The 144,179-nt window shown below is 43.3% G+C and overlaps 3 protein-coding genes across 4 annotated transcripts; 1 reads left to right on the plus strand and 2 right to left on the minus strand.

Moving 5' to 3' along the window:
• Positions 1-8,714: 8,714 nt before the first annotated feature.
• Positions 8,715-40,450, plus strand: LOC142209477 (transmembrane protease serine 4-like). Its single transcript, XM_075278470.1, has 13 exons — positions 8,715-8,844; positions 24,536-24,584; positions 26,055-26,474; positions 26,814-26,966; positions 29,711-29,834; positions 30,699-30,797; positions 31,643-31,683; positions 33,942-34,104; positions 34,233-34,399; positions 36,204-36,302; positions 37,592-37,728; positions 37,829-37,981; positions 40,141-40,450. The coding sequence occupies exons 1-13, from the start codon at positions 8,842-8,844 to the stop codon at positions 40,150-40,152; spliced, it is 1,620 nt and encodes a 539-aa protein (XP_075134571.1). The 5' UTR covers positions 8,715-8,841; the 3' UTR covers positions 40,153-40,450.
• Positions 40,451-42,714: 2,264 nt separating this feature from the next.
• SCN4B (sodium voltage-gated channel beta subunit 4) lies at positions 42,715-89,719 on the minus strand. Its single transcript, XM_075279741.1, has 6 exons — positions 89,600-89,719; positions 89,223-89,357; positions 52,693-52,871; positions 50,601-50,844; positions 44,723-44,852; positions 42,715-43,575 (listed from the first exon to the last, which is right to left on the minus strand). The coding sequence occupies exons 2-6, from the start codon at positions 89,293-89,295 to the stop codon at positions 43,491-43,493; spliced, it is 711 nt and encodes a 236-aa protein (XP_075135842.1). The 5' UTR covers positions 89,296-89,357; positions 89,600-89,719; the 3' UTR covers positions 42,715-43,490.
• A 12,873-nt stretch (positions 89,720-102,592) lies between these two features.
• Positions 102,593-126,805, minus strand: SCN2B (sodium voltage-gated channel beta subunit 2). 2 transcript variants are annotated; one of them, XM_075279742.1, is made up of 5 exons: positions 126,691-126,805; positions 122,119-122,282; positions 111,535-111,745; positions 109,998-110,194; positions 102,593-104,296 (listed from the first exon to the last, which is right to left on the minus strand). In XM_075279742.1, exons 1-5 carry the CDS (start codon positions 126,755-126,757, stop codon positions 104,273-104,275), a joined length of 663 nt encoding a protein of 220 aa, XP_075135843.1. In that variant the 5' UTR covers positions 126,758-126,805; the 3' UTR covers positions 102,593-104,272. The 2 variants fall into 2 exon arrangements, with proteins under 2 accessions (XP_075135843.1, XP_075135844.1); XM_075279743.1 differs by having other exon boundaries at positions 109,958-110,194.
• Positions 126,806-144,179: the final 17,374 nt, after the last annotated feature.

Raw genomic sequence — 144,179 nt, forward strand, 5'->3', positions numbered from 1 at the left:
GAGAACAAATCCCACCCCATGTATGGGACCTTGATGGGACTTGGCAGCACTGTAAGTGACCGTCTGCTTCACCCCAAGTGTGAGAAGGAGTGCTATCGCAGGTCCTTCCTTCCAACTGCGACCAGGCTGTATAATCTGCATCAAACCAAGCAAAGACACTCCGCACAGAGAACTAATGATTATGACGATGACCATGAAGTCTTCCTTCTTTCTCTTCCGTTTTTCCTTAGCTGCTATGGACTCCTAGTATTTCTTCTCTTCTCAGCATATGTGTGCCTACGTCTGTATTATATTACTGTGTATTATCCTGTATCTGTATTACTATGCTGCTGTAACATGCTGAAATTTCCCCAATGTGGGACTATTAAAGGATTATCTTATCTTATCTTATATCCTGGTCAACATAGTATTACATCTGTAGCTCCCGCACTATTCAGCCAATACTGCCTGGGATTATTTTAGCAGAGTGTCCTTATCTTTACAACTCCCACAATCAATACATCTTGTGGGGAGCTGTGTCATTCTGTTTAACTCCCTAATGCCCAGATCAATTTAGGAACTGCCAGTTGTTTAAAACTGGGTATATAAGATATTATTAGGGAGTTATTTCCTCACCTGCGTGTGATATCACTAATTTTTGTATATATGTGTTTTTTAAATATTCCAAATAAAATTTGAAGTTTTATCCACACATTTGAGCCACAACAGTGTAATATGAGAAATTAGACCCAATTGTGTATTATTAGACTGTAAGTTATACTGAATCTTTTCCCACAAAACTATATGAATCAGCTCCCCCTGTTCTATAACATGCTGCCTGCACATTACACTGCATTTTCATGGTACACTACCCCCCAAATGCCCAGGGATGTCTCCATAATTCCCATCCTTGGGCAGAGTTTCTATATATCTCTTTTATAGTTCAATTTCTGGGATTGTACTGAAAAAAGTAAGACTGTTGACAGATCTTCTTTTTTTCCCCTAAGGAAGCCTTCACATGGAGTTTACGCTCCGCTCATTCCGAACGTAAACTCGTTCAGAATGAGAGGCGTTAAAGGGGTATTCCCACGTCGCATACTCAACAGTCTTCACTGCTGTAAAATCTTCTTTCTTCCTGGTTTCTTGCATCATTTGGTGGGAGAGGTTTCACATGCAACCTGCCGTTTAGCTCCGCCCCCAAATTAGTGTGTAGCTCCACCCACCCATATTGGACTATGAAGTACAGGCAGGAGCAACTCCATTCTGTGTTACATACAGAGACTGCCTCTCTGCCATAATGAACACAATTGAATTAGCTAGCCTGATAACTGGGAGAACAGAAGAAATGAAAGCAGCTCCTCTCCCCTATCTGCTAACAGGAACCTAGGTCATGTGGTGTAGACACAGGAATAGCTAGATACACAGGCTCGCTCCCTGCACTTAGCCCCTCCTCCCTCCCCCCTGAGAGCAGCAGATACATCACTTGACTTTTGAGCAGATAAGTCAAGGGCTGTGTCAACAATGAATTGAATAAAGTAAGATAGTGGACAAACAAAGCAGTTTTGCTGAAGCAGTGTATTTAGGAAAAGTCTTACATCCACATTAACAAGCAGTATAGATAGGATCCTTGTGATGGGACAACCCCTTTAAAACAGATCCCAATGATTTCTATAGGTGCCGGCATACGTGCGTATCACATTGAAAGCAAAGGGTAAAAAAGCCTCCCATTGATTTCAATGGGGAGTGCGTGTATGCCGGCACCCATAGAAATCAATGAGATCTGTTTTAACGCCGCTCATTCTGAACGAGTTTACATTCAGAATGAGCGGAGCGTAAACTCCGTGTGAAGACTCCCTAAGGGTATGTTCACACAGAGATTTTTGCAGGCGGATTTTGATGAGGAATCCGTCTCAAAATCCGCCTGCAAAACCAGCTCCCATTCATTTCAATGGGAGTCTCTAGCAGTTTTTTTCAGCTAGCAGGAAAAAGAATCAACATGCCCTATCTTTACGCGTCGGCTGCGGCGTCCGTGGTTCAAGACACCCTCCTACTTAGGCCTATACATTCGGGCCCAATCAGAAGCTGGATGACGTGACGGGATGCCGATGCAGTGCATCGGCATCCTGTTGCGGCTAGCCACGCAGAAAAAACACATGGCAGAAAAGGTTTCCGCTGTGTGAACTTACCCTACGGGCACGGGACCGTGTATTTTAGTCCTGATTTTGACGCGGGAAGCCGCGTCAGAATAGGACCAAAATGTGCCTGCTGCGACTGTTGCGGTTTGACAGTCGCGGCTTCCCACTCCGGAGTAGGCCCAAATGAATGAGCCCAGTCAAGAGGGTGCTGCCGCGAGGTGGACGCCAGGGCTGAATCAACCACGGAATCCGCCTGAAGAAAGGGCAGCTTCTTTTTTCCGTGAGCAGGAGCATACCGCTCACAGAAAAAAAGGAAGCTAGCGGTCTACATACTGTAGACCTCTATTGTGAGAGGGCGGATTCAGAGGTGGATTCGGCATCAAAATCCGCCCCTTCTTGCCCTGTGTGAACAAGCCCTTAGGCTCTTCAGTTACTTAGAAAGCTTGTTGTCTTGTCACATATTTAACCTGTGTGTACTTTTGTCTTCCTTGTTTCGGTCTTACCAGAAAACTGACTCACCTGCAGATCTTCCAGACACAGGTGTAATTATACGATACTGACCATCTAGTTAAGGTACTTGGACACATAAGATCTAAGACTTCTATGTAAGGAGGTCATCCAGGTCTCCCTTAACACATGATAATGCAACATGTCTTTATTTTGAGAGGAGATGCTCCACCAACAGTGTTGTCAGGCCGGGGTGTATTTCCGTCTTCCCACTGAGAGTATATGCACGTTCAGTGAAACCAAGCACGTATGCCTGGAGGAATAGCTGTTAGCTGGAGAAATGTTCAGATGACAGATATGGAAGGTGTATGATGACCACCATGGGGTACAGCAGTAGCATTCACTACAAGTCCTGAACCCTGAGGAGGCCTAAAGGTCCCCCTGCCACATCAAATATACCACTATCCTAAAGTAGAGATGAGCGAGTAGTATTCGGTTGAATACCTCGCTCCCATAGGAATTCGTGTAAGCGGCCGAACACCAGGGGTTAAGTGCAGTGAATATTTGATGCGCTTAACCCCTTGGTGTTCGGCCGCTTACACGCATTCCTATGGGAGCGAGGTATTCGAACGAATACTACTCGCTCATCTTATATTGGGGTGCAAAAAGCTTCACGCCACGCCTTTGATGACCACCTTTAGATATGCCCTAAAAGGGAGGTGCCTGGTTATGTATTGGTTTCTTTCCTGAGGTAATTTTGGGGGGAATGTTTTGAAGGTGGTCACTGGGCAAACTTTATTTGGTCAATGGCTGTTTAACAAGTCTGATATCATAGAGGTCAAAGGGAAGATTTGATAATTATGATTGGTTGTTGGGTCTATACAGAAATTGACCCTGTGCCTGGTTCAAAGCAAGTCTACTGTGGCATTAAATATGGGTGCAGTTCTGGTGTCTGGGTCGGGCGCTGGGGTCTTGGTCAGACTCCAGGGTTGTTATCAATGAAGCTGCCTGCCCAACCCCCCTGGTGTATGTGTCGTGGCTTTATTAGAGGGGGATAAGACATCTGATACTTCAGCTATGGCAAAATTCACACTTGCGCAGGGCTCTCTGTTGGCGACCCGATCAATGGAGAGCCTAGTCACTAAACCAGCGGACCCCCGCAGATCCCATAGACTATTATGTGGTCCGCCGGGTGGACTTCAGGTTTCCGCCATTTTTATACTGAAACCGGTCTTTTCTCTCTGACGATTTTCAGTGGAATCTCTCTTAAGGAGACTCTGACGCAAATGTGAACCTAGCCTAAGCTATATGGGTACTATTCCGTTATCGGGCCAGCAGCAGCGCAGTTCAGCAGCAGCTTTCGGGACAGCAGTTCAGCAGCGGGAATTACAATGACATCCGAGGACTGCTGGCCCGATGCTTGTGCCCAGTAACCAGTACATCGATGACCCCCCTCCCCCATCCTTCTCCTCCTGCCAGTGCTGCCCCCCAGCTCTCCTTACATCTTCCCCGTACCCTCTCCCCGCCACACGACTAGGCCTCACCTCAGCGCTAGTACCGAGACCGAAAGGAAAGACACCGGGGCTCAATCCAGGCCCTGACAAGAAACACGCCGACTATAGGAACGGTGAGCTACAGCGAGCCGGAGGGACAAACTTTCTGCAGCGTCCGGCGGCTATCTAGTAGCATTCATTGCTCAAGATTTACGGTGAGGCCTATTACAGGGAGAGGGTACGGGGCAGATGTAAGAAGAGCTGGGGGGCAGCACTGGAAGGAAGAGGAGGATGAGGGCATCGATCGATGTACTGCCTACTACACACAAGCACGGCCTCTATCATCGGGCCAGCATCGGCTTAGTCATGTGGCGGGGAGAGGGTACGGGGTAGATGTAAGGAGAGCTGGGGGGCAGCACTGGAAGGAGGAGGAGATGGAGGGGGGGTCATTGATGTACTGGCTACTGGGCACAAGCATCGGGCCAGCAGTCCTCGGATGTCATTGTAATTCCCGCTGCTGAACTGAACTGCTGTCCCGAAAGCTGGTGCTGAAATGCGCTGCTGCTGGCCCGATAACGGAATAGTACCGCTATATGTTTAGGGAACAAGGGTGAAGGGAAAATAACAGCCCACTTGCAAAATAAACACTGAATGTTTTTCACTCATTCACTGAAAAGGAAGACGAGGATGCACGGATAACAAGTTTCTTCGGCCAAGAAACACAAATGGTATGAGGATGAAGTTGTAAAAATCCAGCATTCAGCGTCTTAAGAAAACTTAATATTTTTAGTTTAGTTAACTTTTATTAAGACGCTGAATGCTGGATTTTTACAACTTCCTCATACCAAAGCTATATGTTACCTTTATTCCAATGGTTATTTTTACCTTTAATAAAAACTGTGGCCAAATTTTATTTACCACCAAATAAGTGTCACGTCGGTTATTTCATACTGTATGTATATTCATTGTTATGTAGTTATCACATATCATGTAATCCTATTTGTTTTAACCTTGACATAAAATAGATAGATAGATAGATAGATAGATAGATAGATAGATAGATAGATAGATAGGAGATAGATGATAGATAGATAGATAGATAGATAGATAGATAGATAGATAGATAGATAGGAGATAGATGATAGATAGATAGATAGATAGATAGATAGATAGATAGATAGATAGATAGATAGTGTTAAAGGGTTTTGGGGGGATTTATTATCAGAGGGGTTTTGTGCAATCACTGTTCGAAGCATATGCAGTCATATGGTGTCGTGTTCATTGGTCAAAAACCCGGTTTGAAGTTCAGTCCCATTCAAGAAATGGGGCTGAGTGGCAATACCAAGCACAACCACTATACACTGTACAGCGCTGTACTGAGTAGTGAGTAAGTATTGAACAGCCTAAAGCAGTGGTCTCCAACCTTTTTTGCACCAGGGACTGGCTTCAAGCAAGACCATTTTTCCCTGGCCCGAAAGGGCGGGGTGGTGTGGTGTGGGGCAGGGGCAGGGCTTTGGTCATATGAGGGTGGGGGTTATAGGTAGGCTCCACCATGTGGACAGGAAGGCTCTCTTCTGGGATGTTCTGTGGGGCAGGTGGGCGTGACATGAGCATCTGAGCGGGCATGATGAATTGCTGGATACTTCACGCTAGGCCACGTTGCTATGCTAACGTGTAAACTATCATGTAGCGCGACATCCTTAGCAACTACAGGACCCTGCGCTACCCGATAGTTTACATCTTACCATAGCAACGTGGCCTAGCACAAAGTATCCAGCTAAGACTGAACCCAGCGTGCAGGCCCCTGGACTAGCCAAAAAAAAAAACTGTTCCACGGACTGGTGGATGGGGACCACTGGCCTAAAGCACTCGTCTGAATACTTATCTAAACACTGCTGATTGGTAGGGGTGATGGGTGCCAGACCCCTCTGATGTGTTATTGGTGACCTATCCTAAGTATAACAGTAGCATTCCGTTCTAATATACTCTCTGTTACAGTGCACTACAGTGCATGTAGTACCATGGTACGGTAATACCTGCTACACCTGTAGGTAGATACATACATACAGCTATGTTACACGCATTTATGTATTTCCTCCATTAAGGCCAAATTATTCCTCATATTTACCGTACTTTATAGCTCCTTACCAAGAACTAAGACACCTGGCATTTTAACTACAGTCATTACCCACAGCAGACTGATACTAGTGGTGATGCCAGGCTAATATATGTTACTATATACTGGGCAGAAGTAATATCCAGCAGAACAAGAGCAGCCACAGGGGTAGCCTGACAGTCTGTGATTTCTATTAAATACATTTTATTATAATATTATAACGGAATCAAGTCAAGAAAAACAGGCAAAGATATTAAAAGCTCCACACAGGTGGACATGTATGGCACTGTTTTTGTAAGGAAATAGTTGACATTTTCTTATTCTGGATGACCCCATTTAGGGCGCTGAGAAAGGTCCTCAATGTTCCAGATTGTTCATCTGCATAATGTGAAATAGATTAATATCTCAGCAACGGAGACACGAATTATCATGCAGAAAAAGATGCTACAATCAGGTGAGCCTGGCCTGTGTAACTTTATTGTTGGTTTAATATGGTTCGCCCCATTGACAGACTCCCCTTAAAGCATAAGTACATTTTTATTTATTTTTCATACATGAATATTTCAGGTGAAAGGAACAAACTTCAATAAAGAAAAGTGCCTGTGTCTGTAAGTATTTCTCCTTCCTATACTTCTTATTTGATATATCTGATATATTCATTTCTGTCCATACTCCTACACTAACAGTCTCAGGTTGCAATGGGCTTTACAGAGAGGGGAAGAGGGAGGAAGAGAAGGAGAAAGACAGAGATATGTCTACAGCAATAAATTGGTTCTATCTGTCAGGAGAAGGCTAGATAGTAGAGATGAGCGAACACTATTCGGAACAGCCGTTCCAAATAGCACGCTCCCATTGAAATGAATGGAAGCGGCCAGTCACCGCTTCCATGACTGCCGGCGGCCGGTTGCTTAACCACCCGTCCATTCATTTCTATGGGAGCGTGCTATTCGGAACGACTGTTTCGAATAGTGTTCGCTCATCTCTACTAGATAGTAATTCCTGATAACTCAGCTGTGTTATGAAAAAGAATGTTCCCTATTAGAGATGAGCGAACACTGTTCGGATCAGCCGATCCGAACAGCACGCTCCCATAGAAATGAATGGAAGCACCTGTGACGCCGGCCGGTCGCCGGCAAAGTCAGCGTCACAGGTGCTTCCATTCATTTCTATGGGAGCGTGCTGTTCGGATCGGCTGATCCGAACAGTGTTCGCTCATCTCTAGTCCCTATATATTGCCGATGTCTCTCTGTTTGGGGAACTCTCCTTGTCCCCCCCCCCCCCCCCATAGAGTTCTTACATAAAACATAATACAAAGTTTATCTTCACCAGTTCTATGGATTTATGGGAAAATAAATTAGTTAAGCTTTTTAAAATAGTGCATAGGTCCATCAGCAAAGTAATCTTAGTTCAGCAGGGGTCAGGCCAATAAATGTGGCTGTATATGGACCACATTTCCAAGCCTATACATGGTCATATGAGCGCAGCTTGGTACTGAGTCCCCAGTAGGTTTGGTTTGAAAACTACATAAAAATACCTGAACAAAACCTGCACCTGTAAAACCACCCTTAGGCTGAGTTCACACATAGTTTTTGGTCACAATTTTGAGGCCAGATTCACCTCAAAATCCTGATCAAAACGACGGCTCCCATTGAAATCAGTCAGTTCTTTTTCCGGGAGCCGTTTGTTCCGGCTCCTGGAAAAAAGAAGCGGCATGTTCATTCATTCGTGAGGCAAATCCGCCTGAAGACACTCCCAACTAGGCCCCTTCATTGGTGGAGTGGAGAGCACGACTGGATGCCGCTGCACTGTAGAAAACAGATCAACTTTTCCTATTGTTCAACTTTTTGCTCCGAGTTTGTAAAAAATGGATTACACCCATAGACTTTCATGGGTGTGATGACAAACGACCATGCTCCAATTTTTTCACTAACCGTAGGTCTGAATAAGTACATTGAAATGGATACGTATGTCATCAACGAAAAAGCACGGACGTCATCCAAACGTGAAATGTGGTCTAGTGAAAAAGGCCTTATGAAGGGTATGGTCCAAACGCTCAGGACCTTCCGACCCAGATATAGGAGCTGTTGTTCAGAGCAGAGAATGGCCAGGTTCTTACTAAACCTAAGAAGAGGTAAGTCTTTTGGTCTCCAGCTGACTAATGTCACCGTAATAACGCAGCGTATAGTGTTATAGTTATTGTTTTGTATTGTATTGATCTTTTTGGCTATGAGCAAGCTACTTGTCAGTACAAGCAATATTTTGCAAGAACACGAGTACACATGAAAGTGCATTTATTCCAGATTTATATACTTCCTTGTTCCTTACAATGGAGGAGGAAGACTGACAGCCATTGTTGGCGCTTCCAGTAAGGAGCACGGCCAGGTCTAGTCACTGCAGCCTCTCACATGTCCAGGTGAGTCAGGGCGGAAGCAGCTGTGTAGTCAAGGTGTGCAGGGCAGGGCTAAAGCTGGGATTCCAGTTTGACAACTTTCAATGCTCTTCTGCTTCTTTTTCATAAAATAGATATGCAGATAAGGAAGGGAAACAAGGAAACTGGCATGCTGAGCTAGATAAGCGTGAGACGGGACTTTGAAGCCATCACAAGGTACATTGTCCTGAAAGTTTTGGAATCAGTGGAGAGGTTGACGTCCTAAGATCTTCTTGTATCACCATGGTAAGTGTGCGGCAGCTTCACTCATCAGATTGTGTTTAAAGCCCGTGTAATTCATTCCAGGTAGAGACAGACTTGAGTTTCTTATGTTCTGGATTTTAAGGCTCATTCACACTGGCAAGATACGGATCACAATGGATTGTTCTGCTTTTGTATTGTATCAGTTTCTGTTCTGAGTTTATGTTTCTTTTTTGTCTTGTTACAAATGTAGCTAATTTTGTAGCTCTTATTATAATGTTGGTATATGGAGGAGAAAAACTAGACAAATACACGTGAACCATGTTACATGGAAAATGCTTTTTGAAATTCAACCCTAGAAAGGTACCTATACGTATCCATTGAAATTTTTGTTTTGCGTGTATAAGGTACTTATACGTATCCAGTGTATGGATGTAAAAAAACAAACAAACTAAAACTGAATTGTGAATAGACTCATTAAAACTTATTGTTTTCTCAAGAAAAGAAATGAATACGTATCTATATTACACAAGTGTGAATGAGCTCTTAGGTGGATATTTCGAGGGATTATCAATACAGCTACGAAAATGAATTGGTTCATTACTCTGGTCGCAATAGTTTGGATATTGTTCTCATTTGATTTGGTTGAGTCTGGGACTGTGATTTCATTTGTGGCAATAAATTTATCATGTGCGTGCTCTATGTTCAGCATCGAGAAACTGTGGACTAAACTATACTATGTAAGGCTGCTTTCACACGGAGTTAACACTCCGCTCATTCTGACACGTAAACACGCTCAGAGTGAGCGGAGTCGAACAGAATCCCATTGACTTCAATGGGTTCTGTCTTACGTGCTACCAATTGAAGTCAATGGGAGGCTTTTTTACCTATTGCTTTCACGTACGCGTGTATCAATAGGTAAAAAGCCTCCCATTGATTTCAATGGGTAGCGCTTGTATTCCGGCACCTATTCAAGTCAATGGGATCTGTTTTTTACACCGCTCACTCTGAATGAGTTTTACGTTCAGAATGAGCAAGCGTGAACTCCTTGTGCATGCTTCCTTACACCAGGATACAACAAGATACTGTACAAATATGGTACAACTGCCATTGTCTGCCCTCATAAAGGAGACAATCTAGGTGGATTCAGACATACTACACAATAGACATCAATGACATTAGCATACAATACTAGGACAGACATCCTGTTTTACAGGTGCCGCCCGATGAACCCTGTGGTGTGAATGAGCCTTTAGGCTGAGACCTCATGTTGCGGAAAAACTGATTTTTTTGGTTCAGTTTTTTGAGTCAAAGTCAACAGTGACTTAGGCTAAGGCCCCACGTAGCGGGCCACAGCAAAAAAGCATTGCAGGAAAAACCATGGCAACACTTCGCAATTTTTCCCCAGGGGTTTCCACTGAAAGTTTGCAGAGGTTTCCTCTGTGGACTTTCTGCTTCAATTATAACAATAGAGAAATCACCGGCTTTTCCGTAGATATAATCGACATGCTGCTATTTCCAAAACTGCAATGGTTTTGGAAATTGCTGCGTGTATTTTCCCGTAGTGTGCGGATGGGATTCGCTACAATCCCATCCACCATACAGTGACTGTAAAATGTCACGTAAACCTAGATGGAGGGGGCTCTGTCTGTGTTCGTTACTCTGCCAATGTTAATGTCCTATGCCGAATGACAGCAATGACAATTAACAATGGTAATGTGAGCCCATCCTAAGGCCATACACTGCGAGTTTGCAACTGACCTGGCCGCAGCCATGGCAGCTTAAAGTGCAACATGCCGCAGTATCCTGGATAACCGCAGTGACATAGCAGCAGATGAATACAGTGAATGCTAAAAGCAGTATCTTTTAGATCACATGAGATACATTTCCTATGAGTCCACATACTGTGTATAGTGTTGTGATTATGTTTTGCTGTTATGATGGTTCTGTGAACCTGATGGTAACTGCTTTCTTATCTGTCATCTGCGTCACTGAGAGCTATTTTGATACTGATGTACTGAAAATTATTAGCAAACAATGGTGATCTCATTGTGAGCTGCTGCTCTGATATACCAGATGTCCTGTACAAGCTGTATACTATGCTGCTCCGATATACCAGATGTCCTGTACAAGCTGTATACTATGCTGCTCCGATACACAAGATGTCCTGTACAAGCTGTATACCATGCTGCTCCGATATAACAGATGTACCTGTACAAGCTGTATACTATGCTGCTCCGATATACAAGATGTCCTGTACAAGCTGTATACTATGCTGCTCCGATATACCAGATGTCCTGTACAAGCTGTATACTATGCTGCTCCGATATACAAGATGTCCTGTACAAGCTGTATACTATGCTGCTCTGTGTGCTCTTTGCACGCTTACTTCACGGTATTTGGAACTACCATAGAAGTGAATGGTGAGAGCCATGCATGTGCGGCAACTTCTCAATTTATAATGGGTGTGTCACCAGGCAGGACGGGGGTTTAGGGTAAGTTCACACAGGGTTTTTTGGTGCAGTGTACCGGCATCCAGTCGTGCACTCCGCTCCAGATTAGGCCCAAATCAATGGGCCTAGTTGGGAGGGAGTGTCTTCAGGCGGATGTCGCGAGGCGAATGCGCCTGAAAGAATGAGCATGTGGCTTCTTTTTTTCGGGAGCCGGAACAAACGGCTCCCGGAAAAAATACCTGACTGACTCCCATTGATTTCAATGGCAGCTGTCTATTTGGTCAGGATTTTGAGGCGGATACGGCCTCAAAATCCTGACCAAAAACCCCTGTGTGAACTTACCCTTAGGGATATTTCCAATTCTGGAAATAGATACCATATATCCACCATTTAAGGCATATCTTATGGATATTGGAGAAATGTGTGAGCCTAACGCCTCATGCACGCAACTGCAATTGCGGATGTAAGTACTGACCCCTACATTTCAATAGGACTATACACAGAGCCGTAGTTTTGTAGATGCCGTAGTTTTGTAGGAAACCACTGCCAACTTTCTGTCTAAAACGGGAAGAACCGCGATGTGTTGCCGCTGCGTTTTTTTCCCACAGCGTTTTTTTTTTGCTGCGGGACACCATGTGGGGCCTTAGCCTTAAGCTACATGTAGCAGAAACACAGCTGAAAAAAAACGTGAAAAAAACACCAAAAAAAACACTTGTTTTTCACTGCTTTTCCATTGCAGTATGTGTAAAAGAAAAGCTGTATAGCAACCAATCACAGTGCAGCTTTCATTTCACAAGAGCAAAATACAACATGAAAGCTGTGCTGTGATTGGTTGCTTTGGGCAACAAAGACCATTTTATTTTGCACATACATTTGAAATGTGTTTCCAACAGAATGCCGTGATAGGTTAATGTGGTCATGTGACGTAAATGACAGGTTACCCAACCCAACAATGTAAATACTAGCTGCTTACGTGGGAGCAAATGGCCGTGACAACATTCTCAAATTGCAGAGTAACTGTGGATTAGACTTGTCCTAATGCAGCCGCAGCGGAGGGCTGACCGAGACGCACTAAATGCATATGTAAAGAAAAATGCTACACTTGTCATTATCCTATAAAGAATCCTGATACATAAACCTGCATATATTTGTTAGGAAACACTTTTGATATGGATCTGCAGAAAAGATGGCCAAATGTCCCCAAGACGGTGGTATAATATTTTAGGTGAAGCCTGTTACTGAGGCATCAGGCTACTCCTCTGCTTCTTGGAAACCGTATTATATAGAGGCCAAAAGCACAGCCCACCTATACCTGCAAAGATTGGTTACTGGGAGACCCCCCTTTAGTAGATTGAAGGACCTCCTTTGGCCTTTAGAATGGTAGCAATTCATCATGGCGTCCACAGTTATCAGAGGACACATGGTGTGCCAGTTAAACCTATTGCATCACCTCACCAGTCTGAACTAGTAACGCCAGACAGGAAAGATTCATCATGGTTTGTGCTGCTTGCGCCAAATTCTACCCCTCCCTTCAGCATGTGCAAGAGTGATCTGGATTCATCTGATCAGGTCATGTTTCTCCTCTGCCCAGTGACACAATTTTTGAGCTTTTCTCTTTGTCTTCCTCTAGTAGACCATGGTCCTCAGATTGGTCATTTGTAGAGATGAGCGAGTACTGTTCGGATCAGCCGATCCGAACAGCACGCTCACATAGAAATGAATGGACGTAGCCGCACGCGGGGGGGGGTTAAGTGGCCGGCCGCCGTCAAAGCGGAAGTACCAGGTGCATCCATTCATTTCTATGGAGCGTGCTGTTCGGATCAGCTGATCCGAACAGTACTCGCTCATCTCTATTCATTTGCTGTTATAGTCCACCATGCTACGGAACGAGTTGTGCTTTCAGGCAGTTATCTGTATCACCAGCGTTGTTCTTGGCTGCAATTTGCTAGTCTTTGCTTTGACTTTTCATCAGAATGATTCCTGACATCCTTCTTTGGCTTATTTCATCAATGAAGTGTTTACATCCCCGGCACCGCCACTGACTTTTTTTTTGATCATACCATTCTCTGTGTACCCTCCATACAAGAAAATAGTTGGAGTTTTGGAAATCCTGTTCCCAGCTAGTCTAGTGTTAAGGGACATGCCTAGTTGACACCACTTGAGTGACCCATTATGTAGTAGATTTACACTGAAAATGATCCATGCCACTTGATTTTATGCTGCATTCTGGGGAAATGGATCCAATGTCCAAAGAAGGATAAGGGTCTCTAATAAAAGTGGCGTTCATGGTATTTTTTAGACGTTGGGTTTATTGGGGTGTACCAAGTTAACCTATGGAATGAAGGGTTGTAGGTTGGACTTGATGGACTGATGTCTTCATCCAACCTCATCTACTATGTACAAGTGCACCCCAGAAATTAGCTGTAATTCCCAATTTATTGATGTGGCCGGCCGGGCTGTACTGTGTCGGGCTCCTAACAAAGGGAAAATCTGACCAGTCTAGTATGACTGTACATTGTATTTGGTCCAAAATATACTGAGCAAGTTTGCAATTACAGTGTGTCCATGTTCTAATTATTTCATGTGGATGTTTCAGACCACAATGTTTGGGGCTAGTGTGGGTAAACATTACCTGCTGTACTTCTGGTTCTCAGTCATCTGGCTACTGACTTTGTTTTAGCCAAGAAAAACAGTAAGACGCCCTATCAACATTTCCGTATGAATGGAAGCTAAACTAACCAGTCTAAGCTATAATCACCATGACAATGCTGACTCTCAGACATGTTTGTATACCTGCGGATTGCAGATAAATATCATTGTACGTCTAGTTTCACATAGGACTGACTAAAAGGTCACAGACTGGTCATGAACATGTGATGGTGGTTAGCTGAAAGCCCATTTGGCCAACAGCTACTGCATATCGCCCAGCTCCACCATGTACCTGGATACTAGGTTTAAGAAGACATGCATATGTTCTCTTATGTGCTAAGAAAGGGGAGAAGGCTGATCTATCTGAGTACAAAAGGATTGGGCATGTTGAAATCTACCTACCTGATCCTTCTGTCCCCCAACATCTGCCACTGGGAAAGAGTAGGATGGACCCCATACACACTAGTTGCTCAGCGGGTCCCAGTGCAATTGGCCAACAACCATCTCTTGTGTATGGCTGGCTTTAGACAATATTGTGTGATATATTTTAATTTTTTTTCCTGATTTGTGCCATTCACACCACTTTCATAGATGGCGGTGACCTAGATGTATTATCATTTTGATAGTTTTCAGTGTGCGGGTGCATTGGGTTTATGAAGAGGTGTGGTCTCCTCGTAAATCTACCAGTGCAGTGGATATGAAGTCAGGCATTGAATACAAAATCTCCCCTATCTAGTTTTGCATCCAAATGAAACTTGCACATTACCGTCTTGGGGTTTGAGGACTGAGAATGTTTCTCATGGATCAATATTGTTGGTCATTACTTATGACAGTAGGGTGGGAAAACATTGGGGAGGAATTTATTATGAGGGAAATTTTCAAAGTCAGTTTTGTTGGAGTCCACGTCTGTATTTTGCACCACATTTATCAAATGCTGCATGATGTTTGATACGTTTGCCGCATCTATGTCTAAAACTTCTGTCCTGAAATGTTACTTTCTATGACACTCCCTTAATCGAGCAAAACTGAGACCATTTTTGAGTCTATGTAAAAAGTGGCAGTACATAAATCTGAAGTACAGATCGCTAAACTAGCCAAACACGTCCAACTGTTCAGTGGGGTCAAACTTTTGGGACCCCTCCTGATTAGGAGAAAAAAAACCCATGCCCCCATTTTTAGAATGCAACATTCTTGAGCATGTGCACTGTTACTCCATTCATTTCTATGGAACTCCCTAAGGCTGCGGTCACACTCGGTCCCCCATTCCACTCAAAATACGCGGAGAGAAAGGTCAAGCAGGATTTCTCTCTGCCAATTTGGGTGGAAACTCGGTGGCCCCCATTATAGTCTATGATTTTTTTGAGCAGATGGGGGCCCGAAAAATGGAAACCCTAAGCGAAACCCACAAAACTAGTGTGAAACTAGCAAGAGAGATTCTCAGTACAGACTTAGGGCCCCTTCACATGGCATAAGCGCTCGGCTCATTCCGAGCCGTACACGCGAGCGCTTCTAAACACTTCCCATTTACTTCAATGGGAGCGCTCGTAAAGCCGGAAGGGGCCAGTTATCTCCAGGAGTCTAAAATTCTTATTAATGTTAGAATTCTGTTTTTCTGATTCTCCAAATCTCCTGTTTCCACACAAACATCCAGCTAAATGCTCAAATTCTCCATCACTATATTGGGATTATACAGCCACCATTAAACTCAATAAGACGTTGTAAATCAGTAGCTCCCCTAGTGGCAAGAAATATTTTCTCCGAAAAGATTGAGGGTTATGCCATTGAATACAAGACACGGATTGGAATCTTGTATATTTTTGTTCTTTTTATTTCGTATTTTGTTTTTATGCTTTCAACATCTTATTTTTGTCAGCGATGGAGGGAAAGGCATCCATTACTCATTCTCCCCAGGCATAATTATTATTCCTAAATCATAATGATGTCAACACTTTCCATCTACAAAGATTAACAACCAGTCATGAGCAATTTGCATGAATTAGAAATAATCAGATTTCATTTGCACGTTTACAACTCTTTGATGTCAAAGAAAATTCATTCTAGTCTCATTTCCTATAAGTTTTGCTGTCTGGAAATTATCATCTTTCATAGATTCCCAACATGTGGTATTATCTGCCTTCCATGACTGAAGATTGTGACTATACCATGTCTCCTGTCCCAAGGAAGTCTGTTCTTATGATGCGCACACACCTTTAATTGCTGTCACCAGATGCTCATTCAGCTGATAGCTATGCCGCCCAATTCCCCCGCACACATGCATGCGCCTGTGACTAAATGATGCGTATGTCCAGCCTTCTGAAAAAGATGCAAACTGCAGATGAAGTATGAGGCTAAAGATATGACTGATATGGCTTTTACTCTACTGTAAACTGCCAGTGATATGGTTTAGAATAGATCCTAGTCCCAAATTCTAGTAATCCTCTGTCGACCTTGGTGCCACTAGTCCACAGTTATTTGCCGCTGTCAACAGCTGTGGACCATATGCCGGGGACCTTCCCCTGGATCAACACTGTAGGGGATTGTAGTGTTATAGGTTGGACTTGATGGACTGATGTCTTCATCCAACCTCATCTACTATATAACTATGTAACATGAGGCTCCTGAGCCACCATTTGGGGAGCATTGCTCCATGTCCTGTGCTGCAAGGCTTGTTACATTGTTGGACTTCGATTTATAGGATAGCTACCTCACAATAAGTAACACTAGAGAGACATTCTCCCTCCCATTGGAGAACTTTTTTTTGCATACTTTGTTCCTAGGAAGCTTTCCCTGGCCTGTAAGGAACAATTAAGACAGGCATGTGTGACAACATTTCCAAGACGACCCTGGCTCACCTGAACCAAACCCTCTACATCACAGCGAAGCCTGACCATAGGTCTAGTGTCCTGTGCTCAAATAACGCTCTTAGTAATGGACAGCAGGCCCATATTTCGGCTGGAGCTTACACATGCAAAGCCATCCACAACCTGTCCCCTCCATATACAGTATCTCTGACCTAATCTCCCACTACCTCCGGTCCTCCATAGACCTCCTACTCTGCTCTCCTCTTATCTACTCTTCAAACAACCATCTCCAAGATTTCTCCCATGCATCCCTCATACTCTGGAACTCCTTGCCAAGACACATAAGACTGACCCCCACAATCACAGGCTTCAAGAAGGCCCTGAAGACTCACCTATTCAGGAAGGCCTACAACCTCCAATAACACTATCACTGCACTGCCATCTGTACAGTCTCCACCTCACCTTTTGTCTCTATCCCTCTTCCCCCATAGATTGTAAGCCCTCACGGGCAGGGCCCTCTACCCCACTGTGCCAGTCAGTCATTGTTAGTATTATATTTATTCTGTATATTTTGTGTACTGTATCTAAACCCTCCAATGTAAAGCACCATGGAATTAATATAATAATGTACAGCACCATGGAATTAATATAATAATGTACAACACCATGAAATTAATATAATAATGTACAGCACTATGGAATTAATATAATAATGTACAGCACCATGAAATTCATATAATAATGTACAGCACCATGGAATTAATATAATAATGTACAGCACCATGGGATTAATATAATAATGTACAGCACCATGGGATTAATGGTGCTATATAAATAAATAATAATAATAATCCTCAGCGATCACTATCAGGCAATGGGTTTGTTTCAGATGAGACCCAATAAAGCTGGGAAATGCGTCACATGGACTGTATTATCCAGACCACAAATAGTTGTCTAGGTGACAAACTGTTAACATTGTCACTTTTTGGATAACCATATCCCTTTGTGTACCTTGATTTTGTTAGTACTTTGACAAAATGGTAATATTTTAAGCCAACCATTGATGCAAGCGGAAGCAAACAAGTACAAGCTATCAGAGCACACAGCCGGTAATAGCTGCAGACCGCTTACGGTATCATCTAGATTTAGGAATCACGCATTTTCTGTTCAGTGTACACCTGGCACCTATCCATGCTTACCTTACTCATTGTTCATAGGGTTTACCCATGAAGATAACTTAACACCCGTGGGTGTCACTATAGGGGGTACAGAGTAGCAGTCGTTACCTGGCCCTGGCACCTGAGGGAGCCTCGGAGGTCCGGCTGCCACATAAATTACTACTATTCAAAATGGCACATGTTATATAGGGACCCCATTACAGATTTTTCACACCCGACCCAGGAACTTTAAGTTACGCCTCTGCACAAAGCAAATGCATATGTATTTGCCATGCCTAAAATCTAGCAATTGATCTATTTAGCACACGTACCTGATTTATTCCCAGAATCTTCGTCTTAATATGGAGGTCCTCAGTAACTTTGGACTTGTGTTATACACAGATGCATCCTCATTGCAGACAGTTCCATGTTGCTTTTTCTTCCTGGAACTTTTCTATATCCCCTTAGTATAAAAGATGCAGAATCTGCTGAGAAATATGACTGTGCTATCCCGAGGATTCTGGGATTTGTTTCCATGGACTCTTAGCAACCCGAGCCTTGTCTCCCTGGTCCCCGCGTATGATGCTCTAGGCCTCGGGGACTTGCAGCATGTACGCTCCGTGCTCCCTGCCACAATGGATTAACTATTCAGCTTTTGTGGCTTTCCTGTATAAGGCTGACTATATAACCTCTAATATAAGATGGATGTATATACTTTATATGCAAAAGTATTGGCACCTCTTGTGACGTGATTTATTTTTGGAAATATTTCACATCAATCTGCATTGTGTGCATATGACTTGTGCGATCTTTGTATTTTTACACATTTTTTATTTATTTATTTTACGCAGAGAAATTTTAGACACCGAATATAAACTATAACCTATTGCTACATGTGTTGAAAGCAGACTAATGTGGTTTTACACAATAAATTTGTAGCAAAGAAATTTAGGAATCTCCATTACATGTATTAGGTCATCCACAGGGTCGACCAAAAATTGTAATCTTCTAGCAGGAAATTCTCACGTAAATAAGCACCTTGAGATAACTTATGATAGTGCATCTTCTGTGACCATTTAAAGGGGTGTTCCTGCTCCTATGTTTAACACTGTAAGGCTTAAAATAGCGCACATGGTATACTTACCTGTCCGATTGGTCAGGGATCCAGTGGAGAGTCTCCATTCAGGTGAACAGTCTTTGCCAGACATGTGAGTATATGTATTGTAAGCATTTGGAAGGGTTAAAAAATAGGAGCTGGAGTACCCCTTTACAGCTTCAAAAACATTGTTTGTGAAAATCTCACAGTTGCTGTTAAGATCAAATATTTAAAGGGGCTGTCTTATGAAAATAACCCCTGTGCATATGCCATATGAGGACATCTTACAGGTGAAACGTTATTGGGCTAGAACACAGGGTCACTACTTTCAGCCACATGTATCTTCCCCTGGTGATCACAAGAAAATGCTACGGGTTAGAGAAGCTGTAATGAGGCTAAACCTTTAACAAGGCGGTAGATAAAGACAATCATGGGTCCTGTGCTGTATGAAACTTGTGTGATCTCTACCATTCTAAAGTGTATAAAATGATCTGCAACAACCAAGCTTACTTTGTATTTGTGGTACAAGAACCCAGGTTACTGCCTAAATACGGTACAAGAACCAAGCTAATTGTGTATATATGGTACAAGAACCTAGCTAACCACCTGAATACAGTACAGGAACCAAGCTTACTGTGTATATATGGTACAAGAACCCAGCTTACTGCCTAAATACAGTACAAGAACCAAGCTCACTGTGAATATATGGTACAAGAACCTAGCTAACTGTCAACTGGGTCAATAGGTGTAATAGAGTCACAGCTAAGATTTCCTTTACATAGGGTAAAAGTTTCCAATCACTGCCCTGCAAAGTGTTTTCTTGGTGCCCCCTCTGGCACATCCCAGACTGGAGACTTTTACCAAAATTATTGCAAAATAAAATGAACCATCTGGTTGGTCTGGGTGACTCATAACTTTTTGCTTGCGTTAGTTTTTTATAAATCTTTCCTATTGTCTTTTCTTGGCGGCTGTTTCTTAGCTGATCTACATCTGATCAATCTCAATCACTTTCGACTATTTCTTTATCTGCCGTTTATAGTATTTGTCATCTATTCAGCATTTTCTGGCACACGATAGGCATGAAGTCTATTAAAATAAAGCACATTCCATTTGTACAATGGAATCAAACATATTACAACAAGTAACACAGACAAAACCTGGCAGCAGCCCAGGCGTCGATCCAGGTATGATTACTGAACAACGTGATCTCCACCTACCTGTTGGGTGCTAACCTAGTGACTCACTACTGATAACTGCTTCATAAATCACCTTACCATAGGAGAAGTCGGAGAATTTCAAAACAATATTTACGACGGGTTTGCTGGCAATTGTCATTTTATTGTCGTATAGGTCACGCACTCTCCTTGCAGATCACGTTCTTTATTAGTGCTATAAGAAATCAGGACACGAAAATATTGGTGTCGGACTCGGACGAAACCTGCCCTTTTCATATGAAAAATGGTATCGCCCAATTGTCAATTTATTCATACATTTCCAGGAGGAATAACAGAGAGAAATCACAATGCAGAGATATAAAATATATCCAGAATTGTTAATATATAGGGAATGCAAGTATTTCCTAAAATAGACATGTCTGGGGAGTTCACCTGTCCTCTTTAAAGGGGTTTCTCAGGTTAGATATATTATCATTACCAGGACATCTTACACCCCCATTGATCATGTGTTCTCAGCAGCTGATACACAGAGAATGGAGCAGGAAGCAGACAACTCTTTTCTCTGTGTAGTGACCAAACCATGGACGATAAGCTGCAGTAACTGTGATTGGCCACTATACACAGAACAGCGCTGTTTGCTTCCTGCTCCATTCTCTGTGTATCAGTTTGCTGAGAACAGATGACTGAATGGTTGCTGGATGTCAAACCCCCACCAATCTGATGTTGATGTCCTATCCTAAGGCTAGATCATTAATATGTATAGCCTTTGAGTCTCACTTAGTTGTTATTTGTCACTTGGGAGGAGACTTGGAGGTGATATGAATGCAGATGTTTTGATCTTTTTGCAGGAAATTGTGCTTTAGATGAAATGATAGTTCAACTTAAAATTGGTGAGTCCATTGACTAAATGTGTCCATATGTAATATCTCATCCAGCCATTGTGCAGAGCTCCCCCACAGACAGACCTGGCGGTGTAGTGTCAAAATGGAAAAAACACCAGACGCCTTTCAATACTGAACCGAAACTTTACTAAACTTGAGTGTACGTAAACAAGACAAGTCACCTGCAGAAGGTTAAATATTCTATGGCACGTAACTTCAGTGTCACCTGGAGGCCAGATACACAAGCCAGAGGCAATATTTCTGTTAGCACGGGCAACGCTCCCTACCAAACTCACTTTGTGATACAATAGCTACTTTCTGGGATGACACGGATAGCAAAAAGTTGCAAAGGCTGTTTTTATATAGCACCTTCACCCTGGAGACACCTAGACGTTATACTACAGCTAGCAAGGGGTCATATCATGGGACATGCTAAAGTAATTCCTCGATGGTCAGTGAAATAAGTATAATAGTCAAATAAATGCCGTTTTAACGTGTCTTGGGTAGGGGCCCTGTCTATGGCCGTCCACTCTCTACCCCATAAGGGTGCATGCACACTGAGTAACGCCGGGCGTGTATGAGAGCCGTACACGCCGGCATTACAGCAGACTGCCGAACACTTCCCATTCACTTCAATGGGAGCGCTCGTAACAGCGGCGTTTACGAGAGCTCCCATTGAAGTGAATGGGAAGTGTTCGGCAGCCCTGCTGTAACGCCGGCGTGTACGGCTCTCATACACGCCCGGCGTTACGTAGTGTGCATGCACCCTAAGGCTGCATAACTAAGAAGGCTAATCTTTACCTTCTTCCATCTCCTGGATACTCTGTTATCATCCCTGACAATGGGAAGCTCTACTCCCATGACAGAGAAGCAAATAACTCTGTATGCCTTGCTCCTCAGGTATTCTGTCATCCGAGTGTCTCATATAACTCTCTTTGGGTAGGGTTGAGCCAATCTTGAAATTTCAGGATCGTTTTTAAAATCCGATTTTCGATCATTTTCCAGCCGATCTCGATCATGAAATTTGCTCGATCGCTGATCGGGATCCGATCTTTCCCAATCCCGATCGCTCAACCTTAGTTACTTTGTTTATGGAGTAGGGTTGAGCCGATCTTGAGATTTCAGGATCGTATTTAAAATCTTATTTTCCAGCCGATCGTGAAATTTGCTCGATATCCAATCGGGATCTGATCTTTCCCAATCACTCAACCCTACTCTTTGGTCTTTACTTGATATGAGACAAATACCTTACAAATGTCCCTACGTTTGACCCAAGTCCTTCTGTCCTTTGCTCTCTAAACGTCCCACTTTTTGATATTGGTAATAGATCTGCATCATTAAGTTAACTACATTGTTCCAGAAACTAACTCAAACTGTATATTAGAATCCAACTTATATAACTTATATAGCTTGTTCTAATATATATTCAATCATACAGATATACAAACTCATTTTAAATTGGGGACGTAGATTATAATACTGAAAATCAGACTCTCTGAATGTTGGTTCCTCCCAACTCACAGCAACTAAGTAAATGTCGTCCCACCAAGGTTGCGATCCACTAACACAGTCCTTAACCTGCTGTGGGGAAGGGGTCCCTGCAGTCCAGATGAGGAATCCCTCTACTCCACCAGGCTATAGAACATGTGATTTTTGGCAACTATCATATCCGTTACATTTTTGTCTGTCTCCAGTGTCCTTCCATCCTTAGCCAAGTTGTTGCATGGTGTAGTGTCATAAATAAAACCACAAGAGGCTCTTGAATATCAGAACTGAAACATTACAAGTCTTAATTGTAGGTAAACAAGATAAGTGATGAATACACAGGAGATAAAGGACACTTAGTCTGGACTTCAGTCACCTGGAGCTTACACGCAGACATCACTCTTGTTCCCACAGGCAATGCTCCGTGCTACATTAGGCATTGGGTTTCCTATAACTTCTCTCATGGAGGACTTTTTTCTCTGCTGGTTCAGTTTTGAAACTACAGACACCCAGTGGACCCCATTACAGTCAATGGGCTCTGCCGGTGTCTGTAACAGTGATCCGACTCTGCAATGTTGTGGGTCCCTGGTGTAAAGTAACAGTGGTTCTGCACACTCGTAGTGAGTTGTGGTGCTAGCAAAAAAGGCGTCCTCCGACCCACGTAGTCAATTTGGGGTCCCTGGTGGACCTGAACAATGGAGTGCCCGATGCAGATGTGAACCTAACCTGAGCCAAGTACGAATGTGTTCTTAGAGGAGTAGACTACCACTAGAGATGTCTTATTTCTCGTCGGAGCAAAAATATCAGACATGCCTACTCCCTCGTCCCCAAACATCATTGGTCAGAGGGGAGTTGGGATGTCCCCATACACATAAGTTAGTCGGCCATTGTAACATATATTATTCATTATATTACATATATTAATATTTCCACTTCCTTCTCCTCTTATGCTTAGGAGTCCAGTGGGCAGTCATATCTGGAATTGATAGCCTTTACTGTATGAATGTGCAGAGTTGGCTGTCAGTTGCTGAGTAGGACCACCCAGAAGACTCTTTCCATACTTAGGAGTCCAGTAGGATGAACTATTTAGTGATATGGAAAAATATTAAAATTGAATATATGGTTAAAGGGTCTCTTGCTAGACATTTTACCCATGGACTCCTACATGTGCATTACTTAGGAGTCCAGTAAGCGATATCCTCTGTTATTGACAGCCTTCCCTATATAAATGCACATTCAGAGATGGTGGTCACTGAGTAGGACCACCCACAGGACTACAATGCAGACGTGAACCTAGCCTTATCCTGCCCCATAACATGCACCATCAATGTGGATTCAAATTGGAAGTCGTAATATAATCTGATAATCTAAAACAAGAAAGTAGATTGAATAACAATGATCAAATGGAAAGAATGCCGATTTCCACTCCCCAAGGTATGACCTAGTCAAAACTGGAAAAACATGTCTATTGGTAGGAACTATAGCTCAGGTTTTTAAAGGCATATGTGCAGCAAAAATGCTGACAAAACAACAGCATGAAACTAGGTGTAACTTTACAAGAGTAATATACCTGGAACTAATATAGCACTTATTTTGTTTGGTTCTGACTTTTGTGGATTTTATTCATCATTCTTTGGTATTGTTGTCATCTGGTAACATATTGTATTCCTAAAGGGTTTTCCTTGTTAAATGGTATGTTGCCCATGACCCCTTATTTAGGAGTCTGGTGGGCGGAGTCTTAAGCGATGAGCCTTTCCTGTATGGCTGTGCATACACAAGTGGCTGCCAATCTCTGTCTAGAGTCGCCCGCTGGACTGTGACGTCTGAAATATGCAGAAATGTGAAATTTTCCTCTCCGATCCTCCTGCTTTATGCAGGTTACATAACATTGTCAACTTCACAGGTTCCCTTTAAGAGGCAGGAGCCGTTCACAATCAGCTGGTGTAAGGTGGACCCACAGTAATAGATGATGTCTGTGACTATAAGGTTACCAAGGTGCAGTATGACCCATCTTAAACTTCTCCTTTTTGTTTTTGCAGAGTAGAGGAGACGAGGAAGTAGATATTGCATCTCCTCTGAACAGAACAGGTAAGACGAAGACGTTGTTAGGATCGACATTAGAAGCCGCAGAGCCCTTTAAGGGTGTGTGCTCATCTGATAGCTTTAATTATACTATGGTCAAACACAATAGGACTATTGAGTATAGACACATACATGACCGGGACCCAGTGATGTATAACATTACGTATGAAGGAGTCTCAAGTTGTTTGCTTAAAACAAATATAGTCATGCAAGAACCATTTGAAGTAACCTCATGAGGACACATTTGTACATGAGAATAAGTTTTAGGCTGGGTTGTTATGATATGGGAAATAGACACAGCCAAAACCGCCCAACTGCAGTGGTCAATGGCTGCGCACATTTACAGGTGACACCTCAAGTTCCCCGCAGATTTGTGCATTTGCTGGTGGGCAGGGTTAGGTGCACTATGGAATCCTAGCCTTATACTAGCCTTAGCCTTCTTTGGTGTATGTTGTGTTTGTATGTCAGATCTGCACCATGACGATGATGATGTGTCAAAGCAACGTTTTCCAGCCATTGCAACAACTTGGACTTTCAACCCTCGTCTGCCCTGTTTATCGCATTCATATAAAATTGCTCCTGAATAGAACATCATTCACATGTAATATATAACCATCTGTTAGCAAAAACAATTGAGCTTCCTCACGACAATTAAAGGAGACTTTACACCACTTCCACCAACTCTATTGCAGTTATCTAACATCTAAACAGGCAATCATTTCTGTTCATTCCCCATAATGCTAACTAGACTTTCTACTGTCAGGTGGGCGGTCTTAGACCTTCTGCCCCAGCTCAGGACCATCCACCTGACAGTAGAGAGCCTCATTAGGGCTGAAATTAACTGCTCAAATTGCTCAGGAATGGTGGGGCTAGAGAACAAAACCTCCCACCTGTGTCAGAATTGGTGAACCGTGATAGTGGCCGCTATTGATATATGCAAAGAGTTGGAGTTGGTCAGGGTGGTGAAAGATCCTCTTTAATGGGAACCTGTCAGTAGATTTTTGATGCCCTCAGTAGGGGTAGCATGAAATACTTATATTATACTCATAATAGAGCTAAGCACAAGGAGAAGTGTCCATTGTCACCCTGACAGGTCTTTCGCTTCTTGTGTAGCATTGAGTTCGAACTGGTTACTTAAGGGCTCCTTCACATGGGTCAATGCTCAGGTGGGGGTGGGGCAAGCACTCATCGAGGATAGAATACGCTAATCGGTGCTTGTTTACACTGGCCTTTATACAACTGCATGGAACAGGACAGATAAAGATTGCTACTGTGTTAGGGCGATAGTAATAAGCTGCCATAAAACAATGCTCTACAGTGTCACACACAAAGTGTGGTCACTGCATTACTTTATATCTAATCTGTATAGAAATTGATAGTATATACATATAAAGTAGGTGAATTCAGTTGTCTACCATTTTAGATATTTTTAGATTTCTCATTGATAACATTGGTTTGGATATTGTCTCGTTACAGGTGAAAATGAAGGAGCGAGTACTACAGTGGTACCATCTGCACCACCAGAGCCAGTTATCTCTACCACTAGGACTGCAAATGCCCAACCCACAGGACCTAGCTGTGCCCCCACAGTGCCACCTCGTGGCCCTTCTCTTCCTCCAGGACCCCCTCGAGTTGCTCCAGCACCCACCCGCGTAGCAGCTCCTGCCAACAGACCACCAGGACCTGCCCGACCTCCTGCCTCTAGGCCTGTAGGACCCACTAGAACACCAGGGCCAGTTCAAGGTACCCCAAGACCTAATACAAGGCCTAATGCAAGACCTGGGGCTAATCCTTTAGTCTACAAGATCAGAAGAGTTTCGACACTTAGAAGATACTGCGTCCCAGTCACAACTGTGATACTCATATTAGCTTCCCTTGCAGTTATAGGTGTTCTGAGTAAGTACAGAAGGAGTATTTTTCTCATTGCATATATGAGGCAAGAATAAAAATGTACATAGTTGCCAAATGTCTTAAATTTACTTGGACAGTCTATCCTGGTATTTCTTAGAAATAATTCATTGAGGGCTCTAAATCTCACACAGCCATTACAATAGTTACCTGTTTGAATTCTGGCTGACTACAGTCTCCACAAGGGGGAGCTCTCTGGAGACAGATTTACCATACAAGCTCCAATGAAACTAAGAGCCTTTACAGTACAAGCATCCAGTTATTAAGTAAGGTTATTTTATCTTCAGAATTAATACTCCTTACTAAGTTCTTCCCTTTTTCTTGCAGTTAAGGTGGTCCTCGATAATTACTACTTTTTCTGTAGCAAATCCTTCAAATTCATTTCCCTGGATAAATGGTGTGATGGAACATCGGACTGTAGTGGAAATGAAGATGAACTGCGATGTGTGCAGCGAGTAGATTTCAGCAACCGCACAATTGGTGAGTATAACCCAGTGTACAAGGCGCATTACACAGACTGCAATGACTTTAATAGGATCTGTTTAATGCTTCGTGCCCCTTGTGGGAACACTGTAGGGAAACTCAACACACGGGTGCCTTGCTGTCTGAAGTTCAAAAGTTTACAGATGATAAGAGGCACAGCGTGATACTCTGTCATACAGCTTATTAAATTGTCACTCATGTTTTAGAAAACTTAGTCTCATTTACAGTAAGCAGCACAGCTTGTGAGTCTGAACCTAAATGTAATGTATTTCAATTTAAATGTGGCTGCTTTCTGCCTGAAAAACCTCTCTTACTTTGCTGCCACTAGGTGTCTCCCTTCTAGCTAATTTGCAGTTCACTTCCTGTTCCTAACCAAGGTTCGTCCATAGATAAGCTAGACCAGATCACAGTGAGTGGAAGGAGGAGGGTCTGGTCTCTTCACACAGTGAATGGAGAGGGAGAAAGGTTGATACTCCTCACACCCTTCATACACACACACACACACACACACACCTCTGCAAAGTGCTCTGTGCAAACAACTGAACGTTCTGCAAATCTCACAGATAGCAATTTTTTTTAAAAAGGATTTTTTGTACTTGTACAGGTAGTCCTCGGGTTACGACGTTTCGTGGTTACGACAAGAGATGAGCTAAAAAGTAGAGCTCCCTCGTAACAGAAAGCTGCCAGCACTCCCGACTAGCAAGGACAAGCCTGCAGCAAATCAACGCTGGTTCTGCAGCAGGCTCATCCTTGCTAGTCAGGAGAGCTGGCAGCTTGCTGTTACGAGGGAGTGCACTTTTTCTCATAGGAATGAATTGACCAGCGTTGATTGGCCAGTGTACAGCATTCAGCCAATCAACACTGGTTCTGCTGGAGGCTCGTCTGTGAGGAGGCAGAGTCTAAGATCGGACCACAGCAGTCTCCATTGTGGTCCGATATTAGACTTCGCCTCCTGGCCAGCGTTAATTGGCCGAATGCTGTACACTGGTCAATCAACGCTGGCCAATGCATTCCTATGAGAAAAAGTCATCTCCTGCATAAACGCAAGCTGCCAGCTCTCCTTGTACAGTACGTGATTTAGTGTGCAGCAGCTCGGAACCGAGGAAGACTGTACTCTACTGTACTGTATATGGTACAGTCTTCCTCGGTTTCCAGCCGCTGCACACTAAATCACGTTGATCCTTTCCATGCGGCGTTGTATGGTATGTTTCCGACTTACGCCGAAATTCAGTTTACGATGCCACGTAAGAACGGATCAACATCGTAAGTCGAGGACTACCTGTATCTACTTTTGGCTTTTTATGTGATTACAGATGGGATATTATTCACAGACAGAAAGCAGTTTTACTGACTGTGCATATAGATTGCCCTTCTCCTGTGTCATGCCTGCATGGCAGATGGTGGTGTAACTGGGAATGGTGGGGCCCCGTGGTTAACTTTTCGAAGCTGAAGACCCCGACCGAAACCTCCCCCCCCCCCCCCACACACACACACACTATTATGCCCCATAACGGCCCCTGCACACAGTATTATACCTCATAGTGGCCCCTGTACACACAGTATTATGCCCCATAGTGGCCCCTGTACACACAGTATTATGCCCCATAGTGGCCCCTGTACACACAGTATGATGACCCATAGTGGCCCCTGCACACAGTATGATGACCCATAGTGGCCCCTGCACACAGTATTATGCCCCATAGTGGCCCCTGTACACACAGTATTATGCCCCATAGTGGCCCCTGTACACACAGTATTATGCCCCATAGTGGCCCCTGTACACACAGTATGATGACCCATAGTGGCCCCTGCACACAGTATTATGCCCCATAGTGGCCCCTGTACACACAGTATGATGCCCCATGGTGGCCCCTGCACACAATACTATGCCCAATTGTGGACCACCGATGTACAATTATTATACTCTGGGTTCTTTTCAGACCCCAGAGTATAATAATCGGAGACCCAAGGGGGATACAAACATAAAAAACACTGTTACTTACCTATCCCTAGCTATGCTGCACTCACCGCTGATGTCGGCTATCTTCAATGACGTACGGGACGTCACATGACCTGGGCCTGCGTCCTTATGCATCTCTACGCAGACCCGGGTCATGTGACGTCCCGTATGTCATTAGTAGGCCCCAAGCCTGCCTGGAGCCAGGACAGGTAAGTAAATGGGTCTCGTTACCATTTGGAGTTACTCCAGCCAGTAACAGCCTATTAAAAAAATGTCCTGGGCCCTGTGGCAGCCGCTACCTCTGCTACCCTGGGACTTACGCTACTGATGGTAGATGCAAGTATGGAGTGGGTTCCTGCATGTATCTGCCCTATATTTGCAGTTCAGTTTTTCTGGATCTTCTGTATTATGTTTACTTGTGCTTTTCTCAGCTATTCATTTGCTATTGTACAGTTACTGCTGGCACAGACTCCTCCTTATCGTACATTCCCACAGCTATAGACAAATGCAAAATGTGTTGCAGCCATAAGGTGTTTATTAGCAGTAGAAAAACTGATAGGACAATAGATATGAAGGGTTATCAGTCATAGAACGGAGTGCCCAGCAAGACCTTGTACATATTTCAACTTTACATGACAACTCAGGAACTCTTTAAGAGACATTGCACTTTACAGTAAAATGAGCGGAGCTTTCAGAAAGTCAGCGTTACATGGTAATATAATAGAGCTCTCGCCAAACCAGGAATGAAACTATTGATGTGCTCTTTGTTCTTGTGTTACAGTAAGGTTTACAGAATCGGGCTCCATTCTACAGATCTACTCCAATGGAAGGTGGAACTACATCTGTTTTGATGGTTTTGATGCAGCAAAAGCTAAAGCCGTATGTGCTCAACTGGGATATTCCACGTATGTAATATATAATATAAGCCATAAAGATTATATACCACTTAGATCAAACAAGCACCAGTAATTCTAAGTCATGGAGTCACTGAGGGCTATGTATTATCTTATTCACGCCAGAAAGCTGATATAGAAATGGAACATCTTTGGTATATGGCCACTAGAGCTGAGCGAGTACTATTCAAAACGGCCCTTTCGAATAGCACCACACCTATAGGAATGAATGGACGCAGTCGGCACGCAGGAGTTTAAGCGGCCAGCCGCCGGCAAAATCTGCGTGCCGGCCGCTTCCATTCATTCCTATGGGTGCGTGCTATTCTAAATGGCCGTTTCGAATAGTACTCGCTCATCTCTAATGGCCACCATTTGCTGTTTAAGAATGTTGTCCATTTGTCCACACATTACTAGAAGGAATAACAAAGGAAAAGCATAAGACGGGGCGAAAAACATGATCTAAAATTGTTATTTAATAGATATAATTTCATTAAAAAAAATGTCAGGAAAGAGATTCTTTTTTGGCTCTTTGTAAACCTCACAGCCCCACAAAATTGAGAGCAATGCTGCGCCTAGAGGAGGAGAGAAAGTAATTTCTTGTCTTTTCCAAAAAAGTTCTTCATGAAGTCATCTGCTGCCCTCTAGTGGTGAAATATTGAATAGCGGCTTCTCCTTTCTAATAGTGAATGCAACTTTTTTGTAGAATATTGTAGTCACTCTAGTTACATAGATAGATAGATAGATAGATAGATAGATCCATCTGTCCAATCGTAGTGTACTGTCCACCATCACACTCATGTCTTGTCATGCTGTGCATTTCATATATACTGTTTGGACCACATTCTGAAAATAAACCTCATTGTGTCTGAATTTCAGTAACCCTACAATCAGCTTTGTAAGTGGAACTAGTCTATTTGGGCCATTTGGTTCTGTTCAGCTCGTGGACAGCGGGATTCAGGTGAATCCTATTAATGGGTGAGTAAGAGTCATAAACACTTTTGGCATGGGACTCTGCTAATACTGTATTTTCAGGAGTTGCGCTAGAAACCAGTCAGTGTGCATTATCTTGCTTGTATTGACGATAAAGATTTAGGCTGTATTCACACAGATCTGTTTTTAAGTAGTTTTGGTTAAAACTATGCCTGTTAGCAGAGCTGCACATGGTAAAATGATCGCCGGGTGTCCCAATTGATCGTTGTGGCCACCAATGATCAGTTGTGATTTATAGGGGAACCTGATGGAGTCCCCAACAATGTAGAGACTAGTCCAGGACTAGGGTTCTCTTATTTTATTAAAACACATATCCGCTATTAATGTGTGATTTCTGGATCCCCCATCTATCAATAGAACATGGGCCATAGGACCCCCTTTTCTACTTACTTCTGGCCCATTGGTGGTCGTGTATGTGCACTATTGGCTCATTCAATGTCTATGGGGCTGTCTGAAAACAGCCCAGTATAGCACATGGCTTTTTGGGGGGCCCATAGACTTTGAATGGAGTGGGCCACTGAAGAAAAACTCTCGGCTAACTCCAGTAGTCATGTTGAAATAAATCCAAAGGGGAGCCCATATCTGTCCATTATCTTTGTTTTGCAACCCTCTGGTCTCATGATCAGTGTGGGCCCAGCAGTTGGACCCCCTCAATCAGGTAGAAAGGCTACAATTGGTTGTGGCCAGAATACCCCTTTAATTCTTACACACCTAGGAGTACTAGGCTGCATCATGGTATGTACAGTAGATGGTTGTACTTTACTTGCCATCACTGAGAAGACAATACATCTTATAATGACATAGGTGTGTTTTTGGTTTTTTTTTTCCAGGGTTTGTTCATCGAGCAATGTTGTGTCACTGAGATGTATAGGTGAGTGTGTCCAGTCGCCTTTTTCTATAGTGTTGTATGTACAGTATATCTATTGTACAGTATATTACATATATTAAAGAGAGTGCATGGTTTTTTCAACCCACAATCACAGTGCTGTATTTTGGCAATCTCATAGAATTGAATGGGGTGCTAGCGTACCTGTCTGTGCCCCCTTACTTATAATCAGTGGGAGTTCCAGTGTTCAGGATCCGACATGGCTGTAACTTATATGTAATGCCTTGTACAAGGCAATGGTTTATAACATGCGGTACAGGTACCCTGGAGGTGCACCCTGCTACCTATGGGGGTATGCGCTGTGGTTAGAGCCACTTTCCTTCCCCTCCCAAGGATGAACCCTCATGCATGGCTGTGGGCACCATCCTTACTTTACAAGCACAATGAGCAGTTACAGTCGTACTGATACCAGCGCCCGCCCAGGGGAGCGAGGGGTAAGCTGTGCTCAGTAGTCAGTCTGTGCTTTAAAAATCAGTGAGTGAGGGGGCGCATTGGATGCCTTTATGTTGGGGTACTATTGGATCATTATATGTGGAGGCAGTGGGGGCCATTATACTATACATGGGGGCACAGTGGGGGCCATTATTTATTGAGGCAGTGTGTGGACCATTATATTACATATGGAAGAATGATTAGGTTACACAAGGGCAGTGTGAGGGTCATTATTAGAAATGTTAGACTTTGTGGGTGTCATTATATTTGGGGAGGACTGAGGGGTACAGTACAAAATTCCAAAAGAAGCCTTACATTATTATATGTGATGGCTATTTTGGGGGTACTTGGTTGGGACGTTTTCTCAGTAGGGGATAGTTCACTTGAAAAAATTGAGAAAAGTCAGTATAGAGGATAAGTCGCACGCAGAAATTTTTAAAGGAGTTTCTCATACCAAAAAATAAAAGCACATTTCAGGAATATCCCATCACTTTCTGACTGAGAACAAAAGTGATAACTTCGTTCTGTGGCCATTTTATACCGCATGTGGACACTCCCGACTATCACCTGTGCGTCACTATATAGGACGACTTGGGTAGGGCAGAAAAAGGGAGTCTGTCACCAGAACCCAAATCATCTACCCAGCCCTGTAGATACATAGGTTAGGGTCACCTGCGTCGCGTCTTCCCCCTTGAGAATTGTGCTTGTGTTGCAGAGAGCGTTTTGTCCCAAATCTCTTATGACGCTGTCTTAGTGGTGAAACATGTTGGGGGACAGACTTAATAGCTTTTAATTGAGTTGTGGGTTCTGCATGTTGAATATCTAATGATAGTTAGAATGAAAATTGCTAGGTAGCCAGAAAGGGCAATGTAACAAGCTGCCTGCAGAGCTGACCCCATCAGATATAACCACTAAACTAAACTCACTAAACTCTCCCCTCTACAATCTATTCTGAATGCAGCGGCCAGGCTCATCTATCAGTCCAGCGATGCCTCCTGTCTGTGCCAGTCGCTACATTGGCTGCCTATTCATTATAGAATAAAATATAAAGTTATCACCCTCATCCACAAGGCTCTCCATAATGCCGCACCTCCCTACATTTCCTCCCTCATCTCTGCCTACCACCAACTGTGTTCTCCGTTCACTCAATGACCTAACACTTACATCCTCTATTAACAGAACCTCCCACGCTCGTATACAAGACTTCTCCCGAGCTGCACCACTTCTCTGGAATGCTCTACCCCAGACAATCAGATTAACTCCCAATTAGTTTGCCATTTCAAGCGCAAACTAAAGACGCATCTTTTCAGACAGGCCTATCACAATTTCTAACGTCAACCCTTCAGTACTATAATTAGAATACCCAAAATGTAACCTTCCTCTGTCACCGCTCCCATATTACCCCACATTACCCCACATGATATGATGTCTTTTCAGGCTAACTTTATTTGTCCAAGCTCCATCCACATGTTACAGGACACCACTAGTGACAGTTCATAAAGTTTTGTGTGTATAATGACAGTCACCTCTATTACAAAATTGTCTGACCACTGTATAAGCAATGCCGCCCCTGCTACCTCTTGTGTCACCCCCTTTACCTCATAGATTGTAAGCTCTTGCGAGCAGGGCCCTCAGTCTCATTGTGTGAAATGACATTATTTGTTATGTATCTGTCTGTATTTGAACCCTACAAATTGTACAGCGCTGCGGAATATGTTGGTGCTATATAAATAACATTTATTATTATTATTATATAACCATATTATAAGCTGTATTTCGTAACTCTCATCTCTTCCCCTTTATTGCTTTAGCTTGTGGGGCTAATCACAATAAAGAGCGAATTATCGGCGGACAAGACTCTGAAATCCAGAACACGCCCTGGCAGGTCAGCTTGCAGTACATGGGGAGCCATGCGTGTGGAGGAAGTATTCTTAACCCCCGTTACGTCTTGTCGGCCGCCCATTGTTTCCAGAAGTAAGTCCATATTTTGGATGTTTTTGATAGGACACAGCGGGGTGCTGAATGTAGAGATTTTGTTGGTTTCGCTAATAATACAGTCAATCAGGATCCTCAGTTAATGTGTATAACTATGTCCCATCCAGGAATGAGCAACAGGTGGAGAGATGGCGCATTCAGGCCGGTAGTGTCAAACTTACCTACCTATTTGCATCACTCGTGGAGGCGATCTTCATTCCCATCTCGTACAGCTTGGATCAGAAGCCAAACGACATTGCTATACTTAAACTGAAGAGTGATCTGAGCTTTTCTGGTAATTGACTTTATTATCCCTGTAAATGACTGAAGTGATAGGATTTATACACAAGCCCCAATCTTGTTGTCACCACCTACTGGCAAATCCGACTGATTTTTAGCTTTAAGAATAACGTGCGCCCTTCGACTCTCATGGGATGGAATGGGGGTCTTATTCTTATTCTCATACAAAGTAGGTTTGGCCATGATGGAGGGTTAGCTGTTGGTCAATCTGATGTGTATGGGCAGCAGCTAGCCATATTGATCCCTATGTATCCCACGATTCCGCCATGTATATCCTCCAGAATAATGACCTTCACTCATGAAGGTTGTGACGGGGTGTGGTTATCTTTTATTCCATAGACAGCATTTTTTTTCCTTTACCTACCTACCAGATTATAATGCCACTGTTGACCCATACATTATGTGACCTTCCAGGTTACCCCTTACTAAAACAGCCCATTAGATTTGCATTGGCAGACCACATAATGAGTATGGGGCCTACTGACATCTGCTGTCGGGGTAGACATGATCATGATCAGGCAGTAGGGCTTCAAATTACCAATTTTTTTGTTCAAAGGTAAACAACCTCACTCCAAATTGAGCGTGCATGTGTATGGGGAATAATATGTTTGTGGTAATTCCACAAAACAATCCTCCTCCCAGAGTCACGAATTCCAGTTGGTTACAACGAAAACCAGCAACTAGTGAAGCCAGCCCTCTTCCTAATAAAGGCCCCAGAATCGTCCTATAGGATAATGGTAACAACCAACACCTGAGGTTCGATCCAAATAACCTCAAGTAAATTCTGAAGGCCGATACTCAATGCCCAAACAGATGGCCCAATGGCAAGGAAACCGCCAGAAGACCCCAGACCACCGGATCCAAACCCCAACTAAACCCCACCAGAAAAACACACAATTTTTATACAAGTCTTCAGCTCGTGACACTTTCTGAATGGAGATGCTTTAAGTAGAAATTTTTGCCAGATACTTGCTGGGTCACGCCAATGTCATACATGCTATTCTTCAGAGAACACTGATAAACTGTAGGCACATGACAGTAGGTTGGAGTGAGGGGATCAGTGTAAGTATCATAGGAACGAGTCATGTGGACTCTGGCATGGATGGCATTCTTTACATAGGCCTCATAACTCGGCAGTATTGTCTTTAGATAAGGATTGTTTTCTGCTGCCAATAATAGACTACCTTACATGTAACAGTACAGCTAGTAGGATATTTTAAGACTAGAGATGAGCGAACACTGTTCGGATCAGCCGTTCCGAACAGCACTCTCCCATAGAAATGAATGGAAGCACCTGGCACGGCGACCGACCGCCGGCAAAGTGTACGTGCCAGGTGCTTCCATTCATTTCTATGGGAGCGTGGTGTTCGGAACGGCTGATCCGAACAGTGTTCGCTCATCTCTATTTAAGACCATTCTTGTGTGCGTCTATATAGAAGGCTACATGTACTGTTTTATGCACCTTTTACAGGCATCCTATATGCTTTTGCATCATAAACGTAAAGCCTGGAGGTCTCAATAAATGTTTGGAGGTCCGCAGATTACAGAAAATACTTTTTACCATAGTCAAACCCAGAGGCGTAACTTGACGCTTCTAGGTCCCAATATAAACTCTGTAATGGGGCCCCTACTTACCTTGCACCATTATATATAGTTTATTTTGTGTATCAGAGGGATCTTTGGGGGTCCAGGGCCTGGTAGTGACCATATAGCTACACTCCTGGTCAGACTTGTTTCTAATGGATTTGTTACTTCTAGTTAATATCACTTACCAAACTTATTTTCCTTCGACATCCCAGATTCAATACAACCAATCTGTCTTCCGGGTTTTGATATCAACTTACCAGCTGATACACCATTGTTGGTGACCGGCTGGGGTCACACTGTGGAAGGAGGCGGTAAGTTTACATTGGATATTTATGTATGTCTCTAAAATGTATTTGTATTTTTTCACATCTCTTTTCTGCTTCTGTCTTGATTCATTCACCATCAACGCGTAAGGCCATGTTGATATATTAAGCGTTCTATCAAGTTTTGGGCCCAGATTACAGGCCTGAAGCTATACATACTCTGCAAGCATTCCTACAGTACTATACGTGAATGAGATTGTAAAATTTAATGTATGGATTTACTCTCTAGCAATCTACAGTATGTTCGTTAGGTTGAATTCACATGTTGCTGGTTTTGTCACAAAAATTTCGGACTACACCATGGAATTGAAATGCATAAGCAGGTTGTCAATACCGACCCATTCAGAAGAATGGAACTCATTTTTCAGTCTCATAAATTTCTTCAACAATTGTCTTTATTGACTTGCCAGTTTGGCTCCAATAGACTTCATTTGGGCTAATCCACACACCTATTCCAACAAAAGATCATCTTAAAGGAAAGTTTAGGCTTTGCTTAGTCTTTATCCACACCACGTGAGCATTGACTTAGACTAAATCTCCACATAGCCAGCCGCAGCCAAAAACAACTGTGGAAAAAACTACGGCGGAATCACATCGCTTTTTTTTTTTTTTTTTTTTTTTTTTTTGGTGGCAGTTTTCACAGAAAGTCTGCAGAGTTTTCCTCTGTGGCCTTTCTGCGGCATTTTTGCTTACCTAAACCAGTCCAGGACAAGCTTAGCACCGAGCGGTGGATTGGGGAGGCCGCTGGAGCAGCGCTGCTCCAGCGGCCTCCCCTCACGCTCAGGCAGAGAGCAGGTCCTCTCCCTGCCTGCTCTCTGCCTGTGAACGCCGCTAAGCCCCGCCCCCTTGCTCCACCACGACCCCTCCGCTTTCTATCGTCCGCCTCGGGCGACGGAAAGGGCAGGTTCACCCCTGTTCGTAGGTACTGTAAAACACCCCAGTTTTTGCTGTGGCTTTACGTTACATGGGACGCTGGCCTTAAGGCTCCACGTTGCGGAAATGCAGCTTTATTTGTTGCAGTTTTTTGAGCCAAAGCCAGAAGTGGATTGAGCAGAAGCTAGAAGTGTAAGAACTTCATATATATTACCCATTCATTTTGTAGCCATTCTTGCCTTTGCTCAAAAAGCTGCAGCAAAATCTACAACGAAAAATGCTGTGTTTCCGCAACGTGGGGCCTCAACCTTAATCCAATTGTCTTACTGTTTATAGATTTATTTTCCATTTCTTGGTTTTCCCTCTCCTTTGTGCCTCATTTCTCTCAATTTTACTGTTCTCAGCATCCTTGGCCTCCAGTCTTCAGAAAGTTTCCGTCAACTTAATATCAAGGGAAGTATGCAACCAACAGTATTATGGTCAAGTCATAGATTCTATGATGTGTGCTGGTCGTCTCGCCGGTGGAGCCGACACTTGCCAGGTATTTTTTATTAGCCTCTCAAAAATCATTTTATATTATACTATTGTTTGCATTTTATAAAAAAAAATTTTAATTATTCTCTTTTCTGTGACTTTTTTAGGGTGACAGTGGAGGTCCCTTGGTATATCTAGGTTCTTCGTATTGGGAACAAGTTGGAATTGTAAGCTGGGGTGATGGCTGTGGACGGGCTGGCAAAGTTGGAGTTTACACAAGCTGCTCGTCGATGTTATCATGGATATATGGAGTCATGGGGGTAATGCCTGCTGCTAATGTTTTTCATATTATTGTATCGGTGACTAGCTTGGCTAACATCCTTTGCTATGTTGCAAGGCTTGTAAAAGGGAAAGATGGTGACTTACAGGATAGCTATGTCCAATAGGAGGCTATGGCATGACAGCTATGTACCTTCTACAAGAGAACAATTTGTACAATTGGAACAATTTTTCCCACATTGCCATTAAAGTGAACCTGTCACATAAAAAAAGCAGTCTGGTCTGTAGACATCATGTTCTAAAGCAGGAGGAGCTGAGCAGATTGATATATAGGTTTGTAGTAGAAGACTCAGCATATCCATTGAAATCTTTGTTCTGTCAGTGACTGACAGCTATCTCTGTATACACAGTCGTAGAGAGGAGGTTGTCAGTCACTGATAGCCCCGCCTCCTTGACTTCTCAGCAGATATTTCAACGGATAAAGAACAAGTTATACTGAATCTTCTCCCACAAAACTATACATCAATCTGCTCAGTTCTTTCTGCTCTGTCACATGCTGCCAATAGATTGTACAGCATTTTTTTATGTGAAAGGTTCCCTTTAAGACTCAATACACAGCAATGTCTACAGTAATATAGTTAACGCTCGTTATCCTAATTGTATGGTGCCGTCATGTTGCAGGCACATATGGCTTGACCCCATAGATGCTGTGATGAATAGCTATCATGGCATCTGACAGGCCTGAGTGGCTGCCATGACAGTCAGGAGGCCGATCAACAACTTCCTGGCTGTTTGTCCCTACTGCATAAGGGGAGTTTATGTGAAATGCACAGGGGATCAAGACATCCCAGGTTCAAGTCCCGGGTGGGCCAATAAAAAAACTATAATTAAAAGTTTAATGTAAAAAATAATGTAAACAAATAAAACAGACCTACTTCCGGCATACATCTGCACTATCCAAAAATAATCTCAGTTTAACGTGTGTGCATATATATATATATATATATATATATATATATATATATATATGTATATATATGCTTATATGAATATTTTTGGTCACCTCGCCTATTAAAAAAAGTAGTACCAATAAAAACTACAATTTCCCCAGCAAAAATAATTATCAAAGCCAAAGTCATTCAACAAAGCCATAAAAAAGTTATGGTTGTGTTGTTAGAATTCAATGCCAAATTGTTAATTTTCACAAAATTGCATTTTATTTAGTAAACCTGGTAATGACGGGTGGACAAAGTTGCTATGTTATGATAGGTTCACACCTGCGTTCGGGTTTCCATTTGGGGGTCTGCTTGGGGACCTCCCAAACAGAAACCTAGTCTGCTTAAAAAGCAGAAGTTACCTGCAGAAACCCGCTGAACCCATGGACTAAAATGGGGTTTGCCGGGTTTCTTCCCGAAAAGGGCGAAAAATGTGCATTTTTCAAGTGGAATGGGGAGTGGAATCCCCTAGCGGAGAGCAGGCGCAGGTGTGAACCTAGCCTTATGTCTAAAGCACATTGAACAGCATAAAGCCAAAATACAAAAATTATTGATAGAATTGTAGGTTTTTTCACACTGCCCCCCCCCCCCCCCAAAAAAAAAAAAAAACGTTAATGAAAGGTAATCAAAACATTGCACAATAAAGTCTGCAATCCAGCTCACCCTTATGCTTTCACTCCTTGCCTGGGTTGCACGGACGAGGGCGGACTCCAACCCACAAGACCAAATGGAAAACGAAGAGCAGAAATCCAGCCATGAGGAAGAGACGTTACAACAAGTCTCGAAACGCGTAGCTGTTTTTGAAATGCTGTACCATCTGCAACAACCCTCGGGTGACCTGTAATGTTTTTATCCAAGAAGAATAAAGGTTAAATTTTATCCTTTTGTCTGGTGGATGCTGGATTTCTGCTCTTCGTTTTCCATTTAATCAAAACATTATATGGTCCCAAATCGTGGCATGGTGCAAAGAACAAACCCTCATATGGCTATATCGATGGAAAATATAGAAAACCTTGTCCAAATATTATGCCTGAACTACCCTGCATCCTTAAAGGGTTAATGCAAAATGACTGTTGAATTATGACATGCTATACTATAGATACTGTAGATATTGGATAGGATACGATGGCTATGATGGTTAGATCTCGGATTGGACATGTTTCGGATAGGTGACACACATTTATATGTTTTTCTTTTACTTTCAGTCGCAACTATAGTCTCTGTATCAGATCTACAAAACCTGTCCTGTTTACTACTTCTACCTCCTTCGGACTTTGTGAAGATCATGGGTCGAGCATTCAATACGACTACTGTGTTAGTCTCTTCGAGACAGTCATTCGCAGCTCTACGCTCTGCAGGTCCAGAGAACGCTGACTCTTCAAAACTCTCCAATCAAAAGGAACAAAAAGACTATAAGACACCGAACTGCATTATGATCATTCCCTGCGCTGTTATGGAGGCAGTCTTGTCCTGTACTAGACCTCCATTAGATTTACAGCTTTCACTCATAGTAGACTGGGCTCAGCCAAGATGGCGGAACTCCAGCTAAACTCTGTAGGATCACTTCTTATGTGGCTGCTAAGTTATATGCTGAGAAAGCCGTGCTGTCATGTGCTGTAGAGATAGGTATGGCTACCAGGTCAATGACTTCACTCTTGGCTCATGTGTGATACCCCAGTGCACCGGCATCCATTGCCTTCTCCATGCTAGTTTGAACCCATATGAAGACCTGTTTTAGAATTTTTACTGATTCTCCCTTATCCAAACTCCATATTTTAACCCATATTACCCCACAATGGGGTCACTCAAAGTTTTACAAAGCAATCTCATTTATTATATTGGAAATGGACTGTATGCTGCAGGTATTTTTGTTTTTTACCATGAATACAGGGTAAATCACACTTGGAGTATTTCACATTGAATGATTGTAACTGCACCTTGTTTATGTCTTTTGTTCCGTTGATGGATGTACATAATGTATTTAGGAACTAAGTGAACTGTATATATATAATATTTTTAGTGCCAATTAAATGTCATTTTGTGTTTTGTCTAATAAACTATATGACCCCTAAACCGAACCCATGGTGTAAATGTAAGCTAATGTTACAGATCACAATAGAAGTCTATGGAGAAGGGAGGAAGAGACTGCTGCAGATATCAGTAAGTTTTGTATCTTACCTGTAGTGTTTAATTCACATCAGAAGAGGTCAGTACTTCTCTATAATATCATACATGATAGTGAGAGAGTTATGGAGTAGATTGTCTTCTAATTTCTGTGTCATGTCTATCAAAGACATCATAGCAGCCAGTCTTTACCCAACAGCTGAGGAAGAATTGAAAAGGGGCGTCTCCATTGCTCTACACTACTACAAGAGTGACAATGTTTCCCGAAAAAAAACATACATTTAAAAGCGGACTTTTCACCATCACCACCAACTCCAGATCTCATGTGCTATGTGTTGTAATACAGGTGCCTTTTGGAATCCATGTTTTTGTGGTTTTATTGAATCAAGTTACAGGTCCAGTGCAAACTTTCTCCTTTTTTTAAGCCTGTTCATGTCAGACACTTCTAGCTATAGCTCTGTTTTGTTTTGGTCCTTTTACATCTTTGCCACCATGCCCAAAACACATAGTATAGTAATTTTTTTTTATTTTTTGTTGATTGTGAGCCCCATATAGGGATCACAATGTACATTTTTTTTCTTATCAGTATGTCTTTGCAGAATGGGAGGAAATCCACACAAACACAGGAGGAACAAACAAACTCCTTGCAGATGTTGTTCCTGGTGGGATTTGAGCCCAGACTCCAGTGCTGCAAGGCTGCAGTGCTAACCACTGAGCCACCGTGTTGCCCCCAGCAACATAGCTATTTGACGTGGTAGATACCACAAGTATTTTAATACCCCACTCTTTAAGAGTAGAGATGAGCGAACACTGTTCGGATCAGCCAATCCGAACAGCACGCTCCCATAGAAATGAATGGAAGCACCTGTGACGCCGTCCGCCAGCAAAGTCAGCATCACAGGTGCTTCCATTCATTTCTATGGGAGTGTGCTGTTCGGATCAGCTGATCCGAACAGTGTTCGCTCATCTCTAATTAAGAGAAGGGAGGATTTATTTCTGTCATTGTGAACGGTTTGTTGGTCACACAGTGCATGCACCCCTTTGCTCATATCATTTGGGAGCACCAGAGTTACTTGAACAGTGAAATGAAAGTACTACCAACCACTGTGTTATTACCGCTCCAGTCAAAGTGGAGGAAAAAAATCTCCCAATCTGCTAGTTATGCCCTATCCTATAGCATCCTATCCTGGGGTACACGTTACAAGCATTGGGTTCATATCTAGTTGGCACGCATCTTTTCAAGCCCTTTTACCCTTCGTTCACATCTGCGTTCGGTATTCTGTTCAGGGAGTCTGCATGGGGACCCCCTGAATGGAATACGGAAGACACGCTATGCAGCAGTGAAGGCACACAGACCCCATAGACTATAATGGGGTCCATGTGCTTGCCGCGCGCTACCCGCACAAATCATGCAGGCAGGAAAGTAGATTGTGAACTACTTTCCTGTCCGCATGATCCCTGCGGAGATCTAGCGGCAAGCACACGGACCCCATTATAGTCTATGGAGTCACTGGCACACCGCTTGCAGTTGCATTCGGTATTCCTTTCGGGGGGTCCCCATGTGGACTCACTACCAATGGAGATGTGAACGAGGTCTTACAGGGAATTCCATTAGTACGTCTTCCAACTTTTGTGAAAATGACAATGTCGACTACTTGTACTAAAGAATACATTTTATTACATTCATCCAGAAAGCAGGAACAATGCCCAGGCAGCAACTGCAGTGGAGACCGGCGGCCATGGTATATGGTGCCAGCATTTATTAATATAGAAGCTGAGGAGGACCAGCAGAGAACTTCCCATTATGTGGAGAAATAATTCGGAGGAGTCTGGACATATTGCAGGTAAGCAGAGGAGAGGTGACAAGGCACACTGTGCTTCAAGCAGAAATCCTCAGCTGTAAATGTGGCTGATAAACATTAAGTATTTCTTCATTTGTGACATTTTGTGCATTTTTATATGTGTGATATATTTCTACATAAATAAAATTAAATATATATATATATATATATGTACAGTCACTGACAACAATGGCAGTGATTTTTTGTTGTCAGCCCCCACCCCATGCATAGAAAAAAAGAGTTAAATATTTGCTCCTCGCCACAAACGCCCGCTGGACTTTTTGCTTATAGAAGACAAAAGTGAACATCCAGGAAAACGGCTCCTCTGACCAGCAACACATTCACCTTGATGAAATACATGGTGCCATACGTGGGCATTTACAGGACCTACACTAAGGCCTAAAAGGAGACGACAAAATGGCTGCGCAGTGCAAGGTAATAACATATGTAGTGGATAAAGCGGTCACCCTCATCCCACAAGGTGCTCCCCGCTGAAGAATGGTTCCTGCAGTACTCGACCTCTGTGCTCTACACTCCGCAGTCCACCGAATGGAGTCACTTCTGTCCCCGTCCATGGCGGGGTGCAAATATCATGCTTTTGGTTTAGCTTTGGCTTCTTGCTTTGAGGCATTATCTGTGTTGTCGTTGACTGATGAACTAACAAGGCAGTCTTTCCTAAGAAAAGAAGGGTTAAATTTGAGATGATATATTGTTGAAATACCCACGAGATATAAGATTGCAATGTCCTGTATAGGGTTGAGCCGATCTTGAAATTTCAGGATCTTTTTTAAAATCTCAATTCATTTTTAAGATTCTAATGCAAGTCAATGGGATTTTTTTCCAAAAACTATGAAAAGTTACCAAAAAATACATACAAGTTCTTAGAATGCATAGAAAGAGCAAGGGAACACTTAAATGGCAATAAAACATTGTTTTTTAATCACTACGTGATGATGACGAGGCACTCGCCATATAATAAGCCATGGCTGAAGTTCGCGAGTAGATAGATACTATCTACTCTTCTGTTTCCTGGACTCTGCTACATCTCCATTACTGTACATTGACTTGTCTAACTAACAGGGTTGAGCGATCGGGATCGGAATTCCATTCTCAATCTTTTTTTTAGGCGGGATCGGAACCCGATCGCAATCGTGAAATTTACTCAATCGCTGATCGGGATCCGATCTTTTCCGATCCCGATCGCTGAACCCTAGTCCTATAGCTAAAATGGCAACTTATGCCAATGAATGAGGCTGGGCAGATTTCTGGTGTCTGTGATGTAGCAGTCAGGTCTAGTTCACAGAGTTTTTTGTAGGCGGATTATATCAGACAAATGTCTGGATACTTCATTTAATGCATTGAGTCCTCTGGTCGTAAATAGTAAAGTAGAGATATTTGCTTTTTAGGTTTCATGCTGCCTGAACAATGGGGCGACAATAAATCCCAGTAGGACGCTCACCAAAAAAAAAAAGTTGTGTCCGGACTTGGAGAAGCGATTTTGGCACAGCTTGAGTTGACTGACAAGTTTATCCATTTTTGTGTATAAGGAGACTCCTGCCAATGAAGCTAAATGGGGTCGAGAGAAGTCACCCAGAGGAGTCATCTCCCCACCCATGACCACCATGGTCCTCACGACAGGTTCCCTTAGAGAAGTCATTATGAGGCTCAGGCATCAGACCACAACACTCCTCCATTTTTTTAGGTATATTGTTTTACTATGTAAACTACAAATATGGTCATGAGTGAATATAGACTATAGCCCCTACGTATATATCAGACGTGAGCCCTAATTCTCAAACATTCACTTGGCACCAGAACTCACTTTTTATCGCACTTTTTCTTGATGATAAAGCTGACTGTCTTCTTTATGATAAGGATTAATATAAGAAGCCCGATGACACCACCAACAACTCCCACAATAATCAGAGTCAACGTGTTATCCACGACCTCAACTGTCAAGAGAAAAGTGTTAGTACATGGTGCAGAGGAGACAAAAGCAAAGATAGAGGCTTAAGCAAGTCTGTTTATAGTGTGAACTATGATCGATATGTAAGTGTCTGCACCTCCCGGTCACCCTTCTGCCATTATAGCTGCTATATTGTCCCTGGGCTGCAATATGTGCAAATCCAATATGATATCCCTCCTCATCCAGGTCTCACAATCTGTAAGATGCAGAGAGCAGAAAAAGACGACTTCTGTTACATATTATATGGTGCATTAAAGAAGAGCTGCCATGTCCTCTGACTTTTATATACCCATAGAGTGACGCCAGTGGGCTGAATCTGCCATTGGTAATATCTTTAGTGTAGCTTTCCCTATTGCAAAAATATTGGTGTTGTTACTTTCTGCTATATGTTGAAGTGGACAGTCAAGTGGGTGGTTCTTCATGGCCCAGTTATATTATTGAGATCGAACAATTGACAATATAAGTCAATAAAATTATGATTTCAAGTGGGCAGTCTTCCATTGACCATAAGGGACCAAGTACAAATGTATTGACTTTTATTGTGAAGTTGGTTATTTCTGCTGCTCAGCATTATCATTGGACAATGGGGAACTGCCCACTTGACGGTAGATTTTGGTGGATTTGTCAACTGGAGCAGACGGACCAGGACCGCCCACCTGACAGTATAGAGTATAATTAGTATACACAGGTGGGGGGTACAGAAATAAAATCCAGCTGTGCCGGAGACAGTGGAGTGGCATCTATTAAAGAATATAAAGAGTTGATGTTGGTGGAGGTGCTGAAAGGTTCTCATTAAGGGCTATTTGCAGTGGAAGAAGACATCAAGCCTATAAACTGAGACTCCTGTGGAATTTTCTTATCCCAGAAATCTTTCCTCTGGGTCATCCATTAGCACCTCCTGATAAAACGGAGTGTCGGAGCAGTGATACACATACTACAGTATTATTGAGTCAATGATATTTCAGCACTGTACGACAGCGGGATATGAGCCCTGCATTTGGATTTTGCGGTGTAGACGGGATGCCAACAAAAATTTCTGGTAATCTCATGACTTTTGGATATGGGATGTCCCTCACTCCTTCCTAAAACCACCCAAACTACAGTAAGTATTGACTTTGGAATAAATGCACAAAACACTTTATTTTGGGTGTCAAAATGGCCACAGCTTTATTAAACTCACAGAAGTAAAATAATGACAGAAGGAGTCAGGTGAAGTGCTAGACCATTGGGATTCACGAATACTGTGAGATCCCCAGCTGTCTGACATACAGCACCCGGCCAGACAGCAATAAATAAATAAAGGGGGCGGCACGCTCCGGCTTGCAATTCTAGCAGAGCCAGTACACTTTAAGGGCACCAACGACCCTGTGCTTAACCACTGTGCCCGCCCCTGGATGACGTTCCTATTCCGACATCCTTCAGGCTGGCCATTTCCAAAGCTCAGCCTGTTCACCACCATGAGGTTTAACCTCCTCTATTAGTTAAAATAAGTCCACAATAACTTGCCTGCAACTTCCACCTGACTCCTCAACCGCCACAGAAGAGGCCATTTGACACCTTAAATGGACTCGACCGCCACCAAACTGATTAGGAATGCTCTAGCCTCTAGAAACCTTATATACCACAAGTCTCCATACCATCTTCCCTACAGTACAATACAAGCTATGAATGTGGCTAAAAAATGCAGTTAGAAACTACTAAAAAGAAATAGGACTACAATACTGAAATTTCCATAAACCAGTAAACACGGGGAATACCGCCATACCACAAAAATGTAATTGCCAACCATTTCTGCACTTAAGTATATACTTCCCCCTTATGAGGTGTGAGGTCCCACTTATGGTGGCAACTATATACATATGATATAGATGTATATACCACGTACGAAATAACACCTCTGCAAGGAACTGCCACTAAAACTAGAACTGTCGATTTAGCTCCATTGGCAACCCTATACACTGCCGGGAAAGACATGGAGAGTTCAAAGAAGGGTAGAGAAAATTACTTGCTGTGCGTCAGCTTCACCAGATACTACAGCAACTCCAGGGGACTTACTGTATTGAAATAACTCACCATCGTTGTTTGATGGGTGCCAAGCACATCAACAATAAAACAAGCCATTAAATGATGCTTAGCATGATGAGAATAAGCCCATGATCAGCTCGAGATACAGAAGTCTGTGAAGGCAGCGTGAGACCCTTTCCCGTCATCTCTCATTCATTGTCAGAGTACTTGATGACCTTTACCCTTAGCCGCATGCACCGACCCAAGGGCACCCAAACCGAAATTCGAGGCTGAAATTCTCTTCTTTGCTGGACATGAGCCAGCACTATCCTGATGCTGCCCGTTCCGCAAGGGGGGGGGGGGGGGGGTGTTGCAGGCCTATATAGCTCCTGCTCGCAGAGCATGTGGTCATCATAGTAAGCAGTGCTGGGTTCCATTCGCTAACTGGCTGCGATAGACACTCTACTGCAACAATGGCGGTATCAAACTGTTGGCAACCTTAAGAGAATATAAGTTGGTCAATATAAGCGGTCAAATACCTTCACTAAGATAAGTACAAATCAACAGAAAGGGTCCTTGAAGCTATAGATTGTTATCAAAAACATGCCCCCTTTTTTTTTTTTTTTTTTTTTAATAAATATTTTTCTCTCACTCTCCAGCTGCAACCAGCACCAGCTCGGAGGGCTCAATTTAGTGCACAGGCATGTGAAAACTGATAGCCATGACCCTAGGGATGTACCCTAACAGGGTCTTCTTAAAATTAATTGGTTTGCCATAACCAGGGGTCCATACCTTTGATGGTTACCCCTCCACACCAGGGGGCCATACTTCCGATGGCTACCCCTCCACACCCAGGGGGCCATACCTCCGATGGTTACCCCTCCACACCCAGGGGGCCATACCTCCGATGGTTACCCCTCCACACCAGGGGGCCATATCTCCGATGGTCACCTCTCCACACCAGGGGGCCATACCTCTAATGGTCATCCCTGCACTGGGCTACACCCGAGGTGGTTGCCCATTATTGGCCAAATTATAAGTAACTTCAAGGACCCAGTAAAAAAAAAATATATATATTTAATGTCAATGGTGCAAATTATATTGCACAACAATAGCTATAGTTTAGGATTATATTTAAGAAAATAAATTAATAAATAACTATATTACATTCTGTTAAACACGCGTGATCAAGCTTGTTAGTGTATCGCAAACAACCTGTTACACAGTGGCTTGTAAGCACTTGTGTGTGTCTCAGTCCTAAGCCACCAGGCCCTTTAGGGTTACATAATAAGGCAAGGCCAGTGATAGTAACAAAGTAAAACACCGGTCTAAAAATTGGAGATCCAGACACACATGGTCATCTCTTCTACCTGTACTAGATCACTCAGCTAGTTAGACATGTATGTACAGTATTGTACTTATGTTGGGACTATGCATGCAAATCCCTTTACATATATATTCATACAACACCATGAAATTAAAGGCTCTAAAAGAAATATAACTTATAAGAACTTAACTTAAAAGAAAGAATAACTTACATGGCTCACCCCACTGTTTAAGCAATAATATTAAGTAATACCAGCTCCAGAATAATTCTGACCCATGTAGGTAATACGGAAAAACTTAGCAGCTGTCAGTGGGTACATTATACTGTTATAGTACACCACTGAGAAATAACCCATCACATAGTATACGACATGGGACCGGCTGCATTATATGATGTAACATATAATAATGGTAATCTATATACTTATTTGGATACAGACTGTAAATGCTCCTAAATGAAGGGCTACACGGGAAGACTAAGAAATACAATAATCCGATGCATTATTTGTCTGATATCCATTGTCTAAATGTGTTGGGCCCTAATACGGAGGTCATAAATAGAGCATTAGATGCCATATAAGGAGGAGGAAATAATAACACAAGCACTTAACTATTCCGGATACAAACCCCTTCCTGTTGAGGGGGAGGTCCTTGGAGCTACAAAAGTCTGGCTGCCAATCTGTTCCACCACACCAAATTACCCCCAGCCGCAAGCACTGGCCCAGGAGCACCATAACACCCAGAATGGCAGATACCACATATAATAACCCACTCCCCTGGACACCACCCAGCAGGAGCCCATAGACCAGCTAGACCAAGGTAAATTAATATTAGGGGAAACTAACCACCATGTTTCCCCACCTCCGAAAATTTCAACCAACTCCAAGGACCCCCTCACCCCCCCAATTAAAATTAACCTTTATACAGTACCTTCTATAGGAAGGGTTAATAGTAACACAAGCACTAAACTTCTCTGAAGACAAACCCCTTCTCATGAGGGGGAGGTTCTTGGAGCTACAAAGTTCTGGCCGCCAATTTGTTCCACCACCAATTTACCCCCAGCCGCAAGCACTAGCTCAGGGGCACCATAACACACAGAATGGCAGTTTTCCATATATAATAACCCACTCCCCGGGACACCACCCAGCAGGAGCCCAAAGACCAGTCAGACCAAGAGAAATAATCCCAGGGGAAACCAACCACCATGTTTCCCCACCGCTTACAATTTCAAACAACTCCAAGAACCCCTCACCAACGGTATAGCCTGTATACACAGTATGACCAGTATACAGCCCTGAGAAATTACATAAAAATGATTAACTTTAACTTATCCCCCAGCATGATAAGTATTAGCACAGAAATGGAGGATATACAGTACAGGGATTACAGTGCAGCCTCCATTACCCTCACCACACTGTACCAGGCTGTCCCTCTCTCACCACAGTGACCTCTCAGCTCCACCATAGAGAGCCCCTCAGTCCCCTGGACTTATGTACAATCTGCATTAATTGACTGTATATATCTTGAGGTAATACTGAAGTATACATTATATATCAGCAGTGTGTGACATGAGGGGACACTGTGACTATATATAACCTGAGGTAATACTGCAGTATATATGATATATCTGCCATGTCTACAGTGTGAGGTAAATACATGAGGGGACACTGTGACTGTACATATCTTGAGGTAATACTGCAGTATATATGATACATCAGCCATGTCTGCAGTGTCTGTGGTAAATACATGAGGAGACTCAGCCATGTCTGCAGTATGTAGGGTAAATCCATGAGAGGACATAACTGCAGACATCTTGTGGTAATACTGCCTCATATACAGTATAGTTGGTGATACTACACTAGTGCTGTGTAATGTGAATGTGGTGACACCAGTCCTGTGTGAGGTGATAAACCCCAGTCTTATACTCCCTGATACAGCAGACATGCTTCATCCAGGTCTTGTGATGAGAAAGAGGATGAAGGTGGATGAGACAGGAAGTTACATCTATTCCTAAACTCCTCCCTCCCTACAGTAACACACTAAGCACTACATACTCCTAAAGCTGAATATACACAGATATACCGTTAAAGCTGAACCATTCTGTATAAATCTACACAACTACTGCACAAAGAAGAAACTGCAGGAGTTATTGGTTCCCCCATCCCAAAGTCATGTCCCCCTTTGCCGATGGCTCCGGGGGTGTCTATCTTAGTTATACTCATTGCTTTTACTCTCTTGGCCAAGGAAAGCAATCTTGCCTCCCTTGGATATGTGCATGGTAATAAGACTGTATCATGTTGTGCAATGGTAAAGAAATACATGTGTATACAGTGTATATTATAAGCCTGACCCCAGAAATGATCATAGATGGATAATACGTCTTTCATATATCAGTGCCACTCACACTTGTCCACCACGGTGAGGAAGACTGTAGCATTGCTTGTAGTGTCTTTTTCCTTCTTATTTGTCACAATACAGGTGTAGCGCCCGGCATCATCAAACTCCACATCCCTGAGGAGCAATGTCAAGTTATAATCCTTGGTATTATTGCTAGGAAGAAGTGTTATTCGATCATGGCGGTAATTTTTATTTGGAATATGCTCAGGTTTAGGCAGGGATTTCTTGTTCTTCAGTTTCCCGTGGTAAAGCTGGTAATGAGAAAGAGATAAGATAAGATAATCCTTTAATAGTCCCACCATGGGGAAACTTCAGTAATAAAACAGTAATATATTACAAAAGGAGACACATATACAAGCTCAGAATAGCAGATAGGAGAAAATACTAGAAGTCTAGAAGGAGACTTCAGGATCATTTAGTTCTCTGTGCGGAGTGATCTTCGCTTAGTCTGATGTAGATTACGTATCGCGGTTGGAAGGAAGGACCTGTGATAGCTCTCCTTCTCACAGTTGGGGTGAAGCAGTCGGTCACTGACAGTGCTGCCAAGTGCCATCAAGGTCTCATACATGGGGTGGGATTTATTCTCCAGCATGGAGCTCACCAGGGATAGTATCCTGTCACCCACCACCTGTACTGGGTCCAGGGGGCTCCCCAGGATAGAGCTGGCCCTTCTAACCCATCTGTCAAGTCTAATTCGCTGGCTGATATACTACTCCCCCTGCAAGCCACTCCAAAGAAGATGGTTGAAGTAACCACAGAGTTCAAAAAGGCCTTGAGAAGTGGCCCCTAGACTCCAAAGGCCCTCAGACTCCTGAGCCGGTAGAGCCTGCTGTGACCCTTTCTGTGTAAAAGGCCATTAAGTGGCGAGAAGGCACATACCGTTTCCCCGAAAATAAGACATCCCCCAAAAGTAAGGCAAGGGGGGAGGTTTTGTTAAATTGCCTAATATAAGGCACCCCCTGAAAATAAGACATCCCCAAAAACACTGCAGTCGGCAGAACACTGTGCACGATGTTCCGTGTGCACAGGTATGCCGGCTGCTGCCTCTGCTGTGATACCACTGTTCCTGCTGCTGATCTTGACTTTTCAGGATCGATTTTAAAATCCGATTTCCGATCATTTTTCATTCGAACCCGATCTCGATCCCAATTCCGATCCCAATGCAAGTCAATGGGATTTTTTATTAATCGGAGATCGAATTTTAAAAGCAATCCTATTCACTATACAGCATGGAATCTAACAATTGTTAAAATCCACCCTGTGTAGTGAATCATTAAGTAGCCAGAGGATTTTTTTTTAATCCTCTGGCTACTTAGTCCCCCCTGGTGTCCACTTATCTCCAGAGATGGCTGGTCCTGTGCCTTCATTCTTCGCCTCGCTGCTGCTCCACGCTGCTTTTCTTCCTTCGCTGCCCCCTCCCTGCCAGGTTAGGAGAGTGTGGGCGGGTTAGGAGAGTGTGGGCGGGTACTGGGAGGGGGAGACGTCACGTCTCCCCGCCCTGTACCCGCCCACACTCTAAGCCACAAGCCCCGCCTACCTAGCGCTTTAAACACTAACCTGGGAGGTGGGGCAGCGAGGCAAGAAGAAGGAGGGCACTGGAGCAGCCATCTCTAGAGGTAAGTAGCTGCTAGAGATTTAGTTTAGCCTTCCATTCGAATGAATGGAGGCAGCCGGTGCGCAGGGGGTTAAGGCTGTGTGCCGGCTGCTTCCATTCATTCCTATGGAGCTGCAGCGGAGCCTTCACACTGAATATACAGCGTATACTCAGTGTGAAGGCTAAGCAATGCATTGTGGGGAAAATCACCGATCTCGATCCCACATAAAAAGATCGTGTTCGTAATTCCGATGGCGATCGTGAAATTTTCTCGATCGCCGATCGGAATCCGATCTTTTCCGAACACGAAACCCTAACTACTACTACTCCCATCCTCTCTACACTCCTCCTGCATTACTGCACAACTAAAGGAGCATTCCTTACTCTTTAAGAATGCTTAAGAATCAGATCTGTGCAGTATTCCGATAGTCCATTGACTGCGAATACTCCTGTTTGAGAGATACATTGCAAGCACACATAGGTTAGGTATATATGAAGTACTCACTACTTCTGGCTTTGACGTCTGATTGAACGTATATTCCCATCTGAAGGTTACATCCTCAAAACCAATACAGGTGGAAAATATGCAAGGTAGGTTGATATCTGTTCCATTCCGAGCTTTGATATGAGGATTTTTCCCTACGGAGACTTCTAATGAGAAGCAGGTATGGACAAGTAACGCGGCTGGAAATAGATAAAAGTGTTAATTATGTTCTGTCTATATAAAGCACTTAGTAAGATTCAATTTACATAGTAAAAAGAAAATAGTAGCACAGTCTATCAGTCTAATACTTACAGAACATTGGAGATTATTACTAGCAGGCCCCTTACTAGGGCAGTCAAAGGAACTGAACAGGTTCGGGTAAATTTAGAGCAATTTAGACCAAATAATCCTAAACTACAGATCAACCACATTCACCAACAACCATAAACTATATCTAGGAGGAACACTTAGGACTTAGGTTTATCATTTGTAACTGGAAATCATAGTATCAGGTATTCTGCATATTATTTAACATTATAGAAAAATATTGAATTACTGGCAGGTTATATACATGCGAAGCTGCAACTTGTGGGTCCAGTCTCCAATATACACCAGAGATTGCGGTCTATTTCTGGATGTAATATAATCACTTTTCTTAAAGCAATATCTTCGAACTCTTTCAATAACTTCTAACATTTGTTAATATGCTGTGTACAGAAATAACTCTCTTATGTCCGATAAGCCATAAACTCCTTGTCTGTGCTGCTGAATCCTAGTATTAGATCTGCTCTGTCTACTGTCTTCCGGTGGTTTTTGTGGTCAAATTACCGCTATTCATTAATAAAAATAGATTGTCCTTTTTTGTAGGGAAGTCTAATGTAAGCTATTTTCATCTCCCATATGGTTAGCCTTTCTCCGAGCATCATTAGTCAATGTCTTCCAATGTTACTAAGGAAAGGAGGAGGCATAAAGGACACAAGAACAAGTATAACAACCCATTCTTACCATAGGGTGATACGTATCTGAGGAGTTAATAATACTTCAAGAAGATGTAGTTACGTCATTTCATATAGGAGAAGTCTATAGGTGGCAAAATATTACAGAATTAGGTGATAGTAACGAATGTCGAGCCCATGGAGATCTTGACACTGAGTTATGGCGACTGCAATTGAAGCTAAGCAGTCCTATTAGGGAGACATATGAAGGACTTGAACTATATCTGTCCCTGTTTGACTCTCTAGGGGTCTACTCTCTAGGGTAGGGTGTAGTGTTTGCAAAGTGCTCATTGCTGATGTTACCAGTGCAACTACATCAAGAAACGCCAACTGGGAGAAGGAGACACTTAGTGCAGAGCAATGGTGGATTGAGGAGATTAGTATCCCTTCCGTGCTTCAATGAAAAAGGACAATCCCTTTAAGAGACTCTCCATAGGTGGTCCAGTTCACCAGAATTAAGACCTATGTCAGCCAGGGACTGGTGTAGATCTCAGGTATGACTTACGCCAGTTTTGTGGCGATGACATCCCCATCATGACATGCCTTGATCCCTGCCCTGTTCCACCCACTCTTTACAAAGTGGTCCAATGCTACTATTTTACATGTTAAGTCCAAGGAACTCTTCATCAGCAGTCAGCTGCCTTGGGATTCCCAGATGTTCAGCAGGTCCCTGACATTAGAGAGTCAAATACCACCTGATCCCTGATTTTTCTGCACAAAGTGCTTTCCTATTTCAAAGATTTCTCTTTTTTTTGTAAATCTTATTTTATAAAGATTTCACATTTTTTTCTTTATATGTTATTTACCACGCAGGCAAGATCTGGTCAGTGAGAGGCATGTCTAGTTTTTGAGGAACCATATATCACATGATCCGCCCTTTATTTAAATAGCCGGTACCAGTACAGTGGCCGCAGGCAGAACATAGGAATTTGCAAAATTAGTTGATGGCTGGGGGTATCTGGAGTAGAATCTGTTGCGATCAACTGATCGCTGGAACGAACTATATTTAAAAAGTGGGTCATGACACCCCCTAAAGTTATACTTAAGGGGGTCAAGCAGTCATAAAGTGTAACATCCTACATTAGTGCGTTAGATAAGCACAACCTAAGTGTGATGGACCTTTTTTGAGGACCACTCAACATTTCCGTGACACCAGGTGTGTTATGTGTGGTCGTATAACCACTATGTGTATTGTGCCACCAAGTGAATTCTGTAACCACCATTTATATTGTTGTTAAGGCATTAAAAATAATCTCTTACGCACAAAAGGTTGTGCAACAAGGGAGGGCCCACTGGAAGGGCCACGTAACCAGTCATCGAAGGGGCTAGAAACAAACCTTGCATTATTAAAGCCCTCTATATGTGTATATGGAGAGAATATCTATTATACCTATGGAAAGAAAATTGATTGAGCCATAATAAGAATTATTATGGATTGCTTTGACACTGAATACATCTTTGAGGCAGATGCGCTACCACTACCACTTATTAATAATTTACCAGGGGCCCTAAGTGCCTGCAGAACTTAATGCTTCTCGGTTTTGCTGACAACATTGAAATATTCACATCAAAAATGTCAACAGCAGATGTATTGTCTGTATTTGTTTTCATTGATATCCGAAAGCATTTACCCCTACACCAAAAAGATGATATAGCTTGCAAATAAATTCCTTTTTCTAATTTTACCTTGATTCTGAGCAACAGCCTGTATCATAGCCCAGAGCTGCATTCATAATTCTGCAGATTGTGCATAGAAACAGTCAACAAGGTTGACACATCCCTAAGAGTTGAGATGAGTTCAGTAAAAGGGAAAGTTACATCATTTGAGTGTTATAGGTCTGACCCCATATCAACCCAGTCCTGCAAATAGCTTAGGGTCACCTGAATTTTGGCAGGTTTCCCCTTGTGAATCGGTGTCTGAGATATCAAATTTTTTTTATTTTTTTTTTTAATGTAGATTGTGAGCCCCACTTAGAGCTCACAATGTACATTTTTCCCTATCAGTATGTCTTTGGAATATGGGATGGAAATCCATGCAAACATGGGGAGAACATACAAACTCTTTGCAGATGGTTTTTATGCCCTTGGCGGGATTTGAACACAAGGACTCCAGCGCTGCAAGGCTGCAGTGCTAACCACTGAACCACTGTGTAGCCCCCTGAGATATCAAAATTTTTGTCAGTATACAATTGACCAACAATCCCTAGAAAACAGACCATAGCGTTCTGTAAATTTGCGTATCTTCTGCTGGAGAATTACTATTTGAGGCTAAGACCCTACAGGACGACCCACGGCCAAAACGCGCTGTGGGAAAAACTGCAGCGGCAATGTATCGTGGTACTTCCCACAGCGCTTGAAACAAAAAGTTTGCGGAGTTTTCCTTTGCGGACTTTCTGTTACAATGGTATCTATGGGGAAACCGCCGACATTTCCGTAGATATAATTGACCTGCTGTGATTTCCAGTTTTGGAAGTCGCGGCGTGTCTGCACCATGGTTTTTACCACATAGTGGGCATGGGATTCGCTTGAATCCCACCCACTTTGCCTGTACTGTAAAACGCTGCGATTTTTCCCACGGCGGGCAAATCATTGCGTTTCCAGCCAGTGCTGCTTCAGTCTTAGAGTCTTGATCGACTGGAGGATCCTCTGGTTATCTGCTGGGCCAGTCAGATTCTGCTGATGACAGACCTTTAACTGGTAGTTAACAGAACATTGGTAAACCGGCAATATGATGGAATACAGACGTGTGCAGTATATTGTATGAGCGATCACATGACTGCATGTCCAAATCTCCCTGGGGGGGGGGGGGTGAAATAAATATTATTAAAGATCTATAAAAATTAAAAATTAAAAAACCCCTTTCCCTATCTATTTCGATATACATTTATATGTATAGGATTTCTTTTGTCTCTTGACAAACCAAACTGGCAGGAATCCGAGTGGACCTTATATAACTGAATATAATCTACTAGCCTCTGCTTGTAGCTTCGTCTGCATATTATTGGCGTCAATGATCCGCCTACAACCCCTGGCAAAAATGATGGAATCACCAGTCCCTGAGGATGTTCCTTAAGTTGTTTAATTTTGGAGAAAAAAAGCAGATCGTAGCCATGAAAAAAAACTAAAGGCATTTCATATGGCAACTTTCTGGCTTTAAGAAACACTAAAAGAAACCCAGAAAAATAATTGTGGTAGCCAGTAACAGTTATATTTTTAGAACAAGCACAGGAAATAAATGATGGAATCATGAAAAACAGGCAAACAAAATAAGACTCCAACACATCACTAGTACTTTGTTGCACCACCTCTGGCTTTTATAACTGCTTGCAGTCTCTGAGGCCATAGAGTTTGCCATAAAACACATGAAGACCTCCCAGACTATGAGAAATAAGATTCTCTGGTCTGATGAGACTAAGATTGAACTTTTTGGCTTTAATTCTAAGCAGTATGTGTGGAGAAAACCAGGCACTGAAGATTTTCCATACCCACTGTAGCTATTGGGGCTGGTCATAGACCTGTCACGACCTGAAGACTTGTATAAAAATTATGTGTTTTTCTGGTGGGGTTTGGATCCGGTGGTCTGGGGTCTTCTGGTGGTTTCCTTGCCATTAGGCCATCTGTTTGGGCATTGAGTATCGGCCTTCAGAATTTACTTGAGGTTCTTTGGATCGAACCTCAGGTGTTGGTTGTTACCATTATCCTATGGGACGATTCTGGGGCCTTTATTCGGAGGAGGGCTGGCTTCACTAGTTGCTGGTTTTCGTTGTAACCAACTGGAATTCGTGGCTCTGGCAGGAGGATTGTTTTGTGGAATTACAACTGACTAGGAAGTGGTGTGAGTGTTGCCTTGTGTGTGAGTCTGGTTTGTCACTCCACACTTCTACTCTGCCCTGTCCTTCAGTTCTGCTTGCCTGGCACTATCTGGTTATTTGTGAGGTTTGGGTTCCAGTTTGTTTTGCCCCAGTCCTGTGTTAACCCTTTCCTCACCTCTCCACTGTCCCTCTCCTCATTCTCTTGTTGCGTATTGTGTTGTGCTGCGTGTCTGTTGTCCAGCACATCCCATCCTGTTTTTGTCTGTAGCTGTACCTTGGTTTCTGCAGGGGTGACCACCGTAGCATCCCCAGTCCCTAGCTCTCTGTAGCTCTTGCCCTATCTGTCGGCTAGGCCTTCATGTTAGAGAGCCAGGAGTTGTCGGGGCCAAGGCTAGCTTGGGAACAGCTGACCACCACCCGCAGGCAGGGCCTAGCTAGCCGCCGTAGCGTCAGGGAAAGTCTCCCTCCCCTGTTCCCTTAGCGGTGCAGTCTGCAGTCCAGATTCTGGGTCTGGGCATAGACACGAACGTAACAGACCTCATACGAGCAGCTGGTGAACAAATTACACCATTAATTAGTTAATCAATTAATGATTTAGTTAACTGATTACAGTATTCCCTAGTGTTATGGTATACAACCAGTGCTTAAATTGGGACGGAACGCGCTGCAACTCAGTTCCGGTATAACTACAAATTGTCTTTCAGCTTTCCGGTATAAAGAAATCAAAGCCTCAATAATGGAATGTGTGTTCCAGAGTTCACCCTAAAATTTTTTTCCCTATTTAAGCACTGTATACAACACAATGTTATATACGTGTTAACTCCTTAACCACTGAACCTATGTTGAGTGAAAGCATTATACCACAACATTTCATAAAAGAATAGTACATATCAATATAAGAAACATTGTACTATAGCTTATTAATGAAGTCTGTTTCCTTCTCCACTTACTCTTGCTCCTTATCTTCGCTCACACTGTGTGTTTACTTAGAATTTGTATCCAGCTCACACACAGAACTCTATGGAGAGGAGGAGGTTGTTAATTTACTATCTCTTTCTGTGTACTGGGTAACCTCTTATCTACAAACATATTAAAGAGCCCCTGACTCACAGAGTAACAGAAGCAGTTATCTGTGTGTGTTTTTACCAGCAGACTCCTTCTCCCCCTCCCCTCTACATAGACCAATATATAAAACGTATTGTTGCTTTCAGAGAGCCATCATTATTTTATATTTTCCATTGACAGAGACATATGAGGACTTGGGTTTTAGCAGGATGGATTTTTTTTTTTTTTTTATTATTTTTTCACTTTTTCCTTTTATTAAAGAATGAAAGCAATTTCGTGTTTTTAATTTCTTTGTTCGACATTCAGCATAAATAATGTTACTCTTACTTAGGTAAAATTATGATGACAATAGAAATTTGTACACAGTTATTTTTAGTGTTACTTTTGGCCGCTTTGTACATAATAGCACATTCAATGGAACACAATAGTGTTCATATTGCCAAATTCCAAGAATTATAAATGTTCTTTTTTGTCGGTTTTATTCTTTATATCGAGGTTGCCGTCTTATGACTTGTTTTAGGGGGAGCTTTTTTTATAGAACCAATCATCAGAAAAAGGTTGGGCCATTGGTGGGCCAATTTCAGGGCCTAGCTCTCGTTTGGTATAATCATTAGAGATGAGCGAGTAGTATTCGATCGAGTAGGTATTCGAAATACTCGTACTCGATCGAGTACCACTCGCTATTCGAATGGAAAAGTTTGATGCAGAACCAGCATTGATTGGCCGAATGCTATACAGTCGGCCAATCAACGCTGGTTCTTCTCCTACCTTTAGAAGTCTTCTCCGTGCAGTTTCCCCGCGGCATGTTCCAGCTCTGAATTCACTCTGCCAGGCATCGGGCCTGGGCAGAGCCGACTGCGCATCCCCGCACTACAAGCGGACATACGCAGTCGGCTCTGCCCAGGCCCGATGCCTGGCAGAGTGAATTCAGAGCCGGAAGACGCCGCGGGGAAGCTGCACGGAGAAGACTTCTAAAGGTAGGAGAAGAACCAGCGTTGATTGGCCGACTGTATAGCATTCGGCCAATCAATGCTGGTTCTGCATCGAACTTTTCCATTCGAATAGCGAGTGGTACTCGATTGAGTACGAGTATTTCGGATACCGTAGTATTCGATCAAATGCCTACTCGATCGAGTACTACTCGCTCATCTCTAGTAACCAGGCAGGCCAAGGACGTGTTACAATCTTACCCTTCGTTCACATCTGCATTCAGTATTCCGTTCAGGGAGTCCGCATGGGGACCTTCCGAATGGAATACTGAACGCAACTGCAAGCGGTGTGCAGTAAAAGCACACTGACACCATAGACTTTAATGAGGTCCGTGTGCTTGCTGCACGCTGCCCACACGAATCATGCTGAGAGGAAAGTAGATTGTGAACTACTTTCCTGTCCGCATGATTCCTGTGGAGATCTGGCGACAAGCACACGGACCCCATTATAGTATAGTAGTTTCACTGGCACACCATTAGGTGTTACCTGTGTCTGGATGGTGGACTAGAAAACTATGGGTGCTGCTCATGCTTGTCAGTGGATCAACCAATCCTCTCTATTGGTGGTTTGTCTGGGTCCTCCAGAGGCTATTTGCTTTACGTGTGTCCTCATGTAGCCACTGCTATTAACAGCTAGGACAGAATGGCTTAAATGTTGGGTAGTTCATCAAAACAACCATCCTGCTCCTCTCAGTCCAATGATGTCTCCTCCCTAGGAAAAATGTTTTTAAGTACTTTGTAGAGTCTATCTAGCGGCTAAAGCTCTTTCTCACCAGAAGGTACACTACCCAAAAGTAGTCTCGGAGAGCCTTTTCATAGAGCAGCCAGGAAGCATTTTTATGACCTCCTGTAGCAAGATACAGCATCTACTTAGATCATGTCTGAAATAATCAACATATCTTCCTGGGGTCTAACTGCAGGGCAAGTTTTGCAACAATATGAATTTCTATCTGGGTGCGTCAGTATATATATAATACCCATATAGGAAATGAATAATTTGAAACTCACAATAATGACTTCATAATAATCAATAATGGCTACAATTTCTTCTTCTGCCAAAGATATAAATCTGAGCACCACTAATATCTGACTCTATTTTGCGCTTCTACTTATCAGATACATTGGGAGGAATTCATTAAAGGGATCCTATCAAACAAACACATTTTTTTCTTAGTAACACATCGGAATAGCCTTAAGAAAGGCTATTCATCTCCTACCTTTCGTTGTCTTCTCCGCACCACCGTTCCGTAGGAACCCCGGTTCTAGTCAGTATGCAAATTAGTTCTCTCGCAGCACAGGGGGCGGGCCCCAGCACTCAAACAGCACTGGGGGCGTCGCCAATGCTGCCACAGAACTCTCTCCAGCGCCATCTGAGTAAGCGGCCATTTTCTCGTGGCCTGTGGGCATGCGCAGTCTGAATGTCAGGATACGGAGTTGCCGCGGTCTCCTTGCTGCGCGGCATCTCCCTGGGAGACGTGTTAGGAGTTCTATTGGGTGTGCTTAGGTCATTAAGGGTTAATCTTTTCCTTGCCTTCAGTCTCCATGTCATTAGCCATCAGGTGTGTTCTCTGCTGCTATTTAATCCCCACCCAGGAATGGATCCTTGCCAGCCATTCACTTTGTGTTTCCTGGTTCCCCTGCTCAGTCTGATTCCCTGTCTGTTTGTATTCCATATGTTTCTTGGTTTTTAGACCCGGCTTGTATTTTTGACTATCCCTTGTCTTTTGATTTGGTACCTTTTATTATATCTCCTGGCTTGACCTCTTGCTCGTCTGACCTCGCCTTCTCTTCTGTGTCTTGCTGGGGCTTGTGGTCCTCCCTGGTTCCATGCTGTTTAGTCTTTTGTTTTGCATTGCATTTACACTGTGCTTTCTGTTTAGGTGTGACCCCATGACTCCAGTCCCTAGGACTTTCAGGGCCTCCTCTCCCCTTATCCTAGCCGCCGGATAGAAGGTTAGGAGCCGTGGTAGGCGCACTTCAATTAGGAAGTGCATTGGTCTGCCTCATCTCAGATATTACAGCATAGTTATAACTGCAGGGCCTGCGACCCCTTTTTGTCATTAGTTGCACAGTGTTGCTTTCCCAGCTGTGTCACTTTGCACTGCCTGACCCTGACTCCAATCCTTACACTGAAGCCACCGCCGGAAGAAGAAGATGAAGAGGGCGTTGCTGACGAAGATAGAGGAGGTGCTGGAGAGAGTTATCTGGCAGCATTGAGGACGCCCCCCGTGCTGTTTGAGCGCTAGGGCCCGCCCCCAGTGCTGCGAGGGAACTAATTTGCATACCGACAAGAACCGGGATTCCTACGAAACTGCAGCGCGGAGAAGACAACGAAAGGTAGGAGATGAATAGCCTTTCTTAAGGGTGTTCTGACGTGTTTGTATGATAGGATCCCTTTAAGCGCAGCACATTATGCACCAGTCCTAATATTGTGAAGGCATTGGCATCTTAATACCAGTGCCCTGTGGAAGGGTATTTGCGATATAACTCATACCATTTTTCAGACATGAGTTATAGTAAATTTGACAGGCCCCAGTGTTCCTGCCCTGGCGCATCTTAAAGGGGTAGTGCAGGACTAGAAAACATGGCTGCTTTCTTCTTCTCAAGAAGTGACCACACATCCATTCATCACAATCCCATTAAAATGTATGAGACTGAACTGAAGCATAGCCCTGTGAGGTCAGTTCTTGAGAAACACAAATCAGCTATCTTCTGCAATCCCGCACAGCCCTAGCCCACTTTTCTTACATATGCCATGGTAGTTGGAAAATTGACAAAGTGTAAAATTTTTTGGTCATCACCAAAAATGTGCCAATTTTAGAGCAGAAAACTGGCATATTTAATTTGCTACATAAATGCATATAGATGCTTCCATTCAATGGATACATTGTTACCCTATAGACCCCACACACCATATTGTTCATGTATCCAGTACCACAAAGTGCCTAAAATAGGTGTATAGATGAGTCGCATTAATTCTCCCCACTCCCATCAATACAATCCATTCTATGGTAACATTTTCGACTCCTTTGTGAAGCGTTCTTGTAAACTATTCTATGTTTAGCAAGTTCAATACTTTCCCTTTCAACAATCACCTTCAACATTTCTTAAGACACTAGTAAACAGACGCTAAGCTTTCAAGGGTAATGAATACCATGTTTCTTCCCTGCATGAAAATGCAATCGCATCCACCAGAAATAGTTACTGCCGAGCTAGGAAAATCAAGCACGCTTTTCATAATGCATCCCTAAGAAGAATTTCAGAACTTGCACTTTGTAGTGGAAGAACACGATCTGCATTTGCCTATTTATTAATATGACAGGTAGCTGTCATGTACCCAATAAATCATGTCTGCACAAGTCATTGCCACAAAAACTGGACTGCTGCAAAGACAACATTGTTGTAAGACTCGATCTGCATTGTGGATAAGGTTACAGTTCTACGCCCTGGTCCTGGGGTATGTGGGCTAGTCCCTGGGGGCTACAACTATTATACTATTATAGAATATTTCTGGGTATTATCGGCCCTGGTCTGATTTCTATACTGGCCCATATGTAATCTGATTGTAGAAAAAAAATCATTTTTAACTATAATAATAATAATAATAATAATAATATATTTTATTTATATAGCGCCAACATATTCCGCAGCACTGTACAATTTGTAGGGTTCAAGTACAGACAAAAAGATACATTACAAAGAAATAGTCACTTCACACAATGGGACTGAGGGCCCTGCTCGCAAGAGCTTACAATCTATGAGGTAGAGGGGGTGACACAAGAGGTAGCAGGGGCAGCATAGGAGGTAGCATTGCTTATACAGGGGTCAGATAACTTTGTTTGGGATTCTAATTACAGTACAGAAGGGTTTACATTCGGAATTGTGATAGGCCTGTCTGAAAAGATGCGTCTTTAGTTTGTGCTTGAAGCTGTAGAAATTGGGAGTTAATCTGATTGTCCGGGGTAGAGCACTCTAGAGAAGTGGTGTTAGGTCATTGATTGAGCGGAGAAAACGGGACAGAGATGAGGGAGGAAATGTAGGGAGGTACGGTATTATGGAGAGCCTTCTAGATGAGGGTGATAAGTTTATATTTTATTTATTATTATTATTTTATATATTATAGTTTTATTCTATAATGAATAGGCAGCCAATGTAGCGACTGGCACAGACCGGAGGCATCGCTGTAGCGTCTAGACTGATAGATGAGCCTGGCCGCTGTATTCAGTATAGATTGTAGAGGGGAGAGTTTAGTGAGGGGAAGACCGATTAGTAAGGAGTTACAGTAGTCAAGGCGAGAATGAATCAGAGAGACAATAAGTGTCTTTAGTGTATCTCCGGTAAGGAAAGAGCGTATTCTGGAGATGTTTTTGAGGTGGAGATGACATGAGTATGAGTGATTGGATAAGAGGATGAAGGAAAGGTCTGAGTCAAACACAACCCCAAGGCAGAGGGCATGCTACCTAGGAGTTATAGCAAGGCCTGAGACTGCAATGGATATAACAGTAGTAGTTCAGTCTTAAAGAGATTTATTCTGACTCATGGAACAGAAATTATTTTATAGGAAAGCACCAGTAAATCTGTATTTGGCACACTTTTGGGCTTTTGCTGAACAGTGAAACCTGCGCGTGCCACAATGGTTTAACAAGGGAACCCAGGAACATATATGTGGGCCAATCTTTGGTATGCAATGGTCAGTTGGCGCACAGATGATCCAAGAGCGGAATCAGCCTGGAAGACAGACTGAGCAGAGACAGAACACCAGAGCCTGCCAAGCACAAGAACCGGGCTCTGAGTATGGAGGAGTGTTGAAGGTGGCATTATTTATTTTGGTCACCTATATAGCACCATCATATTTAGCTACCCTTTTACAGAGATATTTGCAACACTGTCCCAAGTAGGGCTCACTATCTAAATTCCCTATCAATATGTCTTTGGCATGTGGAGGGAAACTAGAGTACCCAGAAGAAACCCATGCAAACATGGGGAGAACATACAAATTCTTTGCAGATGTTGTTCTTGGCCGTATTCGAAGGCACCACTGGGCCACCATTTTGCCCAAGTGTGCATTGGCAAATCATTGTGTAGCAGGCAGACAGCAGCAGCCATGAAGAGAAGGCTGCAATAGTAATGTGATGAACTTTCAGTACAGGAGAGGGAGATTCCCTCTGCACCAGCAAAGTGAAATATGGTAACATTATCCATTTTGTTCATTCTCAAGTTGTTTTTTGTTCTGACTTCAATAAACTACTTGAAACTACCAATCTGCTTGTCGCCTCCGTGTCCTATACATCTTACACCTACACACAACTCAGTGAGCTAAAAATGAACCCATTGTCAAGTACTCTGCAGGTATAAAGAGCATTCAAGCAACTAAAAACCAGCAACATTTCTAATTCTTCACAATGAAACCCAAATGTCTAGCGTTCAATGAACAAAGCAAGAAAACATATGGGCTCCTGGTATATCAATAGTACTGGAAGAGGCCTTGCAGGTTGGACAGGATACTTGTAACATACGCTTTGTCCATCTAGTGTGTGTTGTTGTTAACATTTTTCTCTCAAGGAAAACTAAGTGATACTCACCTCTTGTTCACTGCACTGTCCAGAGGATGCCCCAGTTTTCTCTGTCTGTCTTCAGTTCTAGCCCTCCAGTGATTATCTCAATTAACCCCTATGTGGTCCATGTTGTTTCAGTATGCTATCTCTTCTAAAATTCCAGGGCTGAGTTTTCATCAAAAGTCTTACTGGGCAGTCTGTTCCCTGGCTGTTTAAGTCATTGTACGCAGTGTCCTATTAGTTTTTCTGAAGCACATTTTGCATTTCTGTCTGGCACAGGGGACCATACAGAGCAGTCTGCCTCCCTTATCCATTATTACTACTGCAGGTTTTGTTACATGTGTTATTCTGCCAGAAGTAACTGTAAAATCACTGAGAAAAGTCCAAGTGACCATAATATAGTTAATTCAGGAGAGAGAAATCTGAGCACAATTGTAAAAACGACATCAGCCATAAGTAGATAGACTCTTTTTACTCTCACTGTGAGCTGTTAGGAGTTCAGGCTCCTCTCTGAGCAGTGTGCAAGCAGGCAGCACAAAGCTGTGTATAAAAATACAGAGTCTGTGAAGAGAGACCTGCCCTTCCCCCTCCACTTCCTATTTGTCTACTTGAGATTCTTGATCTCTAAAGACAGACTTTCCCTAGTAACAGGGAGTGAACAGCATTGAGGACCACTGATCTTGTAGTTGGAGACAGAGGACGTGGATAAGAGTCCTGTTGCTCTAATGACATGACAAAATAGGTGAAAAATACTTTTTTTATGTTATATCTTTCCCTGTTTTCAGTAGTTTTGTGGGTGCCAGAAAACTCCTTTAAATCTGACCCACTTACAGCACTAAACTGATCTTCTAAACCTTCAGCCCTGTACTCTGCACTCTGTGATGGTCCTTCATCTATCGTAGCGGCATGATCAACAGAAGTGACAGACTATTAGTTGCAGTAATACACTTTGTACAATTGTACAGGGACTCTGAATCCTGCATGGCGGGTGTCCCCAGCAGAGGTAGAAATTATCCTACATATCAGATCGTATTCTCGACAGATATCAAGTGTCAATGATACAGAATGTTGTCACAAATGACGGGCACGCAAGACTCGTCAATACAGTCATTTTTCATAGGATTGCAAGAGGTAAGTAACTGGACTAGCATTAAAGGTCTATATTTTTACTTGAAAAAATAGCCCCGGTGATGTCCACAAACAAACCAGGTATGCCCCTTTCCTAACCAGCAACACCCACAAACAGCCCATGTTTGGGGTTAATTTGACAATTATGCATCTTGGCTTATCTGCTGTTAACAAGATTTTTGCTTTGCAACAGCAATATGGACCGTAGAAAAATCTTGTCTGGAGATATTGACTGACATCTATGGGAGAGTGTTGTGGGCATGCTCTGTAACCGAGGTAACTCTGTGCTAGTAGAAGAAGTAATTAAGCTATGATCATCACCTATTGTGCATGGTGGATCTTATAGTAAAGGTGTTCCCTATTATAATACAGCTGGGGATGATAATGAGATGACTGCTGAGAAGTGATCTCTACAGAACAGGAACTGTTAGTCTAGTAATGAGCCTCAGTGGTCACTGTCATAGCTACAGGATTTCAAGGTTTTATCTTTTTTATAGTGGAACATTAGAAATAATAAAAATACTTAAACAATAGGTAATTTTCTTATGATACAATGTATATCACATACTATAGTACCGTATATACTCGAGTATAAGCCGACCTGAATATAAGCCGAGGCCCCTAATTTTACCACAAAAAACTGGGAAAACTTATTGACTCGAGTATAAACCGAGAGCAGGAAATTCAGCAGCTACTGGAAAATTTCAAAAATTAAAATGGCCGGAGTTTTTGGGTGCAGTAGTTGCTGGGTGCTGGGGAAGGGGAGGGGGTGATTTGGTTGTCTGTCTGCCCCTTCCCTGAGCTTGAGGACTGGGTTTTTTCCCCCTACTTGGAACTCAGCCTGACTGAATATAGGGTATGTGCAGTGCTCCTATTAACCCCTTCCAGACGGAACAGGAGCACTGCAGATCCCCTATATTCAGTAGACCGGGCACTTTCAGATGCAGGGATACCTAATGTGTATGTGTGTCACAGTCATTTTCTACTTTGAGGGCAGGTTCACACCAGCACACGATCTCTGTTATACAGGTTTCCATTTCCTGCCCGAGAAACTGGGCAGGAGAAGGAAATCGGCAGGCAGTTTTCAAACCCATTCATGGGTTTGAAAAGTGTCCGCCGGTTAGCATCTTCTGCTCTCCGCGGCGAAACGTTTTTTAGTTTTTTTTAACCGGACACAAAGTCAGACATGCAAGACTTTGTGTCTGGTAAAAGAAAAAACGGTTTCACCACGGAGAGCAGAAGACACTCACCGTCAGACAATGAATGTCGGTTTCCGTCTACTGCCGACAGAAAACGGAAACCTGCATAATAGAGATCGGGTGCTGGTATGAACCAGCCCTTATATGTATTCTAGGGAAAGGAGTGATTAAGAACTTTTATTTATTATATTTTTAAAACATGCTTTTTTTCACTATTTTATTAAACCCCCTCCCCCTCAGGACTTGAACCTGCAGTCATTTGATTGCAAGTCCCATAGACGGCAATACAAGTGTATTGCCGTCTATGGGAGATTCTCTACATTACTATTGCAAATGGTCATAGACCAGCCACAATAGTAATATAGCGACCTTCATTAGGCTCCCAGCTGTCATCAGAACAGGTCGGCTCCTGCGAGCTCATCGTGCAGGAGCAGGCCTGCAACTTTAAAGGTATGGGGCCGGTGGGGACTGGCCCCGTGGCTAATTTTAATCTTAGAGGGTGGAGAGGGCATTTCCAGAGGGCACCTCCGCTGTATCTCTTACAGCGGAGATGCCGAAGCAGCTCCGGCATTACCCACTGTAAGAGCTTACAGCGGAGGTGCTGGTTTGTATGGCGACCGCTATGCCCAGTTTACACATGCTGATGTGTTCTGTCCATAAGGGTCGGCATGAGGACCCCTACAGACGAAACACAAGCACAACTAAGGAGTCCGCATGAGGACCCTCCCGGACAGAATACAAGCACAACTGCAAGCACTTTGCAGTTCAAGTGTATGGGCCCCATTGACTATAATGGGGTCCGTGGGCTTGCCGCACACTGCCCGCACAAATCGTTCATACGGGCAGTGCGCGGCAAGCCCACGGAACCCATTATAGTCTATGGGGCCCATACACTTGAACTGCAAAGCGCTTGCAGTTGTGCTTGTATTCTGTCCGGGAGGGTCCTCATGCGGACTCCTTACGGACGGAACACATCAGCATTAGAGATGAGCGAACAGTGTTCTATCGAACTCATGTTCGATCGGATATTAGGCTGTTCGGCATGTTCGAATCGAATCGAACACCGCGTGGTAAAGTGCGCCATTACTCGATTCCCCTCCCACCTTCCCTGGCGCCATTTTTGCTCCAATAACAGCGCAGGGTAGGTGGGACAGGAACTACGACACCGGTGACGTTGAAAAAAGTAGGCAAAACCCATTGGCTGCCGAAAACATGTGACCTCTAATTTAAAAGAACAGCGACGCCCAGCTTCGCGTCATTCTGAGCTTGCAATTCACCGGGGACGGAGGTTTCCGTCCAGTTAGCTAGGGCTTAGATTCTGGGTAGGCAGGGACAGGCTAGGATAGGAAGGAGAAGACAACCACAACAGCTCTTGTAAGAGCTAAATTCCAGGGAGAAGCTTGTCAGTGTAACGTGGCACTGACGGGCTCAATCGCCGCAACCCAGCTTTCCCAGGATCCTGAATGGAATACACTGTCAGTGTATTCCCGTATACCCGATATATACCCCCGATACCTGTTCCACCTTCACCCCAGAAATACCCTGCAAGTCCCCTAGCAATAGAATTGGGGCTATATACACCCACTATTTTTGCTACTGCCATATAGTGCCATTGTCTCACTGGGAATTCAAAGAATATATTGGGCTTACATATAACTTCAATTCCAGGGAGAAGCTTGTCAGTGTAACGTGGCACTGACGGGCTCAATCGCCGCAACCCAGCTTTCCCAGGATCCTGAATGGAACACACTGACTGTGTATTCCCGTATACCCCATATATACACCCCAAATCCCCGTTCCAACAGTGTGCCCCCCCACCTTCACCTCAGAAATACCCTGCAAGTCCCCTAGCAATAGAATTGGGGCTATATACACCCACTATTTTTGCTACTGGTATATAGTGCCATTGTCTGACTGGGAATTCAAAGAATATATTGGGGTTACGTGCACCCACAATTTTTGCTACTGGTATATAGTGCAATTGTCTCACTGGGAATTCAAAGAATATATTGGGGTTACGTGCACCCACAATTTTTGCTACTGGTATATAGTGCCATTGTCTGACTGGGAATTCAAAGAATATATTGGGGTTACAAATACCCTCATTTCTTGCTACTGCCATATAGTGCCAGTTTCTGACTGGTAATTCAAAGAATATATTGGGGTTACGTGCACCCACAATTTTTGCTACTGGTATATAGTGCCATTGTCTGACTGGGAATTCAAAGAATATATTGGGGTTACAAATACCCTCATTTCTTGCTACTGGTATATAGTGCCATTGTCTGACTGGGAATTCAAAGAATATATTGGGGTTACAAATACCCTCATTTCTTGCTACTGGTATATAGTGCCATTGTCTGACTGGGAATTCAAAGAATATATTGGGGTTACAAATACCCTCATTTCTTGCTACTGCCATATAGTGCCAGTTTCTGACTGGTAATTCAAAGAATATATTGGGGTTACGTGCACCCACAATTTTTGCTACTGGTATATAGTGCCATTGTCTGACTGGGAATTCAAAGAATATATTGGGGTTACAAATACCCTCATTTCTTGCTACTGCCATATAGTGCCAGTTTCTGACTGGTAATTCAAAGAATATATTGGGGTTACGTGCACCCACAATTTTTGCTACTGGTATATAGTGCCATTGTCTGACTGGGAATTCAAAGAATATATTGGGGTTACAAATACCCTCATTTCTTGCTACTGGTATATAGTGCCATTGTCTGACTGGGAATTCAAAGAATATATTGGGGTTACAAATACCCTCATTTCTTGCTACTGGTATATAGTGCCATTGTCTGACTGGGAATTCAAAGAATATATTGGGGTTACAAATACCCTCATTTCTTGCTACTGCCATATAGTGCCAGTTTCTGACTGGTAATTCAAAGAATATATTGGGGTTACGTGCACCCACAATTTTTGCTACTGGTATATAGTGCCATTGTCTGACTGGGAATTCAAAGAATATATTGGGGTTACAAATACCCTCATTTCTTGCTACTGGTATATAGTGCCATTGTCTGACTGGGAGTTCAAAGAATATATTGGGGTTACAAATACCCTCATTTCTTGCTACTGGTATATAGTGCCATTGTCTGACTGGGAATTCAAAGAATATATTGGGGTTACAAATACCCTTATTTCTTGCTACTGCCATATAGTGCCAGTTTCTGACTGGTAATTCAAAGAATATATTGGGGTTACGTGCACCCACAATTTTTGCTACTGGTATATAGTGCCATTGTCTGACTGGGAATTCAAAGAATATATTGGGGTTACAAATACCCTCATTTCTTGCTACTGGTATATAGTACCATTGTCTGACTGGGAATTCAAAGAATATATTGGGGTTACAAATACCCTCATTTCTTGCTACTGGTATATAGTGCCATTGTCTGACTGGGAATTCAAAGAATATATTGGGGTTACAAATACCCTCATTTCTTGCTACTGCCATATAGTGCCAGTTTCTGACTGGTAATTCAAAGAATATATTGGGGTTACGTGCACAAACAATTTTTGCTACTGGTATATAGTGCCATTGTCTGACTGGGAATTCAAAGAATATATTGGGGTTACAAATACCCTCATTTCTTGCTACTGCCATATAGTGCCAGTTTCTGACTGGTAATTCAAAGAATATATTGGGGTTACGTGCACCCACAATTTTTGCTACTGGTATATAGTGCCATTGTCTGACTGGGAATTCAAAGAATATATTGGGGTTACAAATACCCTCATTTCTTGCTACTGCCATATAGTGCCATTGTCTGACTGGGAATTCAAAGAATATATTGGGGTTACAAATACCCTCATTTCTTGCTACTGGTATGTAGTGCCATTGTCTGACTGGGAATTCAAAGAATATATTGGGGTTACAAATACCCTCATTTCTTGCTACTGGTATATAGTGCCATTGTCTGACTGGGAATTCAAAGAATATATTGGGGTTACAAATACCCTCATTTCTTGCTACTGGTATATAGTGCCATTGTCTGACTGGGAATTCAAAGAATATATTGGGGTTACAAATACCCTCATTTCTTGCTACTGCCATATAGTGCCAGTTTCTGACTGGTAATTCAAAGAATATATTGGGGTTACGTGCACCCACAATTTTTGCTACTGGTATATAGTGCCATTGTCTGACTGGGAATTCAAAGAATATATTGGGGTTACAAATACCCTCATTTCTTGCTACTGCCATATAGTGCCAGTTTCTGACTGGTAATTCAAAGAATATATTGGGGTTACGTGCACCCACAATTTTTGCTACTGGTATATAGTGCCATTGTCTGACTGGGAAATCAAAGAATATATTGGGGTTACAAATACCCTCATTTCTTGCTACTGGTATATAGTGCCATTGTCTGACTGGGAATTCAAAGAATATATTGGGGTTACAAATACCCTCATTTCTTGCTACTGGTATATAGTGCCATTGTCTGACTGGGAATTCAAAGAATATATTGGGGTTACAAATACCCTCATTTCTTGCTACTGGTATATAGTGCCATTGTCTGACTGGGAATTCAAAGAATATATTGGGGTTACAAATACCCTCATTTCTTGCTACTGCCATATAGTGCCAGTTTCTGACTGGTAATTCAAAGAATATATTGGGGTTACGTGCACCCACAATTTTTGCTACTGGTATATAGTGCCATTGTCTGACTGGTAATTCAAAGAATATATTGGGGTTACGTGCACCCACAATTTTTGCTACTGGTATATAGTGCCATTGTCTGACTGGGAATTTAAAGAATATATTGGGGTTACAAATACCCTCATTTCTTGCTACTGGTATATAGTGCCATTGCTTGACTGGGAATTCAAAGAATATATTGGGGTTACAAATACCCTCATTTCTTGCTACTGCCATATAGTGCCAGTTTCTGACTGGTAATTCAAAGAATATATTGGGGTTACGTGCACCCACAATTTTTGCTACTGGTATATAGTGCCATTGTCTGACTGGGAATTCAAAGAATATATTGGGGTTACAAATACCCTCATTTCTTGCTACTGGTATATAGTGCCATTGTCTGACTGGGAATTCAAAGAATATATTGGGGTTACAAATACCCTCATTTCTTGCTACTGGTATATAGTGCCATTGTCTGACTGGGAATTCAAAGAATATATTGGGGTTACAAATACCCTCATTTCTTGCTACTGGTATATAGTGCCATTGTCTGACTGGGAATTCAAAGAATATATTGGGGTTACAAATACCCTCATTTCTTGCTACTGCCATATAGTGCCAGTTTCTGACTGGTAATTCAAAGAATATATTGGAGTTACGTGCACCCACAATTTTTGCTACTGGTATATAGTGCCATTGTCTGACTGGTAATTCAAAGAATATATTGGGGTTACGTGCACCCACAATTTTTGCTACTGGTATATAGTGCCATTGTCTGACTGGGAATTTAAAGAATATATTGGGGTTACAAATACCCTCATTTCTTGCTACTGGTATATAGTGCCATTGTTTGACTGGGAATTCAAAGAATATATTGGGGTTACAAATACCCTCATTTCTTGCTACTGCCATATAGTGCCAGTTTCTGACTGGTAATTCAAAGAATATATTGGGGTTACGTGCACCCACAATTTTTGCTACTGGTATATAGTGCCATTGTCTGACTGGGAATTCAAAGAATATATTGGGGTTACAAATACCCTCATTTCTTGCTACTGGTATATAGTGCCATTGTCTGACTGGGAATTCAAAGAATATATTGGGGTTACAAATACCCTCATTTCTTGCTACTGGTCTATAGTGCCATTGTCTGACTGGGAATTCAAAGAATATATTGGGGTTACAAATACCCTCATTTCTTGCTACTGGTATATAGTGCCATTGTCTGACTGGGAATTCAAAGAATATATTGGGGTTACAAATACCCTCATTTCTTGCTACTGCCATATAGTGCCAGTTTCTGACTGGTAATTCAAAGAATATATTGGGGTTACGTGCACCCACAATTTTTGCTACTGGTATATAGTGCCATTGTCTGACTGGGAATTCAAGGAATATATTGGGGTTACAAATACCCTCATTTCTTGCTACTGGTATATAGTGCCATTGTCTGACTGGGAATTCAAAGAATATATTGGGGTTACAAATACCCTCATTTCTTGCTACTGGTATATAGTGCCATTGTCTGACTGGGAATTCAAAGAATATATTGGGGTTACAAATATCCTCATTTCTTGCTACTGCCATATAGTGCCAGTTTCTGACTGGTAATTCAAAGAATATATTGGGGTTACGTGCACCCACAATTTTTGCTACTGGTATATAGTGCCAATTTCTAACTGGGAATTCAAAATGCACAAGGCTCCCGGAAAGGGACGTGGACGAGGCCGTGGGCGAGGTCGGGGGAATGGTTCTGGGGAGCAAGGTAGCAGTGAAGCCACAGGACGTCCCGTGCCTACTCCTGTGGGGCAGCAAGCATTGCGTCACTCCACAGTGCCAGGGTTGCTTGCCACATTAACTAAACTGCAGGGTACAAACCTTAGTAGGCCCGAGAACCAGGAACAGGTCTTGCAATGGCTGTCAGAGAACGCTTACATCACATTGTCCAGCAGCCAGTCAGACTCTGCCTCCTCTCCTCCTATTACCCAACAGTCTTGTCCTCCTTCCTCCCAAAATTCCCAAGCTTCACAGAACAATAACCCCAACTGTCCCTGCTCCCCAGAGCTGTTCTCCGCTCCTTTCATTGTCCCTCAACCTGCCTCTCCACGTCACGATTCCACGAACCTAACAGAGGAGCATCTGTGTCCAGATGCTCAAACACTAGAGTCTCCTCCATCTCCGTTCGATTTGGTGGTGGATGACCAGCAACCCACCCTCATCGACGATGATGTGACGCAGTTGCCGTCAGGGCATCCAGTTGACCGGCGCATTGTGCGGGAGGAGGAGATGAGACAGGAGTTGGAAGAGGAAGTGGTGGATGATGAGGACACTGACCCGACCTGGACAGGGGGGATGTCAAGCGGGGAAAGTAGTGTGGATGTTGAGGCAGGTGCAGCACCAAAAAGGGTAGCTAGAGGCAGAGGCAGAGGTCAGCAGCTTAGGCGAAGCCAGGCCACACCCGGAATCTCCCAAGATGTTCCAGTTCGTACCCAGCCCCGAAAAACTCCCACCTCGAGGGCACGTTTCTCGAAGGTGTGGAGTTTTTTCAAGGAATGCGCCGAGGACAGATATAGTGTTGTCTGCACAATTTGCCTCTCGAAATTGATTAGGGGCTCTGAGAAGAGCAACCTGTCCACCACTTCAATGCGCCGTCATTTGGAATCCAAGCACTGGAATCAGTGGCAGGCAGCAACGGCAGGACAAAGGCCGCCTGCCGTTCACGCCACTGCCACTGCCTCTGCCACTGCCTCTGCCTCTGCCACTGCCACTGCTGACTGTGCTGGCGATGCACTCCAGAGGACGAGCCAGGACACCACTTCATCTGCCTCCGCCACTTTGTTGACTTCTCCCTCATCCTCCCCTGTTCCTGTCTTATCTCCTCCTGCACCATCAAAGGCACCATCAGGCGCTTCTTTACAACAACCCACCATCTCTCCGACATTGGAGCGGCGGCAGAAATACACTGCTAACCACCCACACGCGCAAGCCTTGAACGCCAACATCGCTAAACTGCTGGCCCAGGAGATGTTGGCGTTCCGGCTTGTTGAAACTCCCGCCTTCCTGGACCTGATGGCAACTGCGGCACCTCACTATGCCGTCCCTAGCCGTCACTACTTCTCCCGGTGTGCCGTCCCCGCCTTGCACCAGCACGTGTCACTCAACATCAGGCGGGCCCTTAGTTCCGCGCTTTGCACAAAGGTCCACTTGACCACCGACGCGTGGACAAGTGCATGCGGACAGGGACGCTACATTTCACTGACGGCACACTGGGTGAATGTAGTTGAGGCTGGGACTGCTTCCCAAACTGGCCCGGTGTACCTCGTCTCCCCGCCTAACATTCCTGGCAGGGACACGAGAAGAACACCCCCCTCCTCCTCCTCCTCTACCGCCTCCTCCTCCGCCACCGCCTCCTCCTCCGCCACCGCCTCCTCCTCCGCTGTTAGATTGACCCCAGCTACGAGTTGGAAACGTTGCAGCACTGGCGTTGGTAGACGTCAGCAGGCTGTGCTGAAGCTGATCAGCTTGGGGGACAGACAGCACACTGCCTCCGAGGTGAGGGATGCCCTCCTCGATGAGACGGCAATATGGTTTGAGCCGCTGCACCTGGGCCCAGGCATGGTCGTTTGTGATAACGGCCGGAACCTGGTAGCAGCTCTGGAGCTTGCCGGACTCCAACATGTTCCATGCCTGGCCCACGTCTTCAACCTAGTGGTGCAACGTTTCCTAAAGAGCTACCCCAATGTTCCAGAGCTACTGGTGAAAGTGCGGCGCATGTGCGCCCACTTTCGCAAGTCGACAGTAGCCGCTGCTAGCTTAAAATCTCTCCAGCAACGCCTGCATGTGCCTCAACACCGGCTTTTGTGTGACGTCCCCACACGCTGGAACTCAACGTTTCAGATGTTGAATAGAGTGGTTGAGCAGCAGAGACCTTTGATGGAATACCAGCTACAAAACCCTAGGGTGCCACAAAGTCAGCTGCCTCAGTTTCACATCCATGAGTGGCCATGGATGAGAGACCTTTGTGACATCCTACGGGTCTTTGAGGAGTCCACAAGGAGGGTGAGCTCTGAGGATGCGATGGTGAGCCTTACAATCCCGCTCTTGTGTGTTCTGAGAGAATCCCTGATTGACATCAGGGATAACTCAGATCACACAGAGGAGTTAGGGATAGCATCCGATCCGTCACAGCTGGAGAGTAGGTCCACACATCTGTCCGCTTCACTGCGTTTAATGGAGGAGGAGGAGGAGGAGGAGGAGGAAGAAGAGTTGTCGGATGATGTGATGGTGATACAGGAGGCTTCCGGGCAACTTCGAATCGTCCCATTGTTGCAGCGCGGATGGGTAGACATGGAGGATGAGGAGGAAATGGAGATTGAACTTTCCGGTGGGGCCAGAGGAGTCATGCCAACTAACACTGTGGCAGACATGGCTGAGTTCATGTTGGGGTGCTTTACAACCGACAAGCGTATTGTCAAAATCATGGAGGACAACCAGTACTGGATCTTTGCTATCCTTGACCCCCGGTATAAAAACAACATCTCGTCTTTTATTCCGGTAGAGGGGAGGGCCAATCGCATCAATGCTTGCCACAGGCAATTGGTGCAGAATATGATGGAGATGTTTCCAGCATGTGACGTTGGCGGCAGGGAGGGCAGTTCCTCCAGTAGGCAACCAAGTTCTCACCGGTCCACACAAACGAGGGGCACACTGTCTAAGGTCTGGGACACCTTGATGGCACCCCCTCGCCAAAGTGCCGCCACGGAGGGTCCTAGTGTCACCAGGCGTGAGAAGTATAGGCGCATGTTGCGGGAATACCTTTCCGACCACAGCCCTGTCCTCTCCGACCCCTCTGCGCCCTACACGTATTGGGTGTCAAAGTTGGACCTGTGGCTTGAACTTGCCCTATATGCCTTGGAGGTGCTGTCCTGTCCTGCCGCCAGCGTCCTATCTGAGAGGGTGTTCAGTGCAGCCGGTGGCATCATCACTGACAAGCGCACCCGTCTGTCAGCTGAGAGTGCCGACCGGCTCACTTTGATAAAAATGAACCACCACTGGATAGAGCCTTCATTTTTGTGCCCACCTGTGTAAAGCACCCCAACATGAAACTCCATGTCTGTACTCAACCTCTCCAATTCCTCCGCATCCTCATACTCATCCACCATAAGCGTTGCACAATTCTGCTAATACTAGGCTCCCTCCACCCTGATTTCCCCCAACTCTGCTGGTTAGAGGCTCCCTCCACCCTGATTTCCACCAACTCTGCTGGTTAGAGGCTCCCTCCACCCTGCTTTCCCACAACTCTGCTGGTTAGAGGCTCCCTCCACCCTGCTTTCCCACAACTCTGCTGGTTAGAGGCTCCCTCCACCCTGCTTTCCCACAACTCTGCTGGTTAGAGGCTCCCTCCACCCTGATTTCCACCAACTCTGCTGGTTAGAGGCTCCCTCCACCATGAATTGGTCCAAACTGGGCTGTTTAGAGGCTCCCTCCACCATGAATTGGTCCAAACTGGGGTTTTTAGAGGCTCCCTCCACCATGAATTGGTCCAAACTGGGGTTTTTAGAGGCTCCCTCCACCATGAATTTGCCCAAACTGGGCTGTTTAGAGGCTCCCTCCACCATGAATTTGCCCAAACTGGGCTGTTTAGAGGCTCCCTCCACCATGAATTGGTCCAAACTGGGGTTTTTAGAGGCTCCCTCCACCATGAATTGGTCCAAACTGGGGTTTTTAGAGGCTCCCTCCACCATGAATTGGTCCAAACTGGGGTTTTTAGAGGCTCCCTCCACCATGAATTGGTCCAAACTGGGGTTTTTAGAGGCTCCCTCCACCATGAATTGGTCCAAACTGGGGTTTTTAGAGGCTCCCTCCACCATGAATCGGTCCGAACTGGGGTTTTTAGAGGCTCCCTCCACCATGAATTGGTCCAAACTGGGGTTTTTAGAGGCTCCCTCCACCATGAATTGGTCCAAACTGGGCTGTTTAGAGGCTCCCTCCACCATGAATTGGTCCAAACTGGGCTGTTTAGAGGCTCCCTCCACCATGAATTGGTCCAAACTGGGGTTTTTAGAGGCTCCCTCCACCATGAATTGGTCCAAACTGGGGTTTTTAGAGGCTCCCTCCACCATGAATTGGTCCAAACTGGGGGTTTTAGAGGCTCCCTCCACCATGAATTGGTCCAAACTGGGGTTTTTAGAGGCTCCCTCCACCATGAATTGGTCCAAACTGGGGTTTTTAGAGGCTCCCTCCACCATGAATTTGCCCAAACTGGGCTGTTTAGAGGCTCCCTCCACCATGAATTTGCCCAAACTGGGCTGTTTAGAGGCTCCCTCCACCATGAATTGGTCCAAACTGGGGTTTTTAGAGGCTCCCTCCACCATGAATTGGTCCAAACTGGGGGTTTTTAGAGGCTCCCTCCACCATGAATTTGCCCAAACTGGGCTGTTTAGAGGCTCCCTCCACCATGAATTGGTCCAAACTGGGCTGTTTAGAGGCTCCCTCCACCATGAATTGGTCCAAACTGGGGTTTTTAGAGGCTCCCTCCACCATGAATTGGTCCAAACTGGGGGTTTTAGAGGCTCCCTCCACCATGATTTGGTCCAAACTGGGGTTTTTAGAGGCTCCCTCCACCATGAATTGGTCCAAACTGGGGTTTTTAGAGGCTCCCTCCACCATGAATTGGTCCAAACTGGGGTTTTTAGAGGCTCCCTCCACCATGAATTTGCCCAAACTGGGCTGTTTAGAGGCTCCCTCCACCATGAATTTGCCCAAACTGGGCTGTTTAGAGGCTCCCTCCACCATGAATTGGTCCAAACTGGGGTTTTTAGAGGCTCCCTCCACCATGAATTGGTCCAAACTGTGGTTTTTAGAGGCTCCCTCCACCATGAATTGGTCCAAACTGGGGTTTTTAGAGGCTCCTCCACCATGAATTGGTCCAAACTGGGGTTTTTAGAGGCTCCCTCCACCATGAATTGGTCCAAACTGGGGTGTTTAGAGGCTCCCTCCACCATGAATTTGCCCAAACTCTGCTGGTTAGAGGCTCAATCCACCCTGATTTTCAAAACAAATGTTGGTGCCAACCTCAACTTACTACAAGGGCCAAATTCACTGCTGGTGACAAGCTCTCCTCACTGCAAGTGCCAAATACACATGTTTCAAGGTGTTTTCCTACTGTCAGAGAGGTGGTATTGAGTGTGTAAAGTGTGTAGTTGTTAGGCTGTGATGTTGGGGTAATAGAGGGTCTTTGGTGTGTTAGATGCCCCCAGACATGCTTCCCCTGCTGTCCCAGTGCCATTCCAGAGGTGTTGGCATCATTTCCTGGGGTGTCATAGTGGACTTGGTGACCCTCCAGACACGGATTTGGGTTTCCCCCTTAACGAGTATCTGTTCCCCATAGACTATAATGGGGTTCGAAACCCGTTCGAACACACGAACATTGAGCGGCTGTTCGAATCGAATTTCGAACCTCGAACATTTTAGTGTTCGCTCATCTCTAATCAGCATGTGTGAGCCGGCCCTTACAGACCCGGCATCCAGACCCAGCATACAGACACCGGGGCGGGTGCCGGGGCCGCAGCATCGCCACGCTACTACCAGGAGCATGGCGATGCTGTACATTTCAATCTGCAGAAGTACTTATGGTACTTCTGCTAGCACGCCAAGAAGCAGACATGCCGGGTGCGGGCCTGAGCTTACGTGGCCACGTCACCCGCGTGTGATGGAGCAGTGGGGGGGGGGGCAGGGCGTTCCTGGCCTGATAGCAGAAAATTACTGTAATGACTCTAGTATAAGCCGAGGAGCACTTTTTCAGCCCAAAAACTGTGCTGAAAAACTTGGCTTATACTCGAGTATATACGGTATCCCTTTAAGCACTGTATATAATGAGGCCACATTGATCTAGATATAGTCTATATGGAGCCACCACCTGCTTTATTCATATATGATCACATTATATTATATAATCTACTTCCCACTGTTAATGTATTAGGTTATATTGGCATGAGGTTTCCCGCTTAGGTCATCTGTGATATTGATCGACCTATGTAAGTACTAACTCAGCATAACACTGCAGCAAACCCAGTACATTAGACTCATTGCATCACACGGCGGACACACTACCGCAGGCACATGGGAGATTTACAGGAAAAATACTCTAATAATAACTGCTTAACACACAGCGCCAAACATCGAACTTCTATAAAGCAAGTGCATTACCTTTAATGGTCACAATGATTGCATTTGGCACAAATATTCAGATTTCTGAAAATATTTATTGAATCCATCCTATAGGATTTTTCTATGGGACCCATAAAGAAATGGAGAGTATGAGCAGCTCTTGTTCTGGAAGACTCAAGTCACTCTTTTATTTCAAGGATGTCCATTTATCTATCAAAGTCATAGATATATATGAAACAAATCCTGACCCAACCATGAAAAAGAGGACTAAGAATTGGTATGGTTGACATAGACATGGGTATGACTACTAGGGTAGCAGACATGGCAACTGCTATGGGGCTGAACAACTAAGACGGGCAGTTTCTGCTTTGACATAAGGTTAGTCATGACTGTGGAAGCTGAATGCAGCCCCTTGTATTATCTATTCTCTATGGCATTACTGCAGTATTATTCTTGGGCTGTTGCAATACTGCATTTTCTTTATACTAACCTCATGGGTGCATTGTATCAGTAAGGTACATGGTTATATGTTTTTTCCATAAGGTCAATGGTAAATGGTGCCGTTTTTTGTGCACATTATCTCTTTGCTATGATATCATGGTGTCCCTTATTCCAGTGTTGTCACATCACTGTGCACATTATATCACTCTTGTAACATCAGTGTGTACACCATCCTTGTGCTGTGACATCATTTTCCACGTTAACTCAATATTCTGACATCACTGTATACATTATGTCTGTAGTGTAATGTCACTCTAAGTATTATTCCTGTAATATGACATCACTGAGCATTATCCCTGTACGGTGACAACACTGTGTCCATTATCCCTGCACTGTGACATCACTTTGAGTATTATCTTTGTGCTGTGACATAACCATGTACAATATTTCTGTGCTGTGACATCACTTTGAGCACTATCAATATACTGACATAACATCAGAATGTCTATTATTTCTCTATTGTGATATGACTGAGGAAGTTACTCTATTCTATGTGATCATTTTGTGCATTATCTCTGTACTGTGATATCACTGTGTGCATTATTCCTGTACTGTGACATCACTGTGTGCATTATTCTTATACTGTGACATCACTGTGCCTGTAATTCTTGTATTGTAACATCACCATGTACATTTTCTCTTTACTGTGAAATCACTATATTATGATATCACTTTGAGCATTATCCCTGTATTGTGACATCAATATACACTATTCTTGTACTGTGCCATCACTGTGCCTATTATCCCTATACTGTGACATCACTGTGTATATTATCCCTAAACTGTGACATCACTGTGTCTATTATCCCTATACTGCGGCATTACTGTGTCTATTATCCCTGTACTGTGACATCACTGTGTGTATTATCCATATACTGTGACATCAGTGTGTCCATTATCCCTATACTGTGACATCACTGTGTATATTATCCCTAAACTGTGACATCACTGTGTCTATTATCCCTATACTGCGGCATTACTGTGTCTATTATCCCTGTACTGTGACATCACTGTGTGTATTATCCATATACTGTGACATCAGTGTCCATTATCCCTATACTGTGACATCACTGTGTCTATTATCCCTAAACTGTGACATCACTGTGTCCATTATCCCTATACTGTGACATCACTGTGTCTATTATCCCTAAACTGTGACATCACTGTGTCCATTATCACTATACTGTGACATCACTGTGTCTATTATCCCTATACCATGACAGCATTGTGCACATTCTCCCTATTCTATCATTCTGTTCCCCATGACAAACCCCTATATTATAAATGTAGACACAGAGAACAAGCACATTCATTGCACAGCCCATAGCTCTTTATCATAGAATCTCGCAATATACTAAGTTCTCCCATATGGAAGAGACCCACAGACATTCTCAAAAGATGTCACAGTATCTGTATCTCACATGAGATTTGCTGTAAAATAGCAATGGCCTATAGTTTTATTCCTTTGATTTTTGAGAATTCATTTGATAAAAAAGTCTGCAGAAGAATGAATATTACAGGGATCCGTCCTTTCATCTCCACTTCCAGAAATGACACTTCTGTTCTATCCTCATATGCTTCCATTCAGCATTTCAGAAATTAAACACCAATCTGTTCCCTCTCGCCCCCCTTTGTTCTTGTACTGACCCTACGCACACATCTCTGATATGTGGGATATTTCTCTGAGCTATCTAAAATTGCAAAAGAACATCCCATTCTCCGGCAGCCCTTGTGCTAAGAAATGCTAGCTTCACCCATCAATCACGTCTCTCCATGGACACAGGACACAAGGACTGACCCCCAATTAAAATTCTTTCACAATGTTATTCAAGGACTGGCTTCCAATATCCAAATCCCTTTGATATTCCCTTTAGCAAGTCCATGTTTACAGTCTCTAATTCCCTTTCATATTACCGGCATGCATCATGTCACCTTGTGTACAAGATTCAGTCCAGATCAAGGATATCGCTTCTACCAGTGTCCTTTATGTCCTTGAAAATCCCCACCGCATTATTTACTATCTTCTACTCCTTCCACCACTAAACAGCTGTACAAAACATTACATAGATAGATAGATAGATAGATAGATAGATAGATAGATAGATAGATAGAACCTAATAAGAGTACAAAGATGGCGGGCCTGGAACCCCATTGGCACCCCCTTCAACATGTCATAGGGCTGCTGATAAGGTTATGGAAAGGATCCCATTTCCCTATGTCTAAGGGCTAGTTCACACATGGAACAGTATGGCGTATTCTGGTCCTGATTGTGAAGCGGGAAGCCACGTCAAAATAGGGCCAAAATGCGACTCTCAACAGTCGCGGCTTCCCGCTCCGAAGTAGGCACAAATGAATGGGCCCAGTCCAGAATGTGCTGCCGCAAGGGGCTGAATCAGTCGCGGAATCCGCCTGAAGAAAGGGCAACTCGCTTCTTTTTTCCATGAGCAGCAACATGCCACTAGCGGAAAAAAGTAATCTAGCGGTCTACATAGACCTCCATTGTGAGGGGGCGGATTATGACGTGATTAAGTGACAAAATCCGCCCCCTCTTGCCCTGTGTGAACGAGCCATAAACTGCACAGATGCTGCTATTGGGTGCAGCATTTTAGGGGTTAATTGGCTAGGACTGGATTTCTCTTCAATAATGGCCACTGCAGTAGAGTGTCATAGTAGTTACAATATACCGCTACCACCTGCAGTGGATGGTGCCGACTCACCTTCTGAACCTATGTCAGGCCCGATTCACATTTGTGTTTGGGTTCCCATTTGGAACTCCGCTTAGGAACCCCCCAAAACCTATTTGCATAAAAAAGTGGTTATCCAAGGAAACTCGCGGACTCCATAGACTATAATAGAGTCTTTGTGGTTTCCGCTTGGTTTCCATATATATTTCATACGGATAGGTGAACGGAATGGCCTGAACACAGATGTGAAAGGACAACATCCCTATGTCCTACATTTAGGGGGAGTTCACACGGAGTTACGTGCCACGTGATGTGGCACGTAGATGCCGCGGGACCCTTTGCGGGCCGTACACGCTCCCATTGATTTCAATGGGAGCAGGGATCGTATGCGCATACAGATTTATGTTGGGTCTATATTACAACATAACCACTCTATGCTTTGCCAAACTGTCTCTCTTTAAGACACTGTATTTTGGTCTAGATGCAATCCTATGAGCGTAACGCGGGATATCTGCTGGCACATGACTTCTGTTTGACACTAGGCGCAACATAGACCCATGGTTTTCAATGGACACGGTAATGTGGATCTGTATAACACGGATATGAATGTAATACAGTTCATTCCGGCTACTTTTTTAAGACCAAAAATTGTAGAGATAGATTCCCTTTGTGTAATAAATTCACAATGACACCAGAATTTCTTATCAGTGACATGATGTGATAGGAGTAAAGAGGACAACACATTAGCAATGATAACAGATATATCCATTGAAGACAAAGTAGTTGTTTAACAAAATCAGAGCAGATTGTATGTCATGGACAGACCTAAGTAAAGCTAAACATTACATATCTGTAACGTACTGCGCCTTCATATCTTCTCACTGAAGATAACAAAAGCCATTTAAAACCATCAAAAAGTTGATATAACACTCAGTGCCATAGTGTAGATAACACACGAGTATTTAATGGAATGGTCATAAGTAACATGTATTTTTGTTATGTCTTATCTCTACCATTAGAATCCTATCCTTCACATACTATACATGTCTTATCTATACCACACAAAGCCTAGGTCTTACATATATGTCTTATCAATATCACTAGACACCCATGCCTCACATACATGTGTTATCTATACCACTAGAAGCCCATACAGACATGTATCATCAAAGTAAACCCTCTATGAATTCCATGGCTTTATTCATCAGGACACTATTAAAAAAACAAATGGTCCTCGGAAGTTTTTTAAATTAGGTTAATATGACCTCAGATGAACAAGAAAACATGACAAATGACATCATATGATGACCAAACACTAGGCCAAAATGCAGAAGCAGTATATGAAAAATGAAGTACTTTCTACTTTCATAGGACTTTAGGATAAGTAGTGGTAATTAGAGGTAATTAGTGGTAAATTAATGGTTAGACTAGATTAAGTGATCATCAGCAAGTGTGGACACCTCAATGATAAAATGCATTTTGTAGGTTTTCTGGTCTGCAGCATTTAGGAATGTGTTAATAGAATGCCAAGGAGGAAAGACATCAGCAACGATCTTAGAGAAGCAATTGTTGTTTGAACTCCTTTATTCTACAGCGAGAAAATATTATTCAAAAGAGGAAACCATTTAAGAAAGTTGACAATCTTCCCTGTAATAAATATCCCACCAAATTCATGTGAACGTCAGACCATGCACAAGGAACAAAATCCCAAGAGCAACAAGTGACTCTACAGTTAAACTGTCAAATGTACAAGTTTATGGCAGTACAGTTAGAAAAATGCTGAACAAGTATGGCTTGTCTAGAAGGTACAAGTATGTCTTGACTGGTAGGTACAAGTATGGCTTGTCTGGAAGGTACAAGTATGGATTGTATGGAAGGTACAAGTATGGCTTGTCTGAGAAGTACAAGTATGGTTTGTCTGGAAGGAACAAGTATGGCTTGTCTGGATGGTACAAGTATGGCTTGTCTGGAAGGTACATGTATGACTTGTCTGGAAGGAACAAGTATGGCTTGTCTGGAAGGGACAAGTATGGCTTGTCTGGAAGGTACAAGTATGGCTTGTCTGGAAGGTACAAGTATGGCTTGTCTGGAAGGAACAAGTATGGCTTGCCTGGAAGGTACAAGTATGGCTTGTCTGGAAGGTACATGTATGGCTTGTCTGAAATTTACAAGTATGGCTTGTCTGGAAGGTACAAGTATGGCTTGTCTGGAAGGTACAAGTATGGCTTGCCTGGAAGGTACATGTATGGCTTGTCTGAAATGTACAAGTATGGCTTGTCTGGAAGGTACAAATATGGCTTGTCTGGAAGGTACATGTATGGCTTGTCTGAAATTTACAAGTATGGCTTGTCTGGAAGGTACAAGTATGGCTTGTCTGGAAGGTACAAGTATGGCTTGCCTGGAAGGTACATGTATGGCTTGTCTGAAATGTACAAGTACGGCTTGTCTAGAAGGTACAAGTATGTCTTGACTGGAAGGTACAAGTATGGCTTGTCTGGAAGGTACAAGTATGGATTGTATGGAAGGTACAAGTATGGCTTGTCTGAGAAGTACAAGTATGGTTTGTCTGGAAGGAACAAGTATGGCTTGTCTGGATGGTACAAGTATGGCTTGTCTGGAAGGTACATGTATGACTTGTCTGGAAGGAACAAGTATGGCTTGTCTGGAAGGAACAAGTATGGCTTGTCTGGAAGGTACAAGTATGGCTTGTCTAGAAGGTACAAGTATGGCTTGTCTGGAAGGAACAAGAATGGCTTGTCTGGAAGGTACAAGTATGGCTTGTCTGGAAGGTACATGTATGGCTTGTCTGAAATTTACAAGTATGGCTTGTCTGGAAGGTACAAGTATGGCTTGCCTGGAAGGTACATGTATGGCTTGTCTGAAATGTACAATTATGGCTTGTCTGGAAGGTACAAATATGGCTTGTCTGGAAGGTACATGTATGGCTTGTCTGAAATGTACAAGTATGGCTTGTCTGGAAGGTACAAGTATGGCTTGTCTGGAAGGTACAAGTATGGCTTATCTGGAAGGTACAACTATGGCTTGTCTGGAAGGTACAAGTATGGCTTGTCGGGAAGGTACAAGTATGGCTCGTCTGGAACGTACAAGTATGACTTGTCTAGAAGGTTTTCCAGGACATAAACCTGTGCATGCTGATAGACGTGTTTGTCAGCACTGATTAGGACCGCCCACTGGACTCCTAAGCATAGAAACAACAAAGATCTCAATGAATAAGTTACAAACTATATATCAATCTGCTCAGCGCCCCCTGCTCTATAAGATGCCGCATTCAGCCTGTCGTGAATGTACAATGTCGCGGGTTCAGTAAGTCATATTAATGTTTAATAACACCAGATTTTTATTACATAATAGATAAAAGTTTAATGGAAATCAGTTTGTATTTGTAGAATTCCAGATAAAGTGTGAAAGTGAAGGTAATAAAGTAATATTTTAATTATTATATTTTAATATTTTATTAAGAAGAACAGACAGAGTAAGAAGCCACAATGTGCTCGTATAATAGCGGTTAGATGTTTATTGTCCTTAAAACCTAACTCAATTGTATATGTATCATAGAGGAAGCCCCTGAAGAGAAGGGGCCAGGGTGACCTTATCCCTTGGTTCAATGAAAGGTGAGAACCTCTCATGGTACCGACTTTGATCTATGACTTGTCCAACAATGGTGAGAACCTCTCATGGTACCGACTTTGATCTATGACTTGTCCAACAATGGTGAGAACCTCTCATGGTACCGACTTTGATCTATGACTTATCCAACATTGAATGGTGAGAACCTCTCATGGTACCGACTTTGATCTACAACTTATACAACAATGAGTGGTGAGAACCTCTCATGGTACCAGCTTTAACCTACAACTTATCCAACAATGAATGGTGAGAACCTCTCGTGGTACCGACTTTGATCTACAACTTATCCAACAATTAATGGTGAGAACCTCTCGTGGTACCGACTTTGACCTACAAATTATCCAACAATGGTGAGAACCTCTCATGGTACCGAGTTTGATCTACGACTTATCCAACAATGAATGGTGATAACCTCTCATGGTACCGACTTTGATCTACATCTTATCCAACAATTAATGATGAGAACCTCTCGTGGTACCGACTTTAATCTACGACTTATCCAGCAATGAATGGTGAGAACCTCTCATGGTACCGACTTTGACCTACAAATTATCCAACAATGGTGAGAACCTCTCATGGTACCGAGTTTGATCTACGACTTATCCAACAATGAATGGTGATAACCTCTCATGGTACCGACTTTGATCTACATCTTATCCAACATAGAATGGTGAGACCCTCTCGTGGTACCGACTTTAATCTACAACGTATCCAACATTGAATGGTGAGAACCTCTCGTGGTACCGACTTTAATCTACAACTTATCCAACATTGAATGGTGAGAACCTCTCATGGTACCGACTTTAATCTACAACTTATCCAACAATGAATGGTGAGAACCTCTCATGGTACCGACTTTGATCTACAACTTATCCAACATTGAATGGTGAGAACCTCTCGTGGTACCGACTTTAATCTACAACTTATCCAACATTGAATGGTGAGAACCTCTCATGGTACCGACTTTAATCTATGACTTATCCAACAATGAATGGTGAGAACCTCTCATGGTACCGACTTTGATCTACAACTTATCCAACATTGAATGGTGAGAACCTCTCGTGGTACCGACTTTAATCTACAACTTATCCAACATTGAATGGTGAGAACCTCTCATGGTACCAGCTTTAACCTACAACTTATCCAACAATGACTGGTGAGAACCTCTCATGGTACCGACTTTGATCTACGACTTATCCAACAATGAACCAAGATGTCCCAGGTGGTCACCAGAATGACTTTGACTTTCACTATGTAGCTCTTAATCCCTGGCCCTACAATATTTCTATAAGCTCCAGCACAACTCGATATCTCCCTCTCTGCATGTCATTCTCTGGAAGCCGAGATATGATGACATGTTAGTTGGTGCGGGGACTTCACAGTTGCTTATTGGAGTGGGGATGTCCCACGCGGTGACCTTCATTATTGTGGCAGCAGGAGGAGGCTTGTGTCTCTACTTAGTCTTCTCTATGGATGGGTTAAATACATATCCAGGGAACGGCTGAAGATTTACCAATGAAGAATCAATTTTTAAGTGTAAGTCTCCAAAAATATTGCATGAATGTGATAATCCCTGACAGAACAAGCAGAAAGATTTGATTCTCCAGGGGAACAGGAGACAGTCAGCAGGTAGCGGACCCCTATGATAAGTGACTGAATTGGCCTGTTGCTGACTCAGCTTGCCGTTTTTGGAGCGTAGTGCTGAGTCGTTGACAGTCGACACAAATAATCTATGCACTTTGTATTTTTTCTCCCCTAAAATGTCCCAGATTTGTACTGAATTTTGCAAGCTCAGCAAAAATGTCATCCCTGCGTTATATCAACCCAATCCAAGTCACACACACCACACCCTCCTGTAGTTTCTAATTCCTGCAGTCCCTTTGCAGTGCCTGTCTGGTATTAAGTGTGCACTGAGGTGAGGATTACATTTGGATAGACTTTAGATACCCGAGCGTTAACATGGAGGGAGTTTATAGGCACAGGCAGCACCTGGCAGCACACTCTGCACAGGCACATGATCATGGCACTGACCGAAATCTACATACAATGTAACTTTCCTATAGCAAGTCCTAAAGAGACAATGTTGCTAAGCAGTGCAATGAGCTAGCAGGCTATACACCTTATTAAAAGGAATGATTCCACTTACCCAGGGTCACAATGAGCCATGACTGACGTATACAAGGGAATAATTCACGTTCCCACGGGGGTCCCACGGGCATTTTCTATCAGGGGAGTGAAGAAGTTGAGAAACAAAATGCCAAGGAAGAGCCGTGATGGTGAGCTGGAGAGAGATAGAGCGTGGAATACAATGAATACTCTTCATTCTGTCTATAAACCTGAGTGGTAAAGGCTAGAGCCAGAATCTGCCCGGAGCAGGTGACAATTCCATCCCCTAGGACCTTATTAAGCCAAAGTGCAATAAATACATAAATCCCAACCTGGCACAAAGTGGGGTTAATAAATGTATAAAGTCATGCCCTCAGGTGACCCTGCCTCTATAGGAGCAGCACAATGCCCACTTACCTGCCCGGGTTAGTACAGTGTAGGGTGTCTGTGGCGCCCCCCACCTTCTCCCCTCTTCTCTCCTCTCTCTATCCCTGGACTGCTTCCCATGTGCAGATACACTACTGCTGACTTCTCATCTCTGCAGTTTTAATGGGGGAGGAGAGAGTACTAAGCCCTGCCTCTGCCCCTGTCTGCAGATTCTTCTGTATCAGAGTAGGAGATACTCTCCATCACTATACAATGCAGAGACTTCAATGCAGGCAATACATAGGATATGCATAAGTGCTGCACTGGAATATTAACAATGTATCAGCTCTGGAATGTCAATATTTACTAAATGTTTCTTTAAAAATTTACACTTGGTATAAATAAAACCAATCACTTCCTAAAGATGTAGCAGAGCCGGGTTTGTCCAATGCAGTAAAACTGTGTCTGTCCTTTAGCAGAATCCGTTCTGTTTTCCACCATATGCCGGCTGTAGATTTTCCCAGACTTGCAGATAGATCTTATACAGAGAGGTATTGTTAGATGACAAAATTCAGCTCTAGCGGTCCAATGCAGGATGGACAAACTGCAGACAGTTTGCTGCAAGACTATTATAGATTATTACACTGACTCTCTATAGGTTCTGCGGCTTTCCATGTACCCAATAATTGTAGTAGTAAATTGTGGCTAAAGGAAATAAATATACATGTAATGTCATTGTAAAGATTAGGCAATGGCTATAGATATAAAGGACAGGGGGAGGGAGGGTTAGTAGCACATGGGACAGGGAGAGAAGAGGGAGGAGGAGGAGGAGAGACAGACAGAAAAGTCCTGGAGTCAGATTTTGAAAGAAATGATGAAGGGAGAGAAGGAGCAGAAACCGCACTCGAGTGACTTTACATAGTGATATAGGTACAGAGCTGTATGGAGAGTATCACGGGTTTACATATGTCTATGGTGCATTGAAGACAAGAGTCCATACACAGGACAGCACAGACCAGAAGGACGAGCTGCTAGATCCCAGTCCAAGGGTAAGTCCAGTGACTTCATGGTGCATACATAGTAATTGCAATGAAACTTCACCCACAATTGCATAAAAAAGTGGTCTCCTGGGGGGCGGTATTCTCAAAGAAATGGCCAAGATGTATAACATATGGTGGAACTAAAAAATCTGTCACGTAAGATCCAGTTTGGGTGAGGAGACAGTCTGCTCAAGGAGGTGGTCACCTGAAGAGATGTTACTGTATTAATATTCTTTATTAGTAGGTGATGTCGGCTATGGTTCTACTAAACTATGGGGTTATCATGTCCAGAGGAAGGTTATGTAGTGCGCTCTGTAAATGAATACAGTCTATTGTTCTCTGTAAGCAGCCAAGTTGTGCGACTGTAGTGTTCTTCAGTGGGATACAACAAGTCCAAGATATGTGATCCATGATAAAGATGACAAAATCCCCCAATCTTATTCACTTCGTCAACTTTTTACTTGCATTTACCTATTTAGTAACAGTACTCGTGTAATACTCAGAATTTAGCAAATGGTTTGCTTAGCGTCTCTGGTGATGACAGGGTTAATACATCATATCATGGTCTAGGGTGGTTTTAGGTTAATATTGTTATTAAATATGGTTTTAGGTTCATAGTTCAATGGTAAGGTGGATTCTAATGATATTGAGAAAAAGACGACAATCGAGACATAACAAGGATTTAAGTGATTTTAATGCAAGAAAAGCAAGAGAAAGAAAAGACAATCAATAAGAAGCAACACTTATTCTGAATCTTGGGGAAACCCAATGCCATGTGCACTGACACCCCAAGATATACAGGAAATTCAAAGATGATAGGAAACCCAGCAAGCGTCAAAAGTCAGATGGGATACCTAGTATATTATAGGGTGAAGACGTGTTATAACCTTCTCCTTAGAGAATAGAACTTTCCAGAAGTTGAGATATTGGTCATGTACATGTTTTATATTCACTGATATGGAATGAGACCTTATACCCCTGGACCCCATGAAACGCTTAAACAAAGTTAGAATTGAAGTGGAAGAGACATCAAGAAGCATATATGTTATGCTGTTATATGGTATGGTATAGGATAGTGAAGGGGTTAAATGCTGGTGGGCTCCGGCAGTGTAAGTTGTTTTTCTGGTTCTGATTTCCAAATCCTCTTCTTTCCTTTCCTCTGCACTATCCAGTTAAAGAAGCACTCCAGCAATGTGCCATATACTGTATCCTAGCTGTGTGACTTATTCAGTTCTATCCATACACAGTATTTTAAATGGTCACTAACTTCAGATAACTTAGCGCATGCAATTCTGGATCAAAAAGCAATACACTTATTTATAAATGTTGCTGTTTTCTGCCTGTAAAACCTCTCTATAGTTGCTGCCACTAGGTGTCTCCCTTCTGTCTAATTATTATTATATATATTTTATAATTATTATATATTATAATTCCTATTTTTATTGTATTATTTCACTTACTTATATTAAATATTAATTTGCTGTTTGCTGCCTGTTACTAGGGAAGTTCCATTCTTTTGTGTATAGAACTTCCAATGAACTAAAGAATTACATCACCATCTAGCAAACCCTTCCTAGTAGTTCTTAGTCACCTCCCCTTCTAGCTCCTTCTTATGCCTTCCTTTTGTCTTTGTATGTCCTCCATACATAGGATGCTGCTAAAGGTATAATTGTTATCCTCTGTAAGTGACCAAGTAAGTCCGTACAATGATTAGCTGCAGAGCTATAAAACTCTACTGATTCAATGCTTGTGTACACTATTTGTGTGCTGTGTGCAGAATCTCCAGTGTATTCCTGTATGATGAAGCTACATGCAGCTCACCCTTGCCCTCTGTTTGGGAGAAACATATCACAAGCAGGAGGGAGCGAAGACAAGTTTAAGTGGGGTCACATATAATATACTGAAACTTTTCTATGTGAAGACGTTCTACATTGATGATCAATCACTTTCGGTTCTTATATAGGACTCAGAGCAGAGCCAGTGCAGTTTAATGAGACCCAACTTCTCTGCCTCTGGAAAGCCAAAGAACCATAAGGGGAACCAAATATTTTTACGTTGGATTTTTAAAATTTGCTAATTTGGGGCCACTCTGTATGATCATTTACTGGCATATATGATATCCCAGGTATGAGCTGGCGCAAATTTCATTGCGGGCACACGACCCCAGCAGATAATGTTCCAGATTTACAATGAAGGGGTGCAGGATGTATCAAAATCTTGATGCATTCCCCCTTTGTATCCTAAAGAAGTAATATTGAGGAGAGTTAGTGTTACTGTAAGCTTTATGGATGCCATTGTGTTTATATTACATCTTGTAATTGAATAAAACTCCAAAATATCTGATTACTTATCATTCCAAGTCACTCTCTGACAATAACTTACCAACAATGTCTCCTGTATCTCTTTGGCATAGGGAAGACACCCAGAGCTGCAGCATCCGCTGTACATTATTTGTGACACTCTGCTGCAGTGGCAGAAATCGGACATAACTTTTATGAATATCTATCACTGAGAAGATCCGCAGGCAGCCGCAAGTCTCCTATACAGCCGCTGAGATGTGGAATTACATGGTGTCTACTTAAAGGGAACCCATCACATTGCGAATGCAGCCGGTTCAGTAGTAGCATGTTATAGGGCAGGAAGAGGCAAGCAGGTTGATATATAGTTATATGGGAAAAGATTCTGTGTAACGTATTTTATGCATTGAATTCTTTGCTAATTCTATAATTAGGAGTCCAGTGGGCGGTCTTATCAGAAATTGACAGCTATCGCTATGTGAGTGTACATACATGCAGAGATAACTGTCAATCACATTGTAGGACTCCTCATTGGACTCGAGCATAGAGGGATTTCATTTTTTTTCTTCTCTGTAGATTGTGAGCCCCCACATAGGGCTCACAATGTACATTTTTCCCTATCAGTTTTTTTGCTCTTGGCAGGATTCGAACCCAGGACTCCAGCACTGCAAGGAGATTTCATTGAATTAATGACATATAAGGTATAATGAATTGTATCCCCATAACTATATATCAATCTGCTCAGCTCCTCTTGCTCTATTACATATACAAATTTACAATTTCCACTGTAGCTACTTTTCTGCAATGTTTGGATGTGATTGTAGGGCTTCAGCCTAATGGTGTTTCGATGCGATTATGTTCCCATCTAATGTGTATGGGGGTCTCCTAACTCTCCTTTTTGTCCTCACTGTTGATAAGTTGAGGTCAGGGCTGGTGTTGGGGCGCAAACTGGGAAAATACCCTTCCCCATATCTCCAAAGGGGCCCTGGGATCAGCAGTACCAAACATTTCGTCTGGGGACCCAGATCGGGGGAGCCTTAATAATAAGTGTATCGGCGTGCTATATCATGAAGGTAGTCACCGTGTGGAGGTGCTGTGCTACCTGGGCCTAGTATAAAGGGATTAGTGGTCTTATCATGTGTTTTGTTTTGTAATTGTCTGTATAGTGGTAATAATTCTCCCCAGTATAGCGGTATATACACATAATGGTACACACACATGGCAGTTTCACAACTATATATATGCTTACAAATTTTTAACTGATGCTCCATTTAGTCAGTGGTTGAGCAGTGATGCTCCATTCAGTCAGTGGTTGAGCAGTGATGCTCCATTCAGTCAGTGGTTGAGCAGTGATGCGCCATTCAGTCAGTGGTTGAGCAGTGATGCGCCATTCAGTCAGTGGTTGAGCAGTGATGTTCCATTCAGTCAGTGGTTGAGCAGTGATGCTCCATTCAGTCAGTGGTTGAGCAGTGATGCTCCATTCAGTCAGTGGTTGAGCAGTGATGCGCCATTCAGTCAGTAGTTGAGCAGTGATGCTACATTCAGTCAGTGGTTGAGCAGTGATTTTTCATTCAGTCAGTGGTTGAGCAGTGATGCGCCATTCAGTCAGTAGTTGAGCAGTGATGCTCCATTCAGTCAGTGGTTGAGCAGTGATTTTTCATTCAGTCAGTGGTTGAGCAGTGATGCGCCATTCAGTCAGTAGTTTAGCAGTGATGCTCCATTCAGACACTGACTCGTGTGGGGAGAATGTCGATAAAGATGAGGGATCCAAATAGAAACCCCCCCACACACACACACACCTGAATCCCTGGTGTCACGGAGAGATGAGCATGCAGAGTCTGATATCTTAAACCTCTGCGGGGTTAATAAAATAAATAAGAACATCCCTTTAACATACCACATTTCAAGCTGAATCAGCCATTGCAGTCACCTATAAGTTGAATTTTTCACCAATTTTCCAATGGCTTTATCAAACTGCAGCAAGTTATTAGATTCAAGTATAACTTTACTACATCTGTATTATTTTAGTATTGATTCTTTATTAGCACAGGCGCAGCTTGTACCTCCTGTGTCCTAATACAAAATCCATCCAGGGTCCTCACTCACCATGTGCTATCTATAATACTCCTATCTTTAGGTCCAGGGACCGGCAGCCATTGCTTCCCCTTTGACCCCTATAGCTACTTCCCTGGTGATATCTACTTATATATTTAATTTTTAGATTTTTAGTATATTTCTTTCTAATTTATCTCATCTAAGTGTATAAATCAGGTGATATCCACTTGACTGTTCGATGATATGCAAAGTTTACAGCCATCTGTTCAGTTTTCATGTTATGGTGATATCCAGTCTGAGTTATATTAAGGTTTGTAAGCTTCCTGTGTGCTAGGCATATACTGGTGTGAGGGAGACACTATATCCTATGGAGGTGACAATCTGGGAACTGTGCCCAGCCACATGCTAGTCCCTTAGCAAAGCCTTATCCGGGCACCTGGGAAGGTGGGACCAGAGCCAACCTGTCATTGAGATGATCATCCATGTAACACCTTCTAGAGGTCACATAATACAGATAGTAAACAACGCAACCCCCGTCCTCCGAGAGGGAATCACGGCATAAACACGTTCCAAAAACTAACTTTGTTATAAGTATCGGATCAACTTGATACTATTGATATCATGAATGTAACCTTCCATAATGTAATACTGCTGATCAACATGGCCGGGGGGGGGGGGGGGTCCTTAAAAAGTTTTTCAATACTACGATGAGGAAAAACAGAAGTCACATCAATTATTGGTTAAGAAACCAGAGAGACTGGAAAATATTATCAAAACATTATCAAAAACCACAACAAAATCAAGTCAAAAATACATGGCCATTACAAAAACCTCATCCCAAAACCTTATAAATGTTATATATGTATAAAATTCTGGGGTTTTAGAGGAATTATCAACAATATTCAGTGTGAGCATAGCCCAAGAACGATTCTTCAGTAATAAGATGATCACATCCTATCCTATTATCCTATTAATATTATAAATGTGAAAGTTTGTGGGTTTGTGAGTTTGTGTGTGTTTGGATGTTCGGATGTTTGTTCCTCAATCACGCAAAACCCGCTCGACCGATTTGGCTGAAAGTTTCCACAAACATAGTTAATACACTCGATTGCGCAATAGGCTACTTTTCGTCACAATAGCGCACATACGTTTGTGCCAGGACCCCCACAAAACCCAAACTCACACCACCATCTCTGCAATCTCACGCACTTTGGACCATAGCAAGCCACCAAATTCATATTGCCCTCTACAGCCTCGCCCCTAACCCCACACAATCACATATACATATACTTTACCACTTTGCCCCTCCCCTTAATGATACTCCAGGAGGCTCTCTTTAACGCTCTGGAGCAGCCATGTTTGCCGACCCCCACCGCTCTGACAATCCGCGACACCGCCCACCCATGTCAATACCCCTAGGAGGTCTAATAAATGCAAAAAAAATGTTTTTAAAAAAAGTAAAAAAAATATAAAAACAAATAAAAAGGATTAAAAATTCAAATCATCCCCCTTTCCCTAGAACACATATAAAAGTAGTGAAAAACTGTGAAACACATACATGTTAGGTATCCCTGTGTCTGAAATCGCCCGCTCTACAAAGCTAGACAAATATTTTTCCTGTTCGGTAAATGCCGTAGCGGGAAAAATGGTCAAAAATGCCAAACCGCCGTTTTTTCACTGTTTTGATTCTGATAAAAATTTGAATAAAAAGTGATCAAAGCAATAACATTTCCCGAAAATGGTAGAACAACAAAGTACACCCGGTCCCGCAAAAAAAGACGCCCCATACATCCCCGTACACGCACTTATAAAAAAGTTACGGCTGTCGGAATATGATGACTTTTAAAAAAAAAAAAAAAAATTTTAAACACAGTTTTGGACTTTTTTAAAGGGTCAAAAAGTAAATAAAACCATATAAATTTGGTATCCCCGGAATCGTAACGAAACACAGAATATAGGGGACATGTCATTTTGGTTGCACAGTGAACGCCGTAAAACCGAAGCCCGCAAGAAAGCCGCAGACCTGCATTTTTTCGTCCAATCCACCCCATTCTGAATATTTTCCCTGCTTCCCAGTACATTATATAGAATAAATAATGGTGGCATCATGAAGAAAAATTTGTCCCAGGAAAATTAAGACCTCAGATGGCTCTGGGAGAGGAGAAATAAAAAAGTTATGGGGTTTAGAAGGAGGGGAGTCAAAAACGAAAAACAAAAATCAAAAAATGCCATCGGTGGGAAAGGGTTAACTTCAAATACCTCTGTCCCAAAGTCACTATGTAAAGTTTCTCACAACACCGTATATATAGCAGCTCTAATACAAATTAACTTCAACACAAAAGTCTCACGTATTCTCTGAATTACAGAAAAAACAAGATACAAAGTTACATTTCATATCCCATACCTTATACACACTACAAAAACCTTACCCGCGCCTGTATATACCCACTACTATAATCACCGCAGATGAAGTCGCGGGTACCAGCTAGTGTGTAATATGTGGAGAAATTTAGTAGCGAGTGTTTCATTTTCCAACAGTGCCCCCACAGGACAAATGACGTATTACACTACAAAGTTCCCTTTGGAATCAGTGGGTTGTCCATGTAATCCATGTCTGTGTTGGGTTTTGTTTCCCATAGCCACCAATTGCAGTGCAGCTTTCACGTCTTAAAATAGACTTAGAATAGAAAGCTGCCTTGGGATTGGTTTCAGCAGTTTCATAAATCTGTCCAAACTCTCTTGTAACTGATAAGGGGATGTCCAGATTCGTGGACCAGGCTTTATTCACTCAAAATTACATAATAGAATCCACCACTGGAACCTCCTCCAAAACATGGGAATGGGATCCTATTCGGAACGGCCATTTCGAATAGCATGCACCCATAGGAATGAATGGAAGTGGCTATGTCCATTCATTCCTATGGGTTTCGAATAGTACTCGCTCATCTCTATAACACGTATGCAACCCCTCCATATAAAGTCTATGGGACTGCAGAAGATCATCCAGCTGGCCCCATGTCTGTCCCATATACACAGAATAAAGTGAGACCCGGCGACAATGCCCGCGATTAGAGCCTACTCTGATCGGGGTCATTTAACCCTTTGAGGCATGACTAAGGCATCTATTTACCGGAGGAACATTGCCGTTCCCTGAACAAGATCTGGAGGCGGCAATCCATTACTATAACAGCTTGGAGTCTATTGAAGACGTGGAGCCTTAGCCTTAATAATTTGTTTATTTTACTTCTAACTTTTGCACAAACCACTCCTGGCTTTGGCTTATAAAACCGCAAGAAAAAAAGCTGCATTTCCACAACGTGGGGCCTTTTCCTAAGGCCGGGGCCCCACGGGACGTAAACGCCGCAATTTGCCCGCAGCGGAGACTCTGCGGGAAAAATCGCTGCGTTTTACAGTGCAAGTGAAGGAGATGGGATTCATGCGAATCCCATGCCCACTTTGCGGAAAAAAACGCAGTGCAGACAAGCTGTTGCGGCTCTGCAAATCGCAGCATGTCAATTATATCTACGTAAACTCCGGCGGCTTTCCCGTAGATATAATGTTAAGAGAAAGTCTGCAGAGGAAAACTCTGTGAACTTTCTCTTAAAAGCACTGCAGAAAGAACCGCAATGCGTTCACGCAGCGGAGCGCTGCAATTAAGGCCCGTGGGGCCTTAGCCTAAAGCTGTTTTCTGGCCTCCCCCCCATCCTTGTAATTTTTAATACTGACGGCCTATCCACAGTTTACTGTGCTGAATGGGGTCAGAAGCAGCTTTTCTCCTATTCAAATAACAAATGCAGAGCTGCAGTACCCTGATAACACCATTATTGTAGATGGCGCTGTAGCTCTGCATCTATTACTTGAATAAGTGTCCTTTGCTGTATATTTTGGCAAACCCTCAATGATCAGATACTGATGATCTATCATGTTGGTGGATCATCAGTATGAAGAATGACATGGGGACTAGAAAACCCCAGTCCTGGAATGCCCCTTTAACAATCAGCCAAGCCAATAGCCATCAGTAGTTCATCGTTTAGGGTCCAGCTCCTGATAACCCCTCTTTGCAGCTGAAGGAAAGGTTCATGGCCCTCTAGTAGACACTACATCACCTTGTTTACCAGGCACAGGGTCACACATTTAAGGCTGGGCCTTCTATCGCACCTCACGGCAGCTCAGTCCCATTCAAATGATTTTTACTGCTCTGCTATACCAAGCTCAGCCACATCTATATATACAGCGCTGCACCTGAAGTGGACATGACCCTACATTCAGCTGACTGGTGAGGGTGCCGAGAGCTGGACCCCAGCTGTAGAAATATCCATAGCCTATGCTAAAGATACATCATAGTTACGAAAAATCCTAAGGAGCTGCAATCAAGGTTGTGTCTTAGACAACCCCTTTAAGCATCTGCCATACAAGAAATGTGGGTTGCTTAAAATACTATGGATATCACGGTACATTGCACGTCCTTTATATAGATAGTCACTGCCATTACCAATAGTGGTTGGTGAGTCTGGAGAAGATTAGGTTTCAGGAAGATAGAAGGAATAAATCAATGGGATGTGTTAGTAAAAGTGACATGAGGATAGGATCGGGTTTCCTGATAGCCCAGACAGGGCAGAATTACATATATGGTAAATGGGTAAAATATATACGTCCAAATTCTCATCCCATATGGCCTAGTTATTAGCACAAGTGGCTGGTTAACCCCTTGTGGACTGACATGTCTGAAACCGTCTGCTTGGTCCATCGCTGATTCTGCTGAGACATTTCTAGAGTCTGCAGCTGCAGAGAAATCATGCAGCTGCAGCAGAGGAGACGGCCGGGCTCCCCATGGAGGATGCAGAGACAGTTTATCACCATCCCTGCCTTCCTGATGGCTGTATATACACTACTCAGTAAGCGCCATTGCCCAAGGAAACCGCAATGCTTCTTACTGCTGCAGCTAGGGGCTCCAGGAGTTGCTGGGTCTTAGCAGACCCAGATAAGCTCTGCAGTCTTTGTCATAGGGCTGCACTTACCCTGCACAGGAGTCTAATATGTCAGCTCCAGTTATAGGTAAACCCGTAATATAAATATGTCCCCTAAATGTATCTTATGACCTTATGAGGGACACAATGGCCAACCATTTACTATCTAGGATGTACCAAGAAAGTCGCCAAAAATGCGCCTCAACTTGGTGCATATTGGCACTCCATGGCACATCTCAACTGCTGTGGCCCACTCACTACTTTTTAGATAGTGGGCAGAGTCTGGTAGACGTGGGGTGACCTAGTGCCCCCTTTCCTGGTCCCTACACGGTACACTGTATAATATCCCATAGTGACCTCAGAACACAGTTTAATGTCCCATAGTTTTCCTTTAACACAGTATAATGTCTCATAGTAGCCTCTGAACACAATATAATGTCCCATAGAAGCCCCTACATACAGTATAATGTCCCATAGTGGCCCCTGCACACAGTATAATATTCCATAGGGATCTCCACATAGTATAATGCCCCATAGTGGTCTCCACATAGTATAATGTCTCATAGTGGACCCTTCACACATTATAATTTCTCATAGTGGCTCCTCCACACAGTATAATGTCCCATAGTAGCCCCTACGAACAGTATAATGTCCCATAGTGGCCCCTCCACACAGTATAATGTCCCATAGTAGCCCCTACGAACAGTATAATGTCCCACAGTGGTCTCCACACAGTATAATATCCCATAGCGGTTTCCACAAAGTATAATGTCCCACCATAGTCGTCACCAAATAGCATAATGTCCCATAGTAGCCCCTGCACACAGTATAATATTCCATAGGGATCTTCACATAGTATAATGTCCCATAGTGGTCTCCATACAGTATAATGTCTCATAGTGGACCCTTCATACATTATAATTTCCCATAGTAGTCTCCACATAGTATAATGTCCCATAATGGCCCCTTCACACAGTATAATGTCCCATAGTAGTCTCCACATAGTATAGTGTCTCGTATTGGCCCCTCCACACAGTATAATGTAACATAGCGGTCTCCACAAAGTATAATGTCCCATAGTGGCCCCTTCACACAGTATAATGTCCCACCATAGTGGTCTCCACATAGTATAATGTCCCATAGTGGTCCCTTCACACAGTATAATGTCCCATAGTGGCCTCCATACAGTATAATGTCCCATAGTGGCCTCCACACAGTATAATGCCCCATAGTGGTCTCCACATAGTATAATGTCCCATAGTGGCCTCCATACAGTATAATGTCCCATAGTGGTCCCTCCACACAGTATAATGTCCCATAGTGGCCCCTCCACACAGTATAATGTCCCATAGTGGCCCCTCCACACAGTATAATGTCCCATAATGGCCCCTCCGCACAGTATAATGTCCCATAGTGGTCCCTCCATACAGTATATTGTCCCATAGTGGTCCCTCCATACAGTATAATGTCCCATAGTGTCCTCCATACAGTATAATGCCCCATAGTGGCCTCAATACAATATAACGTCCCATAGTGGCCTCAATGCAGTATAATGTCCCATAGTGGCCTCAATACAGTATAATGTCCCATAGTGGCCCCTTCACACAGTATAATGTCCCACAGTGGCCTTTCCACACAGTATAATGTCCCATAGTGGCCTCAATACAGTATAATGTCCCATAGTGGCCCCTTCATACAGTATAATGTCCCATAGTGGCCTCAATACAATATAATGTCCCATTGTGGCCCCTCCATACAGTATAATGTTCCATAGTGGCCTCAATACAGTATAATGTCCCACAATGGCCCTTATGGTGTTCATTGCAAATATTGCAAAAACTTCAGGTTCAGCAGAACCAAAAATTTGAGGGGTCCACCAATGAACTATTATTATACTTTGGAATCTTTCCAGACCCCAGAGTATAATGATGAGAGGCCTTTGGAGGATACAAACATAAAAACCAGTGTTACGCTCCTTCCCTGAAATAATGAATGGTACTTACATGTGCCTGGTCATTTCTAGTGATGTATGGTATGTGTATATAACAACCAGTTCTCCTTCCTGACAATAACCTCCCCACTACTCTGTCTGCAGTAGGAGACCAGGAATGGCCCGTCAGGATGTGCAGAGACATATGTAGATATAACACACAATGGGACACGTTCAGATTTTATAACTTTTATTATCCCTGAAATAATGAAGGACAAAGTGAATAGCTGAGAACTGTATCAAACAGTGCTGAGCTTGACCAACTTGGAATATAAAGCTAATGCCTTAAATCGGTGTCAAATTATCATTGTCCTGTATTATAGCAGCCATCAACGAAACATCCCTGTGGCCTTATAATGAATACACAGTGCATGTTTGCTTGTACCCCTAATCTAGGCATGCAGGACCCATAAACACAGAAATGCATTAAGCAGAGGGAGCCTTCTGCTGTGTATAATGGCCTCAACTTAAAGGGAACCCATCATAATGTACAAGTGGTCCGTCCTATAAACAGCAGGAAGACTTGATTCAGTATAACTTGTATTTTATTCCTTTAAACCTTTGCTCTTTCTGGGCTTAGGAGTCCAGTGGGCGGTCCTACTCAGTGATTGAATGAAAGACCATGCAGAGATAGCTTTTTAATCACTGGGTAGCACCGCCCACTGGACTCCTAAGCCCAAAAAGAGCTGAGGTTTAAAGGAATAAAATACAAGTTATATATCAATCTGCTCAGCGCCTTCTGCTCTATAACATGCTGCATTGAGTTCCGACTGTGCTTTTAACATGACAGGTTCCCTTTAAGCATTAAGTGCTGGTACTGAGATTTGGCTATGTTATAAGTTTGCAGAGTAGGGTCTTTATGAATGCTGGTGGGCTACATGCAGTATGGAAGCCATGACTGTATTGTTACAATATATGAGCAAGAATACAGTGTAACATTGCTGAGAAGTCATATGTCCAGTCTGAACGAAACAGGGGCCATCATAAAAACTCATTCTTCCTTTGCTTAGTGTCATCACTAAACATTATTTCCCGAGCTTGGCATGGCATCAGCAAAGAAATTGAGTCAAGAAAAGATTGCTACAATAATAGGAGTTACAATACCCATATTGATGCAATTGGCAGTGTATTGGCAGCGCTGAGTAGGTCATCCTGTTTGTCAATATGTTTCCTGTAAAAAATTGATATGTCCCTACCGCATACCGAATGTACCCTGCCAAGTCTAATAAAAAGCATAGAAAGGAATAGTTAGAAGGATTTGTACAAAATATTCTGCAGTGATGCCCAATGCATTTGGTTCTTATCTGGCAGTGTTTAACTGGTTCTGTTTGTAGTTTTGAACTGGACCCATTGTGTTACTATGTGTAGGTTTGGATAGAAAAAAAGTAAGAAACAGAAGAAAATGTCCAATGCAGGGAAACGGCATGAAATAACCTGTAAATTCCCTGGGCGCTTCGGTGCAAACACCCTGGCGGTCCCTGTTGGTCTTTGATTTTCGTACAGTGGTGACGTGTTGTACACCCATTTCACTCTTATGGGTGTATGGTATGGCACATAAACACCATCAGGGAACTCCATATAGGCAGCGCAGGAATGGCTGGGGATTTTAGGATCATTATTTTATGCCATTTCCTCCATTTAGACTATTTTTGCAGATCTGAGAAAACCCCTTAAATTTCCGTAACTTGGGGTCCTGATCCACAGGATGCACAGTATGACATTGATATATTTACAGATTATATGGCATCTGGTGCCATTGTAAATACAATCATGTCCTAAATAAGGACAGCCATCTTGGCATTATCCATGTCATAGATCCCACAAACATGGATATACAATGAGATTGAGACACTCCGGCATTGCACGGTAAAGACGTATTGCGCGCTGAATGGTGGTGATGGGACTCTGCTATGAGAAACAGAAGCATGTGTACAACGTGAACGAAATCTATGCAGTGCCAAAAAACAATCCTTCATTCTGTGAGTGATCCCTACATAAAAGATGACCCTGGTTCATTCTGTAGGATTCTTTCACAGGCTTACAAAATCAGTCTGAGGGGTTGCCCATGTTCAGACGTATTGAACCTGACATCATGGACAATCATACACAGTCTATCGGGATCACAAACAGTAGAAGGTTCAATGTGTCTCCAAACTGAAGATGCCCAGATGTTTCCTTCAATATGTCAGGATCATACACAGGAGAAGGGTTCTTGGAGTCTGTTGGGATTATAGAGAGTGTGTGTCACATAATCTTCATGCCCGTGAGCTGAGTAATGCTCAAAATGATATCAGAGTATTGTTAACATATTCTAAGGACAATGTTGTCTCCTTTTCCCTGGGAATCCACTTGACATTCTATAGGTAAGAGACAGGTCATAGAACCTCAGGGATGGCTGCCTGTTGGAAACGTAGAGAAAGAAACAGAGAGAGAATACTATTAGTAACTATACAGAGAAAGTGACATCAGGGATGAATTCAAAGCTGCAACACAAACTTTATACTAAAGGGGTCGTCCAACACTTGATATTGATCAAATCTTAGGATAGGTCATAAATATCAGATTGTTGTTAGTGATCGACAACCCATATAGTTACCGATCTGCTTCTGCGGCTGCCATGTCCACAATGTGTAGTGGACGCCCCAGGATCAATTGAATGGGAGCTGAGATGCAAAAGCATAACATAGCCATTACACAGTGTACAGAGCGGTGAGTATCCGGTTCCATACACTGGTCTCAGAAATCTGGCAGCCGCCACAGCTGATCAGTTGGGGTTCCAGGTGTTGGACCCCCATCATTTTGATATTGATAAACGCTCCTAAGGATAGGCCACCAATATCAAGTAATATCAAGTATAACTCCTCATTCACATGACTAAGTTTCAGTATAGGACAGTATGTTGCTAGGAGGCAGAGACTCTATAACTATACGGCTAGGAGTCCTGGCATACTGTCAAGGTTTGTAAATACATCAAATACAGTTAGGGCCAGAAATATTTGGACAGTGACACAATTTTCGCGAGTTGGGCTCTGCATGCCACCACATTGGTTTTGAAATGAAACTTCTACAACAGAATTCAAGTGCAGATTGTAACGTTTAATTTGAAGGGTTGAACAAAAATATCTGATAGAAAATGTAGGAATTGTACACATTTCTTTACAAACACTCCACATTTTAGGAGCTCAAAAGTAATTGGACAAATAAACATAACCCAAACAAAATATTTTTATTTTCAATATTTTGTTGCGAATCCTTTGGAGGCAATCACTGCCTTAAGTCTGGAACCCATGGACATCACCAAACGCTGGGTTTCCTCCTTCTTAATGCTTTGCCGCAGCCTTCAGGTCTTGCTTGTTTGTGGGTCTTTCCGCCTTAAGTCTGGATTTGAGCAAGTGAAATGCATGCTCAATTGGGTTAAGATCTGGTGATTGACTTGGCCATTGCAGAATGTTCCACTTTTTTGCACTCATGAACTCCTGGGTAGCTTTGGTTGTATGCTTGGGGTCATTGTCCATCTGTACTATGACGCGCCGTCCGATCAACTTGGCAGCATTTGGCTGAATCTGGGCTGAAAGTATATCCCGGTACACTTCAGAATTCATCCGGCTACTCTTGTCTGCTGTTATGTCATCAATAAACACAAGTGACCCAGTGCCATTGAAAGCCATGCATGCCCATGCCATCACGTTGCCTCCACCATGTTTTACAGAGGATGTGGTGTGCCTTGGATCATGTGCCGTTCCCTTTCTTCTCCAAACTTTTTTTTTCCCATCATTCTGGTACAGGTTGATCTTTGTCTCATCTGTCCATAGAATACTTTTCCAGAACTGAGCTGGCTTCTTGAGGTGTTTTTCAGCAAATTTAACTCTGGCCTGTCTATTTTTGGAATTGATGAATGGTTTGCATCTAGATGTGAACCCTTTGTATTTACTTTCATGGAGTCTTCTCTTTACTGTTGACTTAGAGACAGATACACCTACTTCACTGAGAGTGTTCTGGACTTCAGTTGATGTTGTGAATGGGTTCTTCTTGACCAAAGAAAGGATGCGGCGATCATCCACCACTGTTGTCATCCGTGGACGCCCAGGCCTTTTTGAGTTCCCAAGCTCACCAGTCAATTCCTTTTTTCTTAGAATGTACCCGACTGTTGATTTTGCTACTCCAAGCATGTCTGCTATCTCTCTGATGGATTTTTTCTTTTTTTTCAGCCTCAGGATGTTCTGCTTCACCTCAATTGAGAGTTCCTTTGACCGCATGTTGTCTGGTCACAGCAACAGCTTCCAAATACAAAACCATACACCTGGAATCAACCCCAGACCTTTTAACTACTTCATTGATTACAGGTTTACGAGGGAGACGCCTTCAGAGTTAATTGCAGCCCTTAGAGTCCATTGTCCAATTACTTTTGGTCCCTTGAAAAAGAGGAGGCTATTCATTACAGAGCTATGATTCATAAACCCTTTCTCCGATTTGGATGTGGAAACTCTCATATTGCAGCTGGGAGTGTGCACTTTCAGTCCATATTATATATATAATTGTATTTCTGAACATGTTATAGTAAACAGCTAAAATAACAAAACTTGTGTCACTGTCCAAATATTTCTGGCCCTAACTGTATATGGAATGAAACTCCGTTGTATGAGTGCAGGATTAAATAACTTCTTTAATAGTATGAATTTTTTCCAACAATCTTTGGAAGATTCCTAATGCCTCTTTCTCCACTTATCAGACTCCTCTGCTGCCTCCTGCACTGATCACTCACTCTGAATTCAATGCTAAAATCTTAAGAGACAGCCATAAAATATATTATCAGCATCATTGAGATATCAGGTTACAGATTCTGCCCAAAGAAAACTATTGAGTAGTGAAGAGGAGATGGAGGAAGAAGTTGCAGAGACAAAAAGGCAAAGAGATACAGAGAGGTTACTGCTGATACTAGTAAGTGTTTTATCTCACTGCAGTGCTAGATGCCACACTGCTTAGTACTGCTGTATAATGTCCTCTACAGTGCTGATTCTAGTAAGTGTTTTATCTCACTTCAGTGCTGGATGCCACACTGCTTAGTATTGCTGTATAATGTCCTCTACAGTGCTGATTCTAGTAAGTGTTTTATCTCACTTCAGTGCTGGATGCCACACTGCTTAGTACTGCTGTATAATGTCCTCTACAGTGCTGATTCTAGTAAGTGTTTTATCTCACTTCAGTGCTAGATGCCACACTGCTTAGTACTGCTGTATAATGTCCTCTACAGTGCTGATTCTAGTAAGTGTTTTATCTCACTTCAGTGCTGGATGCCACACTGCTTAGTACTGCTGTATAATGTCCTCTACACTGATAAATGGATGGAAATATTGGCAGTGGATAACAAATATGTATCATCACTCAACACAAAGATATGACATAAACTGGCAATGCTGTGACTATAGCCAAGGTAATTATAGTCGTAGCTGCATAGGTGTCTGCCATGGGACTGCTCCGCATAGTTGCCAAGATATGGATGACATTCCCAGGGACCTTGCTGGGCAGGTATAACTAAACATAGCAGCAGTAGCAACTCTATAGAACTAGGAACACTACAAAGATAGATAGATAGATAGATAGATAGATAGATAGATAGATAGATAGATAGAGAGAGAGAGAGAGAGATAGATAGATAGATAGATAGATAGATAGATAGATAGATAGACATGAGATGATAGATAGATAGAGATAGATAGATAGATAGATAGATAGACATGAGATGATAGATAGATAGATAGATAGATAGATAGATAGATAGATAGATAGATAGGAGATAGATAGATATGAGATGATAGATAGATAGATAGATAGATAGATAGATAGATAGATAGATAGACGGTCAGACAGACAGTTAGATATGAGATATAGATAGATAGACTTTATTATCCCTCGACTATTAAAGCCCTTCCTTTTTTCAGTATGTTTGTCGTGTTGTCCGTGTTTTCTTGGAGTTACCGATATGGTCAATAAGCTGTTGGCCTGAGGAATTAAGGGATTTGCACCCTCTTTGTACAATATCAGTATCTTTGTACAACTTAACCCTTTAGTACTGTTCTCTTGTGGACTTTAGAAACAGTAGATAGATATATAGATAATATATGATCAACATATCTTTTTCGGTGTGGCCTGGAGGGGGAGCAGTATATCAACCAGGGACAGAAATAGACTTGACAGACTGATTAGAAAAGCCATCTCTGTCCTGGGGAGCCCCCTGGACCCAGTACAAGTGGTGGGTGACAGAAGGATCCTGTCCATGGTGACCTCCATGCGGGAGAACAAATTCCACCTCATGTATGGGACCTTGATGGCACTTGGCAGCACTGTCAGTGACCGTCTGCTTCACCCCAAGTGTGAAAAGGAGCGCTGACCAGGCTGTATAATCTACATCAGACCAAGCGAAGATCACTCTGCACAGAGAACTAATGAGTATGACTATGACGTCTTCCTTCTTTCTCTTCCGTTCCTTAGCTGCTATGGACTCCTAGTATATCTTCTCTTCTCAGCATATATGTGCCTACGTCTGTAATATATTACTGTGTATTATCCTGTATCTGTATTACTATGCTGCTGTAACATGCTGAAATTTCCCCACTGTGGGACTATTAAAGGATTATCTTATCTTTTATATCCTTTATCACACTGCAAGGCTTACAACATGCCTATTATTTCGGGTGTATTTTCAGCATACTACTTTTCTTACCATTATATCACTCATATCCTGAATTTATCAGCATTTTCCCCACTGCAGTCTCCATTTTGAATTGTCAGTTTTCTAAAGCTGTTTTTTTTTTTTTTTTTGTTGGAGATTTTGCAGTGTTTTTTTTAGCCAAAGCCAAGAGTAGCTTCAAAAGAAATGGGACATATAGAAGAAGCTCCTGACTTTGGCTACAAAAACACAACAAAACGTGGGGAAAAAAATCTGTTTTTCTACAATGTATGGCCTCAACATTAAATGGAGTCTGTTACCAGCATATCAACCCAGCCCCACAGACAGATAGGTTAGGGTCACCTGAATCAAATGCTGTTCCCCTTGGGAATTGATGTTTATATTGCCAAGATATTGCAGGTTTTTGCAATATGCAAATGAGCTCTGGAGCAATGAGGGCCTTGACACTTACCTCTTTGGAGTCACAGCGACACCCTTATTGCTCCAAAGAGCCTTTTTGTATATGGAAACAGCAACATATAATGAAGACTTTAATCAGGAAGGGAAAGCACTGTCTGATTCAGGTGACACTAACCTATCTATCTGCAGGACTGGGGTGATATGCTGGTTCTGGTGACACTAACCTATCTATCTGCAGGGCTGGGGTGATATGCTGGTTCTGGTGATACTAACCTATCTATCTGTGGGTTGTGTTGATATACTGGGCTATAGTGACACTCCCTTTAATATTGCTCCAAGAGTTTGAGTGATCACTAAGTAAGTAAACTAATATAGGTAGTTAGGTCCCAAACCAAAGAGTTGGAATGCAGTGGATTTACCAAGTAAGGGTCGGTTCACACTAGCGTTCAGGGTCTCCGTCCCCCATTCCGCCTAAAATATGAGCAAGCAGGACTTTTCTCTCTGCCAATTTCTGGCAGAAACCCATAGACTATAATGGGGTCTGCGGGTTTCCATTGCTAACCGATTTTAAAGTGGATAGGGTTTCTGTTTTTCAGGACCCCATGTGGACTCAATGAGGGAAACCTGAACGCAAGTGTGAACCTAGTGTAAGTTATTTTTCTTGTTCCATCATCTATCCCCTTTCTCTTAGATAGATTTTGTCGAATCTCTGACAACCCCTTCAAGAATTGATAGTACCCTGACACATGATCGAAAACCAGCCAATTCTTACTTAAACTTGGACATGGCATTCCATGTTGTCTGGCAAGGTATAAGTTCACCAAGGTAAGGATCCTTTTAGCTTTCCTATTACTGTATCTAAATACACAGGTCACAGCGTTCCCTGGTACCCAACACCCAGGACACATATTTTGCCAACCCCTTCCCCCCAACTATGCCCCTGACTATAGGAAGACCCCTCCACCTTACTCACCCTCTCCCATCTCTCCCTAAGCTCCTCATTGTTCACATACTTTCAGTTCTCCTTCAGGGTTCCCCTCTCCATCAGTCTTCACTTCTTCCTCAGTTTTCTGATCTTCTGAGTTAAGGTTTTGCATTTTTTTTCTTCTGACACATTTTAGGATAACAAGACAAAGAATAACTACAGCCAGAAATCCTCCAACTGATGCGCCGACCAAAACTGCGACGGTGGAGTCCCTTTCAGGAGGAACTAGGAGAAGAACACAGAATGGGTGAACAGTCACTACACTGGTTAGACTGGTATAGCACCACTCAGTTTAGGATTTTCTACATCATCCTGAAACATACAGTCTTGTAGGATTCCTGCGAGGGGTTAACCTCCCTTTGATATGTTTTATTTCTGGCTCGTGGTCTGATTAGGTTTCGGGGCTAAGAAAGGGAGAGGTAGGATTGAATGGTCACTACCTTTTCAGACAACAGTCTCATTTCATAGAGCATGTGATTCTGGACCAAAATGGAATGTACTTTTATTAAAAATGTGGCTGCTTTCTGCCTGAAAAGCCTCTCTAAAGTTCCTGCCACTAGGTGTCTCCCTTCCAGCTAATTTGCAGTTCACTCCCTGTTGCTAGCCAAGGTCCGTCTATATATTCATTAGATAAGTAAGATGGGATCACAGTGAATGGAGTAGAAGTTCTATTCAGTGTTCATACAGTTAGTGGTGAAGGGAGGGGTTGATTCTCTTCTCAGCCTGCACATACAAGTCTGCACACCACACTCAAACCTGTGCAAAGGACTAAACATTCTGCAAATCTCACAGCATACAATATAAGAAAAATGGACTTGTATCTTCTTCTGGCTGCTTCTATGATTACATATGGGGTATTATTCACAGACAACAAGCAGCTTTCCTGACTGAGCTCATAGATTGTTTTTTCCCCATGTTTTAGCTGCTTGCCTGCATGTATATACTCTGTATTTGTAGTCCAGTGTTCCTGGATCCCCGGCATTATCGTCATTTGGACTTGTCTTGGCTATTTGTTTGCTATTGTGCAGTTACTCCTGGCAGAATTACATTGAAGAAACCAGTAGGAGTATTGGATAGGGGATGGGGGCAGAGTAGGAGTATTGGATAGGGGATGGGGCAGAGTAGGAGTATTGGATAGGGGATGGGGAAGAGTAGGAGTGTTGGATAGGGGATGGGGCAGAGAAGGAGTATTGGATAGGGGATGGGGCAGAGTAGGAGTATTGGATAGGGGATGGGGAAGAGTAGGAGTGTTGGATAGGGGATGGGGCAGAGAAGGAGTATTGGATAGGGGATGGGGAAGAGTAGGAGTGTTGGATAGGGGATAGGGAAGACTAGGAGTGTTGGATAGGGGATAGGGACAGAATAGGAGTATTGGAGAGGGTGTGTGGACATGTCCATTACTATACATGCCCACAGCCTCAGAGGCAGTAAAATGTGTTGCAGCCATAATGGGGATATACGACACAGAAAAACGTATAAAGGCTTATATAGCACAGACTTTCATGAATCACTCAGTATCAGTTATGGATCCTACCCATACTTTCATGTTGATGCCCATGTAATACCTTCTGTAAGGACCTCTAAGCGAATTTTCCCAGTGCCCTTATGGCGGTCTGGAGGGTTTAGCACATAACAATGGTATTCTCCTTCATCTTGTAGCTGGACATCATGGATAGTCACTGCCAGGTCATTTTTAATGGGGTTTCCTGTAAATTCCACGCGATTTTGAAAACGCTCGAGACGCTGGTTGATAATCTTCTTATCATACTGGATAAACTGTAGGATCAGAAACAGAGGGTAGTCACAATGCGTTACAATGGTAATAATGTGAAATGATAAGCGGTTAATCAATGAGAGGTGACACATATTATGCAATGCAATACTAATATTTTAACCAAAAATGAACAGATGCAATGGAATTTTGTAGACACTGTAGGGAATTATACCGGGGCGCTGTACGGAATTGTTTCATCATACCTCATAGTGGTATTATTTAAGCACAATATGGCGCTATTTCTGACTACTATTAAAGTAGGTGGTTTTTTTTATTATTATAAAGTCTTACAAGTTTTGCCATGATCTGCACAGACTTAATGCTTGCACAACATGGAAATCTAATATGTAATTATTTGGAGGGCTACATGTTAAGGTGTTAAAGCTAATAGACAATTGTGTGTTAATAGTCATCATCATACAACCAACTAAGCTACATGAAAAAAAACACAAATTCCCTTAAAATAAAAGAATCTTTATTCATATACGATACAGGACCAACATATATTAAAAACACATAAAAACCTTAAACCACATGCAATACTGGAGAATAAAAAACTTATGGCTGAACAAAATAAACCCCAAAGTCAACTACCAATGTACACGCCTATACACCTATGTATTCACTGGCGCCAGTAAATAATATGAAATAAAACATAACTGTTATTCCTTACTTTCATAAAAAATAGGCTCTATAAAAAGTTCATTCATATGTACCAGGTGTCATTCAATATAGAAGTACCATGGGATAGATTTTGAATTTCCCAGAATATCCTCCATATGTAGTTATGGCATGAAACGTGTAACTTCTCTGCCTGTTCAGGTCTCTGCGTAGTGTCGTAACTAGGAATGGGGGGGGCCCCGTGGTGAACTTTTGACATGCGCCCCCCCTCCACCGACACCAATGCCAAAGACCTCAACCGATCTCCTCCTATGCATTCCTGCGCGCTCTATTATGCCCCATAGTGGTCCCTGCACACAGTATTATACCCCATGGTGGCCCCTGCACACAGTATTATACCCCATAGTGGCCCCTCCACACAGTATTATGCCCCATAGTGGCCCCTCCACACAATATTATCCCTTATAGTGGCCCCTGCACACAGTATTATCCCCCATAGTGGCCCCTGCACACAGTATTATCCCCCATAGTGGCCCCTGCACACAGTATTATCCCCCATAGTGGCCCCTGCACACAGTATTATCCCTTATAGTGGCCCCTCCACACAGTATTATCCCACATAGTGGCCCCTGCACACAGTATTATCCCCCATAGTGGCCTCTCCACACAGTATTATCCCTTATAGTGGCCCCTCCACACAGTATTATCCCCCATAGTGGCCCCTGCACACAGTATTATCCCCCATAGTGGCCCCTGCACACAGTATTATCCCCCATAGTGGTCCCTGCACACAGTATTATCCCCCATAGTGACCCCTCCACACAATATTATCCCCCATAGTGATCCCTCCACACAATATTATCCCCCATAGTGGCCCCTGCACACAGTATTATCCCCTATAGTAACCCCTCCACACAGTATTATCCCCATAGTGGCCCCTCCACACAATATTATCCCCCTTAGTGGCCCCTGCACACAGTATTATCCCCCATAGTGGCTCCTGCACACAGTATTATGTCCCACTGTGGACACCCATAAACAATTATTATACTCTGGGGTCTTTTCAGAGTATAATAATCGGAGACCCAGGGGGAGAAAAACATAAAAAAAAACCTCTGTTACTCACCTATCTCCTGGCTCCTACGATGTTGGCCTCTGCTGTAGTCATCTTCAATGACGTCAGACGTCACATAACCCAGGACATAGGCCGGGGTCATGAGACATCAGACGACTAGGCTGAAGCCTGTCCGGATCGTAGAGAGGTAAGTAACAGTGTTTTTTATGTTTCTTACCTCTCCTGGGCCACCGATCATTATACTCGGGGGTCTTTTCAGACCCCCGAGTATAATGATAGCAGCGGTAGTGGCTGTCACCGGGCCTCTAATGTCCCGGGCCCTGTGGCAGCTGCCTCTGCTGCTATGGCGGTAGTTACGCCACTGTCTCTACGCCGCTCTCCTCTCGCATGTTGCAGTGCAGGAGGTGTGTTCAGTTTGATTCTTTGCTTAGAGTTTTTCATTGCTTTGTCTGAACACTGTTCTATTGCCTCACCTTGGTAATTGATTTACCATCATATGCATCTCCTTCACTTTGGTTTCCCTCTGTCCCTCTATAAGGACACACTGAGTTTTGTGGTCCGGAATCTGAGGCAAAGGCCACCTCAGGTTCTGGACCAAAAGCCGAGTGGCCACGACTGAAAGCCGGTGCATTGCACCGGCATCCAGCTGCACACTCCGCTCTGGATTAGGCCCAATGAATGGGCCTAGTCTGGAGGAGGGTGTGTCTTCAGGCCAAATCGAAAGACAAAATGGCCTGAAGAATGATCCTCTCGCTTATTTTTTCTGGGAGCCAGAAGAAAAGGCTCCCAGATAAAAGACGTGAGCAGCTTCCATTGATTTCAATGGGAGCCGTCTTTTTGGTTAGGTGTCACGAACTGAACTCACTGGGTCTTGAACCCATGACTTCCTGGCTATGTTCTGCGGCCTTAACCATAGTACTATTTGGAATCCTGTTTTGTTCTGTGCTTTACCTTGTCTGGTGTTTTCTGTTGGAGTAATTGGTTATTAAGATCACCTGTTCGGTGGCCAATCACAGTTTAGCCTGTCCTATATAAACTCACAGCTCACGCCATCCTGTGCCTGATTATTCTGGCTGTCTGCTTCCTGTTGCCCTGAACCTCACCACTACCTTGCTGCTCCTGTGTACCGAACCTTGCTAACGCCTGACTACGATTGACCTGCTCCTCCTGTGTACCGAACTTTGCTAACGCCTGACTACGATTGATCTACTCCTCCTGTGTACCGAACCTTGCTAACGCCTGACTACGATTGATCTGCTCTTCCTGTGTACCGAACCTTGCTAACGTATGACTACGGTTGATCTACTCCTCCTGTGCACCGATCCCGGCAAACATCTGACCACGGTTTCTTCTACCTCTGAGGTACCTTTCCTCCATTTATTATTATTTAAGTACTGTACCATTGCCCCACCATTTGGACTCCAAATCTGATAACTAGCATTGTTACATTAAGATTTTGAGGCGGCTACAGCCTCAAAATCCTGATCAAAAAACTCCGTCTGAACTTAGCCTAATAGTTAATTTTATCCTTGCCTGTGTGATTGACAGACTGTCTTCCTATCAGGTCTGGGGTGGGTTCTTCGTTCCTATTTATTCTTGGCTTACATTCACATTGGTGCTTGCTATTGCCTTGTGCTTGCTGGCTGTTACTCTTGCTGCTTTGTTTCCTGTACTCATATTATTGACCTCTGCCTTTACCTTTGACTATTCTCTTGGATTATGATTCTGTACTGCGTTACTTGACTGTTACCAAACACTAGGCTAGCTGACCTCCCCATTGTTGTTTGTCTTGTCGGCGTTCTGTGTCATCACATATATCTAGGAAGGGCTTGTCAACCAGTTGTCGCTTGTCACTTAGGACAGGACAGGGAAGTAGGAAGGGACAGGGGAGTTCAGGTTAAGGCTCACTGTCTTGTCGAGTCTCTCCTCCCAAAGTTCACCAGCAGCTACTGGGGAATTGCTCCTCTAGCAATTCCCTTACAAAAGGGGTGTCGATATCTGCCCCACTAAACCAGTAAGCCAGAGTAATAAAATAGGTGTAACCCAATCCTCAATGATAAGTTGTAACCTCAACGTGTTGTGCCCATAGGTTCATTAAACCTGAGTACCAGCGCCCACCATCAGGGCACTTGGAACTGCAGTTTTCAATGCAATTTTTCCCCTGTCTATCTTTAACTCCAGCCTTCCTATGACTTTACCTGTAGTCTAGGTGTGGGGGTATCTAGTCCTTACTGGTAGTATCTATTTCAACTACCATAGACTCTAACCAATATTTTTTATCCTCCTGATGTGCCTATGGGCCAATGCATTGAGGGTACAACTAGCTATTAAGGAGGTTATACCAATTTTGTTACCCCGGTTTGATAGCTTAGTGGGGGCAGATATCAATACCACTTTCTTGCCACTACATAAAAAGAATATTCAGAGAAATTCAATATCTATTCCATCATACCCCTGAGCAAGTTAGTTAACAAAGTGCAATCTTGTTGCTGTTCACTTTTTTTCCATATGCTTATGAGCTGTTTGGTGAACTGAAACCTGCCGGAGCGCCATCTTATTTTGTGGTCACCACAAATCGGTATCTGTGAGGCATGCCAGTCTTTCTGTTTTGTGACTGGATCATTGCATATGGAACAAAAGCTGTACTGCTCAGCAGTAAGATTGCACATTGGCACAAGAAAGGTATATTCACCGTGTCACTATAATTCATGCATCGCTTGTACAGAACGGTTACTTTCTAATGCTGATCTCATGAATATTCTTATCTAGCGAAGAAGTAATATTGTTGCCTGCCAGAACTTTATTACATCGCAGTGGCAACCGACCCCTGTACACTAGAGACTGAGCAATAATTCACTACATACCAGGGACAGAGGGGATAGAAGATTAAACAGTGGGCACCCAGGACTGAGCAATACATCAAATAATACCAGGGAGTATACAATAATCTACTGAATAGAGAGGACAGTAGACTAAACACTGGGCACGAAACACAAGGGACTGCACATAAAACTCAGCACATATTAACCCAACAGTTATTAAAAATAGACCAAGGTTTATTAAATGGGTTTTTGCCTCTTACTGTTATTAAAGAAGTTTGTGCCTTTATTACAAGTGATGACATAATGCTCCTCGTAATCGTCTACTCATTGAGGATCACTTAGATCGCCATTGATCCTTGTGCGCAGGTTGTACATGTGCACTGGTGCTCCATTTCATTCTGTATGGTGGGTACTGAATCAACTCCCCACCCCAAGTACACTAAGGAAAATCAAACTTCACACTCTTTGTCAGTGCTTGATATAAGTATTTGGACACCCAGTAAAGTTCTGCAGAGGTGGAGTTATGGTCTATGGGTGTTTCTCCTGGTATGGACTGAGACCCTTGGGCCCAGTGCATGGTAAACTCAACGCCTATTGCACTACTTTAGATAAGTGTGCTTCCTACATTATGGCGGTTCTATGGGTTGGACCAATGTTACTTCCAGGATGACTACGCCAGCTGTCATGTAGCGAGGTCTACCATGGCTTGGTACAGTGACAATCAGGTTAACTGACTGGACTGTCCGTCCTGCCCAGAGCCCAGACTTGAACCCTATCGAGCACCTCTGGGACGAGTTGGATCGCTAAACTAAGGGGTGCAGAAGCCGTCCAAAATCGGTGAAAGAACTTACCTGTCTTCTCCAAGCCAAATGGAATAAAATACCACTAGCCATCATACAAGGACTTGTGGAAAGCCCCGGAGGGCTGAGGCTGAAATTGCCGCTTGTGCCGCCCGGACCACTGGTGTCCAAATACTTATTGGTAGACAGTGTATATGTAAGACATGATCTAGTGATAAATCTTAATATTATATGACGTGCTTACCCCATTATTATCAGATAGGAATAACCCTGGCTTAACAGACTGTGTTTATTATGGGACCTGCATTTCGAGGGTCTGGTCTGACCAATGTATTTACTTAGGTGGTCAAGTCTGGCATTTACTTATTTAGAGGGTCTGTATTTATTCTAGGGTCTGGTCCAGGGTCTATTTATTTACAGGTTATGTATTTAGATATCTGTTCTGGGGTTCACATTTAAGTAGGGGGTCTGATATTAATCTATTATAGGTTCTGAGTTTGTATTTATTTAGGGTTTGAGTCTAGGGACTGTATTCATGAAGTCTATATTATTTCATAGCCTGGCTTGGGTCTATATCTATTTAGGGGTCTGGTCTGAAGTCTCTACTTATTATAGGGTCTGGACTGTATTTATTTAGGCCTGGGGTCTTTATTGAATTATGAGTTTATTCAGGGCTCTTAAACTGTAAAGCTAAGGCCCCACGTAGCGGGCTGCAGCAAAAAAAGCGTTGCAGGAATAACCATAGCAGCAAGGCATTGCGTTTTTCCTTCAGCTCTTTTCACGAAGAGTCGGCAGAGGTTTCCTCTGCGGACTTCCTACTTCCATTATACCTATAGGGAAACTGACGCATTTCCCATTTCCGTAGATATAATCGACATGCTGTGATTTCCAAAACCGCAACGGTTTTGGAAAGAGCAGCGTTTCCGTTGCACATATGTTTCTGCAAGGTGTGGATGGGATTGCAGTGACTGTAAAACGTTGTGGGTTTTGCTGCACGTTTCTGCTACGCCACGTGGGGCCCCAGCCTATATGACAACTCAGATGTGAACTCAGGGTTAAAGTTCAGTACCTTGTAACCAAGTGTGAAACCCTATTGGTCTTATCTTCTCCATCCCGCTAATGTCTCTCCTTAGATGTGACATTGTATCAGGCTGCCTTCTCTTACCTCTTTTTATGACCTGTTTTTCCTTTAATTTTCCTGCTTTCTATTCTTTGGTTCACATGTCTTTCCTCCATCCGCCTCCCTCGCTCCATCACCTTTTGTGCTTATTGCCTGAGGAGGAGATTTCACCCACACGCTCCATAGTCACGTGCAGCACTACATATTTCTTCCCCGGTGTTCAGACCTATATACAAGGCTAGTTAACTGACTAATCCAATACACATTGCTTCTTTTCTGTCTTAGGCTTCATGCTATGTTCTTATTCCTCAGCTTCCCACACTTCCCTGCACTCTCAGCGGGGCCTTGAAGCCCATTTTCAATGGCATGGTGGGTTCTAGTTACTGAAATATTGTTAGACTTCCATTAGCGTTTGCTTTCCCACGACATGAACCATTTTAGTTTATAGTTTTTGTCTTTTCACGTTTTGTTCCCCTAAAGATTTCCATACGTTTCTCATCTGAAGTTATAATGGCGCTCTTATTATTACCAGACCTCATATCACAAAAATGGCTGATCTGCTATGTGCAGTGATACCTGTTGTAGAGAAGCAGTGGAGGTGTTGCACATAGTGTGGGCACACGTACATGGCATAGATGTCTAAGGGTATGTTCACACGGCGGAAAATGGATTCCACTTGTGAACATACCGCACGGCTAGCCACGACTTAATGCCAATGCAGTGCACCGGCATCCAGTCGTGGCATTCTGCTCCGGATTAGGCCCGAATGAATGGGAGGGTGTCTGCGGAATCCGTGGGAAGAAGGGGCATGTCCGCTGCCAAAATCCACTACCAAAAAACTCTGTGTAAACTAGCCCTAAGACAGAGGCCCCACGTTGCGGAAACGCAGCGCTTTTTGTTGTAGTTAAAATGCGTTTTTTTGAATGGCTACAATAGGAATGGGAAATATCTAGGAAGTTCTTATGCAAAATCTGTAACAAAAAAAAATCAATTTCCGCAACGTGGGGTCTGAACTTAACGGTGTGCATACACAAAGGAGCAAAGTCAGTCTATTCTGCAACCACAAACATGCACCGTCAAAATCGCGGCGCAAACGTCCCGTGAACGAGCCCTAACCCTATATCTTTGGATGTGTGCTGATGGATATTGAGTTTCAGAATGCCAAGTCCTTGGGTCTCTTAGGAGTAAAGTGGCAACTAGGGGTGGCTGGCAGTAGCTTTTTCCACGAGAACACATGCACACACTTAGCCAAGTGTATACGTCTATGGAGAAGTTGTGTGAAATGGTTTGGCCATCAAGTGGCGGTGTATGCGATGCAGGGAAGTACCATTATTTTTAGTAATTTATAACATGTGGGGCCTATGAAATGGAGCAGTGCTAGCTGTAGTTATCTTCTTATTGCACTACATACTCACCTCTCTCTCCAGCCAGGGATTCGGCAGAGAGTCTCCATTCAGGTCCCCGCGGTGCCCCCGCACGTGAGAGATACAACCAATCTATGGCTGAGCAGTTATGCTCTATCTAAATGGAGTATCAGTGTATTTACATGGCAATGAAGACTGAGCACCTGTACACGGACCCTCCACTGAATCCACGACTGACCAGAGAGACGAATATATTGTGCTTGTTATTTTAAGCCTTGGCAGGAAGTAAAAAAAAAAACTGGAAAACTCACAGTGATCTCTTTGTGTTCGCATTATCACATTATGATGTCATAGTGGACATTATCCCTGTATTGTGACATCACTGTGCACATTATCCCTGTACGGTGACATCACTGTGTACATTAGCTTTGTGAAGTGATATCACTCTGTGCATTATTCCTGTACTGTGACATCACTATGTGCATTATCCCTGTACTGTGACATCACTGTGCACATTATTCCTGTACTGTGACATCACTGTGTACATTATCCCTGTACTGTGACATCACTGTGCACATTATTCCTGTACTGTGACATCACTGTGTGCATTAGCTCTGTAAACAGGGGCGTAACTAGGGTGGCAGCGGTAGCGACTGCCACAGGGCTCATGACATTAGGGGCCTGCTGCAGATTTTTTTTTTTTTTAATAGGCCGTTACCTGCTGGAGTAACTGGCAAGTAACAAGGCCTATTTACTGTACTTACCAATCCTGGCTCCTGCTCACGGTCACCGGAGCTTCCCCTTCTGTGGAGGCTGCTGTGATCAGGAGCCAGGATTGGTAAGTGAGGCCGCGAACCCCACAAACACTGCTATCATTATACTCGGGGGTCTTTTCATACCCCTGAGTATAATGATCGGATGGCCAGGAAAGGTGAGGGAACATAAAAATCATTGTTACTTACCTCTCTTGGCTCCGGAAGGTTTCAGGCCTACTTGTGTGATGTCCCAGATGTCACGTGGGCCATGGCTTGCATCCTTATGCATCGCGATGCAAACCCTGGCTCAAGTGATAATTCAATAAGTCCCTTAGTCCTTAGTCATGGCTCAAGTGATGTCTGGTCCATCATTGAAGATGGCCAACATCAGCAGGGAGTGCATTGGAGCAAGGGGAGGTAAGTATTGTTTTTTATGCTTGTATCCTCCCCTAGGTCTCTGATTCTTATACTCTGGGGTGGTCCTCTATGGGACATAATACTGTGTACAGGGGCCATTATGGGGCATCATAGTGCATGTAGGAATGTGGGGGGCTAAGGGGGGCACCATGTCAAAAGTTCACCACGGGGCCCCTCCATTCCTAGTTACGCCACTGTCTGTGAAGTGATATCACAATGCATTATTCCTGTACTGTGACATCAGCGCTGCACCTCCCATGAGGCGACCTGAAGCGACCGCTTCAGGCGGCGCTATGCCAGGGCCTCGGGGAGGGCGGCATTTTTGCTTACTTAAGCCAGTCCAGGACAAGCTGTCCTGGACTGGCTTAGCGTCACCGTCACCGAGCGGTGGATTGGGGAGGCCCTGTGGACACAGCGCTGCTCCAGCGGCCGCCCCTCACGCTCAGGCAGAGAGCAGGTCCTCTCCGTGCCTGCTCTCTGCCTGCTAACGCCGCTCCGCTACGCCCCCTTTGCTCCGAAAAAGACAGGTTCACCCCTGTGTGATATCACTTTATTATTCATGTACTGTGATATCACTATATAGATTATCCTGTACTGTGACATCACTGTGTATATTATCTCTGTACTGTGACATCACTGTATTATTTCGTCTGTATTAGTTAAATCACTATATTTATTATCCCTGTGTGTAGAATAGGCCAAAATAATCATACACATGTTCTGAACTTGCTGCATGTGATGGTCATGGTGGGGTGGGACCCCATTACAAGTTTTGTTACCGGGTCCCAAGGTTACTTTTTACATCCCTGGTTTGTAGTATAAGGGAGCCTTCACACGGAGTTACGCTCCGCTCATTCTGAACGTAAAAACCAGTTCAGAGTGAGCGCGTAAAAACCAGATCCCATTGATTTCTATGGGTGCTGCCATACGCGCGCTCCCCATTGAAATCAATGAGAGGTTCTTTTACCTATTGCTTTCAATGTGATAAGCGGGTATCACATTGAAAGCAATGGGTAAAAAAGCCTCCCATTGATTTCAATGGGGAGCGCGCGTATGGCAGCACCCACAGAAATCAATGGTATCTGGTTTTTACGTGCTCATTCTGAACAAGCTTTTACAACCGCATTTTTTAAGCAGAATGGAAGACGGAAACCCGAATGGTCACCAAGTCAGAAAGAAAACATGATAGTAATGGCAATGAATGAAACACTAAGCACCAGTGTGGATGGCGCACAGGCGTTCATGGCTGTCACAGATGGGATGTACACTGCAAAGACATGTATGTGAATCCGCATACATACTGGTGACACGTCGGACTGACACAGTGATGACATACTGGTGGACAAATGCATTATACACAGATGACCCAGTAAATTCACAGTGATCCACACCATCTCTCACCGTCTCTTCGGTACAGTTGTCACAGCCCCGATATGTCCAGTTCATGGAGAACTGTTTGGTGTCCATCTTGTAGCATGAGTTGAAGTTGCAGGGTAGTCGTATGTCGGAGCCATTAAGGGCATAGACAACAGCCGGCACGGTGATCTCCATCCCGTTTGCACAAACTGAGCACATACAACCATTAGTAGCATAAAGGTATAGCTAGAAGGCTTTACATGCACAACAATATGTGAAGGTCCTACAGTGGTTTGAGAATTGTAAGAACTATTATAAAGTCACATTATATGCATATTATATTACAGATATTCCTATATTAAGGACAGTTTGAGATAGTATAGACCCAAATTATTTCCACCATGATTATTTCCGCAGCATTTTTTACTGCGGCTCGCAACGTGGGACCTTAGCCTTGGCCACCCAGTGATTATGATGTGTGTTCTGGTTTTGCTATCATGTTACAGTAATGTATTGCATTTGTAGCATGAGAAATTAAAGAGAACCTTTCATCACTTGGGGCACATGCGGTTTTATATACCGCTAGAAAGTCGACAGTGCGCTGAATTCAGCGCACTGTTGGTTTTCACAACCTGTGTCCCAGGTGAAGAGCTATCAGTCTTACACTGCACTTACCAGGCTCGCCGTGACATGGACGCAGGCTCGCTCATGACACTAAACTGTATACTACTCTGAACATGATTGACAGATCGACTCCAATACGCAGATAGCTTATTGTAATGTGGGAGCCATGGTTAGGGCAGCAGAAAATGGTTTCCTTTAAAAACTGTACTGAAAAAGCACTGTGTGAATGAGTGATCAACCTTACGCTATGAAATTTAGGAGAAGCAACTGGCAGAAAACAAGACATAATGGTCTGTGTCTTGAGAACTAACAGTTCTTCTTGCTTTGTATATAAGACGAGCTGCAAATGACCGTGTGCTAGCCGCCAACCATGCCATCCATGTGCCGCTTGTACCATCCAAGTGTTGCCTGTGCACCGTCCGTACTTCCGTGTCCCTATTCATTGAATGAATAGGATCCGCGGAAGTGTGAAACTAGACAAAAATAGGACCTGTCCTGAGTTTTGCAACCCAGGTTGTTGGACCACACACAGGACCATGTAATACACCGTCATGTGCACGTGCACACAGAAATAAATGGGTCAGTGTGCTATCCCAGAAAAACCTGTATAGTACACTGAACTACACCACGGTGGTGTGCAAGGCGCTTAAGGCAGCGTCCCATTTAGGTTGGACATTCTGTTGAGTTGTCTTCACTGTTCCTTAAAGATTGGTCAGGGTACCACAAATAGGACCACCAGAGATGGCAAAAGTGCAGTGCTTGGCTATCTCTGGCAGTCCGATTGAACTGAATGGAGCAGAGCGCTACCTGCCTCTGTTCAAACTGTGGTGCAAAGCACCCCGTGTTCTCTGGACCTGTGGGCATCCCAGTAGTCAGACTCCAACCAATATGCTACTTATACCTTATCCTATAGATAATGGGTAAGCTCATTTTGTGGGCAAGACATGTTAAGCACACACATAGCAGTATATATAGACTAAGCGGAGAATCACACAGGCTGTGTATCAACGTACATAGGAAGGAGAGCACCCACAGAAACAGAAAAAGGGATGAGATAATCACACACCCTTCATCACAGGTCCATCACATGACAACCCTGTAATGCTTTTAATTCTTCACCATTTTTAAGATATTAGTTTGCTGTCAATGAATGAAGACACTCAGAGGCTGTAAGACCCCGAGTCCTCATGCTCTTAGGCCTGGATCACATCTGCACTCAGTATTCCATTTGGGGAGTTCACTTAAGGACCCCCCGAACGGAATGCCAAATGCACTGACAATAGTCTATGGGGTCCGTGTGCTTTCATAAGCTCACCGCTTGTCAATGCGTTCAGTATTCCGCATGGGGACCCCCCGAACGGAATACCAAACACAGATGTGAACCGGGCCTTAGCTCAGAAGTAGTATGTATCATTACTAGACAGAGCTCTGCGAGCAAAAGCAGTTGCACCATTTTTTGTTACTCTAACTCGCGTTTCCGTTCTTTGGGGACTTGACGTGCTTGAGGACCTGAAAAATGAAAACCCATTCTGCTTAAAAAGTGGTTACCCGCGGACCCCCATAGATGGAATTCCAGATCGGAATCCAAGCGCTGGTGTGAACCTAGCCTTAGTTTGCAACAAAGTATCAGTCAGTACAACCTTTAGCTCACGTAGCGTAGCATAAACTTGATATAGAACCTCTGCATGTAAACAGTGGCGCAGATTTATTAATGCCTTGCATGCTAGTTTGCTGGCACAAAAAAAATCACAAATTTTTGCGCAAATCAAAGTTTTGTACCAAAATTTTTTAACTTTTATACTTCTGCAACACCTTTACCGCTTCCCTGAAAGGAGGTGTGGTAAGAACGGGCCGAGGTGGTCAGATTTATCATCATTTACGCCAAAAATCTGGTGTAAATGATGTGGGAAATGTATGCCAGCTATGGGCACCTACTGCCAACTCTGGGATTGTAAAGACTGGCATTAATAACCCCAGGCTTCATAAATGTTCCCCATTGTCGGCCAACACAGTGGCTCATGATTAGCGCTACAGCCTTGCAGTGCTGGTGTCCTGGCTTTGAATCCTGCCAGGAACAACATCTGCAAGGAGTTTGTATGTTTTCCCCGTGTTTGCGTGGATCTCCTCCCATTCTACAAAGACGTACTGATAGGAGAAAAAAAATGTACATTGTGAGCCCTATATGGAGCTTACAATCTACGTAAAAAAAAAATGTGCCCCATTGTCCATTCACTGACAGCAAGCTAATAAAAAAGTGGTAGAAGGACGGCATGGTGGCTCAGTGGTTAGCACAGGAGTCGTGGGTTCGAATCCTGACAAGGACAACATCTGCGAGGACTTAGTATGTTCTCCCCTTGTTTGCCTGGGTTTCCTCCCACACCCCAAACACATACTGATAGGGGGAACAAAAGTTGTAGAAGATTTCCTTTTTTACTGATTAAACATGTATTTATGTAAATCTGGAAAATCCTTTTTTTTACTGACTTTAGATAGTTTAGCGGGTGCATTGTCCATAGTCAAAGCTCATGAAGTATTCCAAGTGATCTCACAAACCCTTCGTGCATATATACAAGAACATTTCAGTTACAAACCCCCATTAGCAAAGTGATGTTTTTGTCTAAAAAGTTATTTTTGCAATTCCCTACAAATTCACTTTAAAGCAACATTTCTATCTAAAGCAAATTATTTATAAAGTTTTTATTATTCATGATCTCATTTGTTTTCCAGGTTCGGCAGCATTTTACGCTATACATCATCCATCGTATAAGAAGACCTTTATTTATCTCCTAATTGCATCGATTACTAATTTATAGGATTCTATAACTGATCACACCAACTTTTCTCCAGCCTTGCATTTTAATACACGTCTCTTTTTACTTTCCCTTGCAGGTTCCCCCCCTCCTCCCCTCACGTCTCTGTCTCCTCTATGGTTGCTGCACTGCGGGTATATCCTGGACCAGCATCTGGTGCACTGTGCAGGTCACATTGCAGAGTGACTGGCACAAGAGGGGGTTAAGAGGCCCCTAGTGGAGATGTAGGGTATTGCAGTCGTTCCTGCACACCGGAATGGCAAGGGTAACTGCACAGCACTCCATTATTACATGATCAATATCTGGGCTGCTGAGTCAAGTTAACAGGAGGAGGGGAGGGGGGCTGGCTGCATTAAGGTAGAAGGCGGGATGGAATAGTTTTACTGTATGCAGCATATTGTCTATTCCAGATGCTGATGTAATGTGATTAAACATCATATAATCCCCTATCCTACAAAGCTAGTATCATCTCGGTCAGTTTTATTATCATGTATGACTATCAGGACATGCTGGGGGTTATGGTTTCACAGCAGCTGGACTTGCAGACCCTTGGCGTACACAAATGATGATATATATGATCACTTCTTATTGTCACCAGTGACCTAACAATATCCATTATATGTAAGTACAATGTACACACTATTACAGATGTCATTATCATTCACATTGGGCCAATGGTCACCTCGATCCCATATACCTGGTGTATTCATACCCTTGCACCTTGTGCCAGACATCAGCATCACATCTTATAGGATCCCCAGATGCTGTAACTCTCTGTAAGTAAAATTTTCCTTCGTCTTAAGCCTCAGTCCATATTAATCCTCCCTGGGATCCCTCCTGCTTCTCCATCCCTCGGTACGATATCCTAATTATTTTGTAAGGTCAGATGTATCAGTATGTCTTGGGGTACATCCGTCATTATCCTACAATACGTGGCATGATATAAACGAGGCTCTTCCTATCACCCCCATTATATGACATTATATTCCGTTCTGATGGCATTTAATTTTTATTTTTTTTAATCATTATATTTTCTTTTTTTGTTGTTGTTTCTTTATATGCTGTGTGTACCATTTACCCCCTATAGGCAGTGAAAGGGTTACTGTGGAGTGTGTGGAGGGTGGAAGTGCATTGCGGCAGATGTATACCCAGCTGTGCATGCAGAACTGGCCATACAACTTACCCAGGAGGCTGAGTGCCAGTGTTACCAAGCTTAGCCCAGGGGGTGTTGGGCGCTCTCTCCTGCCCATGGCCTGGGAGGGGTGAGGGGGGTCTCCGGCTGCTGTCCTGGAATATATCTATTTATATAATGTAATTTTCCCTCGATGGTGCAGCTCTGACAGAACTGTAAACTCAATATGGCCGGATCTCTGGCTGCAGCAGAATTGCAGGAGGGTTGGGGGTGGTGGGTGGTGGGAACACTTGATTTTATGGTTGGTGGATTTCTTGGAATGATGCAGGAGGGTGAAAAAAAAAAAATCTGTTTTTATGTGCTTCTGCTTTTAGACAGCTATAATAAGAGTTTACAAGAATGCATACAGACCTATGAACGAAATCACCCAGCTTTCCTACAGTCCTGAACAGCAAATCTACCAAATTATGCAGCAGTATGGAAGGTGTTAATAAATACATACAAATATTGCAATGTTTTAGAATATGGTGTATGTAAAATTAACATTTTATACATAAATTCTAATATGTAAAAATATAAAAATAAAAGATATTAAAATAAAAAAAACTCGTCCTCTCTTCCCATCGATGTGTTATTACTTGGTCTGACCTGACGATGACAAGTACTCAGGATACCTGGAAAGATTTTCTGACTTGGGATCAATTATGTGTTTCAGGTTTATGAAATATTAATTCTACGGAGATGAAAAGCAGACGGAGCGTTTTCACAAATGTAATGCACTTAGGAAAAGTCTGGTCATCGTTCTTATAAAACACGTATACTCCTTGAAGAGTATATATAGCACAAGTCCTGTCCTGTAGCATGGGTAAGGATGCAATTCAGTTCTAGGTAACAAGCAATATGGCTTCCTGTAGCTATTATAATAGTCACCCAGCTTTTCCAGAATCCTGAATTTAAAGGAGCCTGACACTTTGTACATAAAGTCCCATCTACTGATAACAAGGCAAAGAGTAGTAGGAACTGGGCACCTTGATATACAGTTTTGTGGGAAAATATTCAGTTTAACTTGTATTTTAAGCATTTAAATGTCTTTCTATGATTAGGAGTCCAGTGGGCGGTCCTACACTACACTGTTGGTGTTTACAGAGATAACTGTAGGAGTAGGACCGCCCACAATTATTGTTATTCATGTTGCAATGTCTGCATTGTGTCACACATTCCCTGCCTATGATAGACAGAGGAAGTTCACACAACCTTTACTAATGTCCATTGCTGTCTTGCAACTTAGGACGACAGCAACGGACATTAAACTGTCACAGAGAACGGTCACTGATTCTGTGTCTGTTCTCATGTAAACAACATGATGGAAGCTAGCTAGAAGATAAAGTTGTGCATGGCAATGGGCACAGAATTAGACTGTGACCGTTCTCTGTGACAGTTTAATGTCTGTTGCTGTCATCCTATGACGGAAGACAGCAAAGGACATTAGCAATACCCACTGTGATACCTATTACATAGGATCTTCCAGAAGAACAGTCTCCAAGCAGCTAGAGACCCCACTGAGAAACCCTATTCTGTTTTCTATAAGAAGTTACACAATGGAGGGATTTCTCAATTTATCAATCCTGTTGTCAAAAATGCAAATTTGTGAGTTTTTGCAACCTCCTGGGCTTACTTGATAAAATTTTTTTTAGCAAGATGTTAAATTTTTATGCCATTCACTCCACATTTGAAAAGTGGGTGTGGATAGCCGATCAAGTGAATGTATGGCAAATTTATCAATGTAATTTTACAAAAAGTCACAAAGATTGTTAAAATCCGCTTACTGTATGACAATGACATAGAAAGTGGATTAAGATCTTAGGACAGCATTTTTAGACTTGTAAGGAGAGGTAACAGGTCTTCAATTTTTAATGCAGTTTTAGAGCCAAAGCCAGAAGCGGATGCAGCAGGGAGAAGACATCGACGTTCTGATGGTTTTTCCAAAAAAAGGGAGAATTTTTTTAATTCCTCTATATCAGAAAACTGAAGATTGATAATATTGTGGTGCACATTTAGCACAAGGACTTTTCTCGCGCCAAATCTGCGCTACAATCCCCGTTTGTCACCTTGCTCATCGCATTGTGTGAATGTATGAGGAAAGGGGAGGGGAACATTATTTTGTTGATAGACTGTGGTGGATACTGGGTTATAATAAGGAAAGCTTGAGGATGGAAGAAGATATGAAAACTAACATCCTCCCTGAAGACATCAGAGTGTTGACTTCCAGACTCTCCAGAGACCAATAAGTGTGAGCAGTAATAGTCCCCATGAAGATTGTTCTGCACAATGCAGCAGGAGCAAGAAAATTAACCCATGAATGGCCTGTCACATGAAAAGGACTGATGTACCTACTATTTAATATCATCTTTGACTTTATACGTGTAGTCCAATCTGTAGGCAGCAGGGTATAGGGCAGGAGAAGCCGAACAGATCGGTATACAATAGAAATGTATGGGAAAGCATTCAGTATAATTTTTTCGCTTAAAGGGGTTGGCCACTTTCAGACCAATATTGAGAAACAAATGTTATTGTTTGTACAGTAAAAAGATATACAATTTTCCAATCTACTTTCTGTATCAATTCCTCACAGTTCTCTAGATTTCTGCTTGCTGTCTGTCACTTCTAAAAGATAAAAGTCTGACCGTGGTCATGTGATTTACGGTCCATGGTCATGTGATGAGCGCGCAGGTCAGAGCTTTATCCACTGGGAATAAGCAGAATGAATGACAGCAAGCAGAGATCTAGGAAACTGTGAGGAATTGATACAGAAAGTATATTGGAAAAGTGTACAACTTTTTATTATACAAACCATAACATTTGTCTCTCAATATTAGTCTGAAAGTGGCCAACCCCTTTAAATCTCTGGGCTTAGGGGTCCAGTAGGCGGCCCTGCTTAGTGATTGACAGCCTTCCTTGTATAAGTATAGAGATAGTTGTCAATGACTGAGTAGACCCTCCCATTGGACTCCTAAGTCAAGGATAGGAATTTACATGGTTGTATTACAATTTATACATATACTGTAATATATATATATATATATATATATATATATATATATATATATTCACATGGCCGAGTGTCATCTCAATGTGATCCATTTTTAACAAGCATGACTTTGGTGTCAGTCTGTTTTGTATCCATAAAAAAACTGACCAAATTATTAATTATTTCTATTGGGTCCGTCGGTCTATCAAAATGAACAAAGATAGAAAATGTCTGTTTTTTTTAACTGTCCGTTTTCTTGCCAGTCAGAAAAATGAACATGGGAATACTCTCATTCACTTTCATTGTTCTTAAAATGGTTGGGTGACGGCGGTCTGTATTATTGTGGGTTCTAAGGATAATGGGAACCAAGGATGCCACATACCACTGATGTAAGTAATGTAATAAAACAAGTAAGTACAATCAAGAAAATACAATACAATAGACAAGAATATATGATAATCATTTAATAGTCCCACAATGGGTAAATTTCAGTGATACAGTTTCATAGGTGGTACAGTAGTATATAACAAGAGAGAAAACACATACAAGCTCATGGCAGATAGAGAAATCCTAGGAATCATAGCAACTAAAAAGAAAGAAACACAGACACACTGCAGGATCATTTAGTTCTCTGTGCGGAGTGATGTTAATAATACAGTAATAAACAACAGCTGAGGCATATGTAGAAACCTAATAATAATTAATAATACAGCCGAATGTGGTGCCAATGTATTCACAAGTCTGGGGTGAACCCCAGGTCAGCTAGCTGACACCCCTAGGTATATAGACCAATGATGGGACACCAAGCAGATGGCTAAACAATGGGTTGGCTGGCACAGAATACCGCACCAGTTTGTAGTGATCCACAGTCTACAACCCTTTCTTAATATAAACATACAAGATAGTAATGAGAAAGCTCACCAATAAGACTCCACACACCTAAATGGTGGTTCTCTCCTTATGGAGTGACGATATCCCCTCAACCCTGTCTAAGCCTCTCACCTCTGCCAGGTCAGTCCTCTCTGCACCAAGCTGATGAGATGCAAGAACATTGAAACAAATCCCAACATCATTGCAAACAAAGGCCTCTGAGAAGGTCGGCATGATGTTCAAGGGAGCGCCCTCTATTGGACTCTCTTCCTAATTACATCATGGAAGATAGGCTTGCACATTCTCAGTCAGTGCCCTCTATTGGTGTGCATGACTGAGGCACTGTCTTCCTAATTACATCATGGAAGATAGACTTGCACATTCTCAGTGAGCGCCCTCTATTGGTGTGCATGACTGAGGCACTGACTTCCTAATTACATCATGGAAGACAGATTTGCATATTCTTCCCAAATTCCTTTCTTAATATATAGAGTACACATGTCTGGAGGTCACTGATTTGGAATTTGACCTTACACATTGTGTATCAGACCAGGCTGAATCAGGTAACAAGATGCTAATTGAAGTGCGAGAATCAATAAGAAGTCATTTCTATCCCTTTACAATGTACCATACCAGAATCAATTTTCACTGTCATGCGAATAAGTCCTAAATCTAGCCATGGGTATTAGCTGAAATCCACTCCAACTGACCCCGCGAGTAGTGGTGGGGGATGGTTTTCTAATTTAGTTATTAAATATTCTGTAATTCCACAAGTATACCAAACAGACATAACTCCATAATGATGATTATTTTAATTAGTGCTGTTGTGTTCATTAAGCAGATGGTTATACCTCGTTCTCAGGGCTTGTTCAGACAAGTGGTTATTTAATTTCTTTCCAAATGGAACATAATGTGAATAGACCACAAGTGATACAAAGGGCCTTCGAGCAGTCCACAAAAAGTCTAAAGGCCATTCTAGTCAAATGTTTCTGCGTGTTTGTACTGAATTACTTATCCCTGGTAGAAGCTCCGACTAATATTCCCCACAAACAGGAAACTTATTTTAGTTGGGTCAGATGAAATGGTGTTTTTTTCTATATTTGCGCAGGTCTCTTCATCCAATATACACTCACCGGCCACTTTATTAGGTACACCATGCTAGTAACGGGTTGGACCCCCTTTTGCCTTCAGAACTGCCTCAATTCTTCGTGGCATAGATACAACAAGGTGCTCGAAGCATTCCTCAGAGATTTTGGTCCATATTGACATGATGGCATCACACAGTTGCCGCAGATTTGTCGGCTGCACATCCATGATGCGAATCTCCCGTTCCACCACATCCCAAAGATGCTCTATTGGATTGAGATCTGGTGACTGTGGAGGCCATTGGAGTACAATGAACTCATTGTCATGTTCAAGAAACCAGTCTGAGATGATTCCAGCTTTATGACATGGCATTGCATTATCCTGCTGAAAGTAGCCATCAGATGTTGGGTACATTGTGGTCATAAAGGGATGGACATGGTCAGCAACAATACTCAGGTAGGCTTTGGCGTTGCAACGATGCTCAATTGGTACCAAGGGGCCCAAAGAGTGCCAAGAAAATATTCCCCACACCATGACACCACCACCACCAGCCTGAACCGTTGATACAAGGCAGGATGGATCCATGCTTTCATGTTGTTGACGCCAAATTCTGACCCTACCATCCGAATGTCACAGCAGAAATCGAGACTCATCAGACCAGGCAACGTTTTTCCAATCTTCAATTGTCCAATTTTGATGAGCTTGTGCAAATTGTAGCCTCAGTTTCCTGTTCTTAGCTGAAAGGAGTGGCACCCGGTGTGGTCTTCTGCTGCTGTAGCCCATCTGCCTCAAAGTGTGACGTACTGTGCGGCGTTCAGAGATGCTCTTCTGGCTACCTTGGTTGTAACGGGTGGCTATTTGAGTCACTGTTGCCTTTCTATCAGCTCGAACCAGTCTGGCCATTCTCCTCTGACCTCTGGCATCAACAACGCATTTCCGCACACAGAACTGCCGCTCACTGGATGTTTATTCTTTTTCGGACCATTCTCTGTAAACCCTAGATATGGTTGTGCGTGAAAATCCCAGTAGACCAGCAGTTTCTGAAATACTCAGACCAGCCCTTCTGGCACCAACAACCATGCCACGTTCAAAGGCACTCAAATCACCTTTCTTCCGCATACTGATGCTCGATTTGAACTGCAGGAGATTGTCTTGACCATGTCTACATGCCTAAATGCACTGAGTTGCCGCCATGTGATTGGCTGATTAGAAATTAAGTGTTAACGAGCAGTTGGACAGGTGTACCTAATAAAGTGGCCGGTGAGTGTATATATATATATATATATATATATATATATATACTTCTATATTAAATACTATGGGCCAGGAGGGCTACTATGTCTCATTAAGGTAATATGTAAATAAGTCCCCCCTGGTGGAAAAGGAGAACTTTCTCTTATGCCACCTTATGGAATGTCGCTCCCTATAGATCAATGCCAGGTTTTTTTTGGAAACCTAGGAACACGATCTGGGAAAACAGCAATGCCGAGTATCTCCTCCTAAAGGAAGATAGATCCACCCACAGACAGCTGTTTCAAGGTTACTGCCTCTCATATTCCTTGGCGTCATTCCCAGTTTATGCCATTAGGTTGCAGGAAAACAAAGCATTGATCTATAGAAAGCTCCCTTCCAAAAAGTGTCACTAGAGGGAGTTCAACTTTTCCACCATGGAGGATTTATTCGTATATTGTACATTAAGAGGTGCCCTAATAAAGGTAACATTCCTTAAGGAGTCTCAGTACCCTTTGTGACCCACCTATCACCCAGGCAAACTGTCCCCTGCTTTTCACTGATGACTATCTGTCTATGGATGAATGTGTCTCTTCATTTCATTTTTTACCCAGAATCCCTAGCGGAGCAGGAATGACTTGTAAGTTTCCGTACTGCCTATGTAGGCACACACTCTCACTAATGTGTATGATTATCCCCTGACCCTGGTCTATAGTCTCTCACTCTGCCAAATCAGTATCCCTGCACTATGCTGAGTAGGCCCAATAGGCCGAAACAGCGCTGTCCATAGCAGGGAATCTGTTCCTTTTGGAATGGAAATACTAATTTGGCAATTAAATCCGCATCATGATAGTAGACTTTTTAACTGAGTCATGCATGATGTTAAGGAGGCTGCCCTCTAGAGGGCGGCGTACAGAGTGCACTGTTCTCCTAATTACATCCTGGAGAATAGATTTGCATATTTTTTAACCTCTCTTCATTTAGGAAGAGATATTCTGGTTTAGCTTTATTCCCAGACTACACCACTAGGTTCCAAGAAAGCCAGACATTGATCTATAGAAGAGGTAGGCAACCTTCAGCACTCCAGCTTTAGTAAAACTACAACTCCCAGCATGTATACTTGCTCTGCCGTTCTTGGAAGTGAGTGGAGCATGTTGGGAGTTGTAGTTTCACAGTAGCTGGAGTGCCGGAGGTTGCTGATCCCTGGTTTACAGTATAGTGAACTACCTTGCAAAAGGCGGCTCTAGAGAAAGTATTTGGGAGATATTCACTTTTAGAACTAATTCGCACAAATAAATTTTGGTCCCTGGGTCTGACATACAGACTGAGTACAGATATGAAATAACATCCTTTTGTTACAGATTATTTTTCTTATGTTTTTGTGAACCCAGTCTTAAAAGGGATGTTTATTAAATACTTAAATGGTCATTAACTTTTCACAAACTTTGTATAAGTAGAAATGAATAGAAGAAAATTTGTAATATATCTTATTGGGGAAAAATATTGTTATACGAGATAAGATAAGATATAATAAGATAAGATAATCCTTTAATAGTCCAACCATGGAGAAATTCAGTGTGTTACAGCAGCATGGATAATACAGTAATATATTGCAAGAAAGAACACATAAAAGATATTAGGAGTCATAACAACTAAGAAGAAAAAGCACTCAGGATCATTTAGTTCTCTGTGCGGAGTGATCTTCACTTAGCCTGATGTTGGTTGTACAGCCTGACTGCGGTTGGGAGGAAGGATCTACGATAGCGTTCCTTCTCACACGTGGGGTGAAGCAGTTGGTCACTGACAGTACTGCCCATTGGTATCACGGTCTCATACATGGGATGGGAGTTATTCTCCAGCATGCAGCTCACCACGGACAGTATCCTTATCACCCACCACCTATACTTGGTCCAGGGGGCTCCCCAGGACAGAGCTGGCCCTTCTAACCAGTGTGTCAAGTCTATTTCTGTCCCTGACTGGTATGCTACCTCCCCAGAAGGCCACTCCGAAGAAGATGGTGATACTACAGAGTTGAAAAAGGCCCCTGGACTCCAAAGACCCTCAGCCTCCTGGGCAGGTAGAGCCTGCTGTGGCCCTTTCTGTGCAGTGCACCCAGGTGATCAGCTCAGTCTAGTTTATTATTGAGGAGCACACCCAGGTACTTATAGGGCCTGACTATCTCAATGAATGTCCCATGGATCTCTACCGGGATCGGAGCACCTCTCCGTTTACTAAAGTCCACCACCATCTCCTTGGTCTTCCCAGCATTTATCCTGAGCTGGTTCTGCTGACACCATTTCACAAAATCCTGGATTAAGTCTCTGTATTCCCTGTTGTCTCCATCAGTGATAAGGCCTACTATAGCAGAGTCATCGGAGTACTTCTGTAAGTAACAGCTGGATGAATTGTGCCTAAAGTCAGCGGTGTACAGTGTGAAGAGAAATGGGGCTAGAACTGGACCTTGTGGTGCCCCCGTACTACAGATCACAGTGTCAGACACACAGTCCCGGGCTCTCACATACTGAGGTCGGTTTGTCAGGTAGTCTAGGATCCAGTTGGACCGGTGGTGGTCCACTCCAATATGATCCAGCTTGTCCCTCAGTAGCCCTGGCTGAATGGTGTTGAACGCTCAGGAGAAATCAAAGAACATTATACTCACAGTGTTCCCGGGTTTCTCCTGGTGAGAGAGAGCTCTATGAAGAAGGTGGATGATGGCGTCATCTACCCCAATGCCTGGCTGATAGGCACACTGGAGGGGGTCCAGAGCGGATCTCACTAGGGGGCGTAGGTGTGTCAGGACCAGTCCACAAGTTTAACTCTTTTCCTGCTCTCTCTAAACTTTCACTTGACATAAATGAATGGAAGTAAGTGGTTACTATTGACATCAGTGCAGCTCAGTACCTCTCTACATGACTCCGCTAATGGTTCTGAAAGTCTTATGGAGCAGATTGCCCTATAGTTTCGGTGTGCAGTATATGGCAGACATCATAGCAATAAGTCTTCAGCCACCAGTTCAGGGAGAACTGAAAAATGATGGCCATTGACAGAGTCAGCTAAAATTGATTAAATCTGCTGCGAATCTCATGTCTATAATGGACATGCACGTAAGATTAATATCAGATCCTACTATAACAAATTACACTCACCGGCCACTTTATTAGGTACACCTGTCCAACTGCTCGTTAACACTTAATTTCTAATCAGCCAATCACATGGCGGCAACTCAGTGCATTTAGGCATGTAGACATGGTCAAGACAATCTCCTGCAGTTCAAACTGAGCATCAGTATGGGGAAGAAAGGTGATTTGAGTGCCTTTGAACGTGGCATGGTTGTTGGTGCCAGAAGGGCTGGTCTGAGTATTTCAGAAACTGCTGATCTACTGGGATTTTCACGCACAACCATATCTAGGGTTTACAGAGAATGGTCCGAAAAAGAAAAAACATCCAGTGAGCGGCAATTCTGTGGGCGGAAATGCGTTGTTGATGCCAGAGGTCAGAGGAGAATGGCTAGACTGGTTCGAGCTGATAGAAAGGCAACAGTGACTCAAATAGCCACCCGTTACAACCAAGGTAGCCAGAAGAGCATCTCTGAACGCCGCACAGTACGTCGAACTTTGAGGCAGATGGGCTACAGCAGCAGAAGACCACACCGGGTGCCACTCCTTTCAGCTAAGAACAGGAAACTGAGGCTACAATTTGCACAAGCTCATCGAAATTGGACAATTGAACAATTGAAGATTGGAAAAACGTTGCCTGGTCTGATGAGTCTCGATTTCTGCTACGACATTCGGATGGTAGGGTCAGAATTTGGCGTCAACAACATGAAAGCATGGATCCATCCTGCCTTGTATCAACAGTTCAGGCTGGTGGTGGTGGTGTCATGGTGTGGGGAATATTTTCTTGGCACTCTTTGGGCCCCTTGGTACCAATTGAGCATCGTTGCAACGCCAAAGCCTACCTGAGTATTGTTGCTGACCATGTCCATCCCTTTATGACCACAATGTACCCAACATCTGATGGCTACTTTCAGCAGGATAATGCGCCATGTCATAAAGCTGGAATCATCTCAGACTGGTTTCTTGAACCAGTGAGTTCACTGAGTTTCTTAAACCAGTGAGTTCACTGAACCAATGAGTTCACTGTACTCCAATGGCCTCCACAGTCACCAGATCTCAATCCAATAGAGCATCTTTGGGATGTGGTGGAACGGGAGATTCGCATCATGGATGTGCAGCCGACAAATCTGCGGCAACTGTGTGATGCCATCATGTCAATATGGACCAAAATCTCTGAGGAATGCTTCCAGCACCTTGTTGAATCTATGCCACGAAGAATTGAGGCAGTTCTGAAGGCAAAAGGGGGTCCAACCCGTTACTAGCATGGTGTACCTAATAAAGTGGCCGGTGAGTGTATATCTGCCAATGATCTGCAGATAGATATCTGTGTATAACCAGTCATGCCTCTGTTATTCAACTTTGGAGCCCTATTTTTAGTAAACACAAATGAAGGGAGCTTCTAGGACCACAATCTGCAGAAGACCCTATAGGAGGCAATGGAGCATTTATCATTCATGCCCATGGGCACTTCATACCTTTCAGGGGGAATATTGGTCCCCTAAAATCCTAATCCCAGATATCAGATTGTGGACTTTTTGTGGAAGTGTCTGTAACAACAAAAATTTTGGATTGTATATCAGATCAGTAGAGGTCCCCTGGAGACAGCTGTTTGCTGGAACTATACAGCGCCTTACACTGTGTAGTGGCCAGAAAAGGTACTGCAAGCTCAGATCCAGGCTGATCCTAAGAATAGGTCACCAATAGTAAAGTTGTGGAAAATCCCTTTAAGTTGCCAACTTTAGAACATATAAAACACAATGTAAAAGTTATCGTCTGATGATGACTATAAGATAAAATGTCATTTTTGTGAATTTTTTATTTTGTCATTTATTTTTTTATTTTCCTGTTGCAAGTAATTTGCAACTCCAGACCTTGTACGCCTCTTCGACTGACTGCACAAAGCTGCGTTTCTATGGCTACAAACGCCAGATTTTCCATTCTATCATGATTTCCTCCACTTACAATGTTGACTTGATCTTTGCTGAAGTGAAAAAGCACAAAAAGACTCGACAGCCCAAAACAATAGCAATGTACCAAAGCGAGAAACTGGAATGACCCTTACAATTCAGCGTAGGTGCCCGGAGAGACATGAAAGGGGGTAAAGCAAAATCTGTTCAGGCGGGGACCTAAAACATAAACAGATACAATATCAAACAGGCGGCTATAAATAACGGAGGAGAAGAAACCAGAGCCCGAGGCCAGGCAGGCAGGGAGGAATGACCGACACATCATCCAACTATTTATTACATCTTTATTTAATATATTACTTATATTATATTATGGTTACAATATATTAGTAGTAATATGTTTGATCATGTTTGCATGTGATGTTTTACATGTATGTTATATTACTGCGCTGCAAAGAGATATCACGATAAGAAGATACATAAAACTTGTCTACTCTTCTCACCCTCCTGTTTCAGGAATTACTTTTATTCCCTATAATGTTTTCTTATTACTCTGCGTTGTTCCTCTGTTATTCTTCTTAAAAATGTATTCATTAAATGACAAGTAGGAGTTACCATGCTACATGGACAAAGGGGTTGTCCTATCACAGTCTGATACTGTTGGGACTGACCGGACAATGTCAGACTGTGCAGGGACAGAACCCTAGTTGGTAACACCCAGCTGTCAATTTATTCATCAATTTCTAGGAGGTATAACAGAGGAATGGTACTACGCAGAATTATAAGAAAAGATTGTTTAAAGGGGTCTTCCCACATAGCATACTCACCAGTCTTCTCTGCTGTAAAATCTTCTTTCTTCCTGGTTTCTTTCGTCATTTGGTGGGCGGAGTTTCATATGCAACCTGCTGTTTAGCTCTGCCCCCGAATTAGTGTGTAGCTCCGCCCACCGCATAGCATGATCCTATGGGGCGGCTGAAGGGCCCGTGATGTCATCAAAGGTCCTCAAACAACACTATATGCACAATATTGGACTATGAAGTACAGGCAGGAGCAACTCCATTATGTGCTACATACAGAGACTGCCTGTCTCTGCCATAATGAACACAATGAAGCAGTGTATTTAGGAAAAGTCTTACATCCACATTAACAAGCAGTATAGATAGGATCCTTGTGATGGGACAACCCCTTTAAGGCTAAGGACCCATGTGGTGTCCTGTAGCAAAAAAACGCTGCGAGAAAAACCGTGGCGGCAATGCATTTTGGTTCTTTTGACAGCGCTTTGAACAAAAAGTTTGCAGAGTTTCCTCTTCTGACTTTGGGTATGTTCAAACGACGGAAACCGTTTCCACCACATGACTTGTCCGCACAACTAGCCACAACAGGACTGCACCGGCATCCCATCGAGGTATCCCGCTGCTCATTAGGCCTGAATGAATGGGCCTAATCGGGAGTGAGTCTTAAAAGGCGGACGCCGCGGTGTAAGATAGGGCATGTCGCTTCTTTTCCCGCTAGCTGAAAAAAATTGGAAAAAAAGTAAGCAACTCCCATTGAAATGAATGGAAGACGTTTTTGCAGGCGGATTTTGAGGCAGATTCCACGTCAAAATCCGCCTGCAAAAAACTCAGTGTGAACATATCCTTTCTGCTTCCATTATACCTATAGCAAACCACTGGCGTTTCCATAGATATAATTGACATGATGTGATTTCCAAAACCGCAACGGTTTTGGAAATCGACGCATTTCCACAGTGTGTATTTTACCGCAAAGTGGGGATGAGATTCGCTAGAATCCCATCCACTTTGCTGTGCCTGTAAAACGCCACGTTTTTTTCTGCAGCGTGTCCACCGCGTGGGGCCCTGGCCTAAGAAGGTACATTATTTGCCTAAACAGACAAGCCAGGAGAGGGGACAGATCGTCTTTTAATAGATTGTCGTTGGGTGGCATCCCAGTGTGGCTACCATTACATGTAGATTGTTACCAGTCTTCATTGACTTATGAGCAGCACATTGCCAAGTTCTACAATGACGTCCTGCTTCAATATATCGTACACAGAGAAATGAGGGTATAGAAACAAATGGAAGCAAATTTGAAGCAATATGAAGTATAATTCATCCTGAATCTGGATTCATGAATCTGGATTCATCTGACCCAGCAATGGCTCCCCACTGCTCAGTGATTCAGATCTTGTTCTCTTTGGCCCACTGGAGTCTTGTAGTAACCCTGCTTAGTCACTATACAGAGAACATCTGGAGGGGGGGCATTAAAGGGGTTGTCCCATCACAAGGATCCTATCTATACTGCTTTTTAATGTGAATGTAAGACTTTTCCTAAATACACTGCTTCAGTAAAACTGCTTTGTTTGTCCACTATCTCACTTTATTCTTTTTTTTTTTGACACATCCCTTGACTTATCTGGTCATAAGTCAAGTGATGTATCTGCTGCTCTGAGGGGGGAGGGAGGAGGGGCTAAGTGCATGGGAGCGAGCTTGAAGGGGGGGGCGCTAGTTTACCCTTTGTGGGGGAAGGGGCCGCCAATACAGACCCGGCATCCGCTGTAATAGAGAGGCGGATGCCGGGGACGGTTAGACGCCAGCACAGATGCCTGCAACATCGCTATGCTCCTGCCCTGCATGAAGCCCCAGCAGCTGCAGAAGCGATGCTGCTATTCCGGGGGGGAGGGGGGGGGGTGTTTGGGGGGCGGAGGAACGGAATAACAGCATCGCTTCTGCCGTTGCTGTATTCACTTATGCAAAGCCAAGCGGCGAGATGCCGCTGGCCCTGTGTGCACGCTCACAGACAGGGCCGGCTCCAGGTTTTTATGGGCCCTTGGGCGACAGAGCCTCAGTGGGCCCCCTTGTAAAGGAGGCGGGGGAGTCGAGACACTGTGCGTCGCAGATGAAGCGAGTGACGTCATGCAGGAGTGTAGCGTCACCAACGCCATACCTCCCAATTTTTAAAGAGAAGAAAGAGGAGCAAAATGCGCTCTGCGCGCCGCAGCAAATTTGGCTCCACCCACTTTTGTTGATTCCACCCATTCTCATTCATTTATCATGTGCTCCCACACAGTACAATCCTCCTACAGTCACCCGTAAATTATATGCCCCCCCTCCATCTCTCCCCCAGTTTCATATACACCCTTCCTTTGCCCCCAGTTTCATGTCCCCCCTTCATTATGTTCCACCTTTATATTTAATACAAAACAAACACTTATACTCACCTTCCATCGATCCCCCGACGCTCCTCTCTCCAGTCACATACGCGATTAAAGCAGGAGCTGTGAGATCAGCTCCTGCTTAGCTGCGGCCCGGCTTGCGTGTATATGCGTGATGACGTCATCGCGCCTACACACGCAAGCCGGGCCGGAGCTTTAAAGTAGGAGCTGAACTCACAGCTCCTGCTTTAATCGCCTATGTATTCCAGCTCATCGGCGGACGGACGCCGATGAGCTGAAATCGTGACAGGCAAGTGCCGGGGGGCCCCCAGAGGCTCTGTGGGCCCCGGCACTTGCCCGACTATGCCGTGCGCTGACGCCGGCCCTGCTCATAGACCAGTCTAGCCTTCACAGTGCAAATACAGACCAGGTATCCGCTGTAATAGAGAGAGGCGGATGCCGGGTCTGTATTCGCATTGTGAAGGCTAGACTAGTCTATGAGCGTGCACGCAGGGCCAGCAGCATCTCACCGCTTGGCTTTGTATATGTAACCCCGCCCACCAATGACGCAACAAAGCCGGAAGAAAGAAGAATTTACAGCAATGAAGACAGGCGAGTATGCGACGTGGGAATACCCCTTTAACAAGAAACCTCTACAGAACTGTCATTATATATAATTTGGTCCTTGGCTAGTTTCGCACCTGTGACCATGATTTTGTCTAAATTGCTCAGACCACACGATTTTCCCATCTAATGTAGGTTCACACTGAATCGGATCCATGGGAAGCTTCTCACTTGATCTTAAGCTTCCTTCCTGGGGTGACATGTCTCATGTCCATACAGGGAAGTTCCAAGCATGAAAGGGCAGGTGTCTTTAATAAAGCGGCCATTCAATATATCAGCAGCTGCTGGGTCGCATTTTTAGGGTGCCCTTTTATGCTGCACCTGTTCTGCGTTAGTTGGTAAATACAGGTGTGTTCTGGCAATTAGTGAATTAATGGATAATGGACGCGGTTAGGACGCACCATGTACGTACACCCTAAGGGATACTAAGGAATAATGGGAGTATTCATAAAGATCATATAAAGAACAAGCTGCTCATGTTAGCCTGACTCCAGCCAAGACTCCAGGCTGCGGCATCATCAACCTTTGGATGACCTGAATGTCTACTGCAAGTCAGGGCACTGTGCCTGGAAAGATTTGCACAGCTGAGTGGATGTGATGGCACAACTAGCCATATAACAAATGTCTAACAAGGATACCCTTATTGGATTCTCTTCATGGTATCGACAGAGGAGACTGGCACGTAGAGTATAAGTAGTCTAATATAGACCTATGTATTAGATAAAAGTCAGTGGATCCTTCAAGTTTCAAGACACAAAGCACATACACTTCACTACCTTACAAGTAATGCGAGGTTAACAGCTGCGTTCGGGTTTCCGTTTGGGGGGTCCGCTTGTTGCCTAACACGTTTTTTCATACACAGTCATGTGACTTAGTTGAACGTTGACCCTTTAGCTGATTTTCATTAGCACTACTAGCTATGTTCACATGGAGTTTTTTGCAGGGTCAAAAAATCTGCACCAGATATTAGGAAATGGTTTTTTTTTTGGCTTTTTTTATTTTCCGCTGTGTGAACATACCCTAAGGATTCCCAGGTGGATTCCACTTCCAAATCAGACTGCAAAAAACTCAGTGTGAACCTTTTTTTCAGAAGTGTTAAATCAATTTATAAATGACTTCATTTTTTTAAATGAAAAGGAAAATGTAACTTTGTTCCATGTTCTATTGTGAATAACATGATTGTACAAAATGATTGCATACTTCTTTTCTTTACATTTTAAACAGAGTATCAACTTTTTTGGATTTGGGGTTGTATCATATAGATTATCTTTTGGTATTCGCAATTGTTCTGTAATTTCCATAGTACTACTTACTATCATAAAACAATCCCGTGTTACTTATGTATCCTATATGCCCCAGTGAGAGAGAGAGAGAGAGAGAGAGAGAGAGATACAGTCATGGCCAAAAGTTTTGAGAATGATACAAATATTAATTTTTACAAAGTCTGCTGCTTTAGTTGTTCTAATAACAATTTGCATATACTCCAGAATGTTATAAAGAGTGATCAGCTTAACAGCAATTACTTGCAAAGTCAATATTTGCCTAGAAAATGAACTTTATCCCCCAAAACACATTTCAACATCATTGCAGCCCTGCCTTAAAAGGACCAGCTAACATCGTTTCAGTGATTGCTCCATTAACACAGGTGTGGGTGTTGATGAGGACAGGGCTGGAGAGCAATCTGTCATAATTAAGTAAGAATGACACCACTGAACACTTTAAAAGGAGGCTGGTGCTTGGCATCATTGTTTCTCTTCTGTTAACCATGGTTATCTCTAAAGAAACACGTGCAGTCATCATTGCACTGCACAAAAATAGCCTAACAGGGAAGAGTATCACAGCTAGAAAGATTGCACCTCAGTCAACAATCTATCGCATCATCAAGAACTTCAAGGAGAGAGGTTCCATTGTTGGCAAAAAGGCTCCAGGGCGCCCAAGAAAGACCAGCAAGCGCCAGGACCGTCTCTTAAAAGTGTTTCAGCTGCGGGATAGGGCTACCAGCAGTGCAGAGCTTGCTCAGGAATGGCAGCAGGCAGGTGTGAGTGCATCTGCACGCACTGTGAGGCGGAGACTCTTGGAGCAAGGCCTGGTCTTAAGGAGGGCAGCAAAGAAGCCACTTCTCTCCAAAAAAAACATCAGGGACAGACTGATATTCTGCAAAAGGTACAGGGAGTGGACTGCTGAGGACTGGGGTAAAGTCATTTACTCTGGTGAGTCCCCTTTTCGATTGTTTGGGACATCTGGAAAACAGCTTATTCGGAGAAGACGAGGTGAGCGCTACCACCAGTCTTGTCTCATGTCAATTGTAAAGCATCCTGAAACCATTCATGTGAGGGGTTGCTTCTCAGCCAAGGGAATCGGCTCTCTCACAGTCTTGCCTAAAAACACAGCCATGAATAAAGAATGGTACCAGAATGTCCTCCAAGATCAACTTCTCCCAACCGTCCAAGAGCAGTTTGGCGATCAACAATGCCTTTTCCAGCATGATGGAGCACCTTGCCATAAAGCAAAGGTGATAACTAATTGGC

Source organism: Leptodactylus fuscus, chromosome 6, assembly GCF_031893055.1.
Source record: "Leptodactylus fuscus isolate aLepFus1 chromosome 6, aLepFus1.hap2, whole genome shotgun sequence".
Taxonomy (NCBI): domain Eukaryota; kingdom Metazoa; phylum Chordata; class Amphibia; order Anura; family Leptodactylidae; genus Leptodactylus; species Leptodactylus fuscus.

What these genes read in the sequence shown, in the direction of transcription:
- LOC142209477 (XM_075278470.1), top strand. An exon ending in TTTCAGCAACCGCACAATTG is followed by an intron (nt 26,967 to 29,710) that starts GTGAGTATAACC and finishes CTTGTGTTACAG; the next exon opens with TAAGGTTTACAGAATCGGGC. An exon ending in GCTCAACTGGGATATTCCAC is followed by an intron (nt 29,835 to 30,698) that starts GTATGTAATATA and finishes TCTGAATTTCAG; the next exon opens with TAACCCTACAATCAGCTTTG.
- SCN4B (XM_075279741.1), bottom strand. Translation starts at nt 89,295, where the DNA reads ATGCCCGTGGGACCCCCGTGGGAACGTGAATTATTCCCTTGTATACGT. An exon ending in AGACGTCAAAGCCAGAAGTA is followed by an intron (nt 50,845 to 52,692) that starts GTGAGTACTTCA and finishes TCTCATTACCAG; the next exon opens with CTTTACCACGGGAAACTGAA. An exon ending in CCTCACCGTGGTGGACAAGT is followed by an intron (nt 44,853 to 50,600) that starts GTGAGTGGCACT and finishes TTCTCTTGACAG; the next exon opens with TTGAGGTCGTGGATAACACG.
- SCN2B (XM_075279742.1), bottom strand. Translation starts at nt 126,757, where the DNA reads ATGGGCAGGAGAGAGCGCCCAACACCCCCTGGGCTAAGCTTGGTAACA. An exon ending in ACAACTGTACCGAAGAGACG is followed by an intron (nt 111,746 to 122,118) that starts GTGAGAGATGGT and finishes CTGATCCTACAG; the next exon opens with TTTATCCAGTATGATAAGAA. An exon ending in CTTAGAGGTCCTTACAGAAG is followed by an intron (nt 110,195 to 111,534) that starts GTATTACATGGG and finishes TTCTTCTCCTAG; the next exon opens with TTCCTCCTGAAAGGGACTCC.